Source organism: Myodes glareolus, chromosome 25, assembly GCF_982192425.1.
Source record: "Myodes glareolus chromosome 25, mMyoGla1.1, whole genome shotgun sequence".
Lineage (NCBI taxonomy): Eukaryota > Metazoa > Chordata > Mammalia > Rodentia > Cricetidae > Myodes > Myodes glareolus.
The window spans coordinates 13,871,576-14,015,754 of record NC_142050.1 but is presented as its reverse complement, the minus strand read 5'-3'; the positions used below and the strand labels follow the sequence as shown (position 1 = coordinate 14,015,754).

Below are 144,179 nucleotides of genomic sequence, written 5' to 3'. Positions count from 1 at the left end.
CTCAAAATTGTTTCAGACACTGGATCATCTGGGGGACATCCATTTTTATTGGTGTCTGATCCCTTGTTCTGAAAATACATAAACTTTTAAAGGTAACATGCATATCTACATTAACATAAGTATAGACTCTACATTGTATATAAGTCTGTCAAAGATGAATTTTTGTTTGATGTTTGAGCAGGTAACATATACATTGTCATTTTTTATGCTATGAACGTGTATTACTCTCATTGATTAATAAAAAGCTCACAGGCTGGTAGCTGGACTGGAAGTTAAGCAGGAAAGTCATACTGTGAATGATGGGAAGAAGGAGGGCAGAGTCAAGAAACATTAGCCACCTACCCAGGATTAAAGGCATGGTAGAGGACAGGTGAAGTCATGAGCCACATGGCAATACATATACTAATATAAATGGGTTAATTTAAAAGTAAGAGTTAGCTAGTAATAAGTCTGAACTATCCACCAAACATTTATAATTTATATTCAGCCTCTGAGTTGGTTATTTGGGACCAGTCAGTCAAGACAGGAAATGTCTGTTTACACAATTCCCTCCTTTTCTTTTCAGAAGAGTTGTACAGATTTGTTTATTCCACATTTTGGGAGACCAACTAACATCTAATATCATTGTTATTTATACTCTTCAGGACATATATAAAAACAAGATAGTATATAATGTGAACTTTTCTAGTTTAAACATGGCATTTCATTTATTACTCTCTTTAGTTTATTAGTAATTACTTGCAACCACTTTCGAAATTTTATTTATGCTGCTCATGCATTTTCCTTTCATGGCGATTTTTTTAAAAAAAAATGTTTTGTCGGGAATATTTTATTATTTACATTGGATTTCATTTTTCCCAACCTTATGAAATTTCTCTATGGTAATTTTCTATTTTCAAAGATGGTGTTTGAATTTTTACCATGGTTTATGTAACAAGAGCACTCATTGAATAATTTCTGTGTGTCACACTCTGTGCTAAGGATTTTAAGAACAAAAAAGACAAAATTTTCACTGTAATCCCATTTAAGAACTCTTATTATGTCCATTCAGAAGTGAAAGCCAAAGAAAAGAGGGAACAGTAGATGTGATTAAAATTCAGAAGCCAGTGCCAGTTGGTGGAAAACAGAACTGAAGTAAGGGCTTCCCCAGAAAGCTGGGCATAGTCAGAAGATTGCAGGTCAAAACAACTGTCCCATAAATACAGAGTGGACAGGAGTGAAGCTGGGGAATGTGGTACATGGCTTTTCTCTCCTTGTCCATTCCTTTTACTAGTATCTCTCTAGGTTTGAACTAAGTTAGAACGAGCAGACAAGACAGACTGGAAAAGCACTGCAGAGCAGAAAGGTAAGAAGAGAACGTTCAAGCAAATGTGTACATGTGTGTCGGGGGTGAGGAGGGACATTCAGTCCTGCCGTATTCCATCCTGCTGTTGGAGGTAGCATACTTGAACAGTATTAGTCATTCTTATGTCATCTTTAAATATTTTAATATTAACGTTCTTGCTTGTTTTGTTGTTTATTTTTTTAAAATATGGTCTTCACTATGTTGCTTCACTGTGTGTGGGGGGGAGGGGGGAGCAGGAGAGAGAGAGAGCGCGCAAAAGAGCAAAGGACGACCTAGGGTGTCATCCTCCTGAACTCCATCTTCTTTCCTTGAGGCAGTCACTTGGTATGGAAGTCAATTCCTGCAGTCAGGCTAGCCTGGAGGTCAGCAAGCCTTGGAGATTCTCCTGTATCCCTCCCAGTGCTGGGCTGACAAATGCACATTCAGTATTTTATGCAGGTTCTGGAGAGCAGACTTGGGTGGTCATTTATGCGAGTCAGTTTACTGCTGAGCTGGCTCCCCAGCCTTCTATTTATTCTCGTAATGTACAGGATTGTTTTTGGCTATCCTGGGTTTTTGTTTTTCCGTATGAAGTTGAGTATCATTTTTTCGAGGTCTGTGAAGATTTTTGCTGGGATTTTGATGGACATTGCATTGAATCTGTAGGTTGCTTTTGGTAAGATTGCCATTTTTACTATGTTAATTCTACTTACCAAAGAGCCTGGGAGATCTTTTCATTTTCTGGTGTCTTCTTCAATGAAAATAGATCCATATCTATCACCATGCACAAAACTCAAGCCCAAATGGATCAAATACCTCAACACAAAGTCAGTCACACTGAACCTCATAGAAAAGAAAGTGGAAAGTAAACTTGAACACATTGGCACAGAAGACTACTTCCTAAATATAACCTCAGTAGCACAGACACTGAGAGAAACAATTAATAAATGGTACCTCCTGAAACTGAAAAGCTTTTGTAAAGCAAAGGACATGGTCAACAAGATAAAATGACAGCCTACAGAATGGGAAAAGATCTTCAGTAACCCCACATCAGACAGAGGTCTGATCTCCAAAATAGACAAAGAACTCAAGAAATTGGTCACCAAAAGAACACATAATCCAATAAAAAAAAATAAATGGAGTACAGACCTAAACAGAGAACTCTCAACAGAGGAATCTAAAATGGCTGAAAGACACTTAAGGAAAGTTCAGCATTTTTAGTCATCAGAGAAATACAAATTAAAATAACTCTGAAATTCTATCTTACACTTGTAAGAATGGCCAAGATCAAAAACACTGATGACAACTTATGCTGGAGAGGTTGTGGGGTTAAAGGAACAATCCTGCATTACGAGTAGGAATGCAAGCTGGTTTAGCCCCTTTGGATGTCAGTGTGGCTATTTCTCAGAAAATTAGGAAAATAACTACCTCAAGTCCCAGCAATAGCCCTTTGGGGTGTATACCCAGTGGACGTTCAATCATACCACAAGGACATGTGCTCAATTGTGTTCATAGCAGCATTATTTGTAATAGCCAGAACCTGGACACAACCTAAATGCCCCTCAACCAAAGAATGGATAAGGAAAATCTGGTACATTTACACAATGGAGGACTACACAGCAGAAAAAAATAATGACATCTTAAATTTTTCAGGCAAATGGATGGAGCTTGAAAACATCATTTTGAGTAATGTAACCGAGACCCAGAAAGACAATTATCACATGAACTCCCTCGTAAGTGGTTTTCAAACATAAAGCAAAGAAAATCAGCCCATAAATCACAATCCCAGAGAACTTAGATAACAATGAGGACCCTAAGTGAGACATACATAGATCTAATCTACATGGGAAGTAGAAAAAGACAAGATCTCCTGAGTAAACTGGGAGCATGGGGACCTTGGGAGAGGGTTGAAGGGGAAGGGAGAGGCAGGGAGGGGAGCAGAGAAAAATGTAGAGTTCAATAAAAATCAATTAAGAAAAGGAAGTGTAGCCTTAATGGAGTAGGTGTGGCTCTGTTGGAGAAAGTTGGTCACTGGAGGCATGCCAAGTCCAGTCTTTCTCTTGGTCTGTGGATCAGGAAGTAACTCTCAGCTCCTGCTCCAAAGTTGTGTTTGTAAGCATGTTCTTCTCCATGATGATAATAAACTAAACCTCTGAAACTGTAAGCAAGCACCCAGTTAAATGCCTTCTATTACAAGAATTGCCTTACGACTGCGAGGGATACTATCACCCACTGATACAAGGGGTCGGATCTAATGAGAGTTTACCAAGGCCAGATGGACCGTGACTGAACGAGCATGTGATCCAACCAGATTCTCTGAATGTGGTTGGATTTTCTGAATGTGGCTGGCCTGCAGTCTTTCCGAGAAGCCATTGACAATGTCACTGGGACTGGTTTCCTCTGCATATACTGGATTTTTGGGATCCAGTCTGTTTGGATGCTCACCTTCCTGGAACTGGAGTGAGGGGGGAGGAACTTGGACTTCCCACAGGGCAGGAGACCCTGACTTCCCTTGGGGACAAAGAGGGAGGAGGAGAGGGAGGGGGGGAGTGGGAGGGCGTTGGGAGGAGGGGCGTAAATGGAAACTTTTTATAATTTAATAAAATTACTAATAGAAAAAAAAAAAAACAAGAATTGCCTTAGTCATTGTGTCACCTTACAACAGTAGAGTGGTGAGTAAAACAGTATCCAAGCCATGTTCTAAGGTTATAATAAGAAAATTATGTCCAAAGATTTAATTTTTGTTGTTTTTCCTATCATTTACTATTAGCATGGTAATTGGGTTGATTAATTTTAATTGCCATGACAAATGTCTGATGAAATCAATCTACTAAAGGAAAGATTTATTTTGGTTCATGGTTTTAGTCCATTGTTAAGGGTTCTGAATATTGGCGACAACATTCACCAGAGAAAAATCAGACTCATTCATATCAACTGCCTCTCTATTTCTTAGCAGCTAATATCTTTCATGATCATATATTTCTAGCCAAAGGTTTTGTTCCTGCAAATATCCAGAGTCCATCTCTTAGAGTTGCTTGGACAGGTGCCTGTAGACTACCCATCTCTTGTCAAGGTTGACAGGCTTGGCTCTAAGTTCCACATTCCTTCTCTAGGATGGGACAAGCTGGTCTTAAACTGCTGAGAGGGTGACTATAACTCATCTCTTGAAACTCAGAGATCCTGGCTGCAGACACTGAGAAAGCAAATAGCACACAACTGTTTAACATTGTCTCTGTATATGTGCTTGCCTTAATTTTGAAAAGATTGACATATTTTTCAATGTTATTGGAGGTTTTTTCCTTCAGAATAATTGTTTTCCTATACTTTAAAAATAATCTGCAAAACATAAATTTTAGCTTTTTAAAAACTGAACTTTCATGTCAATGTAAGAAAAACATCAAAAGCTGGTAGTCTTCATGGCTGCGTGTGTTTGTGAAAAACTAAAACTCGGCGAATTATAATGTTAAATACATTACATGGTTTTAGATACATTTTATGGTTTTAGAATGATTGTTATAAAAATGAAATTATGTCACGTTTTCCTCTTGCTTCCCTCCCTACAGCCCCTCTCAGGTACCCTTCATTCAACCCCTACCATCTCCTACAGTCTCAAGTTGATAACATTTTCTTCCTTTATTATTAATTTACATATACATCAACATTTTTAATAATACTTTCAACCTGTCTTTCATTTTAACTTATTTGCATCTGTCTAGTTTTCTATCTAGTTTTCTATCTGTTTGTATCTTTCTTTTAATTATGGTAAAACAAAATGGGCAATCAAGAATGGGCAATCAGATGATGATTTGAGAACAGCTTTGCAATGGACCCGTCTCTAGGTAAATCTAAGCTGCTTATTTATTCCAACTCTGTTGCTGAGCAGTTTCCATGTGCCATATGACACAGCCATACCAATGAAGAACGATTTCATCAAACTCAAACAAAAGAGTGGCAGTTTTCTGCACAAGATGGGAAAGTAATATCCTTATAAAAGGACATTTTAAAATTCTATGAACCTGATCCCTTTTATAGCCACTAATTTAAGTTTTTTTTACTCAAATAAAATGGATAATTAGTATACACAGTTTCTTCATTAAAAAAAGGACACATGAATAAAATGCAGATTATTTATGGTAACACAGATTGAGGTATTTAATGTTAAATTTATAAACCAGTGTTTGGTTGTTGTATTTGTCTTGTGCTTAAAATACATCTTTAACTCAGAGGTGCTAAGCACTCTGTAGCTGCTCCACAGAAAATAACAAATCCCTTAATATTAAGAAAAGCTACAAAGCTGGGCAATGGTAGTACACACCTTTTAATTCTATTAATTCTAGCACTCAGGAGACAGAGTCAAGTGAATATATGTGAGTCCAAAGCCAGACTGGTCTACAAACTAAGTTCCAGGAGTCAGGGCTACAACCCCGATACCCACCTCCAAAAGAGTAGGCACCATTGGCTAAGGATAGCCACAAAGCAGTGACGTTATTTGCAATTACTTGGTGCAGAAGAATTGTCTGCCTTTTGTCAATCATGTTTTAAATAAATGCTGATTGACCAGGCAAGAAGTATAGGTGGGAAAACCAGACAGGAAGTAGAGGTGATGCAATGAGAACAGGAGTATTCTGGGAAGGAGGAAACTGATTCCTCCCACTCCTGCCCAGATCACCAAAGCAGCAGGATGTGATCTGCCCCACTGAAAAAGGTACTGAGCCACATGGCTAATATAGATCAGAATAATGGGTTAAGATAAATCATAAGACCCAATAAGTAGCCTGACCTAATGGGCCAATTAGCTTTATAACTTAAAGAGATCTCTGTGTGATTTTATTTGGGGCTTGCCATCTGTGGGGTACCAGGTGGGACAGATACCCCCAACAAACAAGCAGACCCCATTCATGTTACAATTACTTTAGGCAGTCACTGATGTGACTCTCATCAATGCTGCCCTCTGTGCCTGGCCAGAACAGTTTGTGTTGTCATGAGAACAGCAACAGGCAAGTTCTAATGCATTTCTGATGCCTTCTGAGTAATTCCCAGGTGGTTCACAGTGAGGAGCTTTTTGATCATTTTTTAAATTATATTGCCAAATGTCATCAAAGCATCAAAATTAGACTTTTGTCTCCTGAAACTTGTAATAGCACGTTACAATATTCTGAAAAAAATAAATATAAGTAATCTTATTACTGTGTTTGTTCCAAAGTAGACAAGAAAAGAGGGGCAGGGGAGCCTGTTGGCCACAGCTGGCACTGACAATGAGGAAATGAGAAAGACCAAAGATGATAAACCTTTCACTTCCCTACACAGTCTGACTAGAGCATAAAAGAGGTTAATTTGCCAGACAGCATGCCATTGACCCTGAGGATGCTTCAGTCCATTAATCTTGTGGACAAGTGGCAGACTGGAAAAACCTTGCCTCATGTACCTTAGAGGAACAATGCATAAACAAACATGGAGGGAAATTCTGAAATTGCACCCACATTCTATATGGTGGTTAAGAACAGATCTGATGGAACCAGACATTCTGGGTTCAAGTCCTGGCTCTCATGCAAAGCAAATTTGTGATCTTGAGTGGTTTCTTCAACTTTCTGTGTATCACTGACTGCATTTGTAGAATTGGATATTATAGAACCTACTTCTTGGTCTCAGGAACTTTGAATTAGGAAGGTTAAATGAGTTAGGTACATAACACTCTTCCGAACATGGCTGTCCTAGAAATACAACTGTGTTTATGGATTTATGTTCCTTACTCATCTTTCTATTCTTTTCTTCTTAAAGAGGGTCTCCAAGTTAACTCAAGATGACCTGGAAGTTATAATTCTCCTGCCTCAGCTTCTGGAATTCCAGGATCTCTGTGCACTGCTATGCAATTCAAGCATTTCAGTTATAGCAGGACTGCTCACATTTGTCTTCTACCTTAGATTGCTATGTAGGTGTTTTCCTGTCCTGCAACCACTCTCAAATAATCACTCAGAGGCTTGGTGCTAATTATAAATGGTTGGCCAATAGCTCAGGATTTTTGCTAACTAACTCTTACACTTAAGTTAACCCATATTTCTTATCTATGCTTTGCCATGTAGCTTGATACCTTTTCTCAATATGGCATACCCACCTTGCTCTCTCTGTGTCTGTGTCACTCACTCTGCTCCTCTTCATAGCAGTATCTCCAGATTCTTTGTCCCTTCTAAATTTATCCTGCCTTGTTATAAACAAACCAGCTTTTTTAGTAACCAATGAGAGTGATATACATTCACACCATATAGAGGGATTATTCCACAGTTTTACTGTTTTGAACTCTTAAGCTACAACCCATATTTCTGGTTATTTAGAACAGTGAATCTTAGACCTGGAAGGACATCTGAACCCAAACAGCAAATGGATACCAAGGCTACTGGGAATGTAGCTTTCCCTTTATCTTCAGAGCAATTTGTCAGAAATAAGAGGAGCAGAAGCTTATTTTCTGATTCTCCAGCAGTTCAGATCTTCTTAGTCTCACATACCTAGACTGGTGAGTCCAAATTCCCATGTAACCAATCAGATTGTGTGGGCAAGTATAACTTCCTGGTCCAGACCAGAATGATGTACAATTCTATGGGGTTCTCAGGGCACCTATCCTGAGGCTTGGCTTCTGGTTGCTTGTTTTCTGAGTACCATCACTCTGCTGTTTTCTTTCCTTGCTACCCATCATTGACTCTATACTCTGGCTTCAAAGTTGGAGAGCCAATCTGGAAAACTTTGCTGTTTTTCTTGCAGTGTATTTAACAATTGTCTTGGGATTAAAATCCTGATGTGGATGCAATCATGGTCTGTAGGAGGAATTTTTCATTGTGACCTCTGGTTCCCAAATAATCACAGAAAGACTTATTCTTAATTACAAATGGTTGGCCAATAGCTTAGGCTGGTCTCCAACCAGCTCTTACAACTTAAATTAACCCTCTTCTATTAGTCTATATACTGCCTTGAGGCTTGTTTACCTCATCTGAGGACTTCCAATGTTACTTCTTCTGAGTCCAGCTCACCAGTTCTCTGATTCCACCCTCCTTCTTCTCAGCATTCCCACTGTCCCGAGAATCCTGCCTAGCTATTGGCTACCAGCTTTTTATTAGTAATGAGAGCAACACATCTTTGAAGTGTACAGAAGGGTTATTCCACAGCAATTGTCAGGCACTCCTCAGGTAAGTCTCTGACAGTAACATCCATGACTCTGCCAAGAAAATATGCATGAAGAAAGTCATAGAGTTTTTGTCAACTACTCACTCTAGACGCTTTTCTGTCCTCAAAGCAAGGGGTTATAATAGACCTTAAAAATACAGTTCAAAATTAGCACTCAGAATAACGTCAAGCACTGAAGCCCAAGGGTTAACATTAGCTGCTTTGTCATCATTATCATCATCATCATTGAAGAGCTCTAGAAGGACAAAGGAATTCTCTGCAGAATTTTCCAGCATTATTATAGGGATCAAATCTTAAGTTTAGTGTAATATGTTTATAATCTTGATATGCACTATAGGTTTTTGCAGTGAATAAAAGAATTTCAGCAAAGTTGGCCTGCATGTTTGAAAAGTAAAAATGTCACCAGCTGTTCTTTCCTGAGTATCTCAGATTCCTTCCTACTTTTTCTTTGATTGACTGCTTCCTCTTTGGCTGAAAGAATTTCTTGTTGGCAGTCTTTATATTTCCAGACTGACTTGGCATAGAACCTTGGCCCATACTTCTCAGTCTATTCCATTTGGATGTTTACAGGTATTCAAAGTGTCCATCACACACTACTTTAACCCTGTGATTTGTCTCAAGCATTGCCTCTCATGGTTCTAAATGGTCATTAGACGTCTACTGTTAACCAGAAAAGACAGCTGTAGGGAAGTACAGTGAGATCTCTGTGCTGATGTTATGAGCCCCGAAGCAAGGATCATCATCATCTGAAAAAATTATAAAGTTGGAGAAATCTATCCTGACTCAGACACAGTACTCTGAGGAGCCGACTGTTACTAGTCCTCTGTACAGCACGTTTAGATATTTAAGCTAGAATCCCAGGGCCCGGTAGAATAAGGGTTTGCTTGAGTTTAATCAGTTTGTTGTTTTCAAACAGTACTAAAAATGTATAACAACTTCATCCAAATTTGGGTACATAAAGTGGGAAACACATATAAAGGTGTGTATGTGCACACACACTGAAATAACAGAATATTCATAATTATTTCACAATCTGTGAGATAATTCATACTAATACATCATTAACAGACCCTTAAGTTAAATATGCTATTCTCTAAAGACATGCCCTGCATTTTTCATTGTTATAAACTGAGACCAGAATCAACTAATGTCAAATAATAACATCTAAATTAAGATGGCAGCCTTCTGGGCAGGGGATACAAGAACAAACCACTACTTGGTGCTTGAGACTCTTTGTACATAAATATGATGCTTTTCCACATACTTGTAACTCTATGGTAAAGTGGGTTTGTGTGTGTGTGTGTGTGTGTGTGTGTGTGTGTGTGTGTGTGTATTTTATTAACCAATGGAATGGAAATTTGCTGTGAAATTGTGTCTTATAGAAATGTCAGAAGTTATACCTATGAAGACTCACTAATATCATTGCCTAAACATAATTGGGACAAAAACAGCACCATTGAGAATGGAGATACGAAAGGGGGAGAACTCATGAGGCCTCAACCCTAGATAAAGAACTAAAAGTAGCTAAAGAATGCTCAGAGTGGGAGAAAGAGTCTTCCCCAGGGAAGAGAACACCAATTGGTTACCCAATACCAAATGATCAGCCCTGAAGACATGTATACAAGTAAAGTTTAAAATATTAGAAACATTAAGATTAATGACCATAGTTAATAGTAAAATATAATGATCATAACAATGTGTTATCATAAATGTTACATTAATGTGCTCTCCAACTCAAAATATCTTACTACAATGCATTCACACTTCTGTATTTGAGATATGATACAATACAAGGGAGTAATTGTGGATAACTGAAAAAACAGGAGGGAAACCAAAGGGAAAGGGAAGTTACTATGCTTTCTCTTACCTTTTTTTTATGTTATATCAATTATTTGTCTACCGATTCCTTTTGTCAAGTAAAATCTTTTTGTTAACTTATTTATTATCTTCTGACTTTTTAATGTTCTTAAATAAAGCTCGCAACTTAAACTTTCAGCTTTAAACACAGGATTTAAGCTTACTTTAAGTGCTGCTGGTATCAGTTTAAAAATTAACCTAGCCCATTTCCCTCATGTTGCTTTTATAGATGAGGAAATGTGGTTTAGCGGTGTTATTTGATGTACTGGAGACAATGCTTTTGTTTAATGGCAAAAAACAGAAGTGAGTACTTAGCCTCCTCACTCTTAGGAGTTGTTACTTCCCTTGTATGACAGTTTGATTTTTTTTGGTGTGTTAAAAATGCAGTTCTCAGCCTTAAGTGCACATTAGCCCTACCCGAGAAAGTTTATGAAGCCCCAATACCCAGGTTACATGCTTCAGCAATTATTCAGAACCAGTATACTTAGAATTATGTAGCATATTCTAAAGTACACAAAATTGAGAACCGCTGTGTATGTCTTTTAATACATATGGTCAAATACAGGTGTGCAAAAGAAGGTCCAGAATTTGAGCTTAATTTAGGAGCAAATGAAGAATCAAGCCTTAGATGTCTTCTTTGCAGAAGGATGGTATTACGCATAGAATGAATGATAACAAAGGTACTGGTTGCTCATAGAGTTCTTGAAATAAGAGAGGATAAAGACCTGGATTCAGGTGTCAGCAGTGACCCTATCTGAGGAACATGGAGAATAAGTGAGTTGCTTATGGAAACACTCCTACAAGACTTGGAAACACATATGAAGGCTACCAGGGAGAAAAATTCCAGAGCCTTGACAATTGTGCCTAGTCCAATTCTGGAAGTAATTTGTTGCCCACATGTGGTAAATTAACACTTTGAATGACAGTGTACCAATTTGCAAATTACTTCTTTCAGGGAATTAATGACTGCCAAGTATAATCACCATGGCATTATTTTATTGGCATTAGCATTAATAAATATTTCATGAACCACCAAAAAATTATAGTCCCAACATTTTGAAGAATAGACATTGTTCCAAAATACAAAATACCAACTTTAGACTCTCACCAGTGACAATATTTTTTCTAAATATTCATAAATAAAATAACAATTCATTTGAGTAGCAGATTAATTGAGATGAGTTTCAATTATACTTAATGTTAAGTAGTTTTGTTTATGTAATTATGGTCTGAAGGGCTTGAGAAATCAAGCAGTATGATTTTTAGAGCAATTTAATTGTAACATTGGAGTTTTCAGAGACTCTCTAGGTCTCGGTTGACTTATCTATAAATCAAATAAAATGCTTTATACATATGACAACAATTCTCTGGTGAGGATATCCATTTATCTGAGTATTACAAAGTCTTTCCTTTGCACATTGTTTAGTTGTGTGTCTCTATGTTAATTACTACAATAAAAAGTTTCTCTGATACGTTTTGGGTGGTGTACTGATATACAGATATAGCAGTATGTCATAAAGAATCATTTTGCTACTGTGATCCTTTAGCAGAAAAATAACATTAGGCTTTCCCCTAGGTCTATTACCTGTCTAGTTTCAGATTCTTAGTCACTTTAGCAATATTGTATATGGGTTCTATCTTACAAAATGGGCCTTAAATCTAATCAAAAAGTGACTACTTGCTCCCATAACATTTGTGCCACTATTGCACCAATATATCTTGCAGCAAGTCTCTGTTTTTGGTTGCAGGGTCTACAGCTCTATAAAATTGGTGATCATATTTCCCCCTATAGTGTGCAAAGTACCTTCCAATACCATAAATGGTGAGCAATGGCAATAAAACATATTCACAGCATACAGAGGGTAATCTCATATCATATTATGTTTTTTCTGTTCATTTGTACCAATACTATTTTTCTTTTTTTATTAAAATGGATATTTTTCTCATACTTGTACCCTGATTATAGTTTCTATTCCCTCTACTTCTCCCTCCAATCCCCCATATCCACTACCATGTGTCTCTCATTAAAAAGCATGAGCTTCTAATACAGAACTACCAAACATGCAAAGTAAAATATAAGATGAAGCCAAACCTTTATATCAAAGTTTGATCTGACAAGACAATAGTACTAAGAAGAAGCAAAAGTGTCAGAGACCCTCTTATTCTTATAGTGACTAGTTTTATAAAAATTCTACGCTAATAGCTATAATATATATGCAGAGGACCTGGTCCAGACCCACGTAGGCCCTGTGATGACTGTGTCAATCTCTGAGAGCTCATACGTGCCTTATTTTGTTGATTCAGAAGACTTTGTTTGCCTGATGACCTCCATATCCTCTGAATCTTACAATCATTTTGCAGCCTCCTCTGCAAGATTCCCTGAGCTCCGAAGGGAGGAATTTGGTCAAGACTTTCAGTTTAGAATCTCTTTCTTTGCTTAATACCCAGCTGTGGGTCTCTACATCTGTTCTCATCTGTTTCCAGATGAAGTCTTTCTGATGATCACTAGACAAAGCACTGATCTGTGAGTACGGCAGAACATCATTAAAAATCATTTTATTGATTTTTTTTAAAAGACCAGTTATGTTTGGTTTCATTCAAGGTCTCTAGGTCTTGTCTTTATTCTCAAGAATGGTCAGGTATGAGTTCCTTCTTGTGGAGGGGCCTTAAGTCAAATCAGACATTGGTTGACAACTCCCACAGTCTTGTGTCACCACTGCCCTAGCATACTTTGTAGGCAAGATAGATTGTGGCCCAATTTTTTGTGACTAGGCTGTTATCCACTTTTCTCTTCCAGTAGCCTGCAAAGTACCTTTATGTACTCCAGAGATTAGACCATACAGGTGACGGCGCCATATAGGCACTATCTTGACTTCTCCAAGTTCAATGAATTGTGTGGGAATTGCTGTCATTTTTGGAAGAGAAACCCTTTGACTTAGCATCAACCTGGGGTGTTTGGGAATTTCCAAGTGACCTCCTTGGTCAACAATACAACTGAATGCAATCCAGTTCTACCACTAGAAGCCTTCCTTGCCTGGCTACAAGAAATGGCTAGTTGAGACTCCATATCTCCCACAGCATTATTCCTCATGGTTTATAAAACTTTCAGAAAGGAATGTATTACAAGGTATAAGAGAAAACCAGCATATTGAATTTCCAGCAAGTTGAAAAGATTGTTGCCTGGGTTTAAGAAGAAAAGACTCGAAAAAAATACTCTTGAGCCTTTCTTCATCCACAGTTGTATAAAAGTCCCCGAGCCTTGTGGTGGCAGGTTAAACCCTTTCTCTGATAATTTTAGATTATTCTTTGATATATGTGATTTTGTTCCCATTTTCTTTTTTTTTTAATTGAGAATAGGTTGTTCTTTCATACAGTCCATCACAACCACAGTTATCCCTTGGTCATCTCCTCCAAGCTCCTTCCTATATCTCCTCTCCCCTAGATTTGTTCCCTTCTGTTTCCTTTCAAAAAGGAGAAGGCTACCAAAAGAGACAATAACTAAACACGACAAAATGAGATTCAGTATGATAAGAAGAAAGCCCTCATAGGAGGATGAACAAGGCAACCCAATAGGAAGAAAAGAGTCCTAAGGGAAGGCAAGAGTCAGAGTCTCAACTGTTCCCACTGTTACAAGGCCCACAAAAACACCATGCTAACAATCATAACATATACACAGAGGACCTATTATAGACACACACAGGCTCCGTGCTTGCTGCTTTGGGCTCCGTGAGCCCATGAGAGCCCCACTTTTCCATTTTGATATTTAGAAAACAGTCTTCCTTTGATAGACTATTTGAGAATTAACAAAAGAAGTTGTATGCTTCACACCAATGTGAGGCATGCAATACAAACAGTGGCACTTTCTTTTGGGGATTTTTTTTCCAGATATCTTTTCCGTAGTGGCTGTGTAGGCGTGTGAGCAAAATGAATGAATGATTCAGTAGGCTTGGCTTGATGAAGCGCAGCAATAAAGGCCAGCAAGTATGAGAGTGAATTAGTCATTTGCCATAAGCTCTTCTGATGCTATAATTATGCCAGAGAAATAGTCATAATATCAGCAAGTCCAAAGCCAGTGTCTCCTATCACTGGAAAAAATTCTGCCAGGTTCCTAAGGGAATTCTGAAGTAAACCTGACAAAAGAAGCCAAACTATCAAATGTCAACAACACAGGTCTGAGTGGCTAGTGAGCACCATTTCACAGACACCTGTCATTTAGACAAGCAAGTTGGGAGATTCTGTAAGATGTAATGATAAAATCTCTGTATCATGAACCATTAGAGAGCTTGAAAGCCCTCTTTAGGCTTCAAATAGATGAAAAGATAAATTCCAAAAGATCTGGTTTAAGAAATGGCAAAATTGTTATCAGAAATAGTAAGAATAACTACAGTCATTGGATTTGTAAGAAATAATTTGAGCTCCCATTTGCCTTTCTAGAACTTACATCCTAAAGAGAATTAAAAAAAAAGAACAAGAAAAACACAATGAACAAAATTAATGAGTTAGTGTGCTGAAAGGGAGTATGTGATGGGAAAAGGAGAAATAGAGCAGGAGTCTAACGGTTAAGGTTTGTTGAGAGGACGAGATGGAATAGTTAGGAAAAGCCTCATCTAAAAACTGATATGTGAGCCAAGACTGGGGAAATCAGAGGTCAGCAGCCCAGGGAAACTGGAGAGGCAGAGAGGGCAAGAGAGCCAAAGCTGTGCAAATCAGAATGAGTGCTCCTTTGGGAATGGCAAGGAATGTAGTGTAGAAGGAGGACTGGGAAGCGCTGAGCAGAAGAATGTAAGTCAACCATGAAGGTCAGAATATGGAGTGGGTGTAAACAAGTCACATGATCAAATCAGGCCTAGAAGCCATCTTGAAGACTTCTGCTTTGCCTCTCCTGGTGAAGAAATTACATCATCACCAAAAAGCAGGCCAGACTTCTGTGTTGAAAACAGTCTAGCGTGACCGGAGAAATGCTCCGGGATTAAGAGCTTTGCTGCTCTTGCAGAGGGGTGGAGTGGGGTTCCCAGTGCCCATGTCAGGCAGCTCACAGCTGCCCATCACTGTAGTTCCCGAAACCTGACACCCTTTCTGGGCTCCTCAGGTATCTGCACTCCCGCCTGCCCATAGCTCCCTCCTCTATATACACAAAATTGAAATAAAAAATAAGTTAAAAAATAGACTGGAAATTTAAAAGGCTATCCTTTTAGGAAGGTACATAAACTGCAGAAAGAGAACGTAGCACAACTGTGATGGAATCCCAGCCACCACGGAGCGTGCTCTGAGCTCGCTGCATCTGAAGTGAGGAAAGGGTTCTGTGGCATGTTTCTTATACTCCCCCTAACCCCCCCCCCCGCCCCCGCACAGACTGACTTGTGGTCAAGAGCATATAAAATCTCATACATCATTTGGAGGGGGGAAAAAAGAGTTGTTATCCAAACTTAGAGATTCTCTTCCACTCTCTTGAAACCTCTCTCTCTCTCTCTCAGTATTACAGCACTTTCACGTTTTTTTCTTTAAATTCGGGCTCTTGTCTTCCCCTCTCAATTTAAAGCCATATCAACATTACTTTACTCTAACCTGGACTGTAATTCCTCACCTCCAACTACCTGCCAGTTTCCACTTGGTCATATGTTATTTCCTCAAATCACTGTTTCCTATATTTAACCTGTCAACACCCAATTTAATTGTCTCAGGCACAGAGTCCACATGGCTGTCAGCTCCTCTGGCCCGAAATCAGAAGCCTCTTTGATTCAAAACCCTTTATCTCATCTGCCTTGGCAATCTCTGCAAGGTTTTAATGATTACTCCAAAGCATTTCTTGTATGAATTATATCTACTTTTTCTTGCATCCATCACCTAAGCCAAACCCCTCCCATTCCTGTGTTGCTGAGGTGGTTTCCTAACAGTTACCTCACCCGTGTTGCTCCATTCTACCTAAAGGTAATAAACAACATTTTTATCTACATATAAAACATTTCACAGGATACAGTATAAACTATCATTTAAGGTGAAGAAATCAAAAGTTTGTAAATATTATTTTAAAAAGCCAAAGAAAAATATAAATACTTTTGATTTGATAAAACTGAAATTATGGTTTTAGAAAATATAGTTGTACAAAAATATTGACAAGCCAGGAAAGCGAAAATTACCCATTTTTTTATGGGTCAAAAGTTTGAAGTGATTTTTTTCTGGGCTAAAATTGAAATGATAATAAAACCACATCCTGTTTTGAACCCACTGAAGGAAGGTTATGGTCCTTTTCCAACTCCCTGGGACACCTACATATTTTGCTCATGTATTTCTTCCAGTTTCAAAGGCAACAACGGCCTGTGTATTCTTAGTAATATTTTCTGTCCATCTACTCACTCTTTTGACCCTTTTTTAAATTTAATTGGTCTTTTGATTCCACTGAGAATATAGAAGTATTCCAGGGTTCCTTATATCCAGATTAGCAAATTAGCAATGGTGTCTACATCCATTTCCTCTTAACAGTAATATACAACTTAGTACTATATCTTACAAAATATTCATGGGTTTTGGGATTATAGTAGGGATGTATTTGGGGGCTCATTATCTTATCTGCCATAATATATTTCAAATTCCTTGAACACATGCACACACATATACTTTTATATATACTAGATCATTCAAAGAATAGATATCAGTGTCTAATCCATAGGTTTGAATAAAACATACTATTTTTATGTACTATTTCACATCTTCTGAATTTAAGCAATGGCCATAAAGATCAGGAAAAAAAGCAGAGTTATTTTAATGACTAATTTTGCTATTATATCAGTCTGAACATCTTTCTATGACTTTTAAAGTTAATGTCTTCCAAGTCGATAAATCAGATTTTCACTTGTGTGTTTTTACTTCTGGAATGCTCTTGCTGTCTTCCTTTTACATGCCTGTCCTTTCATAGATGCCAGCCCTCCTTCAAAATGAAGAGTTTTAACTTCAAAGTTTCCTTAGATCGTCACAGCATCCCCTCATCTGAAGTGCTCTAACACAGCTTTTACCATGAAAGTCAACCAAGTGCTAACCACTGAGGCTTGGGATTTAGTATCTAAACCCTACCAACACGATGGGAAATGAAGTGGCTTGGTAATAACAAAATACCCCAAATTGTTCCCTTAGGTATCGCTTGAGATCTGATGGCGATGTCGTGCACACCTAAAAATACTTGTCAAATATGCTTCTGAGATTATTTTTGCATAATGTTTTCAGATTGAAGTAATTTTGATTCATTCTCAGTTTTTGTTTCATTTTCACAATGAATCCCATTTTGCACGTGGAAACAAATCTCATTGTCGTTATGTCTTTGCCACTAAATTGTGAAAGTCTTCATACTGTCTACTTTTCAAATCTCTCTTCCCTGTTTCTGGATCCCCTTTCCTGTGATCGTCACCTGAAATTAAATAAAACGTTCTGAAACTCTATATGGCCTTTCATTTAAATTTTTCTCTTGACCCATTAGCAGCCAAGTCCTTTAAAACCCATGTTCCCTGTTCTAATTCTCAAAGTTGATTCTCAAATTTTCTTTGGATCTCTATCATAACAATGGGACTCTTCTGACAGATGATGTTTGATAGACAACCAAGTGGACTATTTATTTACTTTTTCCTTTGTTCACTGTTTTGTTGCTGTTGTTGCTTTGCTTTGCTTTGCTGTTGATTTGATTTTTACAGGAACTTATAGCCCAAGCCCGAGTGGAACTCTATGTAACCCATAGGCTTCAACCTGTAACCTTCCAGCCTCACTCTCCTGAGATCTAGAGTTAAAGATGTGCAATATCAGACCCTACAAGTGAACTATTTTTACTTATTTATTAAAATCTTGATATAAAAATTAGAATGATTTATCTTAGTACTCTATTATTTTATGTATTTTGACTGTATGTATGTCTATATGTATGTCTTTGTACCACGTGTGTGCCTGGTGCCCCTGAAGTTTATAACATCACCTAAGACTAGGGTTAGAGAGAGTTGTGAGACACCTTGTAGGCACTGGAAATCAAACCAGGATCCTTTCCCCAGTGAACTCTTAACCACTGAGTCCACTTTCAAGCCCTGCGAACTAGTTTTAGTTTCTGACTCACTAAACAGAGTTTGCCACTGGTGACTGTTGTCTGCCTCTTGACACTCTTCTTTGACTTGTAAAGTTTCTGGAGTGGACTCTGGCCTTGTCCTATGTGGCCATCTGATGCATTCTCCATGCTTGATACTTCGGTGATCTAAAAAAATATCATTCTCAATAGCACTCTTTTTAATAATGAGAAGGTATCATATTCTGGCAACTAGTATTTGTAATGTTTAGGGAATGTATACTATGTACTATTGGAGTGGAGAAATTGAACTGTGACTACATTTAATTTTAATAAATTTCAACTTAAGCAGCATTATGTGCAACAGCTCAGCGTTAGCATACTTAGTTCTAAAGTGCCATTTTTATTTGCAAGAATTTCTCAAACAAATCAGAGACCCCTTGAGAGATAAAATAATCAACTCCAGGGTTTTATTTTGTTCATTTTTGCAAGAACCTACTCAATTGATGGACTCGTTTGTTTATTTATTTATTTACTATAGACATTGAAAGGGTTTGCAGAAATGACCATTTTTCTTCTTTATTCGTCCAGAGAGATAGACTGAAAAAAGAGAACATGCGGAGTCTTGAAGTAGGTGGGAGGACTCCTCAATACTTTACATATCTAACATCCATCACTCAAGAATTTATCAAATTTCTATTTTAAACAAATTATTATAAGTACTCTTTTATCCTTGAGGCTTCAGATATTAATATTCAGATCTAGAAATTAAAGCTTTCTGAGTAGTGATTTCAAAGATATAATTCAGCATAACATAATAGAATCATTAACTCTACTGTTTCAAAATAATGCACTTAATCTACTAGGGTAGGTCAAATGTTTGGGGGCATGACTGAAGAATAAGAAATTGAATTTCATCTGATTCTCATGATGTCTATGCCTTGGGAATTACTTGATCATGTTCTAAAAGTTTTTCATGCCATGGTCCTTCCATTTCTTTGGTATCATCTTCGATATCACTACTCTAGTCGTTTCATTATACTTTATCCTATACTTTGTGAAGTTATAATAAGCCACTTAAATAGAGGAATTCCTATTCATTAATAATTTATGTGCCAGATATCTGTCGTGTTCTTTTCATTTTATATAATTTTATAAGATAAAAACACCACTAACTTTTTACTGATTAAGAATATACAAAACATCATTTTGAGTGAGGCAATCCAGACCCAGAAAGACAATTATCATATGCACTCACTCATAAGTGGTTTTTAAACATAAAGCAAAGAAAACCAGCCCACGAATCACAACCCCAGAGAACTTAGACAACAATGAGGATCCTAAGAGAGACATACATAGATCTAATCTACATGGGAAATAGAAAAAGACAAGATCTCTTGAGTAAATTGGGAGCATGGGAACCTTGGGAGGGGTTTAAGTGGAGGAGAGAGTCAGAGAGGGGAGCAGAGAAAAATATAGAGATCAATAAAAATAAATTAAAAGGAAAAAAATAAAAAGAATCTAAGCCTTACTTTAAATAATTTCATTATTATTGTTTTACCAATAATTATTATTTCAGTAGGAAATATTAACCATACAGGTGCTACACAAATAGATCTTCAAAACTTCATCAGATTAGAAAAATACATAGGCAGCATAGTAGGCAAGGCCATGTATGCAGATCTTCACTAGGACCCAGTTAGCAGAATTCATGTGAAGATGACTGATTGAAAAAGAAGGAGAATGGAAGGTGTGAATAAAAGAAAATGGATGAACAAAATTTAGAAGAGTTTTAATAGTGACAGGAAGAAAGAGAAAGAGAAACTGAAGGTAAGAGAGGAGAGGGAGAGTTGCAATAGCACTAGACTATGTTAATACGAGCAAGTGTGACCCTCCCTCTGTTGTTTTCATACAAAGCTAAGACCCTTTCTGTGAAGCACATTATTCAACAGAAACACGAGCTGTCAGAAGTGGGCACTTCAGAGGCCTCCTTAGTGTTGTCCACCATGTGTGCAGGTTATGGTAGGGAGCAAAGGCAGCGGGGGACCTCTGCCAATTGTGTTTTGCTCAGTATTGATGTCTGTCTCCTCCCAGTTTATTTTTGAGCATAGTTTCCTCATAAAACCAAAATATATAAGAACATAAAATAGTTTGTAGTCAGTTTTCTTGGTATAATTCTTAATTTAAGGATGTGGCAAAATCATATCTGTATCTTTGTCTTTTAAATGCACGGCAGATTTCTGCTTCCTGTTTAAGTTCCTCTATTATTTTCATACACATTTCAGAAATTGCATTCAGTTTTTTAATAGGCATCAACTCTGATGGATGTGAAATATATGACCTTCTTAATGTCTGGTTGCTTATCACCAAAGCTTATCATAGGTACTGCTGAATTTAGTCCTGATGTCAAGAACAATCAAATATACGTTAGCACATACAGATCATTTCAGTGATGTTAAATTAAACCAAGAAAGTTTAAACCATAGCTCTGGAAGTGAGAGAGCACAAGAAGAATAATGCTTTATGCAAGATAATTGAGCTACATCAGATTATTTTTCAATATTTTATCAATGTTTTACTTTTCTTGATGTTTATCTGAATTTACATTTCTCACCAAGCTGAGTAGCCTAAGAACAAAAGTGTTATCATGTGCAAAAAAATTCAACACCACTTTTCTTTGTTGTTGTTGACTAAATCTGGTTTTAATTCTGAGAAGAATTTCCAAATATGACCCTGGAGCAAGGCAGAAAGCAAAAGTCAACATGATTCCCAAGGTATTAATGCTATCAGAAGACGGTCTAGTGTTTCCTCATATACACACAATGTGAAATGAATCAAGATATGATGTCATGCATTATTGCAGTATTTATTTTCATTACAATTTACGCAGTTCGTCAAGGTCAAAATTACACTAGTCTTACAAAAAAATGTGGGATTTGAGTTACATCAATCCTTTCTCACTCTTGGAAAACAAACCATGAATTTTCACAAATTTAGGCCATAATTCTAGGGAACAGACGATCTCAAAATTCAAACATAAGTGGCAATATTTCTCTTTTTAAAAGCTTCATTGGAGAAACTTAACTTTTGTAGTTATGGTGAAAAAAAGAAATGCAAAGACCTGGGCAGACAGCCCTTTCTTCTTTAGAAGTTGCAGAGGCCTTTCTTTCAGCGGCGTGCTTCCCCGCCATCCCCCCACTCCGCCGGTCTACTAAATTCCCTCTCACATCTTCTCCACAGCCCCCTCCCACATACACAGGACAGAAGCCGAGCAAGTGCCGAAGAAAATGATGAGAGTAACGCGAGGGAAGACAGCCGCGTGGTTAACATCACAAGATCAGAGGGAGCCCAGGAGCAGAACCTAGAAAAATCCTTTCACAGCATGCAATATAGAACAAAAATCCCCGGAAAACTCAAATACGACTATTATCATGTTTCAAAACAAGAAAGCTAGGAAAGGTGACAAAAGGACCCAAGAAAGGATTGGACACACTTTCAGCCACCTGTGCGCCAGGTGGAAGGTTCTCATCAGTCCTTTAATTCTTCCCTTTGATGTACATGCCCAATCAAGACAATAACAAGTCCTTGAACCCAAATGAATCTCCTGTGATAGACTATCACTCTGGGTGATAAACAAAGCCACTTAAAGACACAAACTAGCTCCGTAGGTGGCCTTCACTCACTCCAAGAAAGCTTTTGATTAAAATAAAGATGTAAGTAGAAGTAAAGTTGAAGGAAGTCACTCACAAAGTTTTATTTCATTTGGAGGACATAAACACGAGAATGAGACCTCTTTACCAGCTCCACAAAGGTAGGCAGATTGATCAAACCAGTCGGGGAGTTAAAAGGAAACAACTTCCCTTCAACTGCCTCTGTGTTTGTGGGTTTTAGGATAATAACCATCAAGTGTTGAAGAGCCTCGGAATAATTCCTTTCTGCAGTCTTCTCAAACTTGGGAGCATCTGTTCAATGGGCTCGATATGAAAGCAGAAAGGCAAACTTACAGGAAGACTGAATTTCTTCTCACACATACCTACAGACTGCTTGCTGGCCAGGACGAATAGCAATATGGAGACAGGACTTATTGTTCAGTGTTTGAACAAAGCAAACATAACTGTTGTAGATTGACCATCTTAGAATTCTGTTCGGCCTCTGATCTCTTAAAGCCCTGGATCTCTTAAAGATCTCTGACACTCTGATCGCTAAAAGATCTCTTGAAGCGCTTCTTCATAAACAGCTACAAGTGAGAAGGAGCACAGTCACTGAAATTTCAGGTGGGGCTGGTCCTTTATTATACATCACGAAAAACTGATTTAAAAATGTAAACCATGCATGAACCAGCAGTTTCCTTTTTCCCCCCGTTTTAAAACTGCTTTTACTGAGCTTTATGTTTTTCAAGCTGCCATTTTGCTTTGCAAGTGGGTTTGATGGTTTCTGGGGACAAGATGTCGCTCTAGAGCTCTCTGCAATACGAATGTCTATAAAATGCTTTTATTTTTCTTTGAAAACTTAGATTAAAATTTTGAACATCAGAAATTAAAGACACGTTGAAATGCCTGGGTCTAAATTCTGTCCTTTGATAGAATCTAAAAATTAAATATTATCTTCTCAGTTAGTATCTTGTACTTAAATAAAAATGAACATAATTAGAAAATCGAACTCACATTCTTCTGTGATTCTAATTATCAGGCCAATTCTGCAAATTGTGTGCAATCATAAATTAATAATTCTTGATTTGTCTTAATAATAGAGGACTAGGGTGACAAGAATAACTTAAATCAATATGAATTACACAAATCTATCTAAACCAATGCTTTTCATTTTTCACTTATCAAATAATTCTTATTTTAAAAAATTAAGTGTTGCTATGCACACATGCTTATAAATATGCTAACAATTATTCCTGTGTATTTCTGAATGTTATATAAAATATGCTTGAAGTGTGAAAAAAAGTGTTAGGTGCTTGGAGGAAGCATCAAAAACATCTATGCATATTTGGACTGAATCAGTTTAAAACTTTAAAAATATTTGGCCTCGGTTTTGATAAGTTTTTCCTTACACAAAATATAGAAACAAGAAATACAGAACAAAGCACTGACAGTGCCCTAAACTCATCAATTACACACTTTAGTATTAATATGCTTTGGGGATAAAGAGACAAGAAAGAGAGAAAGTGAGAGGAGAGAGAGACAGAGAGAGAGAGAAAAGTGATGACTATGGAGAGAATCTCTGGCTAACAATGAATATTTTATAAAAATTGATATTAACCATTTTTTTATGAAGGACACACTTTGGCTCTTAATAGTATTGTAACATTTTTCCCACTTGGCCATTTTCTCAGTAATTTAGTGGGTTTTGTATGTTATGTATTCAGTCATTAAAACTCTTGTAAACATAAGTTACTTTTTCTTAATGATTCCTTCCACTGTGTTTAAACCTAAAATATCAGTAATGATTTATATAGAAGACACAGTTCTGTGTAGATGTGATCTTTGGAGTAATAATTCTTAAGTATTTAATTTCACATTTTCTTTTTTTCTGTAAAATTATTAAAAACTCCAAAATGGTAGATTTTTAACACAGCATAGTTTTTATTAACCTGAAAGTTTATGAGCATAATGTTTCTGTGTGCTTCTTATGCAAATGCCCTTAGTTCACTTCTTACATGATGTGTTCATCAAAATCAAATAATCAACATCCATATATTGTACTTTATCCCATTCTAGACTCTGTCTAGATTTTGCCAACTTCTTAACTAAAAGCTCATTACATTCACAATGAAGTTCATGGTGTGAATGCTGGCAACTGAGCTTGAAGAACGGCAACTGCTCTTAACCACTGAGCATCCATCCCAATCCCATCATTTCAAAAGGCATTTTCTGTAAATAAACACATGAAACTGCATTTTTTCTTCCATATGCCATCTAAGATACCATGTTGCAACAAATTGAAACAATAATCAGACACACTGGATTGGCTCCTCTGGTGATCTAGACAGTTCCCGGAGTTAAAGTCTAAAACAGTGGTATCTTTCTCAAGTGCTTTGTTTATGATTTGTTGCTTGTGATCAAATCAGAAGATTTCTTTGGAGTTTGTTCTTGTTGTTTCAACATGAATCAATTGACTAAATTTTCAAACTCTGTTTTTAATGTCTAACAGGGAAACTATGGAAAAGTATAGCCATCATAAAAGATTTCTCTCCCTATTTACTTTGCTACAGCCATTTAAGGATCTCAACTAGTTTTGAATCATCTTAGCCATTTGTCTGCCTCAAGGTCTTTGTTCTTGCCTGCTCTCTGGAAGAAACATTTTTCTTAGTTAGTAGAATGCATCTTTCCATTATTTCTTTCAGGTTCATCCCTGGAAATGCCTTCCTTGACCCCCACCCCCCAAAAAAGACAATCACAATCCATTCCATGACAGCAGTCCAGTCCTTATTTCATCTGTTCTACTTGATTAAAAGTATTAATTGTGTGCATTTATGTGTGCCTGTATAGGAGTATATGATATACATGTTATTGCAGGTGCTCTCAGAAGCCAGAACAGGGTTTTGGATCCTCTGCAGCTGGAGTTATAGGTGGCTGTGACCTGTTTTGGATCCTAGGAAGCAGATCCCAGTTCTCTACAAGAGCTGTACACGGTCTTAATCACTGAGCCATCCCTCCAGCCTTGTCCTCCTTTTCATTGATGATTCCTTTCAGTTTCCGTGATGGGCTAACTTTTGTGGTTGTTGTTATTTATTTTTACATATTTACTATCACATGCTATTATGTCAACATGTGTATTTTCTCTTTCTCCTAGAATGCAATCCTGTAACAACAGACTTTGCTTGAAAATATTTTCTTAACATTATATCTTCAGTAAAATTTCTGTGCATGTTGAAGATTCTAATGAAGACATTAGTTGCTGTAGAGTATAGCCATTGTACCACCATTGGTACATAAAGATTACAAGCTATTCTTCAATCAAAATTATTTTGATATTTGATATTTATTAAAATCAGAAGGATTTTGAAGGCTGTATTTTTAAAGAAGAATAATAAACTTAAAATGTATAATATTTGTTGAGGTCACACAATCTCAGAAAGAAAAATATTGCATGTTCTCTCTTATATGATGAATTTAGCCAATACTATATTAGTACGTGTAAACAAAGGCACATGTGGATATAATATAATACATAGAAAGTACAAGAAGAAAGGGTAGATTTCAGGGGATGTGGAAGGACTGCTTGCAAGTAATGAATGTAAACTGTGAAGGAGGACGGAAAACCATTTGCTTTCCTAGTGAAAACTCTCATGGAGATTTCATTTTTTGTGGTGGATAAGTGCATACAGAAATATGTATAGTGTCAGTGGAACAACCAATATGGAGTCCCACAGATTCATAATGACTATTCTACCATATATAAGGTAATTGAGATATAGAGATTGTGGATCCAGTTAAGCTCTGTCTGTGGTGTCCATTTTATTTGCAAGGTTTTTGTATAATAAAGTTTTATAATATAGTTTCCAAATGGCATTTATCCGCAAAATTGTTTTGTGGAGAAGGGCAAAAATAGTGAAAGGACACAATATATTTGTTGAAAGTGACATTTTACACAAAAATCCAATTAATGCATACCAATAAAAAGTAAATCATTTGGAAATCAATTTGGAAAATGTTTTTAGGACTGCTGGCCTAACATCTGTACATAATATGGTTCTAAAAAAGTTTGTCAGCATGGCAATGTATTTCAAAGTTTACAGCCACTAGTGAGAGTTTCATCGGACTAAAAGAGCAGCTTATAAAGCCTTCTGTTTCTGTTAACTTTTGCTAAGAATCTCACATTAGGAAGAACCTATCCACTGACCTCATCCTCATTATGGTGCTGGATTTTTGTACCCATGCTGTACATCACCAGAAAGGAATGGAAAGGGATTCTTGGCTTTTTTTTTTTTTCTCAAGGAAAAGTTTGTCAAAGGATGCCATTTTGATGTATTTCTAATTTCTCCCTAACTTTCTATGTAGGTCTAATATACATAGTTTATTCTAATTCACACTGCAAACAAGTGACAATCTGGGAGAAATGCACACAATATTAGAAAAGAAAGTCCTTCAAGGTCTGATTGCATTGTCCTTCATTAATTGTGCTTAACGATTCATTCAAACTTTGAAATCTTTTTTTAAAAATATGCTTTACATCATTTATAAATAACTATAGAAAATTAAAGGCTATATATTATATTTTGAGCTACTGCACTCACTTCTTAAAAGAAAATTTTCTTATATGCTTACAATGTTATCCATGATAAAAATAATGTTTCTTGGATTCTAACTGTATTATTTCTTACTTTTTAAAATACTGGATTTTAAATGGCTATGGTTGTCTCAAATAGAAACAATATTTTACTTTTAATATTGAAAGAGCTGATGCGCTTTAACATTAAGCTTGCTGACTGCCTATCACTCCTCCTTCTAATATATCCATATTATATGAGAGAAGAGGAGAAGAGAGGAGAGGAGAGGAGAGGAGAGGAGAGGAGAGGAGAGGAGAGGAGAGGAGAGGAGAGGAGAGGAGAGGAGAGGAGAGGAGAGGAGAGGAGAGGAAGAAAGTCATTTAGGAAGCTAAATTAGGATGCGGTTTTGAATTTGAGGTCAGCCTGGGTTACATAGTGAGTTCCAAGCTAGTAAGACTTTATCTCAAAACATCCCAAACCAAATAACTAATTAAAACACAGCAAAAGCAAGCAAAATGACTCTGCTGGGAAAAAAAAATGGAATGAGTACACCACATTGAAAATGAATGTGAGGCTGTAGGTTTATATTCTGATGTGGACAAGCTGAGGAGAAACTTCATTTACATTTATACAAAGATTCTGCACAATGGAGAGAGTTTACCAGAACCTCCTTGGTTCCTAACCCAAATTTCTGGATTGTTTTAATATGCTCTGTTCCCATTGTACATTGAAATTTTTGTACCTTGTTTTGGGTCACTTGGGACCAAGACTGTCTCAAAGACACATCCTCTGAGAGGCAGAAGGAACCCAAGAACAAATCCTGTCCAGTCACTGACTTTCCAACACTTCATGGTATACAAGAATGTTTGCATAATGAGCATCATTGGACAGAGATATCATCTCCTTCTGGAGCACAGACCATGCTTGCTTACTCTCCAATAAGCCACGTATCTCCTGTCAGCACTGAAGTAAATTGCAACTGTAGATAACTCAAAATTTAGCATATACAGGAATTTCCCGTTTGCTTTGTAGGAATCTGAGGTCAGGGAACTGGTACAAATTCTCATACTCTAGTCCAGTGATTTGTCACCTTCCCAATGCTGCAATCCTTGAATACAGGTCCTCATGTTGCAGTGACCGCAACCATAATATTATTTTTGTTGTTACTTCATAACTGTAATTTTGCTACTGTTATGAATCACAATATAAATACCTGTGTTTTCTGATGGCCTTAGATGACAGCTATCTCAGGGTTGTTTGACTCCTAGAGGTGTCAAGATCCACAAGTTGGAAATCACTTCTCTAGACAGTCCTTACTGTTGTTAGTAGTAACTCCTTCTATCCCTAACTCTGAGGCTTTTGAGTTCTGCTAGTATCCATGACTAACATCAAATTGAAAATATGATCTTACATCCTTCACAGTTGACACTGTACAATCAAAGAAGGTTAAAGTATAAGAATTATGTGAATAAACCTCTTGTAAACATAATTATGAGAAGAAAGCCTCAAAATTACATTAGTATGCATAATAAATACACATGATTCTACATGTTCATATAATTTATATCTATATTTATGAATGGACACAAAGTATAGACTCATTGGAGGTCAATATATATAAATAGCCACATATGTGTCTAAAGAAAGTTATGGAAGGTTAGACACCAAAAAGTTGTAGAGAAATACTAATCTCTTGAGAAAGGAAGGTGAGCAGACAACAAGGCTGGTGGTTGAGGAGCTGTGAATAGGGAGGGAAAGAATTCCTGCAGATGGACTGAGATTTATTCAGATTCTGGATAAAACCAAGTATAAAAAAAAAATGGTAAGTAAATACAAGTAAGTTGATCAAATCTCTTTGCCAATGAATTTCCTGGGAGAAAGGAACCTTATCCAAAGAATTCCCTTAGTGGAATTACCCTCTTGTGAAAGGCTTCATAATTATAAATTGATTTGTGATTCATGAGTTTATAAGGACTAGTTCTTTGAAGAGTGCAGTATAAATCATTGAACATTCCTTGGCATAAATGAAGATATTACACAGTCTAAGTGCTTCTTTCGTAAAAATCAGTTTCCAAGTTCATATTTAGGATCGTCCAGCCAACCATTGTATCCTGATTTTTTTTCTTTTTTTAAATTTTTTTTCTGATTTTTCTTAAATGTAATACAATTTTCATCAATCCTTCAGTATATCCTATGTTTTTGTTCATTAGAACTGACGTTTGTTTCTGTCTTCAATTCTTTTACCTTGGATTCACTGCTGCTTCTTGGGTCTATTCTGTTTCTCCTACAAATCTTCCTTTGTTAGGCAATTGCTGGCTGATTTGCATGCTTCCTGTTTTCTACACAACGCATCACCATGCCCCCCTGTCTCCTCCTGTTCCCTGCTTCCTGGGTTCATCACAGTATCCCTGTCATATAAACTAAACACAAGCTCTTAGTTAACACTTTTCTTTGATAGCAGTATTTACCAATGCTAAAATAATCTTCAAATGTTTCCAATTTGATATTCTAGTGTTGGCCTTTTCCTTACCTCCACCCCAGAGCAAGCCCATACTGCATAACAAAGTAGTACCAAATTGGCCATCCTTGCCTGTGTTTAGGAGGTAGGCAGAGGTCAACTTTCGATACCTTCCTCTTTCACTCCATCTTTCTTTCCAGATAAGATCTTTCATAAGGGCCACATAGCCTGCCTTTTCGCTGAGCTCTGGGGATCCACATAGCAGACGATATAGAAATATACCACTGCAGCTAGCTTTTTTAATGGATGGGATATTCAACTTAGGGCCTCATGCTTGTGAGGTTACCACTGAACCATCTCTCCCAGCACTATGGCTGGTTATTCCTAGCACTGTTTATTTTCTTGATGTTCCTTATCTTGGCTGATGCTGTTATCATTAGGGAGAGCTCTAAATTAAAAATAACACAACACAAAAAGCAACTTGGGTTTACTTTTGACTTTTGACTCTTTCCGTTTTCCTTATCACGTCCCTTCCCTTTGACCTTAGCTTATGTAGGGATGGTCTCCCTCTACCCCACAGTCACTTTCCCCTAAGCCCGCTCATTGCCACAGCCTTGTTAACCGCTGGTGCTACACAGTCACTTCCCTTGCTGTAGATATAACCCTAACTTTCTTCCTAATCTCTTCCTCCTTTCTAGTATCTTCCACCCTGCAGTTGCATTTCGTTTGTATTTGAATAAACAAATCTTGCCTGAGTATCAGAAAAGTAAAACAGCCACAGTTGCCAGCCTTACAGACCAGGCAGTAATGACACCTTTCATTCAGTAGCCACACTAGTTGCCATAGCAACCAGGTGGTAGTGGTGCAGGCCTTTAATCCTAGCACTAGAGAGGATGTTAAAATGGGAAGAGACAGCTCTCAGGCTCAGGTTCATCCTGAGATTCCTGGAGACAGGATCGCCATTTTCACACTGAGGTCGAGGTAAGAGCCAGTAGCTGGCTGTTTTGTTTTTCTGACCGTCAGGTTGAACCACAGTTTCTCTTTCTGAGTTCTTATGAATCGTGTTTCACAACCATAGATACATAAATGACCCGTCTACTCTCACTTTCTGCTCCAAATTATCACACTTAGAATAAAATCTGAATTATGTGGCATTAAGAACAACAACAGTCAAATACAAAACAAACACAATCACTGGGATTATCTAAGCCCAACTTGTCTTTTCATTCTCTCTTTTCACCCTACCAGTCTTGTGCAGTTGTTCCTCAGCCAGGGCATGTTCAGTATGCACTTGGCTTACCACATTGTGTGATCTGATCCATGTCATGGAATTGTAAATGCCATCACTTCTGTCTGTATGACAGTCTGTCATCTCTTATTTCATCTCTAATCATTTGAGGACACTCACTTCAATGACATCTCCATTCAAAGTCTTGTTTATCCAAACCCTCAGCTTCCTGCAATCCTAAACAGTTTTCGAGTTCCTCCAAGTAATCTCACCAGATCTCTTAAGGATTTATTCATGTGTGCTGCAGAGATAGCTCAGAGCTTAAGAACACTTATTATTCTTGCAGAGGACCCACTGAATTTCAGGTAACTATGTGGTGGTTGACAGCTACCTCTAACTCTTATTAGAGGATCTAATGTCCTTTTCTGACTTCTGTGGACACCAGGTACGTGTGATCAAAATATACATATGGAATAAAATAAATAAATCCATACTTTAGAAAGATTTATTCATCTTTTATTCCCTTCAGTTTACAGTGCCCTAGGTGCTAGAGTCAACTGTAGTTTTTCTTGTCTTCCCAATGCTTTGAAGGACACCACCTCTTAAAAGGTGTGTATCCAACTGAATTGAGGGGTCCTGAGGATGTCCAGGTGGCGGATGTTGGATACAGTGTAGAAAAGGCAGTGCTGGAGTGAGGAGATTATGCTTATCTAATTTTGGAGAAGTGAAAAGACATTCATGAAAATGAAGCATCAAAGCAAAAGCAACGTCAGAAGTAATAGCACTAAATATGTCCATGATCAGAATGCTGCGAAAGTGCTAGCCCAGAAGACACAGGGCTCCAAGTTCAGACATGTCACTAGAGGGAAAAGAAAATGTTTCCTGAGTGACTAGTTCTAAATTCCCCCAAAACTGCCTTGCTTAGACTGTGGTATTTTCAAAATTAATTTAGTTCACCATTTCAAACTGTTCTCTCAGAATTATTGAACACATAGAGGTAACAAGTACCTATGAATGTCAGGTGATTTACATGTCACTCTCTCTTAGAGATGTTTTATGAACTGTCATTCCTCTTGGAGAACCTTGGTGCTCTGGGTTTCTTACTCAAGCTGCCTGTCGAGTAATGGATTTTTTAGCATCTCATATTTTACGTGACCGGAAAGCCAGAACTCCATGAGTAGTGGTATTAAGCTTCCAAAAGTCTCTGAACCCTTTCACAAATAAGAAAATCGACGTGCTCCATCATTCAAGCATCTTCAGAGGGAACACTTTTGATTTAGACTGCTAATTCCTTTTGCCAGACAATGCTAGGCACATGGAGAAGATTTGAAATCCTTCCTCAGCTTAATAAAGAGGATATGCTGGAGAGATAGCAGACTGTTACTCTGTCCCAAATTTCTGAATTTCTCCAAAAAGGGAGCTGTCTTAACTCTAATAAAAGCTTGTTTTCTTCCTGAGTGCAGTGGACTTTCCCCGCTGCCTCACAGTGTTTGCTGGTCCTACTGTGATACAGTTGATGTTCTGTGGCTTTCTCCCTCCGCCCAGTACACTGCCAGTGGCCTCTGACAATATTTGCTGAGCACAGGATAAATGTTTATAATCTGTTCCCTGTCTGTACATGTTCTATGCAGAACTGAGCTGTTTTAACACAGATTTTATCTCTTGGAAAGAAAGAATGAAATTCCTCACAACAATATTATACTCACATTTCTACAGAAATATCAGCAAACTTTCTTTATATCTGCCATCCAGGGAGGGTCCTGGGTGATACAGGTGGTTATAATGAAATGAAGATATACAGATAAATGTGTGCACAGACACACTTAGCTCACCCAAGAGTGATGGAATTTTGTCTAGTTACGTGGAAAGAAGATTCATGATGCAAGTTAGAAAACGTTGCCAGCATAACCTTTAAAGTAAGTGAACTGACCTCAGATAGCATGATTTTTGAAATTTCTCTTGATGAAGTTTAATGTAAGATATTAATATTTCATATTTCTGTGTATATGCTCACATACATACAAGTTTCTCCCATTACCTTGTAGCAGTTCCTGGACCATAAACTATTCCTGAGAATTGATTCCACACTCCCTCAAATACGACTTTTCATAAGCCAATTCCTTAAAAAATATAACATTTCATATATTTCCCAGACTACCCGTCAAATCTGTTGCATGCAAACATAATATTTTTACCATTTTCTTAGTGCATAGTGTTGAGAGGGAAAAATTTAATATATCTATGTGATATCTACATTAATGCAATGGTGGAATATTGAAGCCACTTTTATCTGCCATGTTTCTCAAATGAAAGTGGCAGCTAATTTTTATGGTAGTTAAACTGTGAACCTGGCTCACAATCTTGCCTCTGTGGCTGTGCCCTATGGTATTATTAAAGCAGTAGTCTTTATTCTTCATCCTAGACTTTCAAAGTTGCTATGGATATAAGAAGCCTTGCATGCGGCCATGTATATACCGGAAAATGTGTGCAGCAAATTCTTAATAGAATTCACAGGCCTTTCAAGAGATTGCAGCAAAAATTTCCTGGCCTTTCCAAGGCAAGCCTTAGTGAGTTTACTGCTCTACTTGTTGCTTGTCTTGCTTGCTGTCTATCTTAGGGCTTCATATGTCGCACACCATGTGCGAACTTTCTTGGTGAATGAAGGTCGTCATTCAAATTTTGAGGTAAATATGGCAACAGTAAATCTTTCATAGCAGCAGTGACTTTATATGAAAAAAGCCTCTGCCGATAAGCTAACTTCTCATGTGAATGCTTGAGTAGCTTGGAAAGAGATTATTCTCAAATATCTTTCACTTTTATGTGAATCAAGCATGCCAGGTTCGATGCTGCAATGCTGATAAACTTGTAGCACCCTCAGTCAACATTACCTTTTCTTTAGCCGTCCTGATTCAATGAGTGACATTCAGTGTTGGTAAATCCCCCAACAGAGTAACCTGAGCTTACATGTGCCATGCCACAATGCCAGTAACGACAAGATCCTGCGGGGATTTGAAACCCTACCTCAACAAATTTATTTCTGTTTTTCAACATATACTCAAAGCAACACTTTGGCATTGTAATGTGATTCTTGACAGGGTAAGGTAAATTCATCATGCTAAACTGAAATGTTTCTGGCAGATGTCTACTCTGTAACAATCAAATTGAGTGTACTATAATATATGACAACCACCGTGCTACCTCTAGTTGTAAAACTTACACGTATGATACTTTATTAATGCAAACCTGGAATGCAATTACATAATGCATTATCCCACCATGTTTTTTCATTTAGAAAACTTTTTGCAGACAGCGTGCCAACTTACAAACAATGGAAATTTTTAAATGAGTACAGGATGAAAAAGAAACTGTAACCTTTACATTTCAAAGATATTCAGACATTTTGATACATTTCAAAATCATGTGCCTGCTGAAATTTAAGAAAGCATAAAAGTGAAATGTTTTCTCTTATTAAATATTAACCTTTGTTCTCCATGGAAAAAGTCATTTGTCCCAGATGAATGCTCTTCTTCAGAAAAGAAATTATTAAAATGCCAACAGTAAGCAGTGAACTCTTTAAACTGGGTAGTTTTCACATAACCTAAATATGCACACCATCTATATGCTTCAGTATAATTTATTGTATTTTAGCTCCAAGCACCTAAAACATATTTTGTTTAAAATAAGGTGTCATCCAAATGAATGGCACCCTTTTGACTTCCTAATAAATTCAAAAGCTCAGTATGTGACTTCTAGTCTATGGCATGCTCACTCCAAACAAAGGCACTCTTGGGAAGGAAACACAAAACCTTTTAAGTGTCTGTTACATGTAGCTCTTCTTGTTACAGTCTTCAGACAGCAGCAATACCTGTTGCTTTGCTTCCGATACTTTATTTTAAAGTATGTACTTGCATGAAGAATAAGCTGCCAGTTCCTATTTGATGACCCAGTTGCCAGAGAAAAATTGAGTTTCTGCCAGGGGAGCTGCATTCTGATTCCCTTTAGGTATCTACATCTCTCAGTGGAAAAAACTCCTGACACCTCATCTCCCGGAAAAAAACTCACCAAGTGCTATTCTTTTGCTTAGGTAGCTCCCCTTCCTTTGCTCTTATTATTTGTTTCTTTCAAAGACTTCCTTGAAAGTCCTTACGCATTTGCAACTCAAAATTTCGACATTTACATTTGAAGTTAATTATTAAAAAAAAACAATGATTCATTCAATGTCTTTTTTATAATTTAGCATGAAAATTGAATTCTTAAAACAGGTTTGGTGCTTACTATTAGGATTATAGAAAAATAAGATATGACTCCTAGAACTCAAGGCAAGTTAGGTAACCTCTCCAGGGTAGTAAACAACCTTTCAGAACACAAAATTGGAACATCTCCAATTGGGAATTTGAATCAGGAGGTGCAAAATACAAAGATTGGCAAGACTATAGCTTTGGAAACTTTACTCACTAATTGTCTTGCTCTTGGAGGCCAAGCAGAGATTTGAGTCATCAAGTACCTAAGTAAAACTGGTGCCTGGACCTGGACGTACTGGAATTATTCAGTTAGTCAATTGATTAGTTACCAGGAAATGAATGGTTAGTGATTGACTGATTTTGTTTTCAGATGTCAAGTTAGAGGTGTGACTAACCCAGTAGAGCCCTCTCCTGTTAATCTACACCTGTCTTGTAAGCTGCTTAGTCAGTGTCTGACTTGGAACATTGTGTATGCCTAAACACCAAGAGCAGATGCTTGAGCATCTCTCCTCTGCCAGGGCCTCCGGACACCTTTGTCCATGTCCCCTGCTCAGCTTCCGCCTTTCACATTCACTCCATCTCTACTCACTTCTCCCAGCGTTCATCCTATCTCTAAAGTGACCCCACCCCTGCAGTATGGCTTACAGGGAACATTAGTAGACTAGAGAATTGGAACATTTCATTCCAGTTTGTCTCTTAAGAGCAACCACCAGACCTCACATGTACAGCCATGGTTACCATGCAAACTTATAGGAATTTTGGCAAAAGTGAGACTGCTTTAAGCACCTTCAAATCCAACATCATGGTGAGGGAAACATAGCTTTCATGTTTTGAAATACAGATGTTCTTTCAAACTTTGATGAAGGTGATTTTATTTCACCCTCATATGACTCATATGAGAATACAGGACATACCTTACAAATTCGTCCACCTAGGACATGTTTTCAATTATCACGATTTTTAAATGGGGTTGATTGCAGGTTGATTCCCTGCCCTGCAAATGTCCCTGCAAAGTCTTGGTACAGGTTTACACTATCATTTAGATAAGTAAATCAATGCATAATCTTTCCAAGCTGTGCTTTATTTCTTCCAGTCCACTATCCATATTGTTTCCTCGATATAAAGCAGCAAAAAAATGAACTTAATCTCATTTAGCATCCTCAGAAGCTTCATATGCCATGCAGGAAGGAGTCCAAGCATTTCCAAAAAGTATCCTCAATATTGCCTCGTGTGGCTTAGCTCTGCTTCTCCATCTTGACCATTAGCACAATTTCAGAATATACTGATGACTATTAACGTTCTCCAAATCCCAGGAGAATTCTTTCCACTTTTGGAAAAAGATACAGGTTATCAGAAGGAGCCTACCCCTCTCATCCTCTCCTGCAATGTGCAGTCTGCTCTTCTCTCTATTAATGCTCACTCACAATCTCTAAAATCAAAACTTGTTGACAAACACCATAATCTGTGCATCTGTACACCCATGTGTTTGGAGGCTCAGGACAATCTCTGACACCATTTCTCAGGCACAATCCACTGTTGTTTTCAGACAGGGTCTCTGGCCTAGAACTTGCTAAGTAGGCTAGACTTGAAAGCCACTGACTCAGGGATCACTTGCCTCTGCTTTCCTAGCACAAATGTTTGGTGACATCATGCCACTTTTCTACAAAGGGACTCACAAAGATGATCGATAGATACTCTTTTTTTTAAAAAAAAATATTTATTTATTATGAACACAATATTCTGTCTGCGTGTATGCCTGCAGGCCAGAAGAGGGCACCAGACCTCATTACAGATGGTTGTGAGCCATCATGTGGATGCTGGGAATTGAACTCAGGACCTTTGGAAGAGCAGTCAATGCTCTTAACCACTGAGCCATCTCTTTAGCCTCAATATTCTTTAACTAACTTTGTGAATAACTGAAGTGGCAATAAAACTGTTACAGCTTACCTATCTCCGAGTGAACTGATATCTAAGCCTGGTACTGGACCTATTTTAGTTCAAAAGTGATATACTCACTGATTGAAAATACATATAAATTATTTTATTCCCATTGTTAAATGTATTTAAATACCTTCAAAACGACAGGTATGATTCATTTCTGAACTAGGATTTCTGTTATAAATCTGCTTATGTGTGTCGATACAGAATCATTTCAGCTTGTCGGGAAAGTAAAACTCCATTGCAGTTAGGAATCCTACAACTTTCTTCATAAACCCAGATGAAAACTGAACTTTTATGAGTAGTAATACTCTTTTTTCCCCCTTCCTCTAACTAATTTTTAATAGTATCAAATGACAGTGTGAAAGATGAACGTTGATCAAAACATGTTGAGGAGCTTTCTGGATTGTCCAGTCCTGTACTTGTTCTAGAATATTCGAGTAGCTGTCCATGATGAAGACACTCACACGATACTCAGTATTTATGTTTTGAAAGAATTTTAGAAATACACAATAAAATGACTGATTTAGACATGTGGTTTTGCACACATGTAAACTCGCAGCCTTATTAGCCAGGATACTGGCAATAAATATGGCTCACTCAGAGGGTTTAAGCAAAGGGACTTTTATTTAAAAAAAAATTGTTTCAGAAGAACAACCAGTTGAAAGAACGTGAGCAAGGGGACTCGAGTGTTAGAAACCAGCTAATCAGAAATGATTAGTTCCAAAGCCTGGAGAGGGAGGTTGAGGTGTCAGGCATCCACAGAAGGAGAAGCCATGGGCAGAAGGCTTCTGTATGGAAGAGGTCAATTCACTGCAAATTAGAAAGGAGCCAACATGCAGGATCGAAGTTATTAACAATGACTTTCCCGCCTTTTGGGGTTTCTACCAGTGTCAACCATCCACAGATGCCTAACAGAAAGCAAAGCTCATAAAAAGGCAGAGGTGTTAAGGACGTAGGAGGGTAAACAGGATGAATGACATGAATGACACTTGACTAGGATAAAGAGTATCAATCATAATCACGTCAGTCATCTACATTAGACTGACTCAGTTAAAGGTCCGTACATGCAATCACAGTTAACTACTATAAGCAGCTGATTTTATATGTTGTTGAAAATCTAATCCAGATAAACCCTTCAAGTTAGGCAAGATGGGAGATAAGAAACAAGACAGGTAAGGTTTCATATCCCAATTCCAGGATGAAGCAGAACAGTGATGAGCAAATCTATTAATCCTACTAAACAATGTGAGAGATTTCATAAAACACGGGCTGATATAAAGACATGACCCAAGAATATGAATTAAGTTTCTTTGATTTACCTGCACAGTGAGCATGACTTTAAGAAGGAAACTTCAGTCTTACGTCCCAGGTTTTTCACATGTAAAATGGAGGTACAAATGTATATCCTGGTGGAGATGTAGTGTTGAGAAGATCAAATAGGAAAATGGATTTGGTTTCCTTTTGAAAAGCTTAACAAGCTCTACAAATGTCAGGCCCTATCCATTCTGGATGCTATCTCCCAAAGCTGGTCCCTGGGTATGTGCTTGCCAATCATCACGGACTATCTTTGCTTAACACATGGAACACTTCACTCAACTCCAACTGAAACATCACACACAAAGGGAAGATAAGCAGTGAGGAAATCCAAATGCGTTGGCAACACCACTGCATGTTAAAAAGAAAGAACGAGGTTCACGTTGAACTTCGTTTCTGCCATGCCTAACTCCTCTTTCCATAGGTTCTATTAACTTCAAAGGGAGCTCAGTGCATGTAAATGATTATATTTATTGGATGCGCCAACTCCTTCTTGTCCTCCGGGCACAATTAGAAATATCATAGTAAGTGGGTGTTAGAGACTTGGATCCATATTTGATATTCTATAGGAAATTTCCCATCGTTACAGATGTTAAAAATCCTGCCCAACAGTTCAGCTATGAATTTGTAGTATTCACCCTTTTATAGCCTTAGAGTTATTTTTTTCCCCTGTGGTTTTAGAATGTTCTTCTTACAACGAAGGAAGCTTATTCTCTTTATATACGTCTAGTGTGGTGACAGGATTTTGGCTGATGTACAACTTGGTCTAATAATACAAATTTAAATTGCATTGTCCCTGTCTCAAGAAACTGTTAGTTCCTTCCTAAGATTATTCCACAAACACAGCAGCTATGTTCCTCCTTCCATATCACTCTGAGAATTGCTATCAGAGACACTGCCTAGTATCTAAAGGAGCATCCAGGACACTCAGTTTACTATTCCATCCCCTAGACTGCAGTGTGATTTCAGGGTTCTTTGTAAATTCAGGCATTATCAATATTCTTGTTAGACAGTGAGCTTTCTCTGGGAGGAATCTCTTGAATCAGTGGAAACCCCTTGGTGTGTACAGAGCCCCATGCATGCCTTTTATAGCAATTTGCCCTTTATTCGCTCTATATTCAGGAGTCTCTCACCTTGTAATGGAAGTGTCTTCAAAACTGACTGTGACAAATAACTTAATGTCCTCATTATGTTCTATCAGTAAATATAAAGATCCCATAAATGCTATAGTCATTGGCCTCAGCAGCACTGTGGGTGTATGTTTGCGGGTTTATGAGTTTATCGAAGAGTGCAAGTTAATATCCAACTGTACATTCTTTTAAAGTGCCACACGGAGAGACAAATGAGTCTTTCAAATTAAATATGTTAAATTACTATGAGAGGATGTTATAATTCCATGATGAAAATATCTCTACTGAGACATACCCACATGTAATTGGCAGATTGATAGATACAAATGCTTCTCTACTGCTTTGATAAGCAACTAGTTGTAAAAATTCTCCGCCCACCTTATAGACCAACAAATAAAAATACATCAAAGAACATTAGGTCCATCTTGAATTATGTGCAATAAATAAATAAGAAGAGGCCAACTTTAGTAAATATTTATAAAGCAAAATAATCTAAAGTCTCCATAGCAATCAAATTCCTAGTGAGAATATGTGTAAGTGGGTTTATTTTGAAAGGAAAAGTCCTACTCCCAGTGTCATAACCAATTAAATTCTCCAGGTAATGACCCCATTTGCATAGTGAGCAGAGCCCACAAGTGGGAATTTTAATGGGCACACCACCTGATACCGTGATTGAGAGCGACACAGCCTGAACTAGTTTTGTGCTTACCTCACTGAAAATTCTCCTCAGATTATTTTGAATGTCAAGCTACAAGTCAGATTCCAAGATGATGGATTTGTTCTTTTTTAAGCACCAAGTTTGAATAGAAGAAATGCATTGCATATCTTTGCTCTAACTAATCTGTGTTTCTGTTTCTCCCCATTGCTTCATTTTCTTCAGTGATTGGAATTTAATTTTATTCATTAATTTGTGAATAATTAGATAAAAAGAAATAATGTCCTCAGCAGCTAAATTGCTTTTGGATTGCAATTCAGTGTACTTTTACCAGAATATATATTATATAGTTAAACTCACATAACAGTTTACTAGAAGGTAATTGTGTAAATATGCCCAATTATTCTTTCTGATGATCTAACAAAATCTAATGTCGTGAGTATTCTGGGATATTTCACTTGTCTCTTACCCTGATGCCGATAAAACACACTTTTCTGCAGAGCTGATCAGAGCTGACTTGTCACCTGAAAGTGTTACTTCTAAGATATTCTCTGTACCTCTCGGGCACTATTCATGTCCTTGAAAGAACTGTGCACTCTGATTGAGGGATCATATGACGGCCACATTAAATTATATAATAAAGGAGATTTTAAAACTCTAAGAGTCAGGCACATGATGAACTGTGCTTTCTGGGTTTTGAGGTGACATTTCAAAACGTCTTTTGTTTCACTCTAAGATTGCTTTCTGTACTGTTTGCAGGTGTCTGACACTACTCAGCCACATCTGTAATTGGCATAGCATCCAGCAGACAGGCTCTGTACATCTTCACACTGCAACCTACCAAGTTAAGAAATGTATTGGTTCAATATAAAACAGCAGGCTGTTTTTAGACATAGTTACTAGTGCACAAGCTTTAATATGGCTTGGCTTCATCCTATAATGAGATCTTTTGGTTCCCTGCTCAACAGACTTTTATTCCTTTGGAAAAGGCTATGAACTATGTCAAGTGGCTCAGATGCTTTTGTCCACCCTCTTTCTTGGCTTTGGAATGTAATTCCTTTGCTTCTACCCCTTTATGCATCAGACAGAACTTAAGAACCGTTTCGATTTTTCAAGTTAAACTTAGAATGTCTGTGTTTGAATTTGGTTTCTGCTATTTTTTTTTTTAAAGAATAATTACTTTCTCAACTAAATTTCACTAAAGGGGCTGCCTGGAAGTCAATACCTAATTGTCCATCTCTGCTTTGTCTTTGTCCTCAGCAGATGTATCTTTGGCTCCAGGTGGCTAATGTATCAAAGGATGGGTTTCCTAAAATGATTTTTTTCACAGCCAGAGAAATGATACTTAGTTTGTATTTATCAAATAGGATAAGGAAAGTGTACCAGGTAGAAATAATGCACAAGCTTCACAAGCAAACAACAGGACTAGAGACGTGAGCTATTGTCTGACCAGGACACATGGGACTACTTATTTGACAATCGACTGTGTCTGAGCTTTAGTTGTGCCCTTTGGGAAAAATATACTCTGCCCCTGTATGGTAAAAAGAGTGTGGGACAGGTCTCTGCCCTGAAGGACTCTGGTTTTTAGCTGGAGTCTGGTCATGACTCCAATCTTCACCTCCAGATGAGCTGCATTAATTATCATTTAATTGTAACTAAAATTTAATCTTATGGGTAGTATTTTTGAGACATCATCCTTTATTTTTTAAAAAAATATTTATTAATTAATTTATTTTTTTATATGTGTGTATGAAGGAGAGAGGGTACATGAGTGTCTATGTACCATGTGCATGCGGGTCCCATGGGAAGCCAGAAGAGGGTGTCAGATCCCCTAGAACTGGAGTTATAAAGGTGTTTGTGAGTACCCCAGTGTGAGAGCTGATCATCAAATCTAGATCTTTTTTAATGTGAATCCTCGGAAAGAGCAGGAAGTGCTCTCAATATTAAACCAGCCACAGAGACAGAAATTTTTAAAGTAAAATAGTGCAGGAAGTGTTCACTGGGAATTTTGCAATAGGAAGATACACAGTAAATTTAGTAACCAGTGACCATTTCTGCTAACCCCACTTCCATATTATTTCACATTGCCTATATATTCCATACTATATTGCTGCTGTTTCCATAACTATTTTCTATTTTAAACCAAACCTGCTGTGGGAAGTCCTTCAGTATATGTGTTGCTTTTATTGGTTAGTAAATAAAGAAACTGCTTTTGGCCAATGACTTAGCAGAATTCAGCCAGGCTAAAAGATGTGTGTGTGTGTGTGTGTGTGTGTGTGTGTGTGTGTGTACACATACATACATACATACATACATATATACATTCTGGCTCATTCAGGCAGCCAAACACTTAAATGGGGTTTGTGGGCAGTGTGCTGCGAATTACTTGGTGACAGAATGGGCCAATTTGTTACCAGAGTTGAGGTGGTGAGAGTGGCTCCCACCTGACAGCCTCAGAGGCAATAAACGGACCTCTACCATGTTGGACTGAGAGGAGCCAAAAGACAAAACAGCCTTAGTCCTAGTCATGCCATGGCTTACAATTTTAAAAAGCGCTCCTGGACAAAAAAAATTACAAATACAAAATAAGAGAGATTCAGACACAAATGACCTCTAAGCAAACCACAGTGTGTATAAAAATATACAGACATAAAAAAGTAAAAAAAAAACCCAGTAAATGTAATATAAAAAATACAGATAGTCATTGACTAAAAGACTAAAGATAATAAAATAAATATTAAACTTATAAAAAAGTAATAATAAAGATAAAATATACACAGAGAGCTTAGATTATGTATATTATTGTGTTTTCTTTAAATATTTTGACTCTAAATGGGCTAAATACAGAGAAACATTTCATTGTATGGACTGCTAAATCAATGTATATCAATGTATATGTTTTAAAGGTATTTTGACTTCAAAATTTGGGTCTAAGGATTTGTTGCTTTAAAAAAGAGGTTCTTCTTTTGTTTCCACAGAGGAAAAAAAAAACTATAAAATTCTTCCAAACTAATGTGATTTAATGGACCAAGACCCCCCCAAAAAAGGCGCTGTAAACACCAACAAAAATTACTTCACACAACAAAAAACAGTTTAAAAAAAATTATGTCCAAATTCTCAAATATTGTTTATAAATATTTATTTACATGTAAAGGGGGATATGCTATAAAGATAGATACTTTGCATTGATATGGATCTTGGTTTATTGATACAAATTTAAGATCAATTTTGTTATATATATATTTCTGCTCTTGACTAAGGTATTTCATTTCTGTGGCTCATTTGAAGATGCAATGTATAATTAAAAATGTTAATAGATAGTAATCTATAATAATCAAGTTTCTAACCATGTTAGATTTTTTGGATATATAAAGATATATTTCAGTTAGATAGGTATTCAAATCTTTCAGAGACCTACAGAATATGACATTTAAGTGTTTTAAGAACTTAGGACTTTTCATGACAATGAGACACATCTGCTCCTGGCAGCATCAATCTACTTCAAGAGGATAATGGGCATTGAATAGGCTTCTCATGGAGTTTGTTAGCCATTTGATCAAGAAACTGCACTTGCCTTGACTGCTTGACGATATGCTGTCTCAACTGGACATGCAGGACCAACAGAAAAATGACTGCTAAACTTGCCTAAAGGTGAGAGCTTCCTTTCCGGTTCCTGCTTCATAAAAGATCTGCCAGTAATTCTGCAGGACACACACAAAAAAGTGACTGACAAACTGCCAACATAGGCAAAACTGTCTTTGAAACTTCCTACTTCATGGGAAAGTCTACAGTATACTATGGGCCAGTAGGCTGAAGATGGGTGCCCACAATGTTACAAAAGAACTTTGGGTGACTGTCCAGGCAATAAAATGTCTCTGTCAATTCTAGAGTTTTGGAAGTTGCTTATGATGCACTTCCTGTTTTCTTAGGTAATACTATATCATTCTGGAGTCTTTGATGGAGTTAAAGATAGACAGTTATAGTTTTTCTTAGTTATGATAAAAGATAAAGTAGATATAAATATTTTCACTGTAATTCTTGCTTCTTACCTGTTTTGTTATATGCAACTTTATTATGTTAAAGTTAAAATCTTCTTTTTAATTAAACAGAAAAGGGGAAATGGTGTAGGAAGTCCTTTTTTATATGTTCTGCTTTTATTGGTTAATAAATAAAGAAGTTGCTTTCAGCCAATGACTTAACAGAATATAGCCAGGTTAAATAGTTCCTTAAAATTAAAACAAATTCCTTAGGTAAATAAATGAAATCAATCTACTGAAAAAGCAAATACTAGTGGATTGCTCATAACTACATCCAGTGCTTGTGAGGTTGAGGCGGGGGACTGGTGTGAAGCTGAAGTCACTGACGGTTATGTAGTAAAGGACAAGTCAGCCTTGGTTACTGTATGAAATCTTATCTCGAAGAAAGAAAACAGAGACAGAAGGATGGAGAAAGGAGATAGGAGGAAAGAAAGAAGAAAAAAGACAAGGAAGGGAGAGAAAGAATGGAGGGAATGAAAGAAGAAAGAGCAGAAAAAAAGAAGTTTATTTTACATTTCTTTCAAAAGAACACTGTATTTTGATAACATAGAGTAGCAATGACTTCTGGATAAAATATTCCATACAGTTCTCACTTTATAAGTGGGTATGAACTTTGTGATCTACATAGAAAGAACGAGAAAAGAAGACTAGGAAATTTTTCATGATGAGCTATAAAAGGATAAATAAATTATTCAGGGTTTGCATTATCATTAAAATCATTTAAATATAAAGCAACTAACATATTAATCAGATATACAAAGAATCTTAAAGCACAATAAAGAATTCATTTTTTTTAATTTGAAAATGTTCAGGATAATACAGGTCCAGTTTGGAAAAACATCACGTTTAAGAATAGACTGAATGTCTAAGTGTCAACTATTGCAATTAGTCTTGACGGCCATAGGATTCAACAAAACACTACATACCAAAATTCTTAAATATATTGAAACACTTTTCACATTTGCCTATTTTTCTTTTGAATTATACAAGATGCCTTAAGGAATGGCTTGCCTGGAGTAGAGAGCTGGAGAAAAGTCCTACATGTATAAGTATGGAAATTAAATTCTGGTATTCACGAGTGCTCTCTACTATGGAAATACATTTCAAATGCACTAACATTTTCATTGCAAATCATAGCAGGGTATATTGAGCATCAGACAAACCTATTGATTAAACAGTCTTACAGGATAACCAGTCAGATATTCTAACAATCATTAGTAGGCTTACATATCAACAGATGCTCTTCTTCATCCTATGACACAAGCACAAGCCAACATTGGGTACAAGGAAATATTAAGGTTCCCATTATATTTTACATAACAAGAAGGCAGCTGTACATTAGCATTGTATTTAAAGCAACATCTTAAATTGAGTAAATCGCACTAGACAGGAGATTCACTTGCTTTTTTTTTTCAAAGAGTATTTAAAATAATAATTTAATTTTAAGATAGGCTTACTCTCAAAGGAAAAACATTGGAGATGTTCTCATTCTTCATGTGAATAAAAAAAAAGCCAAAAATAACAACAACAACAAAAATCTCAGATGTCCTGAAAATCTAGGTTGGCTAAAGGCTTCCTAAAATGCATTGATTTTAACAGTCTGATACTCATCTGGACCTGAGACTAAACCAAACACACTTTCAAGAGCAAACAATGAATTAGTCAATGAATTCAAATTTTAAATCTGAAGAGAAAAAAAAATCTCCATGGGAGGATGTGTGCAAAAGCAAACACTTTCTTTCGTGAGAGCAGACTCTTTCACTCTATAGGTAGTCTCGTCCCAGATATATTTCTTTATACCTTTAGTATCTTTGTAACCTGACACATTGGCATAATTTAACACGAAATTGGAACACTGATCTCTGGTGATGGTGTTGGACATCTGACCTCCTCCTGTAGTGGATCCAAGATACACATGCTCGTGAAACACAAGACTATGGCTACAAGCCAACCAAAATAAATAGATTCCCCAGCAGCCTCTCCATAAAGAACAAAATCTTTCAAATATAAGTGAGCTTTGGAAAAACCCCAAATCAGAAAACTGGGTTTCTTTTTTTTTTTTTTTAATCTTAAAAAAAAAGAAAGAAAACGAAGAAAAAAAAAACCTCATTTACATGATAGTTGTTAAAAAGTGTTCTACATTTTTGGTAAAATATAGTTATGTTAAGGTATTATGTTTTCATTAAAATTTATAACACTTAAATTATGTGTAGCAAAGTGCATATTTGCATTAGTTACGATTTTGTAGCTTTCAGAAATCTGTGTTACTGAAATGTGCAATGAAGGCACATTCTTTTCACTTGTTCAGAACCATAGACAGTTCAGGTCACCCACCTTCAACTTTCCTTAAAAGTAACTCATCCTAAGGCATCTGCAATGCCACATCCTCCTTCAAGTCTGCCTCCGTAACCTGTCCTTGGCTTCTGTTTGTTCCTATGACTTCTTTTCTTTCTGGTCTGGAAGCCACCATGCCTTGTGACCTGCTTCATTGTTTACTGCTCGCCTCCTGCCCTCCTCCACTACCCTGCATGCTGCTCCGAGTGAGAGCAGAATGATCTTCTCAGTGCCTTCTGGGTAGAATATTGGTGGTGGAAAGCACACAGAGGAGGCCAACATGAAGAGTCCCACATCTGTTGACGGCTCTGCCCAATATGTGTACTTCCTTAGAAAAATGAATGTTCACTTTTAACCTCTAATAGGTAAATGACAAAGATAAGTGATCTGGTTTAAATACCTACTGAGCAAAGAGTTGTGAGAATGATCAGGAGAAACAGATATGTCAGCAAAAAGAAGACATACAACATTGCTGGGTGGGTGTGTCGAGATGTCTTCCAATTATTATCGTCTATGGAGAAGCTTCAAAACCAGTTAGTCAAGACTTCACATATTAAACCACACAGATCTAGTGAACGAGAAAGAATTTCAGCGATTACTTAAACATCACCAGTTAGCAGTGCAAACACTGATTGCTTCATGAGACTCTTACCAAGTGCTTTTTTTTTCTCCCCTACAAGGAATATTGTAAAATTGTCTCCAGTTTTAACACAAAAGATACATCTTTATGAAGGAAAACAGATGCCACAGCATTCCATACAGATCTCTAGACAGTCTGATGATTCACAACAGGCATCCATGATGCCACAGTCCATGTCGCAAGGACAGTTGCAGTCATCACCCATCTCGTCGCCACAGCAACAGCAGCAGGCTTCGGAGGTGCAGACGCCACAGGAAGCTTGTCCCAGGACAATATTGCAGAGGGTCAGGAATTCACAGAACAAGCACGCCAGGATACAGTGGACGCAACAGTCTTCAGTCACAGGCCAGAGGAGAGCATCCAGAGGAGAAAGAAGAGACACAAAATACATATGTCAGCCAGAGCCTGGGAAAAAAACTGGTCCAAGTCACGGCTCAAACAATCTCCAGCCCTAGACTTCTGTTACGGATCGTGAGCTAGATGTACAAGGACTCAAACTAAATTCCAGACGAGTGACCTCTAGATGTAGACACTGGGCTAGAAAAACAATCTACGGTTTGTGTGCATGTCTGGGCATGTGTGTTGGATTACCACTCTGACCCACTGTGACATGGCTCTTGGTCCCCAGTATCACTTTTCTGTCCCTTATCAATTGTTCCCACAACCTACTGCTCTCAGTAACATTCAGCTGAAATAAATTTCTTAAGTAGAAAGTTTATTCCTTTGTACTACACATAGGCTTCAAAATTGGGAAAAAATAGGAAATATTATAAATATTAATCATTAATTTAGTACTAAAGCAAGAGTCATTAAATCATGATTCACATGCTTTCTTTTCCAATCAACTCACTTTCTTTTTCCTTTTTTTTCTTTTTCTTGTTACAAAAACATTTGAAGAGAAACATTGAAACTCTCTAGTTGGGTCCAACTATAATTACTAGTTTTAAGTACTTCTCACAAGAGAGAGAGAAAACATCAAAGATAACAAAGTGACTTTATCACTTCCTCTGGTGGCAAAGTAGTTCAATCTCTACCATTTCTCGATGCTTTGCTACATAACATTGCATTTCAGAAACTGGCAGGAAAAACAAAACAAAATGAACAAACAAAAAAATTCAGGCATCTATTTATTATACATACTGCAAAACGTTTTCTTTAAAAATTTGGGACAAATGGGAAGATTAACTGTTGGGAATGCATATGTTTCAATTCTTTGACACATGTAATAGAACCGTATGACTAATATTTGAGTCTTCTGCCCCAAATCAGGGATAGCTATACTTTTTTTTACAGTATACATTTTGGGTTATCTTCTGTATTTTTTGTTGATTAGTTTATATACATATTTTGTACAATGTAAGTTGTACTATACTGGGGATTAAACCCACAACTTCATGATTGCTGCGCAAGTGCTCTACCACTGGGCTACACCAGAGATCCTCAACAGAGATTCAGCCAATTGTATGAGACCGAAAGGATACAGGGACTCCCCAGACACAGAAAGGTTGCTGAGCGGTTGACTATGCTGTCATAGGGAAAACCGCTCCTCACTCTGCAAGGTGTTTTTCTGCAAGTAGCTATGGCCTGACAGAACTATTCCATCACTAGTGCTACAAGTGTTTCTGCTAAGGAGAAGCCAGTGGGAACACTTCACTTCCATGGATCTGTCACTAACATCCCATCAGCACTTCCCTAGACCCTGCAACATGTCAGTGTCTCTGCAGTGGAGACTTTAGATGGCACCTGAAAAAAAGGTTGAAACACAGAGTTCTTTTCCATGAACCAAATGTCTTGCAGGAAAATGGGTCAGGACACTCAGAAGGTGAACTCCAGAGATGGATGTGGCATTGGAGACTAACAACATACCCCTTCCCCTTTTCAAACTTTAAAATGCCAAACCCACTCCCACATACAAAGCTCAGACAGAAAATGAAAATAGAGTAGAATTCTGAGAATTTAGATCTCACCCATCTTCCCCTACCATGATTGTTTTGTAGCATCCAAACATTTCAAAAAAACTTTTTTTTTGTTCCAAAACATTTAAAGAAAAATACCCAGTGTGAACGTTTTGAGTCTGAAGTCCGTATAGCTCCTGCCGGATAGAGCATCTTCGGGTGGGTTCCTCCCCCAGTTCCACCTGGACATCCCCCCCCCCCAGTTTCCAATTGATAGTTCTCTGTTCATTTCAGATGTTCATCATCTGTTCAGGATGATGTTATCATTATGATTTGTGTAATATTAGAGAAGTTATAGAGAACTACTTTATCACTAAGAAAATAGAGCTGAGAGCTCCATGTGATGGTGACTGCCTATAATCCCACGTCTGTCAGGGAGGATCATGAGTTAAAGGACAGTTCTTGCCGCACCACAGAAAACTGCTTCAAGAGTGCTTCACTGTCAGTATTTCAGCCCTCCTCAGTGACTCAAACAATTACCTACACTGATCAATTTCAACAACATTTCATTGAGAATTTAATTTTTTTGTTACACAGAATGCTTAAGTTTCAAGAATGAGAAAGAAAATTTATAAACAGTATACGTTTCATTGAGTAGTCCTAAATACTAGCACACTGCTTGAACGTATAGATCTCTTATTTATGAATCATAGAATAAGTCACACATAGCACTATTTCTGTGTGATAAATCTATCAAATACAAAGAAGAAAAGCGTGTTTGTTCCATTGAACATTATAACTAGAGAGTTATGCCAAACATGATGAGGACCATGCCTGGAACCCTAGTAGTTAGGAGACTGCGATAGGCTGGTGGCAATGGGTTCTGGGCCAGAATGGCTTATAGAATGAAGCCCATTCTCAAGCAGAAAGCAAAATGAAACAAAGGAAAACCACTTAGCTCTGAAAAAAAATGGCTATACTATTGACCTGTGCATATTCTGTCAGAATCGACATCATCCTGCGGAAACTCTAAGGAGCAGCATGTTTATCTCAAAGCGCTTGAGACACATCCACCTTGACTTGTTTGGCACATTTTCCTGTTGTGTGTCAACCTATTCATTTAACACCCATCAGATTTACTGATGCAAATCTGTAAATATTTTGTTTGTTCCTGTAGCTCTGCTTGACTAAACATCGCTTTTGGAGAAAACTGCATGCAAGTTCCTCAAAAGACATTCCATACTAAATAAGGAGCTGTAGAATATTGGGGTATGGCATTGCATATATTAAACAGTGTGGGAAATGTATTGAAAAATAATTTTCCCATAAGCAATTGTTCCATTGTTTATTACCACTAAAAAAGCAAGGGATCATCTACATTTTTATTAATTGTTAAAATGGTCTCACTTTACCCTATGACAAATGGTTGAGTCTGACATAGTTTCCCCAAAGAGGTTTGTTCTAATAGAGACTGTTTTCATTTCTGCTGGCTATTCAAGCTTCTTCTTCATGGAAACACATTTTCAGTGAGTTCATGGTGTTTCTCACTTTGGCAGTTTTTTTCTTATTGGTCAGTATACATGTTTTATATATTCAAACTACAAGCCCATTGTGAAATGAGATTGACTTCTCAGGGTATTTTAGCTTTGGCTAAAATAAAGCAACAAAACGGACAGCTGACCTAATCTTTAGACTTTGCGAGTTTGGGGTGATGGGAGCAAATGCCAAGCGAATCTCAGAGTAGTTAGCCATACAGAAGGACATGGTCAAGGAGGTAATCAGACAAAATGAGAAAGTAAAGAACAGACAGGCGAATAGGAATCAGGACCAAGATTTGGGAGAGGAATGAAATGATAAGTTTCAGTGTTTCTGTTTGACCGAAGCCCAGTGAGTGTATGGGCAACAGCAACACAAATTGGATGTGTGCTTTTGTCTCGTCCTCCTCCTCCTCCTCCTCTTCCTCCTCCTCCTCCTCCTCCTCCTCTTCTTCTTCTTCTTCTTCTTCTTCTTCTTGCTTCTCCTCCTCCTCCTCCTCCTCCTCTTCTTCTTCTTCCTCCTCCTCCTCCCCCTCCTCCTCCTCCTCCTCCTCCTCCTCCTCCTCTTCTTCTTCTTCTTCTTCTTCTTCTTCTTCTTCTTCTCCTTCTTCTTCTTCCGTCTCCTCTTCCTCCTCTTCTTTGTCTTCTTTTAAGGGGGGAGTGATCCCAAGGGTCAGGGCAGACCTGGGAGGACTGTGAAGTAAATATGACTGGGGTGCATGATGTGAAACAGATGGAAGAGAGTGGGTATCTTACAGATGATGCCTCACTTAGAGAAATGAATCTGCAAGTCTAAAACTATGGAAATTCATGTCCACTTATTGAACGAGAGCTGAGACATTTTGAAAGAACTGCCAGGGGAAGATAAGACAGACACCTCAGAAGATGAAGTTATTTACAGGAAAATTTCAATTCACAAAAACGTATCATCACCTGAAAGACTTGAATCCTACATAGTTTACTAGAGAGCCATCAGAACTAAGAAAATAAGCTAAAACAAAATGCCGCAAGCTCTTTGGATAGCTCGACACCACAAACGAAGAAAGCCAGGCACTCAAGAGCACCTAGGGAAGCCACAAACCAAAACTTGTAATGATTACAGAGATATCAGATAAAACATCTACACAAGTGCCTTCATCTTCTGCTGTCCATGAAGAAATGGAAAAATGGATCCCTAAATTTTATCACATCAAGTACATAGTCATATTTATTACTCGCTGAAAGTTTCGGCTTTCCGGAATTACGTCCCAGTATAATGGGAAAGCTCAGACACTAAAACAAACTGTTACTATCAGTTTCTATAGGAGCCAGGCCACACAAGATATTAACATGGTGGGGATTTATGAAGCAAAAATGGATTGTAAGAATTAGCATTCCAGTGTGGTAGAACATGCCAGAAAGCACCATACTTGAGAGGTAGCGGCAGAAAGATCAGGGGTTCCAGAGCAATCTTGGTTTTAGGAGAAAAATAATTTCAAACAACAAACAAAATCAACAAGAAAAGAGGGAGAAAATGTCAGATGAGGCAACATATATTATAATGCCAAGGTAGTAGTGTAATGAATTTGAGGCCAGCCTGGGTCACATGGAGTGGATCTATTTGGAAGAACAAAATAGATAGAGATAGATAGATAGATAGATAGATAGATAGATAGATAGATAGATAGATAGGTAGAAAGAAAGAATTCGGGAAGATGAATAGAGAAACAAAGTTTAAAAAAGATGAGGTCTCTGTCTACATGTGGTTCACTGTCAAAAAAAAAAAACTCCTTTTCCCTGAATCCTTGAGGTTTTCAGTTTTTATGGTTTTATTCAGTCATGATTTGCAGGTTTTGCCAAAACTGTTTAACCTTTAAGAAGCCAACTGGGTTCTGGGAAGTTTGCCTATCCTAAACTGGGCCAAGCAAGAATTGCGCAATTCAGTGTACGGAGAGAAGAACTCAGCGGAAGACTGGCAGTTACTGTAAATTTAGCAAAAACAAAGGAACACAGCAGCAGCCAAGGCACTAAGAAGAAAGCACAAAAGGAGACCTTTAGCAGGACTTCTGAGTTAAAAGGCATCAGCAAATAAAACCAAAACATACTGCCGCAAATCACCGCAGTATGTTCCCAAGCCAAGGGCACACTACTGGCAAACCTGTGTTACCTTACCCATCTGCAGGGCTTACAGCCCCACACTATCCCTAAGGTAACAACCAAAACCATAAACAGTCCCTTAGCTACTGGAGGGAATTGTCTGTGACTGATCTCAGGAGTTCTGTTTTGTTGAAAATGAAACTGAAAGCTCTGTTTGGGAGAACAGCCACTTTATAACGAAAGTATCTCAGGTTGATTTATCTGATCAGTATGTGACCAAATACACTGGGAAAAACTGGGATCAGAGAGGCAGTTTGTTAGAGCAAACAGTTGATCAAGAGCCATCAAAAAAATAATTTGGTTAATAAACTAAGGTCTACTTTAGACAAGTCTTTTTCTTTTTTTTTCATTTTGTCCTCATAAGATGTATGGTAGGTACTCTTAATTTCTTGGAACAAAGACACCCAGCTGCAGAAATGGAATACAGGAACTGGCAGAAAGCAGAGAGTTCTCAGAATCACCCACAACCCATTTTTGAGTGAAGGAAGGTTTGTATATGCGCCTTATCTTGATTAATAAAGTTTCCTGTGACTTTAAGGGCTTGAAAATACTTTCCTTTCTGGGTAACCGACATGTAGGTAAGCGAGATGCTGAGAAACGAGGGGCCTCAGCAGTTTGCAAGCCAAGGAGGAAATGTCACCTGAAGAGCAAGACAGGGTTAGTGATGGAGAAAACTGCTTTGAGATCAGGCCTGACTCTAGTTGTACCATCTAGAGTTTCCCCATCCACCTGCTGAGTGGTGATGCAAACCACACAGGAGCCGGCCTCTGACGGACAGAAGGCATTCCTGCTCCCAGATATTGCATCACCATTCCCAGATACTGCATCACCGTTCCCAGATATTACACCCCTGTGTTTGTTGTTTCCTAATAGAGAAAGCAGGCTGGAAGGAGGTTTGAGGGATCCCAAGTCACAGCCACGATGGTTGAGTGTCTAGCCTTGGCAAAAATACAGCTGGTAGGGCCCAGACACAAACATCTCCAGGGAGTTCTGGTTTTCAAGTGGGGGGGGGGGGGTATGTGGGTGGGGCATATTTACAAACTCTTTACAGTAGCTCAGCTGTAAGCAAAAGCCTGACTCAAGACCAGGGCTGTGCAGGATCCTTGGCCGCCAGCCCTAGAGTGACCACCTGCCTGAGCGAGCAGGCCTGGCCTGCACCGCCTACACAGAGCCCTCTGGCACATGGCTGTCCCTAGGGCTCTGGGCCACGGCTAAAAAACAGAGGCAACATTTTCCTAATGGAGAGGAAAGTGAGCTAGGTCAGGAGGTTTCTATAAAGAAAGTTAGAGGCGAGTTATATTTTCCATGCAGAGAGACTTTGGGGGAAATGAACAATGGTCTTTATTATCGTCCTTCCCCTAAACAAATTCAGAAGACTATTAGAGAAAGGACCAGTGTGTCCTCTTGCACCCCACCAAGGGACTCCTCAAAAACGTCCCTACCCCATATCCAAATACTGGGACTCACCGGGTTTAATGCAGGGGTTACTGCAGGTTACAGGCAGATATCCCGGCTCTGTAATGTTTTTTACTCTCTGGTCCTTATTCTCTGCCCTGCACTGTACACAGCTAAGGCAGTAGGCATTTCAAACTCTCTGGGATTTGATCCAGCACTTGGTCTCCACTACAGCACTAGTTCAAGAAGTCTGTCTAAAGAGAGGGTTTACAGTCTAGGAAGCTAGCGTTCGGATCAGAGGAATTACTGTTCAATAGAAGTTTAACACAGAAAGCCGAAGAGTGATGAAGCTCCAGGTCTTAGCTACGTGTCTTTAAGAATTACTACATTTTCCCCAGGCTATGGCAATTCAGCCTTTAATCTCAGCACTCGGGAGGCAGAGGCTTAGCCTGAGCTACAAAGTGAGTTCCAGGCCAGCTAGAGCTGTTACACAGAGACACCCTGTCTCAAAAAAACCCACCAAAAATAAAAGAAATCACATTTATTTTAAATTATTTATTGCGTGTATATGATGTGTATGGAATGCAGGCTCTTGCTTGCCACAGTATGCATGGAAGTCAGAGAACAACTTACTGTAATCATTCTCTCCTTTTACTATGTGGGTCCTGGGGGTTGAACTCAGGTTACCTGGCTTGGAGCAACCACATTTACCTCCTGAGCCACCTTACTGGGTCAGAGGAACTTGCCTAACACATTTTACACATAAAGTTAAATCAGTACCTGAGCAGAGAGTGGCTAAAAGCCTATGTTTACTGAATTAACAGGTCGGCAGTCGCCAGCAGTGACAGCTGCTGCTGGTGGCCGTGGCGGTGGATGTTGTGATTCAAGAAATGGCGTGCGAGACAAAGACGCCAGGCAACGGAGTTCACAGAGTTCACGTGGAGGGGGTTTTATTAAGGGAAAGGAAACGTTAAAAGGGGAAGGGAAAGGGGAGACAAGCCTCTGAGGACAGGTGTATCAGAGAGAGAGAGAGAGAGAGAGAGAGAGAGAGAGAGAGAGAGAGAGAGAGAGAGAAAACAAAAAGAGATGGGAGTTGGGCAAGAGCCACCTTTTAAAAAGGACCACAGTGAGTGTGCATGGGAAGTACTACAGGCTGCCCTGTCAGGACCCCAAGGACAGCCCAGCGCAGATGCCTGATTCTAACAGTGGGGACAGTGGTGGGGGCAATGGCAGTGGCGGTGATGGCGGCAGAATATTGAATCTACGAAGACTGCAACTCTCCTCCTATGTCCAGCCAGTCTCAGTACTGCTATACCAACATGGGGCCATTTCCCTCAACGCCAAGGAGGCTTGGGGAAAAGTCTGCTCATAGTTCAGACACAAAAGCAGAGAAAGTACCAAAAAGTAATTCCAAGAGACAGACACTGAAGAAGAGGGAAGCAACACGCTAGCCAAAAAATTAGTAATCTGTGTCTGGCTGCAGCAGAAGATTTAAAAATAATAGTCTAGTTTTCCATATTTCAATCATTATCTATTTCCCTCAGAAGCTGGAAAGCAGGGAGGAAGGGGAATATTATGCTTTGTCTGAATGCACTTGGTGCTATTCCTAAGTTGGCCAGCTGAAATATAACTAATGTAAGACTGAGCGTAAATTTTGGATATGAAAATCTATACTACTTTATTTAATTGCAAAAAAAAAAAAAGCATTTGAAAGGCTGGTTAAAGAGTTCAGAAGTGAAAGGTACTTGCCACCAAGTTCGACTCCCAGGACCCTGTGGTAGGAGAACTGACTCTTAAAGGCTGTCTTCTCCTTTACATATCACAACAAACAGGAGCACACACACACAACAAACAAATATAAATATAAATTAATAAGTCATTGCTTTCCTTGAAAGGGCAATGTCGAACCATCTTCTCAAGGTGCCTCTTCTGGATAGGGCAAACCAAATGAGAGTAAGTTCTCTAGTTTTAATGAAAATAAGTATTTGAAAAAAAAATGACGGAAACGTTCTTTCCAGATGACGACTTTAATATTTTCCCCAATTTGATTTTCCAAACTGCATTTATTTCACAGCTAAAATTTTGGCTTGCCTCTTGCTACTTATATCTTTGGTTTAAGAACTGTGCAAGGCATATTTTTGAAAGCAAAGCAGTTTTTCCAGGGGCAGAAGGCACACAATAATGTACCCATTACACCATAACTGTGAAGTGAGGGCCACAGGGGAATAAAAGTAAATTAACACACAAGCCAGTCAGTGAAAGTCGTGTATTACAAAGACCCATGATTTGGCCAGCTTGCTTATGTCCCAAGTCCCCACGGCAGATGGAAGGGCACCGGCAGGACAAGAGAAGGCTTGGGTCACTCAGACTAAAGATTTCACAGGACACGGATCAGGCACACTTCTCTAGGCACTAGCCTGGTCAGGGCTCAACAGGAATACAAAGGGCACCTTTGCCATCCAAATAACATAAATATCCCAACAAGGCTACTGCTGCAGCCTGGTCCTCTCCTGCAGAGGCACTACAGCTTGTCAGCATGAGTACTTATGTCCTACAGGCAGGAGATGACTGGTCTAGGGAGAGCCCAGGATGTGTTCCCTAGCCTTGACAGAAGGGACGGGCCCCAACCAAAGAATCACAGCAGTCTAACACACACACTAAGAAGATGAAGAGACGAGCAGAGTGAGAAGCTAGCATGGGATAAGACACCAAAGCCCGATTCAAAGCGGGCGCGGGAGGTAAATCGTATTATTTATGGAACTAATTTGTAAATCAAGCATAGTAGCTAGTCTTTCCGCATCACCCTGCCTCACCCCGTCTCATCTGTTAATGTGATGTGATGTTTTTTCAAAGGCACAATCATCAGTCTCTGATGAACAAGTCAGCATGACACGAAGATTATAAGGGGTACATATCTCCATCTGAATTTAGTACCCCAACCATTCTGAAGCCAAAATAACCTACAGGCGTGTTTGCAAGTGTCCTAAATGTGGCAGAAGCTTTGGGACCGGGCCTCCTAAACAAGACCTATTGTAGTTGCGTCGATTGCTCTAAATTGTGGAAGACAAGATAGAAACCCTCTCAGTGAGCTGCCTCTCAGTCCCCTCCACACTCCATTCCTGCCAGCCCCCAACTGAGCCTTCCCTGGGTCACAGCTCATTTCTTGCTACTGCCCTTCAGACAACAAAAGGAAATGCTGTACGTTTCCAGCTGAAGGCTGCTTGTGTTTGTTTGAACGAGACTTTCAGCAAACAGGAAGAAACATACTTGGGGGCACACAGACAAAAGGCCCTCGGTGAGTGATCATCCTGTCCTCCCCGAGTGGCACAGCTGGGAAATGCCACGCTATTTAGAAGACTGTGACCCTAGGAAGCTAAGGCGGGCTCTCCAGTGTGGCTGCCTCACTAATGCATTAAGAACCCTTCGGCAACTCAGGTGACTCTGTATTGGTGGGCAGGCATACAGTGGAGGGCTAAGATCGGCCAAGCACTTCTGAGGAGCTACGGTCTCAGCACCAGGACATCTATTAGAACATCTGCAACCTAGTTCTTCTCTTGGCCTTCTAGGGCCATTGTTATGCTTACTGCAATATTCAATTCTCTTTTTTAAAAGGATTTATTTTAAATTTATTTACATACATATATGTATGTATACATATATATATATATATATATATATATATATAGAGAGAGAGAGAGAGAGAGAGAGAGAAAAGAGGACAACAAGAATGAGAGAGAAAGAGAGAGAGAGAGAGAGAGAGAGAGAGAGAGAGGACAGAGAGAGAGAATATACCTCAAGTGTGCAGGTACTCAGGAAGTCCATAAGAGTGCCAGTTCCCCCAGGGCTAGACTGACAGATGGATGGCAGCCACCTGATGTAGGTGCTGAGAACTAAACTCAGTTCCCCTGCAAGAGCAGCAAGTTCATAACCTTTGAACTATATTTTTAACCAGTCTCCAATATTATTTCTCTCTCTCTCTCTCTCTCTCTCTCTCTCTCTGTGTGTGTGTGTGTGTGTGTGTGTGTGTGTGTGTGTGTGCGCGTGTGTGCCTGTGTAGGTACACAAGTGTGTAGCTGTTGGATGACCTGTGTATAAGTCCACAAACATGCAGCTGTGGGTGCCCATGAGTGCAAACAGAAGCCAGAGTGGGGCATCAGTGTGATATCACGCTCCACTTTCTCCCCTCACACTGAGCTTGGAGCTCAGAGTTTCCCGAGCTGCTCAGGTTGGTCCGGAAGCACCAGCGAGCATCTTACCCCACCCCTTGAACCGCTGTGCGACAGGTTTCTGCATTCACCACTCGGGGCTTGCAGGGGTGTTAGTGACTCAAACTCAAGTCTCGTGTTCGTTCAGCAAGCACTCATCCTTGTCCCCAGAACACTTTTACCCACTAATCTCTGTCCCTGCTCTTACTCAAAGAGTTCAAGCTGAATGGAAAGCTAACTAATGCTGAATACTATCAGACCACATTTCAGATGAACCTGAGGACGGGAAGGCACAATGTGCACGGACCGTGATGTACCAGAGTCTTCAGGCAGAGAGCATAGGCTTCGTAAAAATATTGGACCAAGGCCAACATATAAACTATGTTCTTTTGTTCACAGAAGACATACACATCAGGTAGTACTAGCCAGAGAAGACTTTTGAGACTGGCAAGATAGTAAAAAAATATGAAAACAAAACAAAAAAAACCAAACAAACAGAAAAACTGAATGACAAAATATCGTCACCATTCCTTCTCAGCAGAGGAAACCAGAAACAAGGCCTTGATGGTTAAATTCAACAAAACTTACTGAGAACTGGGTTGTGAGGCAGACAGGGCTCTAAGTCCACAGACAAACCTCAGGAACACGATGTTAGAGAGAACATAGTGCCAATCGAATACGAGAGCTGCTACGATTCAGATGAGGCCGGAGCAGTAGGGAGCTCTGGCAAAGCAGGCTGCCATGCTGTTGATACACTGGCCTTCCTAGGAAAATGGCTGGAAGTCGTTTACAAATGCATCTCCGTTAAGTGCAAGATTGTATAAAATAGTTGTCTTGATTATCCTTAAAGGAGAAACGAATAGAAGATTTACTGTCAGTTCAGATTTGCAAGAGCTTCACAGGATGAGAGCTATGAGCACAGGGTTGACGGAGAAAGCCAGAGATTCATGAGTTATGCCCTGAAGAAGGACAGGCTAACTGAGACAAAAACAAGGAAAGTGTGCTGCATTCAGCAGGAAAGTTAAACAAAGGACTACGGAAAGGATGCCGTTCTGCAAATGGTATCATGGATCAGTTTTGTCTGAGGGAGGTTAATTAGGAAGAGACCCTTCAGTTTTCTATGTCAGAACCAACGAATCACACAGAACACATAGTCACAATTACAGGATCAGTGGGTCAAACAGGTGACTTTAAAGCGATGTGAGGCATTAGAATGACAGACCTTGACACAACACTGCTCGAGGAAACAAAGAAAAGAGAACAGTTCTATATCACTTCCTGGCCTCTGGAGCCATTTACCAAGGAGGAACTCTAGATGTGGTATAAAACTGATTTGCAGTATGACATGGCATCGACATGAGACATGTTATATCTGAAGATACTCAAATGGGGATACTCAAGAGGAGCTGATGCCTGACCTGGAGCCTGGGGTGGGGTGGGGGGTAAAGAGCTGCAGGGAGTGGGAGGGGTGCAGCTTGGGGGTGGGGGTGAACAGCTGTAGGGAGTGGGAGGGGGTGCAGCCTGGGGGTGGGGGTGAACAGCTGTAGGGAGTGGGAGGGGGTGCAGCCTGGGGGGTGGGGGTGAACAGCTGTAGGGAGTGGGAGGGGGTGCATCCTGGGGGGGGATGAAGAGCTGTAGGGAGTGGAAGGGGCTGCCACTTCATAGTTAACAACTTTCTGCAATTCCCAGGGAAAAAAAAATAGGACTGCAAGAGAAGATTGAAGACAGAAAAAGTGTTTGAGAGGAGAGCTGAGCTAGCAGAGATCAGAAGGAGCTGAGGAACAATGTCCACTTCATCTGGCATGGCTGTTCAGGTCCTGAAGCTAGAATAGCTGTGATCATACATATAAAACTCTCATGAGAGTAAACCCACTGACATCCCCTTGAGGAGAGAAGTGTATGAGGCAGTTCTGGTGGGCCGTGAACAGTTAATATCTGGGAGGGGGCCACCTAGAAGTTGCCCATAATCCGCACTGGAGGTCCTGCAAGCCACCCCAATGAAACTCACTGTTCACCAAGGTAACTTGAATGAAATCATTTCTTTCATCTGTCATAATACCCTATCTGGAATGAACAGACATTTGTTTAGGTCTCCCCAGGGAAACTCACACAATAGGAGTTAACAAAGAATGAAAACCTGGGGAAGGGAGGTACCATGAAAGGACGAGAAAGAAAAAAAATGTTTGAAGAGGTCTGTCAGGTACCTCTTCAGGCCAGAGAAATTCCAGGGATAGGCTAGGAATGCAAGTGAAGAGCTGAGAGGTAGGGAGTGACTGAAAGGGACAAAGAAGAGGTCACAAATGTAAGAAATCTGTCTACCACAGAGAACCAGAAGTAGAAAAGCAAAAGAATGAGCAATTTAGAAAAGATCACAACACATGCTCACATGCACGCACACACACACACAACATACACACACACATGCATGCACGCATACATAACATACATGCTCACATGCATGCACACAACATATACACACATGCACAACACACACATGCTCACATGCATGCACATACACATAATACACGACACACATGCTTGAAGGCGCACACACACACATTTCTAACACACACACACAAACATACACACACATTTCTAGGCAGAGACATATGTGGAAAACCCTTCACTGACAGGAAGTGCCCTGCCACAGGGAGATAGGCAACACCTCCTTTGAAGTAGAGGTGACAGGGTGAGGATGAGGTTCCGGTGAGCCTGGAGGGGATACAGAGTAGAGAGACTTTGAGGAAAAGCTGGTGGCCGTTTCTGTCCTTGTAAAGGGACAGAATGAGATAGCCCCTGTGCAAAAGGAGAGCAGTCAGGTGTGCTTGTCTCGCTAGCACCGATAGGAACGCTGTACTCCAAGGAACAAGTACTGGAAAATGATGTGTTAGATGAGTTTGGGTCACACACCCTCTGCCGAGAGACTCTAAAAATCCTCTTCAGATTGAGGACCACATGAGGATGGGGAGTGTAATTTTAAGGCCATCAAGACTTCTTCAGTAGTGTTACTCCCAGGAATGCTCAGAAGGTGAAAGTACAGTACGGATTACTGGTCCAGAATGTAGGTATGCCAGGTAATGCAGAGTCACAAGGAAAATTGGAGTTTCACTATTGTGAATAGGGAACACGAAGCATGTAGGAGGACAGTGATAAGTAGGTAGGTAGGTAGACGTGGGTATGACTGACAGGTAGGTGATAGATCACACAGTGATGATGACAGACACATGGCAGGCATATGGATGATGAACGATATTTGATACATAGATAATGATGATCAATAAATGTTGTACAAATAGCTGATAGACTTTTATATTCATAGATAATTGGGCTTCAGATTTATATGTTTAGGATTTCGTTCTTAATTTTATTAAAGTGCATATGTCTGTCTTTGTACTAGTGTATTTATAGGAGCTACAGATGGTTGAAGTTACCCAACATGGGTACTGGGATTTGAACTCCTGCCTTCTGCAAAAACAAAGAGCACTCTTTCTTTTCTTTTCTTTCCCTTTCTTTCTTCCTTTCTTCCTTTCTTTCTTCCTTCCTTCCTTCCTTCCTTCCTTCCTTCCTTCCTTTCTTTCTTTCTTTCTTTCTTTCTTTCTTTCTTTCTCTCTTTCTTTCTCTCTTTCTTTCTTCCTTTCTTTTGACAGATTTCTCAGTCTTAACCCTGGCTGTCCTGAAGCTGGCTTTGTAGAGCAGGCTGGCCTCAAACTCACGGAGATCCGCCTGCTTCTGCTTCCCGAGTGTGAGGATTAAAGGTGCGAATCACTGCCTGGCTAGAAAGTGTTCTTAATGACGAAATCACTCCTCCTGCCTTCAGATGTATTTCTAAAAGCGTCTCTCTTTGTTTTTCTTTTTTAAGCAACATAGAAAAAGATGCACTTGATTAAAAAATAGATTGGGACTCCCCCTTTAGAGTGTGGTACACAGGCAGGCTGACCTTTGGTAAGTACCCATGACTCAATGTCCTGTGTTACTGTGTTACAGTAACACAATGTTACTGTGTGGCCTACAGTAACGTTGGCTTGTAAGTTTCCCCGGAATATCTTTGCCAAGTCACAGACACCGGCCCCCAGGAGAATCTACCTAGGCTACTGAAACACTCTCGCTAAAACCGCCACTTTTTTTTTTGTCGCTCCAAATGCAATTTCCGCATCACTCACTGAGCATAATTATTAGAAAAAAAATAAACTTCAACTTCTTGCGTCAAGTTTAAATGATGCTATGCTGTGGGGATATTATTCCCCGGGAGGTCCACTTGCTCTAGACTGATTTCCCCAGAGAAGCCACAGAAGAAACGTAGGCAGGCTTAATATGTCTCTGGAAAACCGTGCGTTAATCCAGCTTACTCTTTTCTTTCAATTACCTTCACATTTCCCCAAACTCTTGATGTCTCAGTCTTCTAAGCAACAACTACGATTCGCTTGTCTGTTTTTCTTCTCCTTCCAACTCGGGAGCAGGCTTAGCTTCCTCAAGCAAGTTGTTTTCTAAGTATTCTGCCCCGCTCCTCTGATTGCCTCCCACATCCGCGTGATGAGCTGCAGCTGATCACCTTCTCGCTGTCCCTTCAGTGAACTCTACAAGAGGAAGGGACACCAATACCAACTCTCCGTGCTCTGCAGGCACCCGAGGCCACACTCACTACACATCAGTTGGAAATCACACGTGAAGGTTGGCCTAACGGCCCTGAAATAAATGCATCGTCAGATTGTGGTTGACTCAAAGTTTTTCCTCTGTTTTCTCTTGTACTTACCTATAGAGATTTAAACAATGAGAACTCAAAACATATCATATAAAAGTCACATACTCAATTTCTCCCTTCTGTCATTGCTGAGTATATTTTAGTGAAAATATGGTTTGGAAATAGAAGCATTGAAATAAGACTTAGAAATTTACTGTGTACTCTAGCTTTTTGTTTTGTCTTCTTGTTTGTTTGGTTCTTTGTTTTCTTTTTAGACAAGGTTTCTCTCTGGTATAGCCTTGGCCGTTCTGGAACTTGCTTTGTTGACCAAACTGGGTTTAGAGATTCATCTGCCTCTACCTTCTGAGAGCTGGGACTAAAGGCGTGTGCCACTACTGCCTGGCTACTGTTGATTTTTTTAAGATGACCATCTACATATGCCAAATAATATCACTTCAATTTACTGGGAATCTCCGCAAAAGCTATTTGAAAAGTATTTTTTCCTGCAGTGTAAAAAAAATTAAGTTAATATAAATTTGAAATACATGCATGTTATAAAACAAATTATTTTTATTACATGGAATGATTAGGACATTAAGGGAATAAGAGTAAGCAATACTCTTATTGTATATTGTAACAATATACAATAAGAGTATATTGTTTCTTTTTTTATTTTTTTTAATGTGCCATGGCTAAAAACTTAAATATATGAAATAAGCACACAGAATTTAAGAGATAATCAATGATGTCAAATCACGTATACTATTAAAAGTTAAGGTAGAGTAAATGTGTTTCTTTGTAAGTATTCTAGGAAGATCTGACAGCAGTCAGATGGCTTCTGTAATTCCAGAGTAATTAATATAAGTAACATCTACAATCATTGAGAATACACACTGATTGTGCCTAAAAGGATGCTTCAAGAAAGGTTTGAAGGAAAAGACTCACAGCAATGGAGACAGTGGGATGAAAACAAGTAGAAACCTAGCTGAATACCAACCAGCATGAATCTCTTCACTTGCAGACTGAAGATATATTGTGCTCACTGCCACAGATTCCTGTCATCATGGCTTCTGTTCTCAAGAAATGGTCATTTTATTGTAACGATCTGAAATCTGATATGTATTCATACACACACACACACACACACACACACACGACAACACAGTACTCTGCTATGAATTACCTCACCTCTCACTCACCCAGCCTCAACATTATGCAGCATTATTGACCCTACCCTTGAACTGCGAACCAAAATCAACTCTTCCTTAGTTGCTTTTGTCATGTATTTTGCCACAGCAATAAGAAGAGGAACAGAAATACCCACCCACCAAAGACCTCCATGAGTAAATCTCATTCATCTTATTGAACTTTTAGAAACATGTGACATGTAAACACTCATTCCAATTTAAAACACTTCCTTCATTTGATTTCCCAGATCAATTCTCTCTATTTCTTTTTTATGAATGCCTACTCACCTGTACTTTCCCCCAGTTTTTTCGTTTGCTATTCTCTATACAATGAAATAGTGGCTCAGGGTTCTGTTCTCTCTCTCTCTCTCTCTCTCTCTCTCTCTCTCTCTCTCTCTCTCTTTGGATTTTTGAGACAGGGTTTCACTACCAACCGGTTTTAGGGTTCTGTTCTTGAGATATTTCTGCACTTTCTTTCTTGGCCATAGTTCTTAACCCCCATATTAGAATTATATGGAAAATGTCCAAAGGATGCTGGCTCCTTGGACACACTCTATTCCCAGTGAATCACGGCAAAGCCAGCACTTAGACTTTATTTCCTGTTCACCTCATCCTGGACTCTGATGACTCATCCATTATATACACTACACTCTCAGGTCCCATAGAAAATATCTCAGACTGCAGGCTCCAGCTCCCCATCATGCCAAACATTGAGAAGCAACCGTCATAGAAATTACAGCAGTCCACATCCAACAAAAATCAAAGCTGCCCTTACCCTAAGAACCAAGTGTTTTCTATCTCCAGTATCACACATTAAAGGCAACACCATTCTTCCTTTGACCAAAGTGCTGGGAGTCATCCTTCATCCTCCCATTTCTTCTGCTGAAAGAGTGTTCTTCACCGAAGTGTATTCTACGATCAGTGCATATCCATAGCAACAACATCTCATGACCTCCAGCAATGACACACCGATGCTAAACCATCACTCATCCTCTGAACCATGGCAAGGGCTCTTACAAAGAGCACTCATTTGGATGTTTTGTAACCCATTCTCAGCAAATAAGATAAGGTAATTTTTAAGAGCACTAAATCAGATCATATCAGCACAATTTCCTCAATATTGCAGCAGGGATTCTGTTTCAAAATTAAAACCTGCCACCATGGTTCATTAAGCCCTATGATCAGTTCAGTTCTTAGAAATATTTGATTTTTAAATAAGATATCTGCTTAGATCTAATCTCTTTAGTTACGTCAAGAATACGACAAGCGCTAACAAGATTTTATTGCCTGTCTTTAAATCTTAGAAAAGAATAAATTTTATCAGATTCTCAAATTAATTCATTAAACCAAATATGATCAGTTACTCTGTAAGACACAATCACAATTAATCACAATTCATAATGATAGTTTAAATATCAATCTTTTCAAGTCTATGATATGATACTAATTGGATGAAGAGTAGATCATACTAAAACACACCTTTGCTTTCATTGTATAACAGTTTCTCAAAAATGAAAACACCCACACTTCCAGAAAGATACTAAAACTCAGGAAATACACGGTAGCTTACGGAAGTCTCTGAAATTGACCAGATTCACTAGGGCCCTCTTTCCCAATATATATAAACTGTAGGGATGGCTGAGAAACATTCTCAGACAAGCTGAACTGCCTGGAAGTAGCTGGAAAGGCAAAGACCAACCTAAATTGCCTGGAAAAGACACTAAGCTTTTGAACTGTTTATGCATTGTGGAATATGCTCTAGGCTTCCATCTTTTGTGAGCTGTCACCCATGCTGGGATGGGCTTTGTTGCTGCAGCTGGTTTTGAAGTATTTGGGCTCCTATAAGAAATCCTTCATACATATACCTATAAGTAACCTCAATGAAACTTATTGGCTCACTCACTAAGTGGAACTTTGGTGGCACGCACACTTCAGGTTGTCATTATTTCTTACCTGGGGTGAGTAATATTTGTTCACATCTCCCCAGGAGTAGCACTTTACAACATTCTTAAACATATAGTACAATCAACATATTGTGTTCAATTTGTCTGAACGACACAGTGGTTTCCTGACTCATCTTTCCTGCACATGCGCTCCAAAGCTGCAATCATTTGTTCAGCACTTCAAGCCTTGCTTTATTGTTAACTGTGCTTTGTGTAAAACTTGTGATTAAATTCAACCCAGGGCCTTGTGAACATCAGTTACAAGCCGCTATCAAGTCCCATGGAGCTGTGGACCAAGACACAAAAGTCAGAAATGTGAGAATCACGATTATGACTCTTTCAACGCCTTCCATTCAAATGGCATTGGTAGTCTTACAATAGAAAGATCAGGAATGGGGCCGTGAGAAGAGGGGCGTTTTAGTTAAAGCAAACCTTCCCACCATGTCATTCCATAGAAGTTACTCAGAAGTCTTCTAAGATTAACCAAGTAAGTTTACATCACACACAGAGGTCAGTGACTCATTAAATGCTTCCCTGGTTGCTCGGTTCTCTTGCTTTGATAGTGTTTGTGTATTCATTTGGTCTAGTGTGATTAACTCAAGGCCTAAACGCCAAGGAAACTATGTACTGGTTTGTGAACAATGCTTGCTAATTACCTTCGTGAATCTTCAACCTTTTTCTCTCTCATGGATCTTTTCCATCCAAATGTAAACGCACTCAAATCTTTCCCATCTTGAAACAAAATAATATAAACCTGAGAAAAATAGCTGTCTGGTTCTGTACTTCAGCCTGGTCTATGTTTTTTATTTCTTTCTATTTCTATTTTTTTTTAACAAGGGTTCTACTGATGATTTCCTTATACCATTGATCCACACCATTCTGGCTACTACATGAAAATGGTTGTTAGAAGAGCATTAAATAATATCCAAGCTACTACATCCAATAGGAATATTTCAGAGTTAACCTTACTTTATTTGCCAACAAAACTTGGTACAACTGGGAATGGTCCCCTTCAGGTTCTTAGGTCCTTTTTTCCCTATACTCCTGACAATAGGCTATCAAGTTCCTTTGTCTTCTTGCCTTTCTTATTTCCTCCACTTAAGTGATCTTTCAATTCTCGCTGACTCTGAATCCTTCCACTGTACCCTGTCAGTGTGTCGTTACTCAGACTTACTTTCCATATGATTTTGTTTCTGGAGAAAAGTACAACATTGCTGTGTGTTTGTCTCCAATGGCTCCAACACTTACACTTCTATGGCACCAAACTGGCCAGCCTCCAGGGACCTGAGCCATTCTGATTCAGGCACCTGACCTTCACTTAGAAATCTCTACCTAGAGAACGAACTGAGCACAGGTTCAAATACCTGCCCCGTGAGAACCAATATCGATAAGCATGCTTAGTTCTAAACTTTCCCCCAAGCCTCATGAATGTGTTTCCAAATGTGCTTTGGAACTTTCCACTTGAATTATTTCAGACTGACCAGATATAAGACCAATCACAATCAGCTGCCAACTACATTCAGCTATTCCTCTTGATTTTGTGATTTCTAGTCATTTCCTCAATGACTGGAACTGGGGAAGTAATGGCAGCGCAGCTTAGAATGAGCAAGTGACTTCCGCTCATTTTCAACTTAGAATTATCCATGCACCAAGACTGCTCCATATATCAGGAACCCATGTGATGACCTCCATGGCTTCTTTTGTCTAGACACAGCATTACTTGGGCTTTAAAGCAAATCTTCTTCTACACTTGCCTACTGTGACTATAGCATACATATTGGTCTCAAAGCAAAAAAGTAACACACACACACACACACACACAAACACCCTACAGTTCCTAACACTGTATAAAGTTTATACTAAAAAGCACAGTGTGCAAATAGGGCCATAGGTTTCCTCTGCTTTTTCCATTTCGCTTGGCTCTGAATGCTCTCTGCTCCCAAGCACCCCACCCCTAAAGCTTCCTGGCTGATCTATCTGTATCTTCATTGTTTGATTTCCTCCCCACCCATCTCCTGAGTGGATGCTGTGCTCATTTAAATAGTAGAGCAGTTGCCTGAGACAAACTGACTACAAAACCAAAAGCCAGAAATTCCGATGATAGCGTTCACACACAGCTGACAGCTCTTCACATCATTCCAGATAGCCTGCAAAGATGCTGATTCTTATAACAAAGGATTGGTGGAGGGATTCTGAGAATTGAGGCATGTTTTCAATATCTTTATGTTGGCGTGTGTGTGTGTGTGTGTATGTGTGTGTGTGTGGTGTGATTTCGGGTTTCAGAACTTTGTGAAATCATTTCTATTTTTCCTATTTTGACCTTTACAGAAATACTTATTGTAAAGTTTTCAATAATTGTTATAATTTCTTAAACATTTAAATATTTCAAGTAAATTTAAAAGAAAAACGATGACTTGCCTTGTACTACACATGTATACGCATGCGCATGCATACACACACACACACACACACACACACACACACACAGTACTTGTTATTCCCCTTAGTGTACTGAATGGGCAGTAAAACTGGTTAAACTTCTAGTCTCCAAAGCACTGGTCAATACTGTCCCGGAACGCACAATCTAAACCACGTACCCTGACATGCAATGGAAAACGCCATGCCTCAGAAAACAGAACACAACCAAGCAAAACGTCATCCAGGCAAATTGAGGAACGCCATGGCATATCTTTTCCAAGTCATAGAAAATCTGTCTCTGGACACTCTGACTGTAGCACTGTGTAGAGATCATAAAACCCCATTATTATCCATGCATACTGAGACACTGGTCTGCTACGCCTACAGTCGTAGGCAATGCCTTCTATATAGGAGAAAAATAGTGGTGGCTTTAAAGGGTTATAAAACTTAGAATGAGGAACTTAATCTCAATTTTGATACTTTATTCCAGGTTTTAAATTTTGGAATGTGTAAGTTGTGCAAAACTATATGGACTAAACAAAAATGATGATGATGATGATGATAATAATAATAATAACTGATGAGGTTGGCAGGAATTTCCTAGAGGACTTGATGTTGGCAAGAGGATGCTCAACCCTCTAGTATATTATGAAAAGCTGTCACAATATAAATGCCCAGAGAAATGCATGAAAAAGAAGGATGAGGGGGAGTCTAAGAAGGAGCAAAAATAAGATCATAGAGTCAGCATCTCCAAGAAGAGTGTGAAGAAGGACAGAAGCCAAAACCACAGAGACTGGGCTTCAATCCACTCACACGTCCAGATACCGCCACTGGAGCCTGTTAGCTTCTCAAAGGCGACAAGTCTCAAACCACTCGTTATTTGGCTTACAGTAGTGGGTCATCACGAGAGCACAGGAGGCTGTGAGAGAACCACAGTGAAGACCACTGCACATACTGCAGGGATGATGGTGTCCAGACCTACACAAGAGCAACCAAGCGAGTTCTAAATGGCAGTATAAAACACAGCCTGAAAGAACAGAGCCTACACAATGATGTCCAAATCACACAGAGTGGGGATACATCTTCAAATCAGACATCTTGGCAGCCTCCTTGACAGCCTGGGCAGTGACCCTTTCCTGTTCACAACAGCATCATCTTTGCTATACCAGCTTAGTCACAAGATTAAATTATTTACACAACATGAACGTAGAATTAATTGGCAAAATTTCTTATACTGAGGGATCCCTCTATTTGATGCCTAGTTTTAATTCTTAGCTTCATACAGTATAAAATCACCTGAGAAGAGAGTCTTAATGAGAAGATGTTCAGATCAGATTGGCCAGTAGGGGCATTTTTTGGAGACACTCTTATTAGCTTAGTAGATGTGGGAAAACCAACCCAAATGGGTAATGACATTCCCTGGGTCTGGGTTCTCAGACAGTTGCAGATCATATAGTTGCAGAGAAGTGATCTGAACAGTAAGCATGCGTGCATGCGTGTGCACATTCATTTCTCTTTGTCACTGGCTATTGATGTCATGTGACTATTTTTTAAGGTTCCACTTGCCTTGACTTTCTTACTATGATGAACTCTAATAGAAACTGTGAGCTAAAATAAATCCCTCCCCATAAGTTGCTTTTTTTGTTGGGGTGTTTTTATCACATCAACCGAAAGAGAAATTAGGACAGTCTACCTTCAACTCTCTAAATCAACTCTACCTTTGCATTCAAGGCCCCCCCCCCCAGCACCTTAGCCAGGAATCATACCTTCCTGCCGTCCACTCCCATGCACCTTAGAAATAAACATCACAAAGCAGGCAAAGTTGACTAGGAACTGATAGCAACCCTATGGCATAGGGATGTATAACATCCCCATTTTCCAGGTAAGATACCACAACATGAACAGGTTGATAACTCACCCCCAGATACATGGTGGTCAGGGGTGAACTGATAGTCTGTATTCTAAACATCAGGTCAGGCCACCTCTATATGATTAACAGGGAGATCCCCCAGTTACTGCTTTACACTGTCTTTCCAAGCAGTGATGCTCAATGAGATGCTGAAATTCAAGGTGCACCTCTTACAAATACTGACTCTAAAGGATCAAGTGTGGAGTACAAATACATTATCACACATCAGTGAAAAGAAAAGAAAAAAACCTCTTTAACAATATTGTTGTTGAAACCAATTTTTTTACAAAAAATATAGCTGTAACTAGTACACCTAAAACATATTAGCATTTGCCATCCCTGTGATAAGAAGAGTGTCTTCAAGACTAATGAAAACCCTTGGCAATTTGAATATTAGATGATACTAAATTACACCATAATTATTTCAAAGGTCAAGAATCTTACACATTTTGTCTTAAAACTCTCCACCTGGGTGATGCAATCAGAAAATTTAAGTATGTATGAAAATATTTAATTATCCAAAACAGGAAGAAATCTACTAATTTAATAACCTGTAAGTAAAATATGCTATCTTCCCACATAAGTATTTTTCCCCTGTGCCGCCAAACGAACATTTTAGTAGAATATGTGAACGACGTTAGTTTCAAGGAAGAGTGAGACATAGTGGTTTGGAATAAATCAATACATCAAGTATGAATACTTGGGAAACCGTAAGACTACAGAAAACCATTGAAAATACAATAGAGAAACACTCAGAATTTTTAGGAATCCAGTCTCTTAGGGGGTCAAAAATCAACATAGAACACAAGTGTAAGCATCTCCAGAGGAAGGGATTTAAGCAGGGAAACGCACACTGAGATGAAAGTTCATGCTCGACCACAGCTGGATTGCCATCCACACTGAGGGGATGTTGTAAATATCCTTAGCTCAGAATAATTAACTATTTCATTAGTTAGCATATTTTTTTTCCCTAGTTTTTTTGAGATAGGGTTTCTCTGTGTAGCTTTGGAGCCTGTCCTGGAACCAGCTCTTGTAGACCAGGCTGACCTCAAACTCACAGAGATCTGCCTGCATCTGCCTCCCGTGGGCTAGGATTAAAGATATGTGCCACCACTGCCCGGCGTTAGCTTGATTCTTCCACGTAATATCTCACCATGGGGAGAAAAATGGCCTTGAATTATGTTAGGTGTCCAGAGAAGTCTGAAGAGGGCACTGGGTTCTCTAGAACTGGCGCTCCAGACAGCTATAAGCCAATATGTGAATGCTGTGAACTGAACTCAGGTTCTCTGGAACAGCAGCCAAGGCTCTTCATTGCTGAACCTCATCTCTGGCTCCTTGCTTAGATCATTTTAAAAGTAGATTTGTCTTCAAGATTTTAATTTCCTTTTTACAGCCAAGCTTCCTCACCCTCAGGACAGTCCTCTCCTCTCTTCATGAAATGTGGAGAAAGTTGTGGCATTCCCAGAGGCCAGGGCCAAGGCCAGACGGTTTTCCTCTGCTAGAATGGCTCCTGGCTGCAGAGACCTATGTCACATGCTGGAACAGGGGCTCTTGCAGTGGTTCTGTGTTTTGTGTGAATAAACATAGATGGGATTTGGTTTTGGAAAGCAATTGTGATGGAACATTTCAACGGATAGACTTAGAAAACTGCTTCTCTTTTTTTCTTTGAGGATCTTTGCTTTTCTGATTCTGGCAGCCAGGGCTTTACTACCATGTAGCCCGACTTGTCCAAAGTTGACTCTGTGGATCCAATTGACGTCAGACTGGTGATGTTTGCCTACATTGTTTTGTTTCTGTTTCATATTTTAAGTCTTCATCATGAATTATTATTCTACATGCAGCAAACTAACAAAAAAGTACAAGAAACTTCAAAAACAGCTACCCACACCCTCTTGGACATTGTACTCTCTTTTTGGTTGGGTTTTTATACTGTATATTGAATACAAATAACACTGACAACTTGAGAGACATCTTTCTGGCTCAAATGACAAAATTAATATACAATTAATTCACAGAGCTTCATTATGACAATGAAGGGCCTCCACTGGCCAAATATGGGAAACAGTTTTAGAGTTGGGAGGCATTGTGTGTCCTAAGGTGAGGACTGGACTTCCGCATGGCTGAGCGTGTAGAGTGCTGAGACAGGGCCGTCGGCCAACAGAAGACAGTCCAGCAGCCTCTTTAAGCTGTGTCACCGCATCTAGGCAATGAGAGCCCCCTCTGTTCCAGAAACTATCTACCTGCTTTGTTCATGGGGGCTCCTATTCTGCTCAGCCACATTACTGTCCTGTGAATTGCATACAGTTTTATCAAAACATAAATGAGGAAACCAGTATCAAGGGTCTCAGAGAAGCCACCGCAGTCAATGGGTTCAAGGTAAAATTCAACATCCAAAGCAGATGCTCTATGTTCTTGGCTTGACCACTGTATGCTATTTGCCTGTTTAAAGTTCTTAGAGGTCAAATGAGGAGGTGCATGTCTGTAATCCTGAGGCAAATGTTAAAGACAAACCTTAAACAAGAGCCAAACTCATGGAGATAGTTAACTTTGAAAATATATGAAGTAGAACAGTGACATTTTAGTCTAGATTCAAAATAAAAAACAAGAAGTATGTAAAAAAAAATCTAGAAGCTAAAACTGAAGACACGGCCAGAACTTGACAGTCTATTTGGATGCTTTTCTTTGTGTTTCATACTCTTCATGTTTCCAAAACTTGATCATAAATGCTATTTTGTGATGATTGTGGCCTACAAGGGACTCCTGCATCCAAATATTTGCGGTCAATCCTAAAAGGAGATCGGAGGGCATAGAAGAAGGTGAGGACAAAACAAAGAAATAGAGAAGAAAAAGACAGGAGAGGAGGAATATGTTTCATTCACACCCTGCTTCCTTTTCTCCTCCCTCCCTGTTACTACCAAAGCTGCATTCTTGCATTCCAAATAAATCCAAACACAATTAAAAGCAAGAACTATTGAAAAACCATATAAGCTCTTTCATGTTAGACTTATATGCCAGTGGTATCACTTTTTAATATTAAGATAAGTCAAAAGGAAAACAAGAGCCGAAGAACATAACAAGTAAATTCATATGTATAAAACAAGTAGATTTCAATTGCATTCAATTATTTCAGCCAAGCACCTCGAAAGGGAAGATCCTCTAAAGAAAATTGCATTGCCTTCCCAACTCCTTGGAGAGCCAGTTTAGTTAACAGCCTACCTACACTTCAGAGATGACCACGCAGCTTACATGTCAAACTCATTTTCAAATGTCAATCATGTCCTTTTCAATCTAATTAGTTTGGAAAGTAGTGTCACTGACCTGGAACTATGCAGACCATTTATTATCATATCATTTGATCAACCTAACACTTTGCCTCAGTTGAGTTTGAGACACCTGTAGCCAAAATGTAATATCCTTTTTCCTACTCATTACTGGAAACTCTCAATACAATTCCCTATTTACAGCTCAATTTATCACGGTGAGTACACATGGCTAGCTTTATGGGGACACTCCACAGAATCCTCTTTAAGATTTCAGGTCAATTAAAACAGAAAGGTAAGGAAAATATATACGGATAGTAACTATATACATATATGTATACAAACATATTTTGTTAGTACCAAATATATACTGTAGATTCTGGATTCCAGATGGATAATTGTAGATGGGGAAAGGAGGAAGAACAGAAGAAAGCCATGCACATGGGAGTAATTCACAAGTTTGACTACACAGATTGGGTTTTTGCTTCCTTTAATATGACACAACTGACCATATTGAGAGACTTTGTAGGTTGTCATCAAGTGAGTTTGTAATAGAGAAAAACCGCCCTGGTCAATAGTTTACCTGACTTTAACTCAGCTAAGGCCCAATGAGATAGCACTGAAAAAGAATCCCGTAACCAGCTGTCCAGAGGTCAGAGAGCATTGGCAAGAGCATTGGCAAGAGTCAAAGGGCTGGGCGGGGCTAGAGTGGGTGTGTGCTATGTGCTGGAAGACAGGGAGTTGGAAGGTGCACACAGACACTCCTCGCCTGGTCCGTTTTCCAGCAAGACCAGGGAAATTACACGATCTTTTTCCTATTTCAGCTTTGCATATTAAGAATGAATTTGCAAGACAAAAATGCAAGCAGGTAATCTTATCTCCCCTGCACAGCATCACACATTGTACCACGGAGGGAAAGAATACCAGCGCTCTGATATGCCCCAAAATGGTATATTCATATTTTTATCTGTGGCATTTAAAAAAAAAAGTGCACCTGCTATATTTAAAGTAATGACTAGTCACTCTAGGATGGTAATCTAAAAGCAGAATGCTGGCTGCCGGGTCTTCCTTTTTTATCCTGGACTTTTATTGGAAAAAGTTAAGTGGATTTTACCAAAATTTATGTTTGTCTGATGGAAGGGCAAGAATGTTACTCATGTTTTCCGGATCAATTTACTGCTGCTGAATAATTTTACATGAGATTTAAAAAAGAAAGAAAGAAAGAAAAAAATGCACATCTAATGTATCCCCACTTACCTTCTGGGGAGGAGGCAGACTTTTGGGAAAAGAGAGCGTTGACTTTGCTCTTCTTACTGCTATCATTGTTTACAGACAAGCTGGACTGGATTTTCCTATGCATTTTCTGAGAAACAGGAGCTGAAATTTTGTGATTATCTGTGGGTGCATGTTTGGCTCCATGATGAATTCCATTTCCATTGCTCAGACTCGTGGGGCCCCCATTCTTTATCTTGCCCGTTTCCTCCTTGCTGGAATCCTGTGCTGCTGGCTGCAGTTGAGGCAGGCGCTGAGGTTGGGCTGAGTTAAAAAAAAAGTTCATCTAGTTAAGCAAGAAGTTAAGTTAAGAAGCTATTATTTTACAATAACGAAAAGATATATTCAAAAATACAAATTCAAAAATAGACTGGAGATCTAACCACTGATAATAAAACAGAAGAGACAGGAGGGTTATAGAGGAGAGGAAGAAAGGAAAGGTGAATCAGGAAGAAGAGGAATGTTCTACAAAGAAGGAAGGAAAGAATGAAAGGAAGAGGGAGGGAGGAAGAAGGAAAAGAACAAGGAAGGTCTAGAAAGTAAAGTAAAAGTATGTTCAACAAATATTACTATACAAAGACATAATATTAGAGAATTTAAAAAAAGAACTCTGTTTTAAAAAATAGGTGAACACTGGTTCAGGGAAGGATGCTCTTGCCTGCCGGTCTCCTAACTACACATACAATAAATAGCATAGTCTCAATACTAAACTCACCAATTCCATTTTGAAATGAGAGGAAGGATGAATTCAGATGTTCAAATTTGGACAATAGTCAAACTTAGTTGTTTTTTTTTTTCCAGGCAATTCTAAATCTGGGTGAAAATCTTTTCTGTGTGTATTCCTTTAGCTCCATTCTAAAGAAAAAACGAATTCAGTCCGATATGGTGCAGCTGCCAAAAGCACATGTACGCACTTCAGAAGAACTCCTCTTTGAGACTGGACCAAGCAAAGAGGACCACCTTCATCCCTCTCCTTCAACACTACACCAGGCATCCCAACAGAAGAAATGAGTGAGAAAAAGAACCAACATCAGTGTTCTAGAAAGGAGAACACAAGCTTGGGGCGTCGTGCGCTCTTAGGAATGAAAGAAAAGTTAAAAATTAAGAAAACTGTATTTAGGATAAACTGTGCAAAGTAAATAGTATTCCAGTATGCAGTGCTAATCGGCGATTAACAAGTGAATAAGAGAAGAGTTAGCTTCTCATCATAGGGAGAAAAATGAAATTCCAAACCCACCCCTTAAAAACACGAAAAGATCCAGCGTGAGAGCAGTAAGAATGGGTAGATGTAGTTCCAGCGAGCAACAAAATGACAAATCACTATTGAAAAGCATGGAGATGTCTGAAGAGTGGACATTAAAATGTTCATTCTCCTAGTTTGGTAATTCTGTCTCCTATTTTTGTTACTGTAGTTCCCACTAACATTCCTTTGGGGATTGTTTTTTTAAATGACCCTTAAGAAGCTGATCCAAAAATGAGGAAGAGGAATAAATACTACCAAAGACATGTTCGGGAAGAAAAGTGAGGGTTGATGGAACTTTAATTAGATGTGAAATTATGTTACCAAATTCCAGCAGCTCTGGCACTGCGGCATTCGGCCTTACACTGACACATAAACAGTGGAACAGCAGACTTCCAGGTATGTAGACGTATGCACACATATAACATGTCTACGACATACAAGTAAATTCCAGGTCATCCACATGTCTATGTATGAAAAGAAACACTTTTTAGTTTGAAGTGGAAAGAGGGACTATTTTAATGGCATGGTGCTCACGAGGCTAATGAATTTAATTCTCTGGACACTGCATCATTGAACAACTGGGTGAGCAACGACAATTCGTGTTGATGGGCACTACAGAGCAGCTCCATGTGACCTCAGGACCACTATTACAGCCCAGCATCTTAAACAGGAGATCCGTTTCTTAGGAATGTGCAATCACTTGATTTAGAGAATCCTATGTTCCTGCTTCTCAGAGCATCCAGAACGAAATCCTAATGACTGCCATTGAACCCTCAGCTGCTTAGGCATATGCACTTCGAAAGATGCCAAAGAAGACAGCTCAACCTAATTTACTACTCTTCCCAGAGCACTTTCTAGAAATCTCTCCAAAGAAATGGAACGTTTGAGCTAGTTCTTCTCTAAAACGAAAAATTCAAGCAATCTCAGAGCTTGGTTAAGTTGAAATGTCACTGACCAATGCTGGGCCACACTTCATCAATCAGCCAAAAATATCTTCTCATACTCTAGTGCGAGATAACCTGAGAATTACCAAGCAATAGTTAAACAGTCTCAATAAATAAACAAACAAATAAATAAATAAATAAATAAAACCGCAAGTGGTAAAAGATGGTTGTGCCCTGCCTCCAAATTCAAACAATGATAGATTTGACCTTTTCTTTTCTTTCTACTAATAGAACAGACTGCAAATTATGGGTTACAGCCGGAGCGTTAGTTCAATGCATACTTAACAACTTATCTATGCTTCAATCTTCAAACCGCACCTATTTCTAGGGGCAGATAAATGATAGCACTTTTATTTTTTGTTTCACTGTCACCTAATTATTTTTCTGAGTTTTTGAATTATAGTTAAGTAACCAAATATTACCCCTTCACTTCAGTTTTTTTCCAAATATTAAAACATTTCTTTTAGTTGAATGATTCTGCCGTATGTGTGTAGTCCATCAAATCAAAACTGAATACGCTTTATCTTAGTCATCTCAATAGACAGGAAAAGTAGCTTCATTGATCATTTTTCAAGGGTATGATTTTAATCTTATCGTCAAGTAGCAATTAAAACTAAACAGGAAGCATGATTTTATTTTCCAACGAAGAATGAAACTGCCTACCTGATTAAACCACAACTATTTAGTTGAAAATAGATTTCTTCTTATTGTGTACAACTCATGGAGAGCTCTAAACCAGCATGCTAATATGGGGGTGACACAAGGCTTCTTAAAACACAGGCGACGCCTGGGGACCCTCGCTCCCGCTTTAATGATGCACTGTTCTCATTCAGCTGTCTTGCTTTTTTTTTTTCAAATCTTTACATATGTGACAGCTCTCAAAAGTAGACCAGAGACCATCTGGCATTTTCCGAGGTGTTAACTTGTGCAAGTTCAGCTCTATTGGGAGTGCGCTGCTATCTTCTGCCTGTGTTATAAAGGGACAATAGAATGTAGAACTTAGGGCTTGTTTTGAATTATTCATTTTTTTTTGCCTGTATATTCAAGAAATTTTTACAAACTCTGCATTTTGTACGACATAATCACATGCGTTAAAGGTCCAAAGAAACTTTTTGACACCTCTTTTCTACAGAAGGCTGGCGTTTTGTTTGATATGTGAGCATTCAGCATCTGTTATATCACTCCAAACAGAACGGGTGCCGCTACAAAAGACCCCATTTTAAATGTACTCTTTATGAGCAAAAAATGTATTCTCGATATTCAGGAGTGAATGCAATACTTGTCAAAATTTCAAACACCGAGTACTAGAGCATTCAGCATCTCCAGACCTGGATAGCGTCGGTCACCTGATCACCATATGTGTGGAGATTTTTTTTTTCTAAACCACAGCTCACACAATGCCGCATGATTGTAATTTTAATATCCATAATGAATAGTTACAAAAGTCTTAAGAAATACTGTTCTTTCTAGGTTCAAATGTTTTCAATCAGGGAGGATTAGGTCGAACAGTTTTCATTGGGAATAATAAACATGGGAATAAATGAGTCAATAGCACGAACTTCTTCTGATAATTAAAAAAAAAACTAGGTGATATTGTAACTAGCAATAAGCATACAAGAAGCTGCAGTTGCTGGAGCAGCAACAGAAAGCCATGTCTTACTACAACATATAATCTATTAGTGGGAGCAGATAATCTATCTTCATTGCTGATGTCCACACAACTCATATTCAATAAAATTGCAAGAGTTCTCAGGCACTTAGTTAATTTAAATGGTTGCTATACACATTAAAAATCTAAATCCCATTGCTTTCCTCAGAGATAATTATAAGGTTCTTACCGGGCAGGCAGTACCACATGGTCACTATAGGACACACACACACGTACGGAGTAATGATAGCGACATTGTACATGCAAGACTGTATATGAATATATAAACCCCCATTTAGCATAGTCAATGTTATTAAAAGACACCGCTCATCCTGCCCCTCTCTGGGCAATAGTGTCGTTAAATGGGAGACGAGATGTTTTACAACATGATTCATAGTTATTAATGTATACTACTTTTTATTGCTATGTGATGTGAATTTAGTTAAAAATCACTTAGACTCAAGGTAAAAGTTCTCTCTTTTTCATGAGCCAGTGTGAAGACTTTCTCCATGTGCACAGTCTGGGTGCCCATGCCTATAAATCCTGCCCGGCTGGAGGTTCCTGGAATACTCTATACTGCTTTTCGTTTCTCTCCTCCCAGAGCTTTTGGAAATACCTTATTTCTCTGTGGAGTTGCTGGAGCCTTTTGGTCACATAGCCTATTTTCTTTCTTTACTGCATCTAACATATACATGTAACATATTAAATTATATTTTGGAATTCTTAATGCTTTTTTGGAACATTCATGAATTTTCAATCCCAATCAGATACTGTGCACATTCTTACTCATTGGACTTTTCTTTTTAAGATATTAATATAATTGCAATTATTGTAAAATAAATCACCAGATATCAATGAAAAGAATTACTGTTCAAAATTAAATAAAAGAGAGAAAATGTTAAAAGTTGTTTGGAAAGGCAACTGGCTTATTGTTATTATCTTTCATAAAGAATATTTTGAATATAATTAAATATATTTAATGTCCAGAGAAGGAGACTGGTAGCTTCCTGAAAAATCTATTTCTGGGTTGTCCCAGGAATCTATTTACTCCGATGTTCCAACCTTCTCTTGCAGGCAGATTGAGCCATTCATCCATGTTCTCGGAGACATAACTTGTTTCTACACACTCTTTCCAGGCTTGGCCATGAGGGGTTGGGTGTGTCCGCTCTGTAATGTGGCTGGCAGCCACCGAGCTTCGACCACAGTAAAGAGCATGCTTCAGAAATTTGAAGGAACCAAACACCAGGGATCCCCATGGAAGCAGAGAAGACTGACTCCCAGTTTCATCATGTCCGTGTCTGTTCCGTCCTTTAGCCTCACCTACACAGATTCCCTACATTTTTAAAAGTTCTCTGTTTGCCTTCATCTTTAAATTCTGTGATAGTGCTAATAATGATTTCTTTTCCTAACAACCATTGAAAAACATGGATCAAGTAAATACGCAAAAGTGATCTTGTATTTTCTAGAAAAAATGCAATAAAAATAAATTCAAAAGAAAAATTTTAAGGAACATAAAGCGTATTTTCACTTAAGATGTATATGTGTATGTGTGTCTGTATTATATATATATGGCCCTTAAACCATAAGTCATTAAAGAACAAACAAACTTTCGTATCTACTGTTTGATTTTTATACTTAAATGAATGACATCTTATCGCGCCTCACAGTCTCTAGCTAACTTGTATGAGTAAAGAGTCTCCCATTTGTGATTCTGAAAAGTTTAAATTGTCAGGTTTGGTTATAGAGTGACAACTACAGGATTTATGTTGTGTTTAAGATATTATTCTTCCTGGAAAACCTCATAGCTGTATGGTATTTGCTCTGGTATCCCTTTTGCTCCCTGACCCAATAGAAACCTCTACCACTGAGTCAACTGATAAAAATTGACTACCACCTATAATTATTATAATATATTACTAATAAATATGTTGTGAATATACCTAAGAAAATAAATGCATATGCACCTACACACAATTTGTTGAAAAGAAATGACACAAATACTGCTTTATATTACCAAAACAATACCTCAATAAAACAATTGCCATAAAGGTATGAATTTTTGAAAAACTATTTTTAAATACGTTGTATAAAATGGCAGACAGACTTGTGAGGAGCAATGTATTCATTTCTTAAAGGAAACACCCCTGTGTTTTCTAAGAGGCAATAATGGGAATATTTGGAATCAATGTATCTGTGATGTTCCTAAGACCTAAGACACATTTATTTCATGTTTTATAAAGAATCAATTAACAGACAAGTAGACATGCAAAAAAAAGCCCTACTGTTGCCTTCATTCTGTATAACCAGACAGAAGTTTTGCTAGCAAATCTTCAAACGGTAAGGCGGTAACTAGGGGAAGGCTGCTGCTTAGTACATTGACCACAATTAAAAGTGAAGCATTTCTCCACTTTTGTTCCTCTTCCTCCACAAAGGATTCAGAGAAATGGCTTGTAAATTATTATTTGAAGGTTTTAAAAAAAACAAAAACAAACAAGCAAACAAAGAAAGAAACATGACTGTTTGAAAAGCACCCTATGGTCTATACAACAGGACAGGATGTACTTAAATATATTCTTCTTAAATTAATGCTTTGAAACCACATCACTGAACCAAGCTTTCGTCTCCTACAAACATGTGATGCATGCTACAGTGAAATTCACGTGAACAACGAATGACATTCAGTAGGCAATCACAGAGCATAGGACCAAACGACTAAAATCCCAGAATTCACCGAGAGGTTCTCCACTCTAACGAAAATATCCAGGGACCACAAAGCCACCTTCAGGAAGCCTGGGGAAATCTAGGCTTCACCCTAACAAACCCACAAAGACTCAGACAGATGTAGAACTAATCTCGCTTACAGACCCTAGACCCAAGCTCTGTCTCTGGGTCATTTAGCCTTCTTGGTGTCTTACAGACTTGTAGATAAGAAGTGAACAGAAATCAAAATGCTTTAAACTAGGAATCTGATCCAGGGTAAAAACCTGCATGAGGAGGAAGACTGACTTGTTGACACATAAATCTGGCTAAGTAGAGGTAAACCTGGGAGAAGGGATATCAGTCATCCTTGTTAAAACGAAGCAGTCAGTAATAAATATTAATGAAGGGTAAGTTACACAAGTTTCCATCGGTTCTGGGGAGGCAAAGCTTGTGTTGATTAAGGCTGGAGTGTTATGGCATTCTGTAGGAAATGTAGTGAGTCTCTTAGCAGGAAGGAAGATAAATGGATGCGGACATCCTGAACATTGGGCCTTCTATAGTTAAAACACTAAAAGGATCTTGTGATATGGACACCTACTAGAAAAAGCAGGCAACTTTACTGAAAGATGATTTTCTTGTAAGCAAAACAACCATTGCTAGCAATATACATATTAATGAGTCACTATATGTAAATGTAAAACTGTGCACCCCTCTACATAGACAAATTTCAAACAGCCACTGACCCAGAGGTCAAGCCTTGGTGGAGCAGATGAAAAGTTAGTGTTCAACCTCCAGGCATCCTAAATATAAGATTACAAGAAATGAAAGGCCTGGATAGCCAGGGATCTAGACCCACTGAGGTTCAGAGAAGCATGCGTGCTAGCTAAGTCATAGTAGACAAATCAGTTGTTACTTTCTCAATTTAGTGTCCTAATTAAAGAGCTATGAAGAGCAACCGTGGAATCCAGAAATGTCAGACCATTGCAAATACCTCTCTGAGCCCTGCTTAGGAGTTCTTTCGAGATGGATTATTCTCCAGTGGAGACAGATTGTGGTACAGGGGCTGGGACTACCTGCAGAAAGCTTCACTACCACCAGAGGTAAAGCTGGTGACAGGAAGCTTTTAAATGGTGACTAAATGAGACCAGAGGAGGGCCAATCTCAAAACATGCCATCAAATGAGTTCCTTCACAAGGAAAAGAGAAGAAAGAGGAGAGACGGAGACAGAAGAAATTGGACTGCTACCAAAAATAAAAAATAAAATAAATCCCTTGGGACTTTCCCACTGAATCTAAATATTTGTTAGAAACTGAAGAAACAATGCTAAGTCTCCTCCACGGGAATCTTCTCTGAAATGGCTCCGACAGATACCAAACAAGGAAATCTTAACAGAGTCTTCCAGTAAACACACTCACTACACACAGCACAGGCCAAAGTCAGGGAAGAAACGACAGGGGGAAGCTGTACATGGAACACTCATACTGTCCTCACTACCCTGCGTTCCTTGACCCACCCTGCATCACCTTCACTGTGTCTTCATCCACAGACAGGATGAAAACTAGTTATATCAAATTTAATCTAGGGCGGTCTTCCAATTTCAGAGGAGGGTTACACATCACCCAGAGGGCTGAAAAAGAGCATGTGCTAGGTCTAGATGTACCATCTCCATGACTGACTCCTCATGAGAAAAGATGAAGTGTGTAGGTGTTCCAGAGAAAGGGCAATTGGATCTCATCAAGGAAACACACTGTGGAATCGCATGAACAGGGCGAAAAAGATCTGCTTGTATGACTGTGCACGGCGAGCTAAGGTCAGCAGAGCAGACATTTCTGCTTGTCTATTCAACATCATCACTGTTGTCCCGGTGACAATATAGATATTAATGAGAATGGAACTAGATTCCCTGACAGTAACTTCGGCAGCCACTAAGGGTTTTTAGTTTCAGGCATTTGTACACAGAATTTGACAATCCTGGGTCTTTCGTTGACTTGCATTGACAGCCGTGTTCCTAAAGGACAAGATCCCATATTCCTCGGATTCCATCAACCTTATCAGCACAGGCCCGCTGACAAAGAGCCTTGTGTGATGCTCAGCACCCAGTGGACACCCAGTGGAAATTAACGGGTGATGATGAATTATACCAGCTTTTAAGCTGTCACTTGATCCCAGAATATAATAACCTTCCCGAATAAATCAAGCAACAGTTTGGTATTCAGTACCATTACAAACTTCATCCTTCGCCTTCCCGAGCCTAGGGAATTGCTGTAAAAGCAGAATACAGGGGATAGTAGAACTGTAGCAAGAATTCAAGAAACTCTCTCCGTTACAACAAGGGAATTAAAGATTCAGTTACAGATATCGTAGAAAGTGTGGAGAAATGCATCAAGAAATGTTCACGGAATAACCTTTCCAAAGAGCAGCATAAAAAAAAAGTCACTGCCAAATTATCTATCTAAAAGATCCTTCCCATAAGGAAAGCAAACTCAACTCAGTGTGCAAGTAAAGCCTGTATTTCCTTAAGCCCAGGGCAATGGACGTACAAATGATGTCATAGCTAAAGGATGTGAGGTCAGGTCGACGAACCTGAGATGCTAACTAAGCAATTCAATATTTAAGAAGGAAAACACATTTCTTAATGGCTTATGTGACATAAACCACAAGAATAACAAATCCAAAAAGAATCACCAGCTTGAACCAAGTTCATAACCCCCAAGCTCATTGGTGAGTGGTGGCAATGGCCAGAACTTCTACAAATCCCCTTAAAATGTGGCCTGAGACTAGGGATCCTCTGTGCTTTAGCTCTTGTTATAAATGATGCATCTGCCCAGATAATTTGAAAATTCAAGACTGAGAGCAAAGTTACAGAATTGACTCAAAGTTTAATCAGGTCTTAACGATAGTGTTCGACTCCTACAGAGACCCTGGCAATATCCCTTCATAAAGGCACTACTTCATAACTGGCTATACTATGGAACTGCCGATGATATTCACGGTAATGATGCAGAGAAGTTTGTCCAGGTTGCACAAGTCCGTTCTCATATGGACAATTGAGCATATATATGTATATAGGGTATTCTAGCAAATACACAATGGGGGAAATAATTATGAAAACACATAAGGAAACAAAACAGTGCTTTCTCATTCTTATCCCCCAGGTTACAGTCTTAATTCCTCTATTATAAGGCTGCTTTAACTTTTTGGATCCTGATTTAGATTACGGTATCCATCAAACTGCAGTACAGCTTGACAGAATAAAATACTACTTAAAACACGGGCATCAACAAGTGGCTACGTAGAGAGGGACAAAACCATTCATCATGCTTGAAGAGTCACAGATTGGGACCATTTACATAAATGGTTCCTCTCCTAATTTCTCCATTAAAATATACTAAATCTGTCAAGGTCACTTTGGCTGCAAAATGGCGAAAATAAGTCATTGTAAAATATTTGTTATGTATTATTCTAGGGACAAGGGACCTTACAGGAAACAGATTTACAAAGAACTCACTCACTGGAGAGCTTATAGATATTTATGATGTCAAGTAGCAATAAATTCAGAGGGCATCCCTAATAGTGTTAATTTCACATCTTAATGTCATTAGAGGAAAGGATTCAACTGTAGGAAAAATAGCTATCAAAATGACATCACAGTTTTCCCATCTGCCAGACATCGGGGTGAACAACACGAGGTGCCCTCTAGCTAACTGCGAGTTTTCAGTGGTCACTTCGTCTACATTTCTACTGCTCAGTGCTCAAGGACATACCAGCTCCACTTTCACAGAAAGTTGTTTGCTTTTGTTATGGAAAGAAAAAAGAAAACACTTTCAGATGTACAATTTGGCACACTCCCCCAAGAGGCAGCATCCTCTGCAAGCGTGTGTGTAAACACACTTCCGAAGCACGCTGTGGAGACACATGCTATTTGATTTGCATGTAATATGTTTAAGTCACAGTGTTCTTGAAAAGGAAAAACAAAGACAAAACTGAGATACAATGTCAGAAAACAAGGATAAACTAGTAGAAAAACGAAACAGTGAAGGAAAAGGCGACAGGATGAGATGAAAGAGGAGGAGAGAGCAGAACAGAGCGATGGAAGCGGGGCGAGGGACGAGGGAGCAGTCTGAAAGGCAGTACAATGGCACAAGCAGCCTTCCCTGAGGATCTGAACCACTTGGCCCTGGAGCTGAGTCTTGCACACAATACCTGTGCCTAACACGCCTCCTGCCTTAGCAGCAACAGTTTAAATCCTAGTCGGTTCTTACCTAAGCTCTCACCACCTCCTAACCAGAGCTCTCTAACTCTGGCCCCCTTTCCCATCACTAATGAACCAGGACAAACCCAGTTTGCCTTACTGTCTCGGTGAAAAAGTCTAGGTTTATTGAATGTTAGGGTAAAATCAGTCCTTTTCTAAAACCTTCCCTTCCCCACCCCGCTGTTTTCCGGGGCCCCAGCTGTGTGAAACTGATCCTGCTTCTCACACGGTCCAGGTCCGCAGTCTTAGGATGCTCCACTGTGTCTTACTTCAAACCTACATCCCATTTCATCTGCCCTCTGTCCTTGTAAATGCTCCCCATGAGGTATAAATGATTGCCTCCTCTTGAAATTAGGAGAAAACTTTATTGGAAAGTCTGCCATTCCCACCAACATGCTACATGCCTCCACACCAAGCACCATGCCATTAGTGAATTCGCAGGGTCACTCAGCAAGCCTCTGATTAGCGGGACAGAATATCCCGCGCCTAGAACAACGGACACTAGAAAAAAATGACACGTGTCAACACAGAAGAAATTTCATTCTTCCACTGCTCCCCAATTTTAATTCTTTAAACAGAGCCCTAACATATACGTATATAGTGCTCTCGTGAAAAGAACTGCCTTTCCCTATGCTCCCTAACAGAATCTGCCTTCTTCTTCCATTCCTGAGTGAAGATTAGAACGTAGCTGAATTCTCTGAATTCCCAACCACCAAGCACAACCTGTAATTCATTAGATCCACCATTATTTCTTATTCAAATGAATTAGGGAAAAAAACTGTCAAAATTATGGATTAGCATGAACTTCATATTAATTGCACATTAGAATAATATTACTATGTAGTCCAACAGTGGACAAGAAATCAAAAATAATTAAACATAATAAAAAAAACTGAAACAAAAGACTTTAGCGCTTTGGATAAACAGCTGAGAGAAATGGCTGTTTACAGAGAACTGGGCTTTGAGGAACTGTTGTTTCTTCCTTTTGTTTTCGATGTTCTGTATTCTTTCACCAAATGCTGATGGAATATATTTTAAGTATCAGACACAATGCAAAGGCTAGTGAAACAGTGATGAGAAACAAACAAAAGCCATGCATAACTGAAAATTGTGGTAGGTGTTACAAAGTAACAAATACCACTGGAAACAGTTTTCTCCCAGTAACAAGAAGCAAAGCTTCACTTCGGAAAGGTACAAAGGGCCCCTCACCAAACAGCTGAGCAGAAAAGGTCTCACAAGGAAGGAGGAGAAAGAGAAATTGGGCCAGACTAGAGCTGCCAAAGCTTTGAGGCACAAGAGACCTCAGGGCTTTTGCTGACCTGAGAGGAAGCCAGCACGGCTAGGGAATTCACACGCTGCCCTTTGGACAGTCTATTTATCACCTAATTAAAACTATGAAGATTAATGAATATACTGGAACAGGAAACACAGGATATGCCTCCAAATTTTTTCCTGGCAATATTTTTCTGGATATTGTGCTTCTTTACCATAAGTCCATTACTACAATAAATTATTCATTTACAAGACCACTCTCAATTTCCACTGACCAGAAGTTGGCATAAATACTTTGATTTGATTCAAGACACTCCCAACAAAAGGGCTCTTAGCAAGTTACCGAACACAGTTGTCCACTATATACAAATGTAACATGAAGCCACAACTCGGATGATTAGGAAACATTTACAGAAATCTTAGACTTTAATTACCTTCCAAGAACAAAAGACATATAACCATGCCTCTGAAATGGACTAACCAATTTAGGCCTCAATTCGGTGAAACGTGAGCTCAACCTCCATAGACGAGCACCAACGGGTTTTCAGCAGTGAAAAGGCTTAAGAGAATTAAACTGTTTTCTCAGATTTAGGAGTGAGATTATTACTCTGGTTTGTTTTTATTTTGTATTTTTCTAAACCAGCCTCCTTTATCAGTTAATGGGCATAAACCTCTGGTAATTGTTCTCAAACTTCATTAAACTCCAGAGAGTTGAACAACATATTTACCTCATCTTATCCCTTCTCTGGGAACTGTCTCCTCTCTTTCAGCATGGACTCTGCTCCAGAAGGTAAGCAGAAGACATGCCCATAGATGGTTACACTGCTCACCATGAGCACTTTCTCAAAAAGTTGAACTCCCAGAAAACACATAGGAATTTGACGGTGACCTGAATAAGTTTGTCTGCATGGGGCTTTATAAACTTCCTATTAGTGTCTAGTAATTGTTTCCTATTAATACCGCTTTTTTAAATCCCACATGTCAATTTCAAATTGCAAGTAGTACATGTTCCTATCCATAAACAAAACTCACTATCAAGAATTACATACAGCCCCATTCCAGGCATCCTTGGGCAATTCTTTACATTCTTCAAGCTCAATCTGTCAACTGGGAAACAGAGGTTAAACATATCAATCGCTTATGGCATCAACCTGATCTATAATATTCCAAAAGCAAAGGTCTAAATAGCATTGTTAAGGAGTAGGTACACAGTATGCATATGCCTTAATATCCAGAAATCTAGTTAAAAAAGAATAAAGAGTGTACTTATTTCTCTTGGGACTTGGGATTTTGAAAACTATTTCAAATAATATCCATCTTGTTGGAGAGTTGTCTCAGCACTTAAAACACCTGTGCTTTGCCAAGAACCAAGGTTCAGTTCCCAGCACACACATGGCAGCCTCCAACAGCCTGGAACTCCAATCTTAGGAGATCAAGGCCCCCTTCTGACCTCCTCGGACACCAGGCAGGATGTGGCACACACATAAATGAAAGCAATACACTCATCCACATAAAACAATAAAATAAATAAACCTAAAAACAAAGACTATGTATCAATGATATTGTATAGCTTTTCCTAGAAAAACAAGTGCAATAGGATATAAAGAGGAACTTCTTCTCTAGAAAGACTTTGGGAGCCAAATCAATTTGCAGGAGTAATGGAAGCTATTGGGTACTTTCCTCAACACTCACAACAACAGATATTAACTGAAAAAGTGCCCGGGGCCTTGTTTGTTCTCAAGGCCGCTACAGTGACAATAGTCATCAGCAGTCGGGAAAATCACATCTCTGTGTTTTTTACTGTTCTTGCTCTGCCAAACGGAAAAGCACTGAACAAATGGGAATATGAAAATAAACATTTTCTGCATCTGGATTTCACACTATCTGGTCCATGAGAATAAATGGTTAAGGGGGGCGAAGGGTAGAAGTCCATATGTACATACGTGTCAGAGAAGAGAAGGAAGGGGTTTCTTTTTTCTCTCTATACCCCCCCCCACCAGGGTCTCACTATCTGGCTCTGCCTGCCTGGATATTCTGATCTCTTACAGAGACCAGGCTGCCCCGAAACTCACAGAGCTCCACCTGGCTTTGTCTCCCAAGGGCTAGAATTAAAGGCTAGCGCCAACCTACCCATCTACTTAGTTTGTTTTTCATTTCTTTGTTTGGTTTGGGTTGGTTTTTTAAGACAGAATTTTTATGTGTAGTCCTGGCTGTCCTAGAACTCGCTCTGTAGACCAGGCCGTCCTGAATCTCACAGAGATCTGCCTACCTCTGCCTCCTGGGTGCTGGGAATAGAAGAATGAGCCACCACCGCCTGGCTAAGCTTTTTATTTATTTTTTTACGTTCATGTGATAATATAAAATAATAACCCACATTAAATGGCAATACATAATACAATGTTGCTTGTGTTGCTTCCCTCCCCCCCTCTTTTTCCATCTGATAAAAGCAGGTCATGATTTCAAACTCAACGTTAACCTTCAGTAGGCTCTGCTCACTGCAATGGCTTCTTGCCTCACACTTGGCAGATAGTCTGGGCAGAGACATCTTCGAGTATTTTAAGATCAGATAAAGAAACCTCACTAGACCTTCTGGTTGCTTCTCCCAGAGTGCTGAGTAACCAATGAGATGTGCAGTCAGACTCCCTTGACTCCACTCCAAATCTCCACACAGGCCTGAAAAGGCAGTATTTCCACAACAGCATCGCATATGGTATGTCCACACATCTTCCTCCAGCCCCTTTAGAGAACACCCCATCACTGAGGATTTGGCTGGGGATGAGTATATTCAGATCTTCTTTACCAACTGTATGATGAGAGAATATATACCTCTAAGCGTATTATCAAAGTTGGCAAAACTTAAGACTGAAAGACATAGTGACTTGTCCACTGTCCCATAATAAGTAAATCTCATTTAGAAGTAGAATCTAAGCCCCACGACCCTAAGCCTCACCTTCTCCATGTACATTAAAATCTCTACATCTTGCTGTTGTATGCCACCTGCATCTTTGCTGTGTCGAAATTCTGTCAAAAATAGAGCTTGCTACCAGCAAATTTAATTTCAGGCCATTACTTCATTTTCAAGCTAATTGGCTAATGGCATCTGTATTTCCTCTTTTGATGTAAATCCTATGCTGCACTTATCTATGGTGGCTCCTGCACTTCTTTCAAAGTCTTCCTACATCATCCTTAGGGGCACTTGGAGCCCTCATCGGGTGGACGACCGCAGCCAGAAGTGATGGAAACTATCCGAGGTGAAGCGCAGAGCCTGCGAATAGGGAAGCATCACTGCAACGCGCTACAGAGGACTGAGTTGCAATGTGCTGCATCAAAGGCGATCACAGAGGCGGATTCATGGTGAGGATTCATGCGGCAACGAGCAGATGATCCAAAGAGACTATCCACACATTATTGCCACTCTTCTTAGTCCCACGCCAAGAAGCCAAGATGACAGTATCCGTTAAGAGGGGGGAGAATAAAGTCATCCCTAAAGGATGACCCCCAACCCCAAGGCATGCTATTTTAAAACTACAAACTGCCCACTTTTCGGTCCACTGTAATTTAGTGTTTCACACACTAAAATGGACAGTGAAATCTGTCATTATTACTGCCCAGCCTGTCATCGCTCCCACTCAGTCCTGCCAAAGCTCTAGATTCTGACTCTGAGAGCTCAGAAACGCAGGCTCAAAATGTGGCGTGGTTAGCCTTTGTTTTTAGGTTAGTTTTTTTTTTTAAGTAAATGCAGAAAATAAGCGCGCACACGTGGCCTTTCACATTAAATATGTACCACCCAGACCTTAACGTGGTAGATCAGTAGATGTCAGGAAGAAAACAAGTTATTAAAGACTTCTTCCCAGGCACTTTTATACGAAGCCCCTGTTTTCTTTAAGCTTAAGGAGGAGAAGGAAGTGATGGTGAGCTAAAGACTTACAAAAACAGATAAACCTGGGAAAGAGGAAGACCGAGGCATGAATGGTAGAGCGATGGTATGGGCTCCATGTCTCAGAAAGGAAGATTGGGTTTTAATAAATGATCTTTTATCTAAAGACCCTGATGATACTCACTGGCTGCAGAGTATAAATTTCAAAATGTCAGAGGATAAAAGTTCAATGTGTTGGCACAACTTTAACCTCAGCACTTAGGAGGTAGAGGCAGGCTGATCTCCATGAGTGCAAAGCTTTGTCTACATAGCAAGTTCCAGAACAGTCTGGGCTATATACTGTCAGAAAAGAAAAAAATAGAGAGAGCTCATTTTTGTGGGTTTTTATTATTTCTGTGGAAAATTCCGAAATATATGACTCTTCATGAAGATGTTATACCTTGCTTATTCCTTTGCTATTTGATATTTATTGTTATATATCAGCCATGACTATATCATGATTTATTCATCCATTTTACCCTTTTGTGCCTTTGAGTCATTTGAAGGTTTGCTCATTTATAACGGTGATACTTTGAATGCATATAATAAAAGCTAGCAGAGGTTAGTAGAAATGATATTTTATTTGGAAGCCTTAAGAGGGGGGCACATGAAAACTATGCATGCATGTAGTCCTCACTCGCTTTCATGGTGAACATGCAATGTTCAGCCTCTTCCTCCACATGAGGATGACTGGAAGTCCTACCAGACAAGCAAACTCTAGTTTAGAATATGTATTCCCTGCAATAAATCAGTTCCTTCCAGAGAAGCACTTCCTTCTCTTTCACTTAAGACACTCAATGTATTACAACCTCTATTCTTTCCCTTCTACACCATGGTTCATTTCAGGATTCTCAGTTTCTTAGTCTCTAGATGCTGGCATTTCTGCGGTAGTCCATTGTTCATTAGCACAAAAAAAAAAAATCATTTAAACAGCCAATCCCTATTCAGGGCTAAACATTGTCATACCATAACTCACATACAAACAAATGATTATTAGTTCGCCAACTCGAAACAAATGGCACCAGGCGCTGTATAAAAACAGCATTTTCCCAGTGGCTCTACAAACACTCCCTACAATTCTTGTTTTAGTCACTGTCTTAAATAAGCAAACTATGAACCTATATATCATAAGAATGGATTAAAATTGTGCCTAATAAATCTCAGTCTCCTACTGTATTTCCATACCATTGAAAGAAATAGCTGATATTGCACAAAGTTTTGAAATACACTGTTCTCCAAAGTATATGCTTCATCAGCAATTTATTTTAACATCCACATCTCCCTCACAAAGGGAATTGAAACTAATTATGTATTGTCCCAAATGCCTAGATTCCACTGATACCATATGGATTCATATATTATTCAAAAAGCTGATTTTTCTGTTATTAATATGACTCTTAGGTAAACTGGATCTGTATTATGAGAGACCTCACTTTCCTCCAAGAACAAGCCCTCGATGTAATAGTTAAGATGATATTCTTTCCAATTTGTCTACAAACAGTTGATTAGAGGCTGCGTATTCCAGGCACTTTTAACTGAAAGAGAACACTTAGTCCAATTCAAGACACGGAATCAAAGGAGGATGAAAGAGGCAGGTTGCGTAATTCTTCAGAAAATTAGACAAAATGATTTTCATCTTCAAAATCTCACTCACATGTAAGGTAAACTTTGATTTTTATTTAATGTATCAAGGATACCAAGACAATCAAATAATTCCTTAAGAGACATCTAAAAGACTCCAGAGTCCTTTCTTTGCACCATTTAACAAGACTACCTGTGCAAACTAAATAGCTCTTTCTCACTACGACAGGACTGACGAGCCATGCACAGCGAAACTAAAAGTAAGAAACATCTGAACAATGTTCAAGAAAACAACTCCCCCAAAGGACTATGGGGAAAAAAAAAGCCAGTACCAACTTTATCCAACAGCCACACAGATGGGGTTTTAGTGGTTTTAGCAATCACAAGAAAACTGCTTTTTCTTTTCTTTTCTCTCTCTTTTTTTTTTTAAAAAAATGCAAATGTTCAAACTGACAACTAATGCTCAGATGGGGCAGTATGTTCAAGCGCAAACCTTACTGGTTTCTCTGCAAGGTGGAATTATCCTGGGGACTCATGGATGCCTAAGTTCCACTCCCACATGATTCCAAGTTAATTGGTTTGGGCGGGACCTAGAAAGCTGTCTGTTCAGCTAATGGGAAGAGTGGGAGCCACTGCTCCCCACAGAAAGATGTGACCACAGAATCTTGTCCCTGCCCACCTATGTATTCAGCTTCAGTCTTCAAGATTTCTTCTCGCTGATAATGGAAAGCCATTTAAGAAAAAGAATGGCACATGCCAAGGTTCTTATCTCTCGCCTAAAATGAGCCCAAGTTCTAAGTTCCGAAAACCAAAGCAGTTTCTTTCCTAAGATGTCAAGTTTATATTAAAACCCAGAAATTTTCTTGAATTTATTAGAATAAGAGATGAAATATGGAGAGTGTATAGTATATCGTAGCTGTTCCAACTTTTTCCTCCAGCTCAACAAAAAGGCAGGCTACAGATTCATGGGTAATGATGGTAAAGCAGCAGGAACTTTCAACTAAGGAAGAAGACGAAAATCTGGGCTTCAAATACACACACTTTAGTCAAACTGCCTTCCTACGCTGGTGATTTAAATGTGAGCTCTAAAGGACCCTAGACATCACACGATCCCTTCCCCACCCTTCTCTCTGACAGCAAGGAAAAGCTCCCATTTATTCAGCGATGAACACAGAAGTGAGGAAACAAGCTCAGGATGGCCACGTCCTGTCCAGCACCATCCAGTGAGATGACAGCCATGCTCTGAGGGTCACTGGTCCAGCAGTGGATAAGCGGGGCACACACAAGTGAACTGCAACCTCAAAACCAGTGAGCTTTTCCTGAGAGAGGCGGAGAAGCCCTATTCTGATGCCCTTGCTGCCTGGCTGAACACAGGGAAGAAACACAAAGGAAGCCCAGTCCCGAAGGAGAAAGAGGCCATCACACATCCACAAAAGAAAGTGGCGAGGACGAAAACAGGACTTATTTTAGTCCCAGATTCAGTCATCCAGAACCATTCCCCCAAAGTTTCCTGTGGTTCTGGAATTGTGACAATTCCCATGTCTTAGAGCTAGGGGACAGTAGGCATGGGTTTGACCACAGTCACAAACTGTGGCAGTGGCTGAAAGAGGAAAGAGCACCAAGTGAAGCAGGATGGGGTATCTGGGAAGGCTTCAGAACAGACTCTGTGAAAACGATTGGTATGCAAGGCTTCACACCAGCTAAGGCACTCACAGGCGCCAGAGAGAAGGGAAAGGCAGGCTCACTGTCAAGGCAGGAAGTGGAACTAGGGGCAAAGAGGGAGGAAACATCCTTCAGGCTTTGTGTCCCATCAGCTACTACAGAAAAGACAAGGGAGGAAATTAGTCTATTGGAAAATGGCCATCAAGCACAGACGAACCTTGAGTAGTCACTACTTAACCCTTGAAGGACAAAGACCAAAATGGGTTAAGCCATCAGCCATATGGTCCATAAATGGGGTTGAATCCCAGTAGCTGGTGCTTAGCTAAACCCGAAGTATCCCAGTGATGAACATTATAATCTGAGTCCTTTAAGAACGGTAAACGTCTACTTCGACTTTCCAGGTGGATCTATACAAGCTTCTCTTGGAGTTCACTTTGTCTTAGTTTCTCTAGGATCATGAACTATAGGCTCAAAATCCTTTGTTTATAGTGAGTATCCACTTATGAGTGAATACATACCATATTCATCTTTCTGGATCTGGGTTACATCATTCAGGATGGTGCTTTTTAATTCCATCCATTTGCAAGCAAAATTCAAGATGTCATTGTTTTTTCCCACTAAGTAGTACTCTAATGTGTAAATGTACCACATTTTCTTTATCTATTCTTCAATTGAGGAGCATCTAGGTTGCTCCCATGATCTGGCTTTTACAAATAATGCTGCTATGAACTTGGCTGAACAAATATCTTTGTAGTATGACTGAGCATCTTTTGGGTATAAGCCCAAGAGTGGTATTGCTGGATCCTGAGGTAGGTTGATTCCCAATTTTCTGAGAAGTCACCATTCTGATTTCCAAAGTAGTTGTATAAGTTTGCATTTCCACCAGCAATGGATGAGTGTTCCCCTTACTCAACATCCTCTCCAGCATAAGCTATCATTGGTGTTTTTGATCTTTGCCATTCTGACTAGTGTAAGATAGTATCTCAGAGTTGTTTTGATTCACATTTTCCCTGATGGCTAAGGATGTTGAACATTTGCTTAAATGTCTTTCAGCCATTTGAAATTCTTCTGTTGAGAATTCTGTTTAGTTCTTTATCCCATTTTTTAATTGGGTTATTTGAAATTGTGATGTCTAATTTCTTAAGTTCTTTATAAATTTTGGAGACCAGTCCTTTGTCTGATATGGGGTTGGTGACGATCTCTTCCCATTCAGTAGGCTGCATTTTGTCTTAATGGCTGGCCTTTGCCTTACAGAAGCTTTTCGGTTTCAGGAGGTCCCATTTATTTATTGTTGCTCTCAGTGTCTGTGCTACTGGGTTTATATTTAGGAAGTGGTCGCCTCTGCCCATGCATTGAAGACTACTTCCCACTTTCTCTTCTAGACAAGATCGCCTAATAAAATGGGAACATAGTGGTGAGGGGAGAAGAGAGGGTAGGAGGGTAAGATGAGAAGAGAAGGAGAGGGGCAAAGAGAACTTGAGGGAACAGAATAGTCAAGATGGAGGAAGGACAGCGATAAGGGCAAGGAAAGACATATCTTGATTGAGGGAGCCATTATGGGACTAGCAAGAAACCTGGCTCTAGAGAAATTTCCAGGAATCCACAAGGGTGACCCCCAACTAAGACCCTAAGCAACAGAGGAGAGGGTACCCAAACTGGCCTTACCCTATAGTCCAACTGATGAATATCTTATATGTCATCATAGACTGATGGAAGCAGAGGCAGAGACCCACAGCGGAGCAATGGACTGAGCTCCCAAAGTCTGGTTGAAGAGTGGGAGGAGTGAGAATATGAGCAAAGAGGTCAAGACCATGATGGGGACACCCACTGAAACCATCTACCTGAGCTAATGAGAGCTCACCAACATCAGCTGGACTGGGAAGGAACAAGCATAGGACCAAACTAGTCCCTTAGTCCCTCTGAATGTACTTGACAGTTACATGGCTGGGGCAGACTGTGGGACCACTGGCATTGGCACCTGGATTTATCCCTACTGCTTGTATTGGCTTATGAGACCGTATTCTCTTTGAATGGATACTTTGCTCAGCCTAGATATAGTAGGAAGGGCCTTGGACCTTCCCCAAAGCAATGTGCCTTATCCTCTCTGAGGATTGGATGGGGGGTGAGGATAAGTGGAGGTAAAAGGAGGAGGGGAAGGAGTGGGAACTTGGATTGGTATGTGTCATGAAAAAAGATAGTTTGCTTTCTTTTTTGAAAGAAAAATTATATAAAAAAAAGAACAGTAAATGTCACAAAGGAAAGGGACTGGAGTAGAACAAAAATGGAACTAGGAACTGAGAAGCAGGTGTGTATCAATTGAAAATCGAGACCATATTTTTACAGGAACCAATTATTCCATGATAGAATATTGCCCTCTGTCATCACAGACCTGGAAGTCTACTGAGAAGACGGAAGGCTGGTGACTGCTGCAGTATCTGTGTGAGTGTGGCACTTGTGGCACAGGGCTGTGGAATTTATGGGCATCATGAGATATGAGATATCCCAAGTTCCATGTGGGCGTGGGAACAAACCAGGCAAAAACACAGAAGAGAAGAGGAACCGTGAGGGGAAGGAACACACAACAGAGGAGGCGTACTTGCTTCTACAGCCACGTTCTGGAAGAAACAAGAGAGTGGGTTTCTGATTTCCAAATGTTAGTTGGCACAGATTTTGGTGCTAAGAAAGACCAAGCTATGTCCACATTTGTAAGATTGCGGAAGGAAAGTAAAACCTCACAGAAATGACTGTGTCCTTTCAGTGACAGTGAGAGAAGCCCCGGGATGGCCAAATCTTGGGGAGTCATGGCGCAGAAGTTGAGATACTAGTCAAGAGTTCATACATAACCTACAGGTTCAGTCAGCAGTTCACATGCTGAGTAAAGAGTCATGGTCACAGCACACTCTGACTTGCTAAGCTTCAGACTTCTGGCTTCTACTGTTACCTGGAAACCTCCCACATTAACTGTCCAGGACCTAGATACACAGTCAATATCACATTTAAAATCATTCAAGCAGTAAAATTTTATTCAACCAGCGTTTAATAATTTCAAACAAATTCGGAATTTAAAGAAAAGTCAATATTATAGAACTCACATTTTAAAAGGCTATTTTTAACAATTATATAATATATATATATTATTTAATTGGGTCATAAGTCTTGAAATTTAAAGCATTTAAAATTAACCAAGTTATTTAAAATGCCAGTTGTATGAATGTAAGTAAAAATTTTAAATTTTAAAAAGAGATAGCCAGACAAACAATAGCCACTTTCACTTAGCTCAAGTACGAAAAACCTGAATATATACGACAACTGATTTAACTTGGTGTCAATAATAAATTTTTGCATACAGAATCTTTTAAAAAGTTGTATGTGCTATTGCACTTGCCATGCTCTGGGACTGTAGCAGCAGCTCTGTAAGGGCAGAGGATTAAAGAGAGGGACAACCTGCCATGGTGGGCCAACACAAAGTGGAACCGGGGACAAGAAATGGCAGGCAGCATCCAGAGAGGAGCTGAGTGGCTACTCGCTGGTTACCCTAGCATGAATCAATTATTCATGACAATTTGAGATGGTGAGAATCTCTATTTCTTAAATTTTCCAGGCCAAGTTCTCACACGTTCTCAAGAGCCATGGCAAATGTATTTAATTAAATAATGCTCCAGAGCAGAACCCATTTCTGTATCCGCTCCCGTCTCTGTTTCACTTAATGTAATTTTCGCCCTTTAATAGCGCCGCTCGAATGCTTTAAAGGCGGTTCCCTCTGGGTTTTGGGCATCTTGCTGCTGAACCCAAGGAACTTGGGAAGACTTCGGCTTTCAGCGGAGAGCTGTGAAGCAATGATTTGCTCCTGACTCCTGAGGACGAGTTGAAAGAAACGGGACGGGTCCAGCATTGATTCTTTCCTCTGCTGCGTCGAAAAGGGAGCAGCGCTTCTGAAAGGGATGAAAAGAGGCCTCCACCACCTCTCTCATTCCGTACAACCTCGCCGTCTGTTTGTAGCCATGGACTGAGCTGCAAGCAAGTCTCACCCTCCTCTAGGCTATAGCTTGCTGCCGGTGGAGCATAGGAGACAGTCCTAGTTCCTGCTCCCTCAGCTAGAGCCGCTACGTGGTGTTATGACTAAGAGAACGACAGATTTGCCGAAGCCCAGAAAGACTCCTTCTCTCTGAACTTCAAGAACTCAATGAGAAGAGTATTATAAAGTTGGGACGCAGTTGTGTTTCAGGCTTAGCAACGGTAGATCCGGGCTCCTTCATGGCAACCGCTCCATCTGCACCCAGCTTTACTGACCTGTGACCTCTGGATAGAGGCAGAAAGTCCAGTTCTTAAAATGGTCCAGCACTGGGGTTAGTGTTCTGCCTCTGTTTTCTTGAATTAGCAGTTGTCTTTTAATAAGAGTCAGCTCCCGGCCACACCCCATCATCCCTCAAATTCTGTGAGGGTTCCTGCCTTTTTCAGACCCTGAAAGAATTTAAATTTCCTAGTCAACTTATCGACTTCCCACTGGCCTACACATGCTTGAGTGGGTTCTCTGATGTCTTGGGAAGCTGGTCCTTTCTCTAATATTTTTGCTATGTGGAAAAACATTCTTTTAAAAATATTGTGTTGTATTTAATGTACTATAAGCTTTAGGAGCTGATCAGAAATGCAGACTAGAGCACACAGAATATTTAGAGGATACCCTCAACCATATGTCTCCACTTAATTTCACAGTACTCTCCGGGGAAACGACTCTAAATGGGTGATCATATAACATGTAGTAAGGAAACATATATGTAATGTTATAGATATAGATACAGGTAAACATAAATATCTATATCATGATATAGATATATCATATATTTCCATTCCAATTGTGTATATACTATATTATATGAAAAAACCTCCTTAGAGTCTTATGATAGTGAAGACCAGTAGCTCCAAATGATCTGTATTATTTCCCACAGCTTCAGAGGCTGTAATTTGGGGATTTCAAGCTACTATCTATACACAGATGGATGCAAGCACAAAGCAACAAACATCAGATACAATCTATTGGGTATAGACACTACTGCAGGAAGCTTCAACATGGAACCATGTTGAAGGAAGGCAGCTAAAGCCCCAGCTTTGCCCCTGACTGGGTGTGTTGACAGGAACAAACACCGTATCTCTGCTTCCACACTAGGTAACATAACAATCTTGCAAAAAGCCTCCAAAGCATTTATTGAAGCTATCCCTCTATGTTTGACAAGAACCATTTCTGTTGTTTATCCTCACGGCCACATTCAGGCTCTGATCTCGCCTAAGATGGTTCCAACTAAACACCTTAAATCCGTATTTTCCATTATTTCCACCCTTACCCTCACACATTTCCTATCCATCTACAAACAGCTGGTTCTCTCCTGATTCTTAAGGAGTAGAAACATTTCTGGAATATTACCTTTTGTTCTTGTCTTCTTTCCCCTACACCCACAGCTTCTCATTTTGTAAACCCTCTGTTGATAGGCCCTTAAATGTTTTGTCTCATTGTCCTTGTTTAACAGTCGACTTTGGATCAAATCTAAACCCTCGGCGTCATTTTTGGCTCTTGTTTCATCCCATCCATCTGGCTAATTGCACTTCACACAGTAATGAATCTAGTGGATGTCAAGTGGTTCGATCTGTAATCTCAGAACTCGAGAAACTGAGGCAGGAGGGTTGTTGTGAGCGTGAAGCTAGCCTGGGTTACACAGTGAGTTCCAAACCAATCGTGGCTAAAGCGAAACCCTATTGGGAGATGGGAGCGGAGATTGAGAGAAAGCCACTTCTTCCTTTCTGCAATCTTAGCCCACATAATCTAGACCAAACACCTTTCTTTCTTGCCTTGATTAGCACAACAGTCTTATCATAAGTCTGTTAATGACTTTAGTCTTTCTCATTTCCACTTATTTTCCAAAGTATTAAAAAAACAATCATTCAAAAATAAATCCATATTTAAAAAGCATAAATCTAATCAGGTCACAACTCCATCATCAGCCTTCACTTAAATTCTTTTCCTCTCATCTCTCTCTAAATCAACACTTTATATCCTAGTTTGTGCAAAACTTCAACTCCATCCAACCATCCTCTCTCTTATTTCTAGGTCCAAAGATGTGCTATGCTTTGGGCTTGTAATACACGCATGCACACGCACACGCACACACACACACACACACACACACACACACACACACACACACACCACCGCAAGGAGGTGGGAGGGAGAATGTGAAAAAGAGAGATCCTTGTCCTTGAAGCTTTTTGGCAGAATCACACACACGACTTGCTCTGGAAAGCTCTCTCTGATGCCCTCTCCCATGTGAGGACTTGGATTTGTCCCATGTGAACATACAGTAGCCCTGCACTTTCCCCTGGGACACTGCTAATGCAAGCAGTCATCTCAGAAGAAATGTCTGCCTCTCCCATAAGTTCACAAATTTCACGTGCAGAAGCCATACCTACATTGATCATGACTTAATCCCCAAAATAATCCAATAGGAAACTAAACCCTCAGTCATAATTCATCATTTGCCCAGTTTTCTAAGTTTTATGTTAATTCCTAATCATGAAAGTCTAATATAAAACACAGTCTACCCCCCACATAAAAAAATAATTTCTGCACAAATTCTCAGAATGTTCAGATCCAGGAAGTCTGAGGTTGGAGAACTAAAATTATCTAGACCACAGCATCTGCGGTCTTGATAATTAAATGTTATTTATTTCTTCAGAGGTTAACATTTTTGAAATGATCTCTATGATAATTCCCAGGCCTCAGTTCTCCTCAGAGGCTAGAAAAGTTTACAAATGAGAAGGAATTAAATCTAGTGCCCTTGGTGAGTCCTTATCCCTCACCTACAATCCAGTTCAACCTCATCTCGGGTCGGGAAGGAACGTAGACTTTAAAAATATCAAAAAGGACTTGAAAACGTCTGACTGACAAAAGTGTGTCTAATCTGCCAAACTAGAGCAGTTGGTAGAATTTTAATTTTTAAGGCAAATCAAGAATTTTATATTTCTTAAGAAAATGTATGTTGGGTTATTGGCAGAAAAAAACTTGATCACAAAACTGGATTTAGCCAAAAAGTTTGTAGTTTGTCGCCATACTTCCATTCTTCACCCTCTCACATGATTGGTGGCAAATTTGACCCACAGTAACATCCAAGGAGAACACTGGATGCTCGTAACAGAGATCTTCGAACATTCTTTTCATCCTGTTAACCAGGAACTCTGTGATAATCAGTTTTGATTGCCACCTGGACAGTCTAGAATCACCTAAGAAGGTAGTGTCAATGAAAGATTGTCTATGATTAGGGATGTCGTGATTGCTTTAACTGAGATGGTAAGACCTACCCACTATGGACGGCATCATTCTCTAGGCCAGGTATCTTGGATTGTGCAAGAATGCAGAAAGTGATTGAAGAATTGGATACAGACATTAACTCACCTCTGCTCCTGACTATAGATGTGACTTTCCCACAACATTCTACGGCAAACTGAAATTAAAAGTCAAATAAACTCTCCCCATCCCCACCCCCTAAAAATGCCCTACTACACAATAAAGAACACAAATAAATAAATTAGACCAAAAGTATCGGTATAAGAACAATGACAACATTTGTTGTATTTTTTATAACACAAGGAACTTTGAAGTATAGTTAGACAGTCTTCATAGAAACAACCATGAGTTCGTAGACTAGAATTATCTAAAACAGTGATTCTCTTCCTAACTCTGTGACCCTTTTAATACAGTTCTTCATGTTGTGGTGACCCCCAACCATAAAATTATTTTGTTGCAACTTCATAATTTCAATTTTCCCACTGTTATGAACCATAATGTAAATATATGATATGCAGGATAGCTAATATGCAATTCCTATGAAAGGCTTGAGCCCCCCAAAGGGTTGTGACTCAAGGGGTGAGAACCACTGATCTAGAAAAAAGAAAAAAAAACAAAACATGGTTTGGGGAAAGATAAAGAGGCATATATACAAACATCTATTTTCATAAGTGTAACTGGAGACTTTTTCTGTCCTTCCTAGTCCCAGTGCAGGGGTTTCTCTCCCACGCATCAGTTCCCAAGGCGTTTCTAAAGAATCACTTGGAGGCTTAATATTAATTACAAACTGTTTGACCTATTAGCTCAGACTTATTATTAACTAGCTCTTATAACTAAATTAACAAAATTAAACCATTTTTAGTGGTCTATATTTTACTAGTAGTCTTGTGGCTTGCTACCTCATACCTTGCTTCCACAATGACTGCTGGCGTCTCCCTGATCCTGCCTTCTTGTCTCTCTGCTTGGATTTCTTGCCTAGATATATTCTGCCCTGCCATAGGCCAAAGTAGCTTTACTCATCAACCAATGAAGGCAATACATATTCACAACATACAGAAGAACCTTCCATATCACGTAAGTGCAATGCAATCTTTTTTATGCTTTGTGTAATGGTTTATAAACATCTTGCCTTTATATAACACACTAAAATTCATAAGCAACTGAATGCAATCAACTGTAGCCATAGATACCACGGGTCTCAGAAAACTTCGTCTCTGTGTCTTAGTGTTTCCAAGCATTTAGTTCAATGGAATCGTGATGAACAAGAAAAATATATAAAAATTCATAGCTCAGCTCAAGGATAATACTAACACTCTGATGAACTCACACCATCAGTTCCTCACTTACTTAGGTCTTAACCCTGCAGTGGAACACATCTTCTCTGAAGTCATCCTTAAAATCACACAGTGAGGTACCCAGTATCAGCAGTTCCATTGGGAAAAGGAGAAACTCCAGTTTACAGACGTGACTTAACCTACTCAGCCCCATTATCAACCATGCAATCAGAACCCTGTCCCCGGCAGTGCATTTCTACTGGCCTCCCAATACCTAATATGAAGCTGTTCAACAGAAAAGATTGAAACTATTTCCCTCCAGTTTGGGGGAAGAACCAAGGTTGAGAAGGGAACAGCCCACCAGGAAAGTGAATTGTGTCCGGAAACTTCAGCTCTGTTCTAGAGTAGCAAACTAGCCAGACCACAACTGTTAACAGAAGGGGTACCACAGTAGAAGACCAACCAATGAACGGCAATCACACACCCCACCCGGAAACCTAGCCTTTCGCTTGATTTTGCAAAAGATGATGATTAAATGTTTTGCTCCAGGACAATAAGAAAAGCAGCTGTGCTGATGGGTGTAAACACTTAGCAGAGTGGATAACAAAGAATTTGCCTGCTGAGAGCTGAATAGAGGGGGAAGGGACTGGGAGCAACTCAAAAGTCAGAAGGACTTAAGACCAGAACTTCTCAAAGACATGAAGGAGAGTAAAGTGTTAGGCATTGTCTGAGGATACTAAGAAGTATGATTTGTTTGTTTGTTTGTTTGTTTAATACACTCAATTAATATACATCCCAGCCACAGTGTCCCCTCCTTCCTCTCCTTCAAGTTCATCCCCCATCCCCTCTCTGTTCCCACACCCCCAATCCACTTCTCCTCTGTTTCCTTTTAGGAAAGGGTGGGTTTCCCATGAGTATCAACAGACCTTTTTAAAAAGTTACATCCACCAGTCCTTGCTAGGTGCTACGTTCTAATTTTTAGTTTCATGGAAACTGAACTCTAAAGAAAGCCAAATAATAGTTGCTGAGATGTGCATTCAGGCAAGAGAGCTGTGGAAAACACTTAAATCAGAACCTCTTCACGCTGTTCCCTCTTTACCATGGAAATAAGGAACGCTCTGAGTATCCGACAGTGCGCCCGCCCGAGTTCCTGCCTTTCGGTTGGTGTTTTACACACGGGCAGAATCCCCTCGAGTGATGGACTGGTGTTCATTAAGGGTGAGAGGCTCAGAAAAGAAATAATGGAGTTCCTCACAGCCCAGCCTGCTGATATGAGAGGAGATTCGGATGATGCCAAGAGGAAGGCTTCAAGTAGGAGGTGAGTGGAAAGGCGAGGAGCTGTGGCCCCAGCTCCGCAGGGCGGGGGAGTGTGAATTAGAGAGTGGCTGGCATTCTCCTGCCAATTAAGTGCTTACTATTATGAGAGCTAAAAACTCTTCAAAATGAATAAATGGGTTAAAGAGAACGGGGATTACCATTTAAGTAGAGCATTCTAACTTTGCTTCAGATCTTGGGAATTCTGTGAAATCACAAAGGAGAGAATTAGCCGAACCAAACAGTTTAATGGGAAATTCATTTCAGAAGGGAAGCTGAGGAAAATTTCTGGAGTTAAGTAATGACATTTAGAATTAGAGGCATGTGTGTACTAAGCAATGTCCACGGATAAAGTTAAGTAATAGGGATGCTCAGAAAGACCTAGAAAAATCTGCAATAGGGACCTCAGGCACTTTGTACAGAGGAACAAAGAAAAATGTAAGCTCTTTATAGGAAATAACTAGGATAGTAGAATTTGACCTAAATTGAATCAAAACATTACACACACTGAGTGCCTGTCAGTAAAGGAACACATGGATATACATGTATTCACATATAAGTTCATATACACATACATGCACAAATATACATATGCACACACGGGCATCTACATGTATACACACATACACACTCCTTAGAAATCATCCCAAGAGCATTCCTTTTTTAGTATAATTAAAATATACAATGTTGCTCAATACCTGTTAGGGATTTGTGCATATTATGGATTGAGGAGAAAAATTAATATTAACTGGCATATCACTTCACTGCAATGTATATTTCATGAAGTCAGAAAAAATGGTGATTATTAGGGAAAAAAGCGCTATTAAAAGATATAGTTTCTAATAACACTATACACCAAACACGCTCTTCTACAGGGGAAAACCTGGATTCTCAGCCCATGCTCTCAGAAAAAGAAAAGTTTTCATAAAGTCTGAAATTTAAAATAAATCCCAGAAATTGAATTATAAACCAAAATATTTTCTCAGAATATAAATGCTTTTTAAGCATTGTAAAGGATCTCCTTAAAAAAAAAAAACAAAAAACAAAATAGAAACTTTCCAATTATAAAAATCCTCAGAAAACCACACTTATGCTTTTAATTCTTTGCTAATTTAAGGATTTTTTAACAAGCTTAAGTGGCTAGAGCTGTCTTTTTTTTTCATTTGAATTTCATAAGAAAGAGATTCACAAGGCACATTCCCTCACTAGACTAGACTCCGTGTGGCCTATTTATTTGCAATGCTTCATTCCGTATGGATTTCTTCTCTTTTATTTATTACTTCCAGAAAGGATTGTCTCTAATAAGTTAGCAACTCAGGGGCAACAGATTTGAATTGCAAGCCTTCAAATCACAAGGCCACCTACCCCGTATCTTCCAGAAGCACCAAAGAAAACAGAAAAGCTCAAACTTCCCCGTGACACAGGAACCAGCTCTGTGTGAGCCACAAGCAGGGTGTCCACAGAGGTCAAGGTTAAAGTTCATGGAATAATCTAGAAACGGTTCTCAGCTGGGATCTCATTTATGAAGCCTGAGAATACACCCTCTAATTAGAATGCAATTTCCAAAGCAGCCACTCCCTTGACTTTCCTGGGCTAAGTTTCATTCGCAGCAAAGAAAAGTAAAAACAGCCCTCTTCACGTTTCCAGATAACAGTCCATTATAAATTATGCCTTAAATAGCCAATGAGGAAGGCGGCCGGCATCCTGCACAATGGAGACCACGCGTGAGCCATCAGCCCTCAGGAACCACCCTCAAGAACAGATAAAGAGAACTCAGATGCAACAGCCAGGCTCTGCACTTTTGACTTCTGCAGCTGAGGTAGCCCATGGAAGATTGGAAAAACGAGTGGGTTGTGGTTTGAAATCGTTCCCACACCCCAGCCGCCCTCTTTTTTCTTTTCTTTTCTTTTTTTTTCCCTGATGACCTCTCCATCCAGCCACCCTAGCACCGTAGTGGGATGCCTCACACCAGTTCTGTGGGAGCCAGCTGTCCTGTTGTACGGTGCTCAGGGAGCCACACAGGACTCCTGGAACAGGACCGAGCCAGAGTGACTCACCGCAGCTGCTCCCTTCCAGCCCCACGGAGTTCTGAGCCACAGTCTCCCTTTCCAAGGCCTATTGTTATTACAAAAGACTTGCTGAGCCGCCAAAATGTGCTGAACAGAAAAGCAAGAAGAAAACACCCTCCTCACCTAATGTGGGAAGCAGACTTTGAATCGGGCAGAAATGGCTGAGGGCTCTACCGTGGAAGACCAAGAAGGGAAGGCAGACAGGCAGCTACTCGGAGTTCACAATCAGCATGGACCAGCAGATGCTGCCACCAAAGCCAACTTCTCGATGCCGTCGTGTTTGTTTAAAATGCTATACGTTACTCTACTTTAAATGTTTATTAAACATCCAACAAGACAGCCTTCGTCTAGAAAAGTGTGACTCGGAGAACAGCAGAAATAAGAGGTTCTGGAAGTGTTAATCCTTATCCATCGTCAGATGTTCACCCCCCAAGTATTTGGAAATGCTTGCCAGCTTGGGTTTCCAGTGGCATCATAGGCTATGGCCATTATTTTCACATATATCTATTTATCTGCCAAAGGCCCCAGCAGCACTCTCCGAGGAGATGACAGGTCTCCGGATCTCTACATTCTTTCTGTGAACATTATTAGCAACCTAAACATTTGTTCCCAGATGCTCCCGTGTCCCATGGCACACACCGCATCATTATCTCAGTAAGGAAACTATTTCCTGCAGGACGTCGACTTCATCAGTAGAGACAACGGAAAGAGTACCTCACTTTAAATTCTGCCTTTTGAACAGTATGAATTCTGTGTCTCATATGAGCTCTACCAAGTTGCAAACAACTTTGACACCTTAATCCAATTCTCCAAATCCTTATGCAACACTGTATTTCGGGTTTTGTCTTTAGTGATCTTATTTACCTTTTCCTGTGTGGGCTTTGGGAAAGAAGATTAGAGAAATCAATCAATTACATGGTACACTTACAATTCTGTTTCTGCACAAAGAGAAAAAAAAGTGGGGGACTACACACGTCCTCAATAAGTATTCTCTCCTATGTACCTCAGTACAAAGTCTAGTTTCTGGGAAATCTCTGGCAAAATATGCCAGCATCTCACCACACTTTATGTTTCGCGTTTGAAAAGCTGGTAGTTCAATAAAAAATGATCACTATATGCTGAAGGGTAACTGTTTACTTGAAATAATGACTGTTTGAATTTTTGGAAACGGCTATATAAATCCTGTTTGTCATTAGTTTCTGAGTGTCATTTCCTTCCTTCCTATTCCCTTGTCCAAGATAAAAGTATCTCAACTATAAAGTTAAATGAACAAAAACTCATTTTAAGAGCGTTTTTAAAAAAACAGAAACCAATAAATGTCCTTCAACAAGAATTTTACTATTATTATTAATTTTCTGCCAATTGATCATTTTTTAGTAATCCGTGAGGGCTGGGCACTGAGCATTCTAGAGAAGAAATGAAAGTCAAAAATTTTGAAGAAAAAAATTTAAAAGACTCTATATTATTAATTGTCTATGTGTATTAAATTTAAATTAGATACTACAGCACCTGAATCTGAGAAATGTGTTCTCTGTCCACTCTATCATACTAATAACGGGATGCAATGAACCATGAACAGGAATTCAGAGGATTCCTTGGCATGCTTTTTGAGCTGTGTCCCCTTACATGCACTCGTTTACTAAATCCTTTTCACAGCAAGTTCAGTCTGAACAATCTAGGGGGATTCAGGGACTGGGCGTAAATTCCAGAAGGTCTAAGGCAAAACCTCATGTAAAAGTCACACTCTGAGCACCACCCAGAAGATCCCAGCATTTCAAGACAGTCTCAGAGTAAATAAATACACCAATGCTTTATAAACGCTCTATGAAAGAACCTGGGGAGGGCACCAAAAAGACACAAATAGCAATGCAAAACAGGTTTGGTAGCAGTGGTCAAACGAATAGAGACCACAGGAGCTTGTCCTTTAGATAGATCTGATTTTACATATTACTTAAAGATACCTGATTTTGACTGAGTCCACACTGAAGAAAGAGCTAACGTTGACTAAATCTAACAGTAGGGTTTAACATTTATAGGTGAGTTCTTCTATTCTAAAGAAAGTATGGGAGTTTATGGAGTATTTACATCTTAGTTTTAGCCCTGATATTTTAGCACCAATGAAAACACTTTCAGATTTATAGACTTGTAGCAAAATTACTCGGGAAGGTAACTGAAAGTATATCATCGTCGTACCCCTGAATCACTCAAATTTTTTCTTAAAAAGTACTCACTTCTGACGAGTTCCCCATCTGCAGGATTTCCCCAGACGGACGGGTCCCGCATCAGTCCATACTTGGAGTGACCAGTGCTAGCTTGACTCATATCTTTCTCACTGTTGTCTTCATTGCATTTCTCTGAAAAAAAGATTAAACATTTATTGTCATTTGATGAATGCTATATATATATATATATGTGTGTGTGTTCATATATTTTTTTGCTTTTAGTTTTTTGCTTATGTTTGTTTGTTTATATGAGACAGTATCTCAAAGAACAAAGGCCTGGAACTCATGATGTGGTTGACGAGGACCTTGAACTTCTGATGGTCCCATCACTACCTCCCTATTGCTGGAGTCACAGGTATGCACCATTACATATTTACATTACAGGTGTGTAAATATGGCTTATATTTTTCCTACAGCTTCCAAATCAATCACAGCTTAAGGAAATAGAATTATATTATTATTGACTGTTGCGTATGTTATGGGCTCAATAACATTTGCTGAATACTTACTATCTTGTCATCATTAAAGAAAGAGGCTCACAATAAAATAAAATCGATCAAGAGTGTGGTAAATAAATTTTAGCATGGCAAGTGGTCTGTCATGGTAGAGAAATGTAGAGAGGTTACATCAAGGATGAGGGTGAATGAGTCCATCCAGACAGGGGGCAGGTGAGACAGAAAAAGCATCAAAGGAGCAGAGACTTGACGGAGGTGATTGATGGAGATGAAAGCCAGACCACAGCTGAATGAGGAGTGACTGGGCAGTCAGGATCCAGGAAACCGGTTCAGAGTTCTCTCTGTAGAAACTGGAGGAAGAGTCAAAGAGTGCACGATGCATTCTCAGAGATGGACGTATTAAGGATGAGAGGCTGGTGTGTCGGCTTCTGAGTTCTTAGGTGGAAAGACAACATGTAAGGAAATGGAATGTCTTGTTGGGTGCATAAGTCAAACAACACACAACCTATACCACAAGGTAGGCTGCACTCTATGAAAGGTCCAGAGCACCAAAGGGGCTCAAAAGAAAGGGGGGAAAAAACCTCATCAGGATTCAAAGATCAAGAAAGACCCTTTAGAGAAAGGAGCACATTGGATGGTTGCTAAAAGATTAGAAGAACTTCAAAAGTCACATGGGAGAAAGGTGGAAGAACAGCATGGGAAAACTCCAAAAGCCGACGCTTGGACAAAGGTCCCAGGTGCAGGCTATGAAGTGCTTTCAGAGGGATAAGAGGCAACCTTACAAAGTTCTCATGAAGTCATAATGTGGATATTTGAATGCCAACATGGGAAATCTAGACTTAAATAAAAAACAAGATGGGCAAAACAAAGTAAATATTGAAGCTTTGTGAAACACCAAGCACAGCTACATATTAAGGAGAGTAGTAAGCAGGTACATCTGTTTCTCAATCCTCATTGACTGGAGAACATTTCTGAAAAAGCAGATTCCCAGGCCCCAATGAACAATTCTATTTCATTTGAGAGATAAGGAGCTATCCTTGGGGTGAGCCACTGTTCCTAAGAGCTTTAAATATCCACTTAATATCTGAGCAGGGGATAAGAAGAGGATGAGGAAGAAGAGAAGGAGAACAAAGGGGGAAGACAGACACAGAGACTGAGACTGTGGCATTTGAATGTTTACTGCCCTCATAGGGCCGCACGTGAAGATGGGAGCAGATGGAACTGCTTGAAAAGGTTCTGGAAATGTTATGAAAGGTTATGACGTCGATCCTCGATGGAGGAAATGGATAACTTGAGGCTTCACACAGCATGCCCCACCTACCAATCCCCTCGAGTGCAGACAAAATGTAACTAGGCAGCTTCCTGTTTCTGCCACTGTGCCTTCTCTGCCTGCTGCCATGTCATGTGGGACTGTATTTCTCCGAAATAAACCTTTTCTTCCTAAGATGTCTTTGTCAGGATGTTTTATCATAACAACAGAAAAGGAACTAATACAGGCTCTGAAATGGACACTTAGCAAAGTTCAAATAGACACTGATGAGAGTTTAACTGGATGAGCCAGGCAATGGTGGCACACACCTCTAATACCAGCAACCGGGAGGCAGAGGCAGGCGGATCTCTGTGAGTTCGAGGCCAGCCTGGTCTACAAGAGCTAGCAGTCAGGACAGTCAGAACTGTTACACAGAGAAACCCTGTCTCAAAAAACAAAAACAAATAAAAACAAAAAACCAAAACAAAACAAAAAGAAAAAGAGAGTTTAACTGGATACTATAATTAAAAGAAGGTGACAGTTGTGAGAAACTAAGTGAGGCTTGCACAGATAAACAGACAGGGTTGGAAATGACCAAATTTGTAATCGGGACCTGATGGTAAAATTTTGGAAGAATGCGAGAATAACTTATTCATTACATACATAGAATACATATGGTGTATGCAAATGTTTATTCATTTCACTGGGTGATGCTTGTACCTTGGTAGATAACACATTACCCAGCCTTCACGCAGTTCATAGTCTAGGTGAGAAGTTCAAAACTGAGTATCTGAATGTGCATACCAGAAAGAAAGGTATATAGCTAGTCTGCAGAAAATGAATGAAGTCCTGAGTAAATGTGTATTGCGGAGACATGAGCCAGCCATGTCAAGAACCAAAGCCTCAGCCTCACAAGGAATTGGCACATTCCACACGGACGAGGCTCGGAGAGAATGCCAAGAGAATGCCAATGTCGTACCTTTGTCTCAAGAGTGAATATTCATAGTGTCTGCAGAAATATGTGCTATATCCTCCCCCTTTACAACCTGAAAACAGCCCTCCTATAAAGCTGCTTCTGGTTAGATTGGCTAAGTCTGCCTCCTTGATTCGCCTGTATCCACAAAACCTCCATGCACAACTATCTATAGTAAATACGCGCTTCCAGGGTACTGTGGCTTCTCCATCAGAGATTCCCGGCTGCTCTGTGTGCCCATGTCTTCTCTCCATTCCCTCGATGCCCCTGTCAGGTCAATCCCTGGAGCCTATGTGCTGGACACACTAGGCATCTTCTTCAACATCCACTGTTGAAGCATTCCCAATCACTAAGCTCGTCACAAGAGAGAATCTAGTTAAAAGAGTATGTGTCATTAGGAAGCATGATGCCAAGCCATGGAGGTAAAGACACAAGCGAGACTCACACAGGAGTTGTTAGCCCATCTTTTTAACATTTCCAGTACAAGGAAAAATTTATGCACATGCAAAAAAAATTCTCCTGTATCATAGAGATTTCCCAACAAATTAACAATTCTGCTGCAAAACATATTTCAATACATGAAAAATTGATGAATATGAACTCAGGACTAAAATCAGAGGTTAAGCTTGCTACAAAAAAAGTGGGCCTTCAATGCTAAATATTTTTAGACTGGAAAACCATATTCAAACATCAGTAAAATATAAATTAGAAGCATGTTAAACCAGTATGTTCTAGATTTACGTAACATTTACTCAGCATTATCATAGGGAAAATGTAATCTTCACGAGATGTGTTACTTTCAATTAAAATCTTCACTTTCTTAAACAACTCCAGAATTCTTTACTGCTGTAGTCAACCCTGAGATTATCAGTAAGAAAGATGGTCTGCAATATCACGGGTGTACGTGAACGGGCTTATCAGCAGTCGCACATAACTCATACTGTTACGTAGCTGACTGCCGCCAGGTGTCATGCAAGTAGGCTTGATTCAATTAGTAACTTTAATTGAAGCTGAATGAAATTAATTATATAATTTTGAGCTGTTCAAGTTTAATTCCATTAAAATTAATTCATGAAACCAAGGCATTAGGAAGCATTGCTGACTAAAAGAAAATAGGTATGAATAAAGCCTCTAGACACACTTGACGCATATTTGAATCATGTCCAATATTCGAGTGCTAAGCAGAGACCCTCTCGACTCCTCACTGAATAAATGACAAGGCCACGTGGTCCATAGACACCGGGATTTACAATGATGCAACCTCCTCCCGAGTGGGGAGGTCAGAATTCTCCCAACCCCAAATTCTTATTAAGAGATTGTTTATCATGCTTTTTAAAAAGGAGCTTTCTTATCTGGAAATTCTAGAATGAGTTGATCCCGAATGTACTGAAGTCAAAAAAGGAAAACTACCACTCTTGTGTAATGAATGATACACGTAATAAATTCTGCACAGTTCCTACGACATCCCAATCACCAGCGTATTCCACTTTGCCTCCTTTGAAAACTAAACATCTTGGCTTGAAAGCTGGTCCCTCATGAGTCCTGTGATGATCCATTGCACCCACACCAAGGCAAGGCCCAGGAAATGTTCCCCGTAAAAACTTAAATTGTCTTCCGCTAATTCTTTACTTGGACAAACTAAACTTCTGCAGTCACTTGTCGGCGCCGGGCCCAGCCAATGCATGCACACCGTTTATCTCTATTGTTTTACATTGCCTCAGCCTAATGGAATGTTAGATAGCAGCCTCACCAATAGTGAGAACTTGCAGGCGTCACTAAAGAAACGGAAGGATGAGAGAGAGATTCACTGACAGTCAGTCATGTGTTGGGGGAAGAAACAGTTAACCAAAATCAACCTCACAACACTCTTCACCTGGCTGTCTTGGTCACTCCCCCTTAAGATGAGAGCAGATGACTGCTACCCATTTAGGTGGCTGTGTCACTTCCGCAGTGGAAAGTCAAGGGCTCAAGCACCGCGTTCTGGACATACGAAGATTTGTGCTTGCCATTCAGCCACTATTGTGGGCCTAGTGTGTAGCTCCCCAGCACCAAGGGATTTTTCTAGCATAGGTCATCAGTTTCTACCTAGCCACAAGGTGTAACAAGGACAGTTGATGGCTCTTCTCCTCTGTGTAGAGGATTACTCTCCTAAACCGTGGCTTTCATTTTGGTACTGAGTTAGAAGCATGTAGAGAACTCTGGCCACAGACAGATGCACAGACGCCCAACCTTCGAGGATCTAGTCCAGGTGACTTTGGTGGGTGGAATGGTGATGTCAAAATGGAAGAATATCCATCCATATCTTATTACTCGTCTCCTCAACACAGGATTCCAAGGGATCAGAACATCAAAGTTGATCTAATCATCTAATTAACCCATCTGCATACAGTCATAATTCCATGAAAAGACTTGTATGAAAATACAAACGTGAATGACTTAAAATATTACTCAGTTCTACTGATGTGTGGGATAAAATAAATATATTTTAGGTACCATAAATTGAAAGCCTTTTAAAACTACCGTGAGCCAAAGGATTGAGGTATACTTGTGGGTGTGCCCAGCTTTTTAGTGCCCCCCCCCCTGCACAGGGAAATGAAAAGCAATCTTTGGATAAGGAAGGAGACCATGTCCTGACAACAAATATCTCAGCCAGCGACACGAAGTAATCAGAAGGCGACGGAAATTGCCCAGCGTCAGAGTTTTGGCTGTAAGGCTCACAGCTGTGCGAGCAGGGCAGGGCCCTAGTCTCCTCCTCCTCTATGTGGGGACATGTAGGTGCCATGTTGCCAAGGCCTTCTCACACTCAGGGTGTCTGACTCTGACCCTGTACAAGGGTAAGCAATGGCGCCCTAATATCCCATCCATGCTGCAGGGTGTTCAGACTGGAATGCATGACGCAGAAGAATTTGCAGACACTGGATTTGATTTAATGCTTAGGAAAAGTAACAAGTGTGAATTAAGTTAAAGAAAACGTCAAAGGAATAAAATAAGTCCTAAATGATCGATTTAAACATACTATCTCCTCCTCAAAGATGACTATCTATATAGCAGGATCGATTCCCTTTGGTGGTTTTGGTTTTTTTTTCTAAAGTTCATCATGAATAGTGATGGACAAGCCCTTCCAATCTTAATTGTTTTTGCTGAGGGAGCATGGGAAAGATTTAAGTAAATAGAATTTATATTTAACTTAAAATTCTATAATATCTTACCTAGCTGGCATTACCCAAATTTCAAATCTTGATAACGCTACTTATCTCAGACAGTTGGGGAAATTAAATAATTGGTTAGCTACAAGAAAGAAAAGTTAATGATAGAAAAGAAAAATCTAAGGGTATTAAAAGAATTCGATAACAATTTAGGTAAAATTTATAAGAGTCATTTACTTGATATGTGGTTCGGTATTTTTTTAAGAGAAAAATGAAAATGCTTTGCTTTGTTGAAAGAAAAATGTTAATGAATTTTTGCAGTTACAGTGCTGTCCTGGGAATTTCCAGGGAACTTTAACATATAATATTTGGTTGATCTTCACAACCCTCAGTGATATAATTAGGAAGAAAACATCAGTCCTACTGATGAGAAAACAGCATGTCTCCAAGTCAGATACTGAAGTCAAACAGGATGATAATGGCAGAGGCAGAGATGATCTTGTGCTCAGCTGATTCCACCAAAGAAAGCTCCTGGCTCACTCCGCCCTTCTCCCAGAATGTATGGACTGACACCACACGGGAACACAGTCTGCTCTTACTCTGGTAGACCAGTTGCTTGCTCTTTATTTTGAACACAAGTACGTCATCAGGTAATCTATGTCTTGTTTTCCTTCTGTCTTTTGTAGACAGAACTAGCGAGCTAAACTGCTTCTATTAAACGATTACCCAAACTATTAGAGGAATGTTTCCACCAGATTATATGCAAGCAAATATATTATTCCAATAGTTTATCTTTCCCGTGTGTGTGTGTGTGTGTGTGTGTGTGTGTGTGTGTTTGCTCATCCATGTGTGTGGATGTAGACATTTTTCCTACAAAATTCTTCCACTATTTATCTATTATTAAAGCGGGGTGTCTCATGGAACCCGAAGTTCACTATCCTGGCAGCAATGGCTGGCCAGGGATACCAAGAACCCTCCTGTGTCCACCCCCGGCAGTGCTGGGGGTCACAAATGTGTCCCCATGTCTAGCTTTAATGTAAGTTCTAAGCATCAAAACTCAGAACCTCACGCTTCTACAGCAAGCACTTTATCCACCAAGCCACCTCTCCAGCCCTAATAGCTGAATGCTTTCAACAAACAACGGTAACAAAAGAATACAAACAAAGAATACAGAATGCTGCTTCACAAGGAATTAGGCTTAGTAAAGTTATTGTACAACGGTGCTTGATTAAACTTTAAGACACACTAAAGTTCTGGACATACACAACCTTCCAAGAAGTAAGAATAATGCCATTTTTTTCCGATCTTAGATATCTGCATACTTCCCTATCAAGAAAAAAGATTATCTTTAGGGTCTCTAGGACAAACACAATTTCCCTAATGTGTACTCTGCACTAGAGAGACACTCGGAAGCACAGGTTTGAGATCAGTGTGCTACACCACGAGGACCACCGCTAATGCTGTCAGTCCCATGAAAGCTATTCCTTGTTAACATCCTTCATCTTTAAACAGAGCAATCACGGTACCTAGACCATAAGGTGATGTCAACCTATGCGGACGCCCGTCTTGTTTATAGTAATGGCTCATTCACAGCGGTAATCACGGTTTTGTTTTGCTGTTTGTTGTTGTTGTTGCGTAACCATCTTTCAAAATCCTGCTACGAAAACATCCTGGGGAAGCTGTTGAGGACAATACCCACTCGGCAGTCCCTTCCTGAAGCTCCATACAAACTGCGTGACTGTAGGCTGAAAGGACAAGCACTGCTCCGGGACAGTTTGTGTCAGTTTTAAAGTTGTGCTATTTGTGGACAAGGCAGTTCTAAGAGGAGAAAAAAATGACAAGTCCATTTCACGGACAAATCCGGATCCGTGTATCAGACATAGTCTGTACCACGCAGTCTGGGTCTTCCTCAGCCGTTTCTATGATTCTGTTTTTATTTTTCTCTAATTGTTCTATCATCTCAAGTATTCTGCCGAGCTAGGCAAAGGTATGTGCAAACTCACAAAGCCAACATCAAGTACGCTTTCCTCCTGATATCTGCATGCTATCTATTTACTAAGTGAAAGTCTAAATAATGACAGAGCTTGGAAACTATCTTTACAAACCCCTCTAGACCTTAATAAGTGTTCAAAGTACTTATATTTTTACAGAACAGAGATTACAAACCTCTGTGGTTAAATTCAGGGGCTTTTGCATGTTAGGACTCATATACTTCAATCGATAATCTATAACAGAGACAGTTACCAAAATATCTATGTTGTCAGCATTTACAAACCTATATACCCATGTACTTTATCTATAAAACTTGTATCATACAACTAGCTTTATTTGATTTTCCATTCAAAACCCAGAGAACATATGTGTATTCTAGTTGGAAAATCATAAGAAATCTGATACAAAAATCCCTAAGAAAAGTGAGAAATTCTGTGACTATATTTTTCCCAGAGGCATGTGACCTTTAAAAACAAAAAACAAAGATAAGGCGGTTCTCAGGAAGACCTGGGGCTTGGAATTTCACTTCCTCACTGATCCAAACAAACACACACACACACACACACAAAAAAAAAAACAAAAACAAAAAACCCTGTCCAACCTACAGACCTTAGAGAACAATGCAAACCCAACCTTCTTTGTCTAATCCTCTTCTCAATGGATTACAATCTCCTTATCCAAAAACCACATCAAGGTCACATAGACATTGCAACACCTAAATAAGTATATACATAAACTTTCTTTATTTTATAAACACAAAAGAAAAAGCATGTAATCACAGATAAATTATGAGTGTTTATGGACTGAATCCAATGTTTCAGTCAATTCAATAAATTTGTCATTATCAGGGTTTTGCAAACTGGCAAGACTTTTCGGCATGATCTAAAACACATTCCTTCAAAAAGTTTCTTAGGGATCCAGAAGCTTAATGTGTGATTACATTCAAAGTGGAAAGAACAAAGCAAAGCAAAAATAAATGACAATATACATCAACATGCGCAGCTTACCTATTGCTGTGGCCAAAGGAGGATATGCATAAGCGAAATAAAAAATATTTACAGAAAAAGTAGGAATAGTGATTATATATGAACATTAAAGGAAGGTATAAAATTCACCAGGAGTTTAAAATGCACCTCAGTAAATGAGGGACAGAGGGAAGGATCCCACACTGTCCACTTTTAAAAAGAGATGGGTTGGAAAGAAATTTGATAAGGAGAAGAGAATATATTACCTCTGGCATCTTATTCTCCAGTACCTTTACACTGCTAATCCAATGAAGATACTTTTAAAACATCTCACCCTGTCTGAACCATAGAAGCTCCTGCTTTCCCAAACTCTCAAGTGTAACGATGGTTACTGGACCAAGAACAGTCACACTAAAGCCAAACATTCAAAAGTTCGTGGAATGTAGCATTACTGTCTTAGAGGTCTCCAGAGTGACTCATGACACAACTTCAGATGAAAACATTCAATACCCAGCATCCCCAATAACTGGCAAACGATGCCAGCATTGGTCTTTAAGGAGAAAGGAACTAGCCAAAGCAGAAGCGGCGCCCTACAGCTGGGAGTCTCATTCCTCAAAGACCTCCTACATGTCCAGAGACAGTCATCTCCCATAAAACTTTCACTGATTTGTTTTATTGTGTGGGTTGCAAAATTGACTAATAAACAAATCTAGGTAAAGGTTTATCCTTGCCTTATGTGACTGCTGTAGTTTTAAGATTGTTTCTTGGTCTCACTCTCCTATGATAAACACCTGCAGTTCATTCACTGGCTTGGCATTCAAGTTGCCCTTGTGGGCACAGCAATATTAACCTTACCTAGAAGCCCTCCTGTCAGAAAACACTCATGTAGCTGGTTGCTGAAATCCACAGACGTGGTGTACATATTAGCTCCTTTCTTTAGGAGTCCATGAACACTACGAAATAAAACCCTGCCATCTTCTCCTGTGTCATCATGATGATACACACTCATCTTTAATCTTGGCAAGATTGCCTTTCTTTTCTTTGTTTCTCCTTTTTAAATTACTATTACTGAGTACTCCTTGTACAGAATAATGAGTGTCATCGTGACATTTTTATTCACGCACGGAACGTCCTTTCGAGTCACTCGTTCAGTGGTCTCCGTTTTCAAAACTTTTCTGTTAGCTCCAGATTATTTGATCAGGACCACATTCCTTTTCTGGCTCTCTGGTTAAGCAATGAACCCTTATTTGGCACTTTTACAAGAATGAAGGCCACTGGAACTCAACAATGAGCCAAAGGGGTTGTTTAATCTGTAACAGCATTTCAAAGCTAAAGAGTCTGACTTTGAAGTAAATAAGTAAGTAGGAGAAGACAGGGCAACAGGGTTGACCATTTCAAGTTTGGTAAAGACGCAAATAAAATTATGATGCATGAGTTAAAAGTATATTGAAATGGATTTCTTACACTTCAGAAGAACTGATAGGGATTTGACTTGAAGTCAGAAGGTATAGCCTCTGCTAATTCTCATTAACGCCTAAACCAGATGCCTCTCCAATAATTCACTAACCCACCTTTGGATCCCTCTTAGCCCTAACCCTAAGATGCTACATTGTTCTTTCCTTTAAGGCCACCCGCCCATTTTCATCATTCCTTTACCTTTCACACCATCAGCTCCTACCAGATGACGACACTGTCTGGCTCTTTCATCCTAGACACCTCTAGGCCTCTAATCCTAAGTTATCCTAAATCCCTCAGCATCTCATCTCTTCCTGTCTGTTTGCCTCCTGAAGCCTGCAGTCTTGGGCAATGGTAGGAACAGAAACCTCAGCAACATTTTACTTCCCAGTTTTCTTCTTGCCTTCAACATGAATCAGTTGCCGTTCCTGATAGTGACAAGTCGTCAACTTCTCCCAAATATAGAGGCACAGACCACCCATCTCATTCATTCCCAACCAGAAGAACTTTCCTCTCAGACAAACTCGACACACTGTTCCTCAATCAAGAATCTGTATTTTCTGTTCTTAGATTATGCTGCTTATTTTAATATGTCCATACAAAAAAGTTAAACATTTGTTTGCTAAACAAACAACAACCACCACAACAAAAAGAATTGCTTTCCACACTTCATATTGACCCCATGACCAGAGGGGTCATGTTAAAATAACATCTTGCCTACTTTAATGTCAAATTCTATGCTGTTTTCTCATGCTTGATAACTTACCTTACTTCTTACTGAGAAATGGTGTGAAACTATTCAGAAGAAAGCTTATAACTTAGGTAATGAAACAAGATGCAGAGCTATGTTCATAAATGGTCTAAAGTTCAGATGTCGCTCCATCATGAGGAAGGATCGGGAAAGTTATGCTTTGGGTAGGGCAAGCAGAGGCAAGGTGGCTCCTGAGCACATCACCTTCCGGCCTCAGAGTGCCTGACAACAGCTCGACCACAAGTTGCCTTATGTTGAGTGGCAGCTCTTCACAATTCAAACCAAAATAAATGAGTAAATAAATAAATCCCAAGGCCTGTGTTGTTCACTCTTCAACTGAAGTCACTAGCAACACAACCCCAACAAAACCAAGCCCTCCCTGCCATCTTGAGAGTCTCTTCCAATTAATTGTCAAGAAAAACTAAACTCCAAAATGAGACCACCCAGGTGGCAAATAATCTGTCACATGTCCTTGCTGTAAGATTTAAATGATATGGAAATGAGGAGTGCAGTTCCCTTTGGTATACTTCTCATGCACCTTCACCAGCATGCATATGCCTTCTGCATGCAACTCTGCACATCAGCATTCTTCACCTTCATGGGATCTTGTGCATGGCAGGCACACAAAACACCTGGAGTCAGGGTTTCCCCGTTCAAATGTCAGTACTAAAATGTATGTGCTAGCGTAAAGCAATCATTTCCACCTTCACGTCTGTGACTACAGAAAGACCGAGCAGAAGGCACATGTACGTGAATCATCTTTCTCCAGATCATGTGGGCGTGAATCTGAAAACCAGAAGTAGACTGCAAGTAGAAACCACAAGCAAAATGGCAATCGGGTTAAAATTAACTCTCTTCGTAGCACTTCCGGCTTACTGGATATTGAGTGATCAGTAATAGAATCTACAAACAAGAATTCATAACTCCTTCAGAAGCTTAGGGTTGACGAGTTATTTCCCTTCAGGATGTTCACCCTAAGGAGAAAGGACAGCTACACCTTTAAGTCCCTTCCTGAGGAGCTACTGTGGGCAAGAGGGACAGAGTGGGAAGGGAGAGGGAAGGAGGGGGACAGATCTAAAATACTGGTTCATATATACAATATCTGACTGAAATAGAAAGCCTACAACTTCTTCAGTCTGTCCCCAGTGAATCACCAACTTTAAAAAATGTCCCAATGTCTAGAAACAGGCAGTCCAAAAGCGGTGGTCTTTTTTACAAAAGCTGAACACAAATACTTAGGAATAGAAACAGAAATCACTTGATTTACCTTCGGCCTTCATACAAGAGAATGGTGATAGTATCTCATGCAGTTCAATGGAATTTTTCCCTGTTGTTTGTTATTGTTCTAAACAATTTTCCATTTTCAAATGGTATAACTTTAGACTATGTCAGCTGATGTTTCCTTAGTTTTTTCTTTCTTTTTTTTTTAACCCGGCCTTTTATTACTATAAAAATAAAACACTGGTAAAGTGCACTGTTATTTGGCTTTCTTTCCATGAAATCATCTCTACCAGATCCAGGAAATAAGGTTGAAAGAAACAGGAAAAGTCCTAACACGCCCCAAAATTCCACAGCCTCCCTCACATCCCTGTAAAGGTCACTGGATCATATATATCAAATCCTTGAATGCAGACTGACCAAACAAAGCAGCCGTCACTTAGCTGGAGTCTTCACCTGCCTGTGGTAGTTCTTGCTAGCTCTGGAGCTCTCTCTAGCTATTTTCCTCTCCCTCCCATACTCTGCCCTTCTCGTCTACCAGCCTGCAGTGGAGATCAGTGAGGACAAACACATTCCCCTACACTTATTTTAGAGATATTTGTCCATTTCCCATCTCTTTTCCTTTGTGTATGAAATCCCAACAACTTTGAGCCCTATGCCAATTCCAAAATCCATTCTCTCTGCTTCTATTCCCAAGCCCCCACAAGTCCTCTTCTGAGCAGGGCAATCAGCCATGCTGATCCATGTCCAGTAGAATTCATGCCAGCCATTCTTAGATAAGCCCTCAGTCTTATTGGACAGCCTGGGGGTTACATCGCACTGATTCCCTTTTGAATATTTTCTGCTTTCAAAATTTCCCACAAATCTCAAATGTCTTGACTCATCCTAGCCTTCATAAAAAAAATTACGATCTACTTTAACGAGAAGATCTAGGCTTTCAATAGACTCTATATCAAATTTTCTCCAGATTATAGCTTAATCCTTTTCTCCCACACCATTTCAAAGGAAAATATTCCCGACTCTCTAAGGCATCTCTAGAATTTGGCTCTTTCAACTGCAAGTGCTTACCACAACACACACGCAAACCAACCCGAGTTATCTTTCCATCCCTCTGTCCTGAGCGTGCTTCCCAGTAAGGTGTCATGAGAATTCTCAACCCTAGGGAAAACATTCTATGCATGTCCTTTGTCCTTTAAAAATAACAATGTTTACCTCCTGTAGCCACTATATACCACTAAATATTCAATACTTCTGGAGCATCATTGTGTGCTTTTTGTTGTTGTTGTTGTTTTTCAACTTCCATCCAAGGTGCAGCTCTTCCTCAAGATTCTTACTCCAGAGCCCATGACCATCACCTCCATCTAGTTACAAAACCGGCTCCTATCTTCTTATTGGTGACTATGACCAATGCTACGTTCCCTGGACCCAACATCAACAAAACAAGACCTCAACATTCCTGCATGCTGTCCATGCTAGTGACAGAGCAAATCTATAGACTCCTTAAATTCCTACCTTTTTAACAGCTTCCACACTACATATAGCATAAGTATAACGATAAGATGAATTTATTAACATGTCTGAAAAATGCACCTGAACTCAAAAGAATCAAGGTAAGTTAAAGTCAAGAGGCTCTCAAAGGTCAGCACGGGTCATCTTGTTTCTACTGTTGTTCTTAAATCAGTTTCCTCGGTGTCCAGGGTCTTCTACTCTTTTCCAGGCTATTGTAGTGACTTCCCAGATAACTGTCATTTCTACTCTTGCCCCTATCTCCAAAACCACCCTTTGAACTGCCATCAAGTTTGTTCCCCTAAAAACCCAAATTATATCTTCTACTTTGCTCTTCTAAAGAACATTCAATGACTCACCAATGCCAAGAAGAAAAATGTACGTGTTCCTCAACACAGACAGCACGCAGGCCTCCTTGTCGTTTTCTCTATCATTTTCTGCTCCGTGCAATTATCTGTCTGGTGTAGCCAACACTCTGTGCTCAGCCCTCCCGAGTGAGTCACCCGGGCTACCATCTCAGCACTCAGTCCTATCACCACGCCTTCGAGCCCAAGTTACAGTCAACTTTCTTGACAATTTTGCCAAATCTTCAACTAGAGATGCTTTGTGTATTCCAATTTCCGTCGCTGGACTTTCTTTGTGCCTCTGTTATAGTATCTATCTTTGTTGTTTTTTTTTTTTTAAAACATGCTAGCCACTTGTCCAGTTCATACCAGGATAAACCATAAAATGTGTTTTTCCTACTGTTCAATTCAGGCAACTCAACTCTCCAAATACTTTGACGTATAGGTCTATCACTTTGAACTCACTCCGTCCTTCCCTTCCTTTCTGTCCCTTTGTTCTTGGACTTTTTTTTTCCAATTTTCATTCTTTGACGCATTTACTTCTTTTTGACAAAGGGAAAGACAACACAAGGCTGACAAGCCTTGCCCTCCTAGAACTAAATTTATAAATTGAACATTACTCCCTTCATACATATGAAAGAATTAGGACTTTGGATTTCAAGGTGCCTAAAAACATCCCCACATCCCCTTTAAATTCAGACAAGTCTTCAGCTATTTCCCTCCTTTTCTCTGTCCTTCTTCAAGCATATATATGTGAGACATGTTTTACTACAGCTTCTTCTGGGTTTACATTTATTCTTCATTATTTGTCTGTGGCTGTCAGTGTTGTAATACTAAGTTGTCTGGGGTTTATCATAAAAAGTGTGGAAGTTTTAATAAAATTTAATAAAATTTATTTCCAACAATTTTTGGAGATTTATTAGGGAGCTAAATATAGTTTACCACTATTTCTAGGAAAAAAACAGAGCACAGATTCCAAGAGTCCAGCATACAAATGAACAGGACTCATGTGAATGCTGAGGGCTATCTTCTGTGTCTTGGCGTAGTTTCTCCAGGAAGTTCTGAAGGGATGCAAGACAGGAGATCTGCTGAGGTGGCAAATGGAATGTCAGAATCCCACTGATCATGGCAGGCTTTTAGTGTTCCTCTTCTATCTCTTTTTATAATACTTACGACCTTCTTTATTTTAGAATAAATGATTTGGAAGCTCAAAAGTACTCTGAGAATGAACTGAGAAACTGAACCAAAATTTGGAGGAGCATCAGTAGACAGTTTGCATGGAGTAACAAACTTTGAATTTGTTTTTATAGTGTTTTGAAGTCTCTATTCCACTCCCCACAGCCTATCCCCGCACCCTGGGTATAAAAGAAAAGACTGTTCTCATCTTAAAAGTAAATATAATGTGTCTTTTGGCGGATGGGGGTCGGGGGAGTAAATTAATAGACCGCCGCCTTGGGTACAATCTAGCAGCACCAAGAACTCATGTAGGGGCAGATTTGGTGGTTTTCTGCCTGGAGAATCTGATTATGCACCAGAGTGAAGACAAAATCCTTGCTGGCGCCCAAGAAATAAGGACAGAGATTTTTCTGTCTAAGCCATTATTGACGTTCGGCCAGGTCACTCATTACTGTGGGAATGTGCTATCCAGTGCCCTGTAGGATGCCGATCAGGATCCGTATCCCTGGCCTCGGCTCACCAGACGTTGGTAACATACACTGCCACATTAGGACCAACTAACAAGTCTCCAGATATTGTCAAATGTCTCCCTGGGGGCAAAATCATCGCTCTGTGGAGACCAATGACAGAAGCTGTCCAAAGATAACACATTCTGAGAAACGGCATCTTTAAAAGGGATAAAGCAACATGTACAGATATGTACAAACTCACATTACATAAATTGAAATAAACAGGCTTCCTCCAGAGGAAATCTGATTAGCGTCATGAACTCCCGACAACTCAGCTAAGCGTCTAAGCCGGAGCTCTTCTTCCGCAGTTTCAACTTGAAGAGCCCTCTCCCTCGCTTCTATTTTAGATTATTTTTAATTAACTTCACTGGCATTTTGCATCCTGCTATGAAAAGTCCGCCTAATAGTCTCAGAGGACTGTCCCTAGAGAGAAGAGTACATTAAATCACACATTATCACATTAAAGTATATACCAGCACTGAGTCCAATGGTCTACATACATCTTGGCAAGTGAAGCAGGGTGGGGGTTGGGATGGAAACAGACTCAAGTGACTCGCAATATCCAGAGTCTATTAACGTCTGTGCATCTGCCCCGTGTGAAAAGCTTGTATTGATTCTCTCCTTCAACCACATTTATCACAGTGGCATATATTTTACAATGTGTGCTCCACCCGACTTCTTGTTAATCTCTGTATGTGGGGCAATCGTTGTATGGAGCAAGACCCTTAAATTCTTTGAAAGTTCTTTCCCTCATCTAAAAGTAGACAGATTGAAATGAATTATTTCTAAAGATACTTCTATGCGTAGACCACAAATTTATGAAGGAAACACTTGAAATTAAAAGGCTCTTTCCGCCACAACACTGCGTGATAACACAAAGAGCATTAAATGCTAATTGAAACAAAATTCCAACGAGAAGAATCATATATACAAACCCATTTTCTCTTAAAACAAGAGCAAGAGTGGCTTAAATTGCCTTTACCTACGGAGGCATTTCTCCAGGAATTTTGCATGGGAACATAACTCAGTGTGGTCAATCGTAAACAGGAAAATCATTTCAAAACGCATTAACTTTCTGTTTTCAAAAGCAGGACAACAAACCAGGGGCAACATCCAGTCTCCAGACATGGCGGTTACTTTATCACAAACAAACAAAAGTGCTCAATTAGTTCCTATAAAATGATGAAGCAATACACATACACATCTAGGTTTCAGTAGTCCTTGGGACATCAGCAGATAGGAACCCATGTGGCGGTACTTAGCTAGACCTAAGCAGGGCTATCTCCTGCCTCAGGAACTCTCCTGGTCCCTCATCCCACTGACTCATCAGCCACCTGTCCTGGTTCACACTTAAGGCCAGCAATAGGCAAGCTCCTTACTCTGGACTGCCTTTCACAATATACCAGAAAGAGTTTTGATACCTATAATGCTTTCAAAGCAATAGAAAAGCATGCAGAGGCACAACAGAAAGGTAAATGTTCATGGCTGTTCTCTCAGTAACAAAAATCTTTCCAGTTTGAGGTTGAAAAGCATAGTGGGTTACTCTGCTAAATTTCCAAACAACACCGATCTTGAAGAATATAAAACTGATTCCAAAATTTGATTAAGGGGTTCAAGCCAGATTTAAAAAATTTCAATTTTTAAGAGTTATTTCTTGGATTTACTTAATAGATAGTCCATTGCCACACACTCAGTGTAGTATTTTATATATATGAACACAGTGTGCATATAATACATATGCTTAATTCTGCAGAAGACATGCTGATTTTGTTATTTTTTTACAAAATTATCTTCTGTGTATGTCCTTAAAGTATTATATTTTTTCACTAAATTTAAAGTACGGAATTTTAAAACAAAGTAAGGTAGGAAAACTTGGGGAAGGTTAACTTTCAGCTACAACAGGACACTGATTTTCCATTGAGACAATATGCATGCTGCATCTTGCCAACACTTAACCTCAGGCCCTTTTAAACGCCCGGCTTCTTATACTGGGACCACGTGACGCCAAGCGGCTTTGTATTGCACAGGTGCACTAGGTATCATGGCAACTTCTTTCAGCTGATTTAAAAGCCTCATAGCATTAACACTGAAAACTGCGCATATTAGCTCTTTCCAAGTGAAATTGTTTTCCATGGGTGTTTCATGTTGATGTTTTGCCTAAGCATTGTTTAACAACAGTGATGAATGGCCCCGAGAGGGAGTATAAACAGCCTATCAGCGAGTCGATATGACTACTGAGGGCATACTTCATGACAGCGAAACGATTGCGTTGAGAATACGATGCGTGTAAAATGGACTGCTTCTGAGAAAACATATGTTTACCATTTTCTAGTTCTTTGCTTTTCTGCAGCTAATCACTTGAATTCTGTCTGTTTAGGAAAAGAAATGAGTCACTCTTCTAAAACAAAATGATAAACATAACTCAGTTTAACAGCCCAGATGCCAGAACATCTCCATTCAAGCTTGGATGTTTTCTGTTTTTATCTGCTGCGGCTAGAACAGCAACTTCCAGAACAACAACAACAACAAAAACCCCTAAGACACACAATATATATTGGAGTCCTGGGGGGTCAGAGGCAGATTTTAGTTGTGCTTAAAATCAAGAGCATGCAGTTTTGGAGACATGGAAAAGTTAACTGGTGCATGCCAGTCAGAAATCTCCTCATCTGAATTACCCTTACAGGAAAAAGTAAGAGAAACACGAGTCTGGTTCTGCCACCAGTAAGTAACTGAAGTTTATAACCTTCAAATAAGATACAAAGTTTTAAAATGTTATGGAAGTTCCCCAGAAGCAAAAATACCCTTTTCCCTTTGGAAGAACACAAAAGACCTAATTCATTCCTGGAACACAATTCATTTAAAACATGTTTATTTCAAAACAAAAGTTATTAAAAACATATGCAGGAGCCATTCCAAAAGCAAGTGGTCCCAGAAACCCAAATGGTTAACCTGGTGGCAGAGTACTTCACAAGAACCAGAAAGATGAGGAGAGCCCATGCTTGTTTAGAGAGCAGAGACAGCACTGAATGAGAAAAGGACATAAGAACTTAAAAGAACCAAGGGTTCGAAACCTCCGCTCCCTCCACACGCACCCCAGCCCCAGATGCAGGCCAAAAAATGCACAGGCAGAAGGTAGAAGCCATCTAGTCATCTTGTTTCTCACAAGAAAGGGGGAGTGGAGGGACCAAGGACCCCGCCCTCCTATCCGGTTGTTGATCTGGGGCAAGGATTCCTGGGCAAACTCGTTTAAGTAACATAAAGTGTGCAAAAGTTCACAACTGTGAGACTGGACCCCGTCCTCGGAGCACCACCACTACCACCACCACCCCATCCGTAGGTGTGCGTGCAACCCCAGCCCCGAAGCTCTCCATTAGCAAGCGTTCACTCACCGAGGGCCGGGGAGGTCAGCCGGCCGCCGCCCGCCTCGGCAGAGCACTGCTGCCCCGCGGGCCCGGGAGCGAGGGCTTCGCCCGCACCGGACATGGGCTGTGCTCCGAGCCCGCGCCGCGCCGCCGCCGCCTGCAGCCGCCCGCGGGGCACACCGACCCCGGCAGCTTAGGTGTTGGGGGCAGGAAACTGACTGCTTCTGGCGGGAAAAGCAAAAGGGACAGAAGGACGAACTGTTTTTAGAGAGAGCAGCACGCTGCCGCGGCGGGCCATTCCCTCCCCCTCTGTGTCCCTCCTCCAACTCCACCCCGGGGAAGTTAGGATTTGAAAGCAGTTTAGGGGACGGTGCGAGCGGGACGCGTGGGGCGGGAGGGGACGCGCCGGGACCTTGGAGGCAGAGCGACCCGAGGGAGGGGACCCGAACCCCCTCCCCCACGCGCAACTTTCGCCTACCTCGGCATCCCCTCCGAGGCCGATCTGAACCCCTTCCTCCCGCCGCCGGTAGTCAGCAAAGCTCGGGAAGCGGTCCCATCCAGCCTGACCACGTTCCGCCGCCCCGGGCTAAGGCCAGACGCAGCAGTGGCCGCGACGGTGGCAGCCGCCGGCGCTGACTCCGCGCACTCCGCCCCCTCCCTCCAGCCAGCTCAGTTTGGCCAGCCCCGCTCTGGGAGGACTTTAGGATCCACTCGTGCCTCTCTTTCACCCTCAGGCTGCCACTCCTACACTCTTCAAACACTTCTCTCTCTGTGGTTCCCTTTCATCACATCCGGATGGGAATGGCCTCGAACTCTTGGCAGGAGGCCTCGCGACTGGGGGCGGCTCGACCTGGGCTTGGCCCTGCACTCCCTTGTGAAGGGATCTGTCTGGGTCAGGAGGCCAGAGCTGGACCGGCCTGATGTGTAGGCTCTCCACTCCAGGTCCGTGGTGGTTTGGAAAAACAAAAAGGGAGCTGGCCTTGGCAGTTCTGAAATCCCCAGACAATGCCGAGAAAGTTCCCCCAATTTCATTTTCAATCCTGCCCACCAAAGGACTATTGAATCTACAGGAATGCCCCAAGGAAACAACCTTTGCAACCTAGAAAGGGTGTGTGTGTTGGGGGGGGGGGGAGGTATTCTTGCACTCACTCAGACTTTTCTAGTAATATGAAAACCTATGTATTTAAAACCCTGTTCCCAGGTCCTTGTTTAATCTCCTCATCTTCGCCCTACTTTTGACTTCTTTACTGCCACTGTCAAACAGGATTCCTGATCCGGTAAAACCAGTTAGTTGCCATACACACATGGCGGCACCCAGGTGTGGAAGGGTGACATATTTGGGAACACCAGTCCTACTACAGGCTGAATGTCTCCCTGGATCCATGTCCTCTGTGAAAAGTTAAACTGTGGTCACAAGTGAAGAGTTTGTCAGCTGTGGGTTTAGAAAGGAAATGTTCTGATTGTAGCTGCCTCTAAGGGACCATGCACAAGAGGAATTAAGTATAAAGTACTTTATCTGGCTAATACTGGCTTTTTCGTTGAGTTAAATGCAGGATTCAGTTGAGGAACTCTCAAAAGAGCACACCTAGGGATGGACTGTCTAGGGCAAGACGAGTCCCCCCATGTTACCAAAACTGAAGAAACTTCGTGGATTCACCTTCTCTCTAGTCCTGTCATTACTAATACACCAGCAATGTTGTCTTCAAAAAATGATGATTCCAGGTCTTTTCAACGGACTGAAAAAGATCCATTTCTCCCCTATAAAGAACCAGTGTGTTCAAACTTGAATTCAATTACCCTGAGAACTCAGCCTTCAAAGGTTCTGAAGACAGGTATTTGGATTTTGCTCCCAGAAAGATAAATGACATTTTACTCAATGACCTACAGCTAACAAGCATGCCCCCCTCCTTTGTAATTCAACTTGGAGATTCACGTTGTAAAAGGTGCCCTAACTCTCTTGAGAGTGTGTCAAGGGTCTACACTATGTGGAATCTATTTTTCCAGAGCAGGTCAGCTGTGAGGAAGAGACCATCAGCATTAAAAAAAAAACACACTGGAAACTTGAGCTTTCTACAGCATAATCTTTACTTATAAGAGTTAGTGAGAAAGTTCTAGAAAGTTCTTATTTATTCCCTTACTGTGTATTTCCTTGTTCAGTTCTGGAGAAGGGATAGCTTGCTTATACAAAGTTATAATGATTTCTTTTTTTCTTTTGTCTTTGGTTCAGCAAGCATGTGTACCATGGTGCCTGTGCGGAGGTCAGAAGATGGCCTCGGGTGTCTGACCTCTTCTGTTTCGTTTGAAACAGGATGTCTTGTTCCTGGCTGCACACAGCAGGGCACCTGACTCTTGTGGCTATTTGCATGTTTCTAACACCCTTCTTCCTGCAGGAACACCAGATAGAGGCTACATAGCTAACTCTCCACACTCAGCCCTTCACACTTGCACACAGGCCTTTCTCTCCCACAGGAACATCTCGGCGATAAATATTTGTTTGTTGAATTACACACCCATTTTATTAGCACACAGGACATGCAATACCTAACTGTCCCGGGAAGATAAGCGTTTGACATCTTGATCCCCTTTCACCGTGACTCCTTGAATTAAATATAAGCGGCTTACTCGGGCAGGGCAGAAATAAAATTCAGATCAAAATATTAGGAACAAATGGAAGACCGTGATAGTATCACCAAGTTGGTTGCATCTTGGTCTTGTGTGTCTTTGAGTTTGTCAGTCATACACCCTGTGCTCTGGCTGCCTCATGGGGAAAAATAAGAGAAAGTCTTTTAAGGTTCTCCAGGAAGACTCAATAAGGCTATATTACAGCCCTATCACTGCTGGAAAAATGCCAGGCATGTGGCAAATGTTTACAGTTATTAACTATTGGTATCACAGAAGAGAGGAGAAGAATGAGTAGCGGAGGGTGAGGTGAGGGAGGAGATGGAGACAGGGTGGCCAATGAGTCTAGGAGCGCGTCTAGACAGGAGGGATAACTCTAAAGGCTGTGTGTCACACTAAAGCAAATGGGGTTGACCACAATTACTTGTATACTTAAAGTGGCACATTAAAAACCAGAGCATTTTCACAGATAAAGGAATGAGAAACGCCAACTACTAGGCATTGATAAAGAATAAGCAGCTTCATTATTAGTGCACCTCTGCAGTGTAGCAGAAGTACTTATTTTCCTAATCAAGTGGAGTGTAAGGTATTGACTCCCACCAGGGCCACATCAAAATAATAGATAATAGGATGGGGCTCAGTTGGTGAGTTCAGTTACCAGAGCACATGTTACAACGCCAGGCGTGGTGGCACGCGCTTGTCATCCCAATGCCATGGGAAGGGGAGGCCAGACAGCATGGCCTAATTACAGGAGATCCAGGTCGGTGAGAGACCCTGGCTCAAAACCAGGGGTGAAAAATAGCAGATGGGGCCTCTGGACAGTGTTTTCCAGGCACCTAAACCCTCAAAACCATCATGTCATGTACTTCACACGGGTTGTATCGATGAAATCTTACACTAGCCTTGCTGGGGTTCAAGCCCAGGTTTGTGAACTCTGGGCTTCCCTCTGGAGCTCATGTCATAAATCCCCTATCTACCACATAAGGAGTTAAGTCTGTTCTCCTAAGAGTTCCCCAAGCTTCACTCTCCTCCCTTCTTGCTAATTTGGACCACTTTGCTTAGCTCCTGGAGAGCAACCAGTGCCCACATCTCCTTCTCTCGTTCCATGTCATAGGTTGTTTATGTTCCCCATCCAGTTCCTGTGTTGAAAGCCTAATTCCCCGTGTGACAGTATTAGCAGAGGTAATTAGGTCATGTCATAACTGGCCCTATAAAATGACATTGTAGTTTGCTTTCTCAGAGCAGCACATAAGCACGTACCCGAGCCTCCCATTCTAATGCCTCGTAGAGGAGCATTCAGCAAAAGAAACTGGGGGGCACACAAGCCTTCAGACAAATGCGTGGGCTTACACCTTGGAAATTAGGGTTTTAATACATTTGTGTGTTTGGGGGTCTGTGGGGAGGTGTGCATTCACATGTCAGAAAAGCAGGGCAAAGGGCACACCCTCTTCCACCACATAGGGCCACGAAATGAAATTCAGGTGTCGGACTTGATGGCAAGGTCTTTTAGCTTCAGAGCCATCCCAGAGGCCTTAGATTGTTTAAACACACACACACACACACACACACACACACACACACGCAGGTGCTCTGTATTAAAATACTTTGGAAGCACTGGCATGCTCAGTTATGAGATCATAAATAATACCAGTGGTAAGAATGGAGCCAAAGAATCAGAAATAAAGAGGAAGACTAGGGGAGTAAAGATTTCCATGTCTAAGGGGTAGTAAGCAACACAACTCCCACAGGATTAAACCCTTTGGAAAAGTAGGCTTAGCTAACCACATGAATGGCATAGGACCTACAAGCTACGCAAGGGAGAACCTTGCAGCAAGCTGCTGGGTGTGTATCTGGAATACCAGCACTGCTGGCGTTTTATGGTTGGGCGGTTACAAGAGTGCCCACGGTCAGTATGCAGACTCATACCAGAGGGCCTACATAGCTTTGCTCTCCATTCAAATGTGTCCCTACTGGCTTGCCTGTTTCTCCACCCCCTTCATATTTCCTGGCTTAGAAAATCACAAGAAGCTGAGAACCACTGCTGCCAATGCCCCACTTGCTGCTGTGTTATGCCTGAGTTTCCCATGTTGTAGCCCACAGTAATTTAAATGGATGGAAGCATCCTATGACGGCCATTCTTCCAGAAGAACTGAATGCCTTGATCCTCTGTCAAAGCCCCCTGCCATAGATATCCCAGTGTGCCCCGGAACCATTCTTCATGAGTGATATAAAGATCTAATGAAATATATACATCTGTGAAAACATGTTCTTGAGTTAGGACAATGACATTGTGAAGCTTCCTATGGACTACTTAATCCTCATTGCGTATTCATTACATATTCATGAGGCATTCCTCAAGCACCTATGTTATATGTTAGACTCTGAAAATAAGTTTGATGTTTGAAAATCATCCATTGTCTGCACAAGTTTTATTTTTCCAACTAACCTCAAAGTTAACATCCTCAATAGATATCTAAACCAGAGTTCTATAAATAGGGTATTATGCTTGTGTATGCATGTGCCAAGGGAGAGCAATACATACAGAAAGTATTAAAATGAGAATGTATGCTTATTTTCACATAATTATGAGTTTAGTATTACAGGGTACAAGACATACTATAAGCATTTGTGTATAATTTGTAAGTAAAGATACACGGAGGGTTCATACTAAAATATTTCGTTAGTTACTTTTAAAAACCTAATGGATTTTGGCTAGTGAGAGGCTCGGCTGATAAAAACGCCTGCCACACAGCCCTAATGACCTGGGTCTAGAACCCACCGAGGAGGGAGGAATTGACCCCTGAAAGTTAACTGTGCATGCATACTATGGCATGTGTGTGCTTTCAGAAAAAGTGACCTAACTGTTTTAGCATTCAGATTGAATCAATATGGTCTTTCTAGAGAACATACATATCAGGTTTATGTTGAGCCATGACTTTAGAAACCTCAAACCCAAAGGCGTAGAAACTAGAAATGAATTCCAACACTTTCCACAGCCTCCACAAAACATCAGCCTGAGCCACAAACATTCTCAAGTTGTCTTTGTTCTTTGGTGAGGACAGCCCTACTGAGCAAACTATTTTTCTCTTTCACAGTATCTTGGAAGAGGAAAACACGTTCCGGGGGAGCGGAGGTGGCATTTTGAGGAGGAGGGAGAAGCTAAGGGAGCTATTAGGTCAGTGAAACGACAGCAGGAGACATGGCAGCTGACTGACAGGAAAGACACGGGAAAATAAACATGTCATAACAGCGCCTTAGTGAATTCAGTACAGTGGAGGCAGTGTTCTTAATGAGGGCCAGAGTCATTGAGAAGGAAGTCACTGATGAGGAAGTGTGCTATTCTATTTTCGAGGGAACCAGGTTGGTGTTTTTACATTTGAGGAAAGAATCCATTAAAAATTTAAAAAAAACTTAAATAAAAAAACAAAAAGCTTTTTTACTGACAGTGAGAAATTCCACAGAGGGGCAGTTTTACAGCTGCAAGGGCAATGAACCGCCTTGAACTGCCTTGACCTGGGGCCACTTGGCTTTAACTATGTTGTTCTGACCACCAGGGTCCTGATGGAGGAAGGAAAGCTCAGGGAACAGGTGTATGGAATCCCATTCTACAAATAAAGTGCTGTATGCTCATTCTCTGTAACATGTTGGTTACACACGTTAACTTTCTAGAATCTTCTAAATCTTTAACCAATGAGACGAGAAAGATGGCTCAGTGGATAAAATGTTTGCTGCACAATCTTGAGGACCTATGCACAGAACCCATAATAAGCCAGGCCCAGCCATTTCTGTAAGAAATAGGCAGCAGCAAGTTGACCCTGGGGGATAAGTGACCAACAGATGGAGTGTAAGCCCTAGGTTCATTGAGGGACTCTCAAGAACTAGAATGAAGAGCAAGAGGCGAACCCTGGTCTCCATATGGCCAAAGACGGGTGAGTGGTGCACACACACACACACACACACACACACACACACACACACACGGTGACTTTTTTCTTTAAACAGAAGGGCAAACAGCTTTCCTGGATTTAAAATGAAAGACCTGGATAAATCCAGATCCCCCTAGCAGGAAAACAGAGCCAAAAATCTAGCAGGAAGAGAAGAATCAGAAATCTAGGATTAGCCAATTTCAGGGTTTCAGGAACTAGCTGAAGATAAAGGTAGATTGTAATCTTGAGAGTAATCTTGAGAAACAAGGAGATTCTCCCTAGTAATTATCACCCCCTAGTAATTATCATTGGTATAGGAACTAGCTGATTATGACCTTGAGAATGATCTTGAGAGGCAGGGAGTTGCCCCCTTGTAATTATCACTGGAATTTTCGGAATTTTCTGTGACACCCTCTCTGCCCCCCCTTCGGATTACTGGGCTGCGTGGTTTCTTCCTATAAAAACTACTTCTCCTGGTCACTCAGGGTCGAACTCTTCCCCTGCGTGGGTTATGAGTCTTGGCCCCAGTGCACTGGTTCCCGACTTGTCGTCTTGTCATTAAACCTTGTGTGATTGCAGCAAGGACGGTCTCTCGTGAGTTACTGGGGGGGGGGGGTGTCGCGTCATCCCGAGGCTTGAGTGAGAGTCTCCCCAAATCGGGGGTCTTTCAAAAAGACACTGATGTTGACAACTCTTTCTTTTCCGCTGTAAAGAAATCAAAGAAGTAAATTTTTTCATTCAGTTCCACAAGCAAAGCACATGACAGACACAAATGTGCAGAGGAAATATTTTTTGGTATCTATTTCTGGCAACTTCTAGGCAGAGGAGGGACAGAGGAAGCAACAGAGTAGGAGAGTACATTCAAGTCATCAAGGTAACACAGAAAGATCCAGAAGGGGCATCTAAGTGCTCATGTGTGGGTGTGGGAGGCCCAGGGGATGTTTCTGAGAGGAAAAGACACCAACCAAGTCTGGTGCTTCTAATGAGTCAAATGTGCCTGTCAAAGAGGTCAGGGAATTCCAGAGAGAAGAGATGTCAGCTGCAGAAGCTCAGATATGTGGAAGCCTCAGAGAAGTTAGATGACTTAGCAAAGGCATTTAGACACCAGAGCAGGTACTAAAGGCCCAGCTTCCCTCCTTGCAGGCCTCTCCAGTTCTCCTTGAATACATGCCAATGAATCCATCGTTTCCAAATGAAGGGAAAGCAAGGACTCTCTGCATGTTTTTGTGAGGAGTTGCAAAGGTTCTGTTGTTGTTGAGAATGTGTGGGCAGAGCTGTGGACACAATCTTGTGTGCTTGAGTTAACGTGACTTGTTTTTCCCTGCTCTAGGCTCTCAGAGTCTCTTTTGGCTGTCTGACTTCTCTGGCCCCAGGGCACTGGCCTTCATGGTCTCTACTTGTATTCTACAGGAAGAAATAGGAAGCATATGGTACTACTTGTGACATAAGGACAGCTTGACTGAGGATCAAAAGAAAATGACTTAATAAATGCACTGAACAGTAAACAGTTTTTTGATTCATACACAGGAAGTGAACCAGAGGAACTGGAGTGAGACTGGTGGGTACCTGGGTAATCCCCTAAAATGACAGCTGGCCACCTGGCCTGCTGAGTCTGCTATTATAACATGACAACATATTGTAAAAGACACAGGAGTTGGATACCCCTGTGCGTCCTAAGATTCTCAGGGAAAGAAAACATTTCATACTTGGCATTTAAGCTTGTGTTAATATATCTCAAATTTCTAAATTAAAAAATAGACAGTAAATACAATGCATCGGATTGTAGCTAAACTATATGGTTTACCTTCTCCTGAGACTGGTTTTATTTATGTATGTCCCAGATGCTTGGAGCCTGTTTATAGACATGAAATCTCTCCCCAAAGGCCATATGTTGAAGGTTGGGCTTCAGTACAATGTTTAGAAGTAGGACTTTGGGGAAATGAGTGGATCAAGAGGGATCTAAGAGATCAGTGGGTGTCCAGGTTGGCAGATGTGTTATTTGGTGGCACTCTTAGGAAGAAGTAGAAACTAGGAAATGAGGTAGAAACTAGGAAATGAAGCATAGCTGGAGGAAGTAGATCGTTGGAGACCTACCTACCGTCGGCTTTGCCCACTGTGGTGATTTGAAAGAGAATGGTCACATAGTTGAATACTTGCTCCCCAGCTGAGGAAGTAGTTTGGAACGGATTAAAACATTTGGCCTTGTTGGAGGAGGTGTGTCATTGTGGGCGGGATTTGAGGCTTCCAAAGATGCAGGTGATTGTCAGTGTTCTCTGACTAATGTTTGCACATCAGGAAGCAAGCTGTCAGTTGTTCCTTTCTGCTAACCTCTCTAGCAGCAGTAGGACTTGGGGAAGTGGAACAGATAAATGAGGCCAACTAGTCTCATGCAATAGCCAGTTTTATTCAGAGCATTGGACAGTATGTACACTGCGGGTTAAGGGGAGTCACTGGAGTAAAGTGGGCATTGCCAAGGGCAAGCAGCTCTCATCAGACACACTGCACATGGCAGCAGCATGATCTCCTATAGAGGCATGTAAACAGACAACTGTGGCCAGCTCTGTGTGGTGAATTACCTGAAGGAACTCACTCCTATGTGCCACAACTGAGAACAATCCAAGAACATCTATGCATTTTTGAAGAAATTGAGGTCACAAGACTCTTGTCTTATTTTCCTTGCAGCTCTCAGAATTCTCCTCACAGGACAGCATCTTGAAGCATATCGTGACATCTTCCACCCACTAGAATGACTTTCACACTCTGAAATCTAAGCTAAACTAAACACGTTCTTTTGTAAATTGCCTTGGTCATGGTGATTTGATTTGGCAATATAAAAGTAACCAAAACAATCCCTCTCTCTTTGCTTCCTGACCACAATGAGGTGAGCGGTGTTGCTTTGCCATGCTTTCTTACCTTGTGAGGTATTACCTTGTGGCTCAAACTTAGGAAGTTGGACACAGCTGGATTGAAACCTCTGAAACCATGAAGCAAATCTTTTCTTCTTTTACAGTTGTTTGCTCGGATATTTTATCACCACAGAAGGGGAAGTTATAGTTTATTAAATTGGTGTTCTTGTGGGACCCCTAACTAGAAGCAGAGCTATCTTGAACTCTTTTGCCTGCTTTGGGGACCCTATTTCTCCTCCTGGATGGTCTCATCCACCTTTGATGCAAAGGGAGGTGCCTAGTGCTTTTGCTACTTGATATGCTATGTTTGATTGATATCTCTGGGGGGCCTGATCTTTTCTAAAGGGAAAACAAGGAGGAGTTGATGGGGGTTGGAACTGGGGTGGGAAAAGGGAGGTGGCGGGGACTAAGAGGGGAGGAGAGAGAGAAAAACCACAGTTGGGATGTTGTTCTTGATTCCCTACTAGCCCAGACTAGCTTCCGATTAACGATCCTCCTGTCCCCGGCTTCCAAGTGATAGTCTATCAGCATGCCCAACCACAAAGCCTCTTTTGAAGAGTCTGTTTGGTTTGACTGGAGACAGAGAGTGATCTTTGCTTGCACGATGAATGAGGACTTCGTAGCAACCTCTCAGTGTTACAGACACTGAACCTTCATACAAATATGAATACTTTCAAAACTACACACAAGCAACCTCTTAGGGCTCAGCAAATATTTGACCTTCTGACAATGCATGTTATAGGGTATCCGAGATTTTGAGTTACTTCTGCTGTCTTTATTCGTGTGTGTGTGTGTGTGTGTGTGTGTGTGTGTGTGTGTGTGTGTGTGTGAAGGCTACATGTGCTCAGGTACTCACATGGTCAGCAATGAATATTGAACACTTTGGAGCTGAAGTTATAGGTGATTTTAAGATACCAGACGTGGGTGCAGGGAAACAAACCCAGGCCCTTTGGGAGAAAAGCAGGAGACTTACTCACTGAGCTTCTCTTTCCAGACCCCTTTTCGTTAATAGTTTTAAAGAAACAACTTTAAAATTCAGAAGTTACTTTTAGTTCTTTTATGTGATTTTTGTTCATTGAAACAGCCAGCCAACAAGCAATGGATTTTTCCTGCAGTCAAGTTACATATCAAAACACGCACAGATTTCTATTTCTGAAAATAATTCAGTCAACTAATCTTTTAAATTCACCTTGTATATTCTATGTTGTATTCTCTTTATAACCCAATTTTACAAAATACAATGCAAATTTAATCATTTAAGTGAAGATGTTTGAGTGATTATCTTAATCTAGTTCTGTGATGTGTGCATGTGTGTGTGTGTGTATGAGAGAGAGACAGAGACAGAGACAGAGAGACAGAGAGAGAGTTAGTGACTCTAAGGTGATTCCAAAGAAAACCCACAGCAAAGTTAGGTCATTTTGTTCCACTTTCAATCTGGATTTATATTGTACAGCTTATGTTGTGAAGGTTTATGTAAACTTTGTTATATTTCTCTGTAGCATCATGAAATGTTTTCAACAGTATTAAAATGAAAATATTCTTATGCACCTCCGTCCCCTTGGGGCTTGACTACCATTCAAGGTACAAACCCAGGATTCCTCTGGTTCCTCCTCTTTAGCCCCCCACCTTGGACATTCTGCCCCACCCATCACCTTCCTTACTGACTCCAGGCCTGCTCTTTTCTAGGGCCACCATGGTCAGAAGGAACCCAGGTAGACTACCAGAGCCCTGCTTCACCTTCACCACTCTGGTCTCTAGGGTCCCCTGAGTCCTACCTCTGCTGCCCACTTCAGCACCTGCTCTAGTAGAGCAACCATCAATCCATATTGGGAATGTATCACCTTAATAAAATATATGAGGAAACAAGTGAAATGCTTGTCATTGTCTAAAATAGCATCAAGAAAATGTTTCCAGATTTCATAGGCATTGCTGGGACAGCTCTTCTTTAAGCTATGTCTGGTGGTACACATAATGCTAGAAAGCCATCATTGGGGAGACTGAGGCAGGATGATGGTTACAAGTTTGAGGCCAACCTACACTGTTCAGTGACTTCAAAGCTACATAGGAGATAAAAATGCCTTTTCTTTGGCAATCTTTGTAGCAATATTATTGCTAATTTGATTCTAACAATGCTTATACAGCATCACTAGCTGGACTCTTGGATATCTGTTTCCCTTTTTCTGTTTACTTATATAATAGTAAATATAATTGAAAAGCTAATTCTGAAATTGTAAGCCAATAAAATAAATTAGCTATTGAGAAGAACTTTTTCAGAATGACTGTGATAATGGGGTTCAAGGCATCTGACTTTAAGCCAGTGAAGGATATATTATTTCTATTGATCAGTTTAAAAGAATTATGTGAAATAGTGTAAACTAAAGCAGTTGTCATAAGCTAGAGTCATTTTGAAAAAGGACCCACAACTGAATTGCCCATGGGCAAACCCGCAGTGAATTCTCTTATTTAGTGACTGATGTGAGAGGGCTCAGAGCATTTCAATAGTGCCCCCGCCCGGGCTGGCAGACCTGAATGGTGTAAGAGAACAGGCTGAGCAAGTCTTGATGAGCAATCTAATAAGCAACACTTTTTGCATGGTCTCTGCATCAGCTCCTGCCTCTACGTTCCTGCCTTGAGTTTCTGCCATGACTTGCTTAGCGACGGCCTTAAATTTGATTGTAAAAATAAACATTTAAAATGCAAAATAAGATAGCATAAATGGCTTCAATCATAAGAAAAATAAAGACACATCTTACTATATCAGAAAGCTAGAATATTTTCAATTACACCTTTCTACCTATTGTAACTTTTTGTAGGAATACAATCCCTAAGAATAAGTGAGTTTACATGTATCATGTTGTTTTCGGCAATATTGTACTAAGGGGAAAGAAATGGAAATAATTTGGTTAATAATTCAATTCAATTTATTGTGCCATGGTCTGCATTACATATTAGTATGCAGTCACTAGAGAAAAAGAATTAAAGTTCAGCTGAAACTATTCCCATTGATGCTGTTAAGCTACAGAAACAAAATGCAAAGACATGTATCTAGCATAGCATTTTGCAGAACATAGACCAAAACAAGCAAGAGAACAGTAGGTACAGATGTGAATGAACACCATGCTTGTGTATTATATAACTCCAGGGGCTCCAGGTACACATGGGAAGGAGTTACAATATGCTAGTAATATATGAATTTGCAATAGTTTGCAACATGACTGTAATATAATTTCAGGTGTAGAATCAGATGTAAATATACACAAAGATAAAGATTAATTTAAATATGACTATTTTCATGTAAAAACACAGATGTGTCAAGTCCAGACTGGTATCATGTGCTACTGAGGACAGAAAAAAACACATGCAAGAAGACACTTCAGTGAAAGAACATTGGAGGGGGGAAAACAAGAAAAAAACAAAAAAGGTTCTAAATATATTAGCACTTAACTAAGGTGGATGTTAGACCTATCTATGTATATATTAACTCATATTTGTGTGATATATAAATATTAAGAATTTGTACTCTAGCCATTTCTAAAATAAAACACTGTAAACCTTTATTGAGTTTTTTGATTTAGCACCTGGTATTTCCTTAACACTTTATCAGTATCAACTTACTAGAATGATCCTAACTGTCTACACAAGATTGGTTATAATTTTCAAGTTTCTTCAATTTCTCTGTTAAAAATCGAATAGTTTGTTTATTGTTCATTTTTTACTTGTTTCTGTATGGGTGGCATTCACCCTTTGTTTACTGTAGCACAGTCTACTTACTTTTTTATATACCCTCCCACTTTTAACTTGGACTGAAGTGTGCTCCCCATTGTTTTATGAGGATTTATTCTAAATTCGAAGACTTAAAAATATTAACATTTACATGGATCGTGTCTGTAGGCCAGGAAATTGGACATGACCTACATGTGTCTTCTGGCTCTGGATCTCTTAAATGACAGCAATCAGCAATTGTCTCTGAGATCATTGGAAAGAACCCACTTGCTAACTCACAAGACTGATGAGAGAAATCGGCCCTTTGTTGGTGGTTCAACCGAGGATCTCTCTGTAAGCTGTGTCTGTGGCATAGTATGGTGCCAAACGGTTGCAAGAGGGCCAGAGAGGCTGTCAGGAGGACAGAGCACAGACAGCAATCTTCTGGAACCTAAGTGTGACAGTACAATCAGTCACAATTACTGCGCTCTGTGCAGTAGATCCATCATGTTACTGGACCAAACCTGCACTAGGCACCATGAGTTATCCCAGGGAGTGAACATCAGTCGCCCACTGGGAGGCTCGTCAGAAGCCCCCGCAGACACAGCGAGCTTAAGCAGTGTAGCATCCTCGCGGTACTCCCTATCGTTTGCCTGTGACAGATGCTGCAGGACTTCACAGCTGTGCTTGGAGAAAATCACAAACTGGTTTCCAAATCTGCACCTTAGCAACTTTATTGAAATGGAATTGCTTCTGTATGTATTTCCTTGAATAAATCTTTGCTCAAACCCAGATCACAGAGTTTTTGTTTTGTCTTCTGTTAATTTAGTAAGTTGTATTTTAAATAATTAAACACTTTCCACATATAATTGTTTTTTAAATTCCTTTATTATTTTTAACTTCTGGAAGATACGCTTTGAGAATCCATCAGATTTCTATCATACTTTCCTTAATCTGTATAACTGAGATTATACTATATTTTATGTTTTGAAAGAATCAATTTTTCATTAAAAATATCCTTAATGCTTGTCTGTTTACGTTGTTTCTTGACTTTTTCTTTTTTTGTGTGAACTAGACTTACTCTAAGTTGCATCATTGACTGAGAACTTTCTCCCCAGCACTCATTATTGTCTGTTTTCTAACTTACTGTGCAGCCAAAACGAGCCTTAAATCCCTACTCCTTCCTCTGCATCTCAAGTGCTCATCTTTTACATAGAAAGATTCAAAACACTTGTTTTTCCTCTAAACAGTGCTTTCATTTGCCATCATAAAGATTGGTATAATATTCAGTTATTTTTTTTCCAATTTTCATCACTATTTCTCACAAATTGCTTGCCAGTGAACTGTTGTATAACAGTTGTTTATTGTCCCCGGATATCCTATTTTTATAAGCTTATAATAATTTTGTGTTATTCCATTTCTTTTAAACACAGTGCATATTAGTTAAATGCCCTTCATACACTCTCTAGTCATAAAAATACACTCATTTTTTTAAAAATATAGTGTTCTGAAAATATGAATTGCTTAAGTGTATGGTAGTCTTTTAATATTCTTTGGGATTATTTGTATTGTGTCTAGTTTTCTGTGCCATTAACCAGTTCTTTCATGGTACAATTCTCCTCTTTCCATAAACGTGGCTGGATATACAGCAACTCTCCAGTTTCGTTTATAAACCTTAGTCATCTCTTGTGAGAGTGGCACTATTAACCATTTAGGGTAAATACTGATTCATAGACTCCAGAAAGTTAGCATATTCATGCTTATACTCATTACAGAAACGAGGGCTCTTCAATGCTAATATTCTGGTATTTTGCCCACCCCTCAGGGTCCATCTATGAGATTTGGGCAAGATTAAATAATTTCAGAACTCAAAACCCACAGGCTTCGCTATAAAACCTAAATTCCTTTTGATCTGGCCTAGGATCCTCCATTTTCAAATATCATGCAGGATGCAATAGATGACTAATTTAAAGTTTTATAAATGGAAACAATCAAGTTTCAAACTCTATATTATTCTCTAGTGATGGAAATCATTGATTCTTATCTTAATCCTATCAACTGTAGATTAAATAGAAACTACATTGGTGGCCAAGTGGAAGAACAGGCAGGTGGTCTCTAGCAGAAATTGGAAGGCGTCATGAGCTACATGTTCTGACTTTTCAAATCAGAAAGACCACATGAGATCTCTTGGAACTTTCTTTTTCTACGTGTAGTTGAACTGCAATCACAGCTCAAAGCATCTGACACCCTCCTTTCACCTCCATGGGTATCTGCCATACTTATTTAAATGCACACACATAATGTATAAAAAATTACAATAAAACTTTAGAAGTTTTTTATGTGAACAAGGTAATATTCCTATAACAAAATATTAACCTTCAAAAGGTTACTAGATTTGTAGTATACATTTAATATGTCCTCAGACTTACATCATAATGTATCCCATTTTCTTACTTTGATTGGCCTTGTATAAGAATTTAAGCAAGCCAGTATTCTGAGTTTTTGAGGATAGTTATTACATATTTAAATCATAACATATTTCTTTTTTGATAAATATTGCTGTAGAAACTACAATAAAGCCAATAGTCTTTAAGATACCAACCCACTCGGGTGTGGTGTCTTGTACTTTAAATGCAGACATAAAGTTTGTGTGGCCTCTCTCTCTCAGCTGCTGGATTCATTTCCTGTCCCTGCTCATAAAGAAGGCTGTTGATTTGTGAATCTATCCCTAAATAAAGAACTTCTGAGCTAGTGTGGGACGACTTTATAGCATCCATCTACATCTGGAGCCCCACATGGATCTCAACTCCATGTCTACTGGAACTGGCCCCAAAGGTTTGTAGCACAGAAGGTATCCTACCCCCTCCCACCTAGCTTGATTTGGCCCGCTAAACATTTTTTTTTTTTTTTTGATTTTTGGTTTTGCCAAAACCTCACTGCAAAGGAGCTACCTGTTTGGTGAGCCCACCGCACCGCAACCCTACCACTTTCCCAGCCACACAGCGACGAGCACAGCATCTAGTTTGTATTCCCACCTTGCAAGCTCTGAGTTCCTTGATATTCTGGCCACCAAACAACTCTCTCTGTGTATGGAATCGATTTAATTGCTCTTAATTTGTAAAGCATACTTCTCAGTATTAAAGCAGGTGCCAAAAGCAGAACAGAGTGCAACAGTACACTCTGCTGATTGTCACATTTCTCTGCCACAGGGCCACAACCGTGACACCTGCTGGCGAATAAAGATGATTACATCTACAACAATTTACTGAAATGTCATAATGGAGGTAACTTCATTTGATTATTAATTAATCAATAAATTTGAAAGTTATATAATGGCAAACAATATTACCATCCAGGAATTTAATAACCTTTTTGCTTATACTAGGATGGTATTCTGCAAGGTTTATATGGTTTTTCTGATATATCCATTTGTTTAATATTGGAACTTGGCTTTGTTTTTTATATTATATCCTTATGAAAATGGTTTGATAACAGAGCCAAGAATCAGGCACTTTTAAAAATGATACAATGTTTACAGACTAATAATGAACAGCTAGCTGACTGGATTAGCACTACAAAAAAAACCAAAAGTTAGCTGAAAAAATTAATACCATTGAAAAGGTCAAAATTTAATCCATGTCAAAGGATGCTGAGAAATTATCTGAAAGAATTCATACTGTTGAATTTGACAGTTGAAATCTCTCAAAAGTTAAGATAAGTTTAGCAGATAGAGTATCTCTCCAGGAAGGCAATCTGCATGCCATTGAAATAATATCCAAAGATGAGAAGATATCCTTACTAGGAAAATGTCATATCTTGGAATCATGTATACAGAATGAGGACAAGAGATTATGTGAATCAATGAAATCATTAGAAATATTTACAGGTCAAGAGATTCAGGCCTTACAAAAGACAGTGCTAAAAAGTTTTGAAATGATTGAGGAAATTATCAGAATTGATAATCAGGGAGAAGGTACAAGAAAAGGATTTAATAATTGTCAGAGTCAGAGATGACTTACCAAGAGTTTTATCTACTTATCCTGTAAACACCTCTGACAAATCGAGTACTACATATAC

The 144,179-nt window shown here is 39.8% G+C and overlaps 1 protein-coding gene across 1 annotated transcript; it reads right to left on the bottom strand.

The window, feature by feature from the left end:
* Positions 1 to 44,389: 44,389 nt before the first annotated feature.
* Mdfic (MyoD family inhibitor domain containing) lies at positions 44,390 to 127,654 on the bottom strand. The gene is made up of 5 exons (XM_048448981.3): positions 127,428 to 127,654; positions 126,977 to 127,173; positions 107,858 to 107,980; positions 74,404 to 74,682; positions 44,390 to 46,918 (listed from the first exon to the last, which is right to left on the bottom strand). The coding sequence occupies exons 2-5, from the start codon at positions 127,068 to 127,070 to the stop codon at positions 46,671 to 46,673; spliced, it is 744 nt and encodes a 247-aa protein (XP_048304938.3). The 5' UTR covers positions 127,071 to 127,173; positions 127,428 to 127,654; the 3' UTR covers positions 44,390 to 46,670.
* Positions 127,655 to 144,179: the final 16,525 nt, after the last annotated feature.

What these genes read in the sequence shown, in the direction of transcription:
- Mdfic (XM_048448981.3), bottom strand. Translation starts at nt 127,070, where the DNA reads ATGTCCGGTGCGGGCGAAGCCCTCGCTCCCGGGCCCGCGGGGCAGCAG. An exon ending in GCTGACCTCCCCGGCCCTCG is followed by an intron (nt 107,981 to 126,976) that starts GTGAGTGAACGC and finishes TCTTTTTTTCAG; the next exon opens with AGAAATGCAATGAAGACAAC. An exon ending in GTCTGCCTCCTCCCCAGAAG is followed by an intron (nt 46,919 to 74,403) that starts GTAAGTGGGGAT and finishes CTGTGACTGAAG; the next exon opens with ACTGTTGCGTCCACTGTATC.